The 144,179-nt window shown below is 40.3% G+C and overlaps 5 protein-coding genes, 1 long non-coding RNA gene and 3 pseudogenes across 12 annotated transcripts in view; 3 read left to right on the top strand and 6 right to left on the bottom strand.

The window, feature by feature from the left end:
- SIPA1L3 (signal induced proliferation associated 1 like 3) overlaps positions 1-29,419 on the bottom strand; it is a 270,995-nt gene extending 241,576 nt beyond the window's left edge. Inside the window, exons 1-2 of the mRNA XM_081031969.1 lie at positions 29,234-29,419; positions 27,983-28,066 (exon numbers count right to left, since the gene is read on the bottom strand). The gene's annotated coding sequence lies outside the window, so the exon portion shown is untranslated. The remainder of the gene's footprint in view (positions 1-27,982; positions 28,067-29,233) is intronic.
- LOC308489871 (ER membrane protein complex subunit 3-like) lies at positions 6,705-7,755 on the top strand (annotated as a pseudogene). The gene is made up of 2 exons: positions 6,705-6,922; positions 7,289-7,755. The product of its transcript is annotated as an ER membrane protein complex subunit 3-like (transcript).
- A 10,066-nt stretch (positions 29,420-39,485) lies between the features above and the next one.
- On the bottom strand, positions 39,486-55,220 carry ZNF677 (zinc finger protein 677). Of its 3 annotated transcripts, XR_013992156.1 has the most exons (6): positions 54,164-54,301; positions 53,563-53,632; positions 52,607-52,663; positions 50,537-50,684; positions 42,356-45,355; positions 39,486-40,240 (listed from the first exon to the last, which is right to left on the bottom strand). XR_013992156.1 is itself a non-coding variant. In XM_081031756.1 (5 exons), the coding sequence occupies exons 3-5, from the start codon at positions 52,619-52,621 to the stop codon at positions 43,884-43,886; spliced, it is 1,635 nt and encodes a 544-aa protein (XP_080887882.1). In that variant the 5' UTR covers positions 52,622-52,663; positions 53,563-53,632; positions 55,099-55,220; the 3' UTR covers positions 40,741-43,883. The 3 variants fall into 3 exon arrangements, 2 of the variants coding, with proteins under 2 accessions (XP_080887882.1, XP_080887881.1); XM_081031756.1 differs by lacking the exons at positions 39,486-40,240; positions 54,164-54,301 and adding an exon at positions 55,099-55,220 and having other exon boundaries at positions 40,741-45,355; XM_081031755.1 differs by lacking the exon at positions 39,486-40,240 and having other exon boundaries at positions 40,741-45,355.
- Positions 55,221-55,505: 285 nt separating this feature from the next.
- Positions 55,506-68,631, bottom strand: LOC308490041. The gene is made up of 3 exons (XR_013992157.1): positions 65,861-68,631; positions 64,552-65,012; positions 55,506-55,634 (listed from the first exon to the last, which is right to left on the bottom strand). It is a non-coding gene; the product is annotated as an uncharacterized lncRNA (long non-coding RNA).
- On the bottom strand, positions 57,417-61,796 carry LOC308489575 (vomeronasal type-1 receptor 4-like; annotated as a pseudogene). The gene is made up of 3 exons: positions 61,763-61,796; positions 57,840-58,095; positions 57,417-57,678 (listed from the first exon to the last, which is right to left on the bottom strand). The product of its transcript is annotated as a vomeronasal type-1 receptor 4-like (transcript).
- On the top strand, positions 65,129-85,881 carry LOC308490040 (uncharacterized protein). Of its 2 annotated transcripts, none has more exons than XM_081031758.1 (5): positions 65,129-65,434; positions 73,964-74,158; positions 76,606-76,732; positions 81,922-81,995; positions 82,613-85,881. In XM_081031758.1, the coding sequence occupies exons 2-5, from the start codon at positions 74,144-74,146 to the stop codon at positions 83,681-83,683; spliced, it is 1,287 nt and encodes a 428-aa protein (XP_080887884.1). In that variant the 5' UTR covers positions 65,129-65,434; positions 73,964-74,143; the 3' UTR covers positions 83,684-85,881. The 2 variants fall into 2 exon arrangements, with proteins under 2 accessions (XP_080887884.1, XP_080887883.1); XM_081031757.1 differs by having other exon boundaries at positions 73,933-74,158.
- Positions 85,882-92,208: 6,327 nt separating this feature from the next.
- On the bottom strand, positions 92,209-93,803 carry LOC308489870 (protein FRG2-like; the record flags this gene model as incomplete). Its single annotated transcript, XM_081031498.1, has 3 exons — positions 92,209-92,657; positions 93,248-93,328; positions 93,623-93,803. 3 exons carry the CDS (start codon positions 93,801-93,803, stop codon positions 92,209-92,211), a joined length of 711 nt encoding a protein of 236 aa, XP_080887624.1.
- Positions 93,804-105,455: 11,652 nt separating this feature from the next.
- On the bottom strand, positions 105,456-109,223 carry LOC308489869 (vomeronasal type-1 receptor 4-like; annotated as a pseudogene). Its single transcript has 2 exons — positions 109,185-109,223; positions 105,456-105,936 (listed from the first exon to the last, which is right to left on the bottom strand). The product of its transcript is annotated as a vomeronasal type-1 receptor 4-like (transcript).
- Positions 109,224-109,635: 412 nt separating this feature from the next.
- LOC308490618 (uncharacterized protein) lies at positions 109,636-131,966 on the top strand. Its single transcript, XM_081033119.1, has 4 exons — positions 109,636-109,706; positions 112,513-112,600; positions 115,694-115,820; positions 126,361-131,966. The coding sequence occupies exons 2-4, from the start codon at positions 112,586-112,588 to the stop codon at positions 128,706-128,708; spliced, it is 2,490 nt and encodes an 829-aa protein (XP_080889245.1). The 5' UTR covers positions 109,636-109,706; positions 112,513-112,585; the 3' UTR covers positions 128,709-131,966.
- Positions 131,967-144,179: the final 12,213 nt, after the last annotated feature.

Genomic DNA, 144,179 nt, shown 5'->3' with positions numbered 1-144,179 from the left:
TAAATTGCGGCCACAGGCTTAAAATCTGGGAAGAATAAAGTGCTATCAGAAGAAGCATGGTTGTTTCCATAAGCATTTAGATTCATAAGAAGGTTGAGCAAATGGGAAGTATAAAATTTTCATCAAAGAATGCCCATATTTTAGTTATCACCACTATTACATTTTTGAAATATGTAATGCACGACAATCCAAAAATATAAAAATGTTTAAATAAAAGATAAGCAACCAACACATTCATTTTGGCTCTCAGTTCTAATTACTCTAATGCTCCACTTTCTCCAATCTGAAAAATAATCTCAGAGTCTTTTCTCCTTTGAGTCAAGTTCAATGAGGATTCTACACCTGTAATTTTAGCCTCATCTATCTTACAAATAGAACAACAGTATAACATTATTCCTTTTAGGTTTTTAGACTTAGCAAAATGAAATTTCAATCACACATATTTCTAAGATTACTTTGGATAGCTCAGCTTGAGACAATGCATAAAAAGTAGGCTGAGAACAGACAGGATTCAGCACTTCTATTTGAAGTTTGAGTTTTATAAAAATCCTATGCGGTGTGGACATGGAAAGCTCATGAAACAGCAGTATAAATGAGTAGGAAAGTGTTTTTGGTGGCCTCCTCTTCACTTCCCTGATGATTGAGGGGTCCAACCCTAGGGTTCTGGAGATGTGTGAACATCTAGACACTGGAAAAATGAGATTGACAGCAGTTTACTAGTCACACAAACCTACATCCCTGAGGAGGAGGACACCACATGCCACAGTGCAACCGCACTCCGGAGCACAGTAAGCCAGCAGGGCCTGTGGGAGGCAGGCTTTGTAGTAGCAAGAGGATGGGATGTCCCTTGGTTTCTGTGAGAGGATGTGATTGGCGTACTTGAATAATTTTGTGGGCTGGTTAGGAAGGTGAATCAGTAGGCGAAGGACCAGGTGTGGGTGCAGCTGGTCTGGCTGATACAGGAAATAGCTGCTTGGGAGCCTTTCCTGCTGGGTGAGGGACATATTTACTTAAAGCTGGGGAAATCTTGGTTACTCTTTTGGGGTCCTGGGAGGCTCAAGGATATTACAACAACACATGAAATTTTAGGCCTTACAATACAGGAGGCTGAAGCAATATAAAATATTTGCTCTTTAGGAAATTCACTGTAAAAATATTTCAAAATCTGGAAATGAAACATAAAGGAGAGACTAATCATTCATAAACACCTGTACAATAAAAACCAATAATGAATATTTTAGTATGTGTTTTTTCCAACTTATTATAATATACACGTATAAAATTTACCATCTTAACCAGTTGTAGAGCACAGATCCCTGAAATTAACCAAGCACTCATCTGGAAGTTGCATGCCTTCAATAGACTCCAGAGTTCCAAAATTATTACATTAGACATATTTTGGTGCAATTGCTGTCCTGGAGGAGAGACAGATTCCTGGTGCTTTCCACTACACTGTCTTTCCAGAATAATATATGTGTTGTAAGGATTTTTTTTTTTTGGTGTGCATTTTAAAGCACTATTACTTAGTAAATCTTTGACCCTTAATATTACAGTATAACAATTTTCCCATTACAAAAATTAACAAGCATTTAATGGATGCATAATTATACTAGGGGGGTTTCATTATTTATTTAACCATCCCAATCTGTTGGGCATTTAGTTTTTTCCAATGTGGTTATAAATAAGCCAAAATAATATAGAGCTGTATCAAAAGACTTTTCTGTATATATTTTGGACTACTTTCTTATATTAGTAAAAGAAAATAATGTGAGAAACAACTTTATGATTCCTAATTAAAATTCTACTAGAAGTATAATATTCTGAATTCAACTATATTACTATAATGGATTACTATTTATTAAGGAAAATTTTAGAGAGTGAGTCTCGAAATGTAATCTGTACTTTACAAATGGAATCATTGTTAGAGAGAAGGCCTGGGGTTCTTTCCCATGTATATTTCAAGAACTGTGCCCAAAGCCAAAGAAAGCCCATTGCTCTCATTTTATACCAGTTTTATTTTTTACCCTTTTTATTAGCTTAAATATAAAATAAAACACAAAAATGAATAGTAGACATTCTTTTCCCAAAAGGTGTTCACAGAGTTGCTGCATCTATGTGATTCTCTTTTTCCAGAGGGGCATACTGACAATTAAGTTCGCAAACTTTGTTGCAACGATGTTGCTAAACTTTTTTGATATCAGAGGGATTATTCATTATGAATTTATACCAACTGGACAAACAGCTAACCAAGTTTACTATTTGGAAGTGCTGAAAAGGCTGCATGAAAAAGTTAGACGACCTGAACTTTTCACCAACAATTCATGGCTCTTGCATCACGACAATGCACCAGCTCACACAGCACTGTCTGTGAGGGAGTTTTTAGCCAGTAAACAAATAACTGTATTGGAACACCCTCCCTACTCACCTGATCTGGCCCCCAATGACTTCTTTCTTTACCTGAAGATAAAGGAAATATTAAAAGGAAAACATTTTGATGACATTCATGACATCAAGGGTAATACAATGACAGCTCTGATGGTCATTCCAGAAAATGAGTTCCAAAATTGCTTTGAAGGGTGGATTAGGCGCTGGCACCAAAAGGGGAAACTGGGTAAGTTCCATAACATGTTCTATTTCAACTGCAGAGGAATAAGCAAGACAACAGACAGAAGCATTATTGATTTCAAGATACTTTCCCAAAACAGGCTTCCACCACAGGGATAATGTTCCAAACAGAGTAATTCCTAATAATTTTGAGTCGTTTTGAAGAACGATTATTTTTGAGAAGCAGAATCATATTTGTGGAACTGTAGATGGGAAGTAGAAGCAGTTAATAATGGAACTTTTATGCAGTTTGCTGAGGAAAATTTTGTTTTTCCATACCTCCCTAAAGAATTCAACAAGACTCAGAGCTGCAAGGAAACTTAGTTTTCTTGTGAATGTGTCCACCTCTACTAGAAATACAGGCTGAAAAGTATTTCCATTTGCTCTGAAAAGTTGGAGTGGATCTCCCAGAAAATTTTAAGTGGGAAGGCAAACAATGATTCATGGTGATAAAAGCAAAGCAAAGCAAAATAAACCAACAAAAGACACTGATGCAGTAACCCAGGTGTCCTGTCTCCTTGGTTTGCTGGGTTCCCTGCTTTCTGAAGTGCAGAGCTTTCACTACGACCTCACAGAGCATCCCCTCTGTGCACCTATTACATCTGCATTATGTTTACTGCTGTTGAAGGGAGATCTCCAAATTAACACCAGCAAGCTCAGTAAATGCACATGGGCCTTTTAGCCACTGAGGACCCAGGCTCAGACATTTCCTCTTTGATAATCTCAACCTTAGTATACATGGAGACAAATTTTTTTTTTCTATTTGGCCACGTTTGAATATCATTCAAGTTTACAGAAGTTATTCAATGAGTTATACACCTATATATTAAAGTACCTACAAGACTTTTGCCTCCAACTTTTGGCATTGGAGAGAAAGAATGGACAACTTTGGGGATCAGTCAGAACCACAGTCAATATCAAGAGGTTGTTCACAAGGTATGAAATAATAAGAGCTCTTATTTCCCTCAAGGAGTTTAGTTTGTTTATCAGGTAAGGTCATTATCTCCCATTTTCTGTCACTCCCAGACATTCCTGTATAAATTCATTGAATAATTGAGTTTCCTCTAGCCTTCTTATAAATTTTCTAAATGGTTAGAGGAAAAGGCTTAAAGGATTACATCAGGGCAAAGAAGAAGCCCTCTCTGATGAGTCTTGTAGATTTTCTACATAACATAAAGAGAATCACACTGTTCCAACTGCATTTCATGTTTTGTCTAAGAAGAGGTCCATTAAATACTGTTCTTGAAAACAAAAGGATACAATGCCAGCAGTATAGGCAAAATACGGGAACTATTCTGAAACATACAGAAATAAAAGCTGGGAAACCTAGGGTTTTGTATCAATTAGCTAATTGTGGTGGGAAGTATGGGGTGTCTTAGTCTGTTAAGGCTGCTATAACAATATCATAGACTGGTTGGCTTATAAACAAAAGAAATTTATTTCGCACATTTTTGGAGACTGGAAAGTCCAAGATCAAGGTGCCAACAGATTTGGTGTCTGGTGAGGATCCATTTCCTGGTTCACAGGTGGCCGTCTTCTAGTTGTGCTCTCTGGGGTCTCTTATAAGGGAACTAATCCCATTCATGAGGGATTCAACTTCATGACCTGATCATCTTCTAAAGCCTTCACCCCCAAACATTGAGGATTAGGTTTTAACATATAAATTGGGGGCCGGGGGAGGGACACAATCATTTAATCTATAACACGGTGCTGGAGAAATTATACAGTGGCCTTGGGATAAGAGAAAACTCACGGCTCCAGTTAGTGAGGTGCCAGCAATAAGGGAAGGTAAAGTGGACTGAATTACTGGAATTCAAAGAAAAGAGCATAAATGGAACACAAAAGTAAATCTAGACCTAAGAAGAAACCCAGAGGCTGATATATGGAAACTCCTACTGTGAAAAGAGACCCTCCTCCTCCAATAGAAGCCAAAACATGCCTTCACATCCAAATTTGTTATTAATAACTTTGACAATATTGAGATGTTTTTTCATTCTTCATCAAAGGATAATGAGGAATAAATATTAACTTTGCTCAGGATTTCTGTTTTAAGACCATGTCTTAGTTCAGGCTAAGACCCTAGACTGGGAGCTTAGAAACAACAGGAATTTATTTCTCCCGGTTCTGGAAGTTGAAAGGCCCAAGACGAGGGAGCCAGAACTGTTGGGTTCTAGTGAGAGCCCTCTCCCGGACTGCTGACCTCCCCGTATGCTCCTGTGACAGCAACCTCTCTGGGCATTCTATTTATAAACACATGAATCCTATTCACAATGCTCCACCCCGATGATCTCATCTAAGCCTAATTATCTCCCAAAGACACACCTCCTAATACCATCACAACAGGACGTAGGGTTCCAACCTACGAATTTTAGGGGGGCAGAGCATGCAGTCCCTAACAGACCTTAAGATAAAAGAGTGAGTAAAGCTGTCAAAGCTTACTTTGGAGGATTGAAGTAATCATACTGTAACTTATCAAACTTGAGGTCAGTCTGACCTGGTCATTTACACAAAAAAGATGCCCATAAGAACTTGATGAATATAGAAATTTCTTTTCTCCCTCCTTTTCCCTATTTCATTTATAGTTAGGCGTAAGAAGGAAAACGTATACTACATAATAATATTTAGAAACAGAAATACTCAATATTTTTTGTATTTATATATTTACTAAAGGGGAGTAGTGTGGCTACATTTATTGAGCATCCATTTTGTGCCAAACACTGTTCTACTTTATATTTATTCTGATTCAATGTGCAAATGTCTGTTACCTATATTGTATTTATTTTCAGAAGAATCTTGCAGTGCAAGTGATTGTTTCGTGGACATTTAGGATATCAAGACCTGTAGGTATAACTTATTTCAGTTGTACTGGTTTCCAGTGCCAGCTATATGACTCAGTTTTCATAATTGCTAGAATGAACAACCTCTTCTATTACATTTTCAAATATCTTTGGTATATTTTGAAATACATTTTCTGGTGATCCAATTCATGTAGTTGCTGCAAAAATTAAATATCTTAAGGAACTTATGAAAAATAAAGTTAAATATTCCCTCCAACATGATACACTCAATATTCTTTCCAGTTTTCTCTATGAGTATATGTTTGTTTTTGCAGAGTGAAATTACATTAACTTAACATATAAAAAGACAAAGAATCAAGAATCACTCTGGGTTTGCAAAAGGAATCCATGAATTTCATTATATATCTTTGTATGTGACTAAAAAAGGGAAGAATCAATTTGTTTCAAAACCTTCCAGATATGTATATGTTTTAAAGGTATAAGGTACAAATAACATCAATTTAATTAACAGGACAACAAACTATCAAAGAAGACAAAAATGTTTCAAAATAAAAAAATTTTAAGAGATTTATTGTTAATTTTACAGGGCTTACAATAATCTCCGGTTTCTAGGTGTCCTCCAAATAAAATTTCCTGAAATAGTATGTAAGAATAGAGAATAAATAATAATTATATTTACAGGTATCTCCCTACAGTATAGCACAAGGGAATTCAGCCTCTTGTTATTATTCTCAATTTGATTTTTTTTATTGGGGAAGGGGAACAGGACTTTATTGGGGAACAGTGTGTACTTCCAGGACTTTTTTCCAAGTCAAGTTGTTGTCCTTTCAATCTTAGTTGTGGAGGGCGCAGCTCAGCTCCAGGTCCAGTTGCCGTTGCTAGTTGGAGAGGGCGCAGCCCACTATCCCTTGGGGAGTCGAACGGCAACCTTGTGGTTGAGAGGACACGCTCCAACCAACTGAGCCATCCAGGAGCTCAGCTCAAGGTGCCATGTTCAATCTTAGTTGCAGGGGGGCACTGCCCACCATCCCTTGCGGGACTCCAGGAGTTGAACAGGCAACCTTGTAGTTGAGAGCCCACTGGCCCATGTGGGAATCGAACCAGAAGCCTTCAGAGTTAGGAGCACGGAGCTCCAACAACCTGAGCCACCTGGCCGGCCCCAAGCCCTGTAAATATTAAGGTTGTATAACATTCTAGAGTTTTTCTGCCTAAAGTCTAATGATCTGTAAATCTACATTGAAATATTCATTTATTTTACAAATAGTATCATGTTGCACATATGGTTTTGTTACCTGATTTTTCTTTGTGGGTATAATTGTCACTGTGTCCATCCTGCTGCAGGGTGACAAGAAGCTCACCCAGGAACAAGTCTCCAACAGTCAAGTCCAAAGTTGAAGCAGAGTCCTCAGAGAAAATGGAAAATACATTCCCAAACAGTATTTTCTGACATAAAAATATTACTTCAACAACCCAGAGGATGGATTTTTTTTAATTAATGTTTATTGGGGTGACAATTGTTAGTAAAGTTACATAGGTCTTAGGTGTACAATTCTGTAATACATCATCTATATATCACATTCTGTGTTCACCACTGAGAGTCAGATCTCCTTCCATCACCATATATTTGATTCCTTTTACCCTCATCTACCATCCCCCTCCCCCCAACCCTCTGGTAACATCCAACAACATCGATGCTAAATGAAATGCTAAATGAAATAATTCAGACAGAAAAAGTAGAGAACCATATGATTTCACTGATATGTGGTATATAAAACTGAAAACAACACAGGAACAAGACAAACAAATGAAGAAACAAAAACTCATAGACACAGAGGATAGATTCTTAAAAAAAACAAAAACAAAAACAAACCAAAAAAAACAAACAGGAAGATAGTCTCTTCTCCTGTGACTGATTCCACTGTGCTCATAGACATGATGAAAGACAGTGTAACAAACATTCTCCCTGTGATTCTTATTGGTGGATGGATCAATGGGACTTTTTCAGGCTTTGTCACAATGAAGGTCCCATTTCCACTGACCCTCCGTTTTAAGCCTATGCTACTCACATTAGACGCATCCTGGGGGAGTTCTGCATCCTAGTACTTCCTCAATGTCTTGGGGCTTCAGAGCATTTACTCTCTGATTCTGGGACAAGACAATGCCGCGGACCAATCACAGATGAGGCAGAAGCAGAAGGCTGGAGCAGCCATGGACAGGCCCGCAGACACCAACAAAGCTTTCAAGACAGAGTGGGAAGATTTGGAGCTGACATTACCAGTGGGCACTAGGTGATGTGTTAGAGCTCATGGTCAAAGACTTCCACTTTGAAGCCATGCTAAAAAAGGAATTATAGGTCTCTATTTTTTAAAGACCAAGCAGGGATTTTGGAGTAGCACTTAACCTTGTAAGTTTCATTTGAGCAGAAGCGGCTCAAGATAAACCGGAGGGTGGGTGAGCTGGTGGGTGTGCAGCAAGGTTCACTCTTGTCTGAGCCGGTTGCCCTTTATATTTGAAACTAGAGGAAATACACAGAATGTCTGCTGGGTGACTTATCCAGATTTTTAAAAGATATTTAAAATTTTCCATCTGGTGACTCTAGTAATGAAAATCAGAAAAAGGGGGAAAACTCAAGCTAGTGATAATATATAAAACTTAGCAAACATAGTCTTTGGAAAAGGCACTGCCAATTATACCTAATTATTATGTGTAGTCAGCCTGACTTCTAACCACAGGAAACCCGTTTTCTTGGGATCCAGACACCTTGTGCTTTACCTTTAATTTTTTGTTCGTATTTTTATAACTTTCTTTACACAAATAATACATTTTTCATTACAAAACACTTAGGAACCATGGATGAGCAAAGTGAAGCTCGTTGTGCTGTTTATTTTGAGCCTACAGGATGACATAAAGAGCAAATGTGTCAAAACCTTATTCAAATAAACTCTTTTCAGAGTGAATAGCCAGGGCCAGGACAGACTTAGCAAACCTTCTCTATCTCATAATATCGTCCAGCGAAAATCAGTGACCATGAGAAACTGCCAGATTCTCAAGTGCCTTTGGGATCATCAGAGACAGGTTAAATAATGTGATGTCTTGATCTGGAATTCAGATTATATCAAATCCACTGACAAATCAATGGTGCTGTACTGTATATGGCTACTCTATTGACCGAAAGACTACATTTCCCAGTTATTCTGCATGAGAGATTACGTATCACTGTAATAAGGGAGAGAGGGCGATTGCTGTCAGACACATAGTTAAGGTTGCCCAGGAATAATTTGTCTGGATTAGCTCCCAGGTAAGTAGCCATCTCTGTACCAAGAGGTGAATGTAATTTGCATATTGAACACTGTAATCAAGAACAAACGACTCTTGACTCTACAAATTATACCATACTGTTTTCTCTTTTAACAAAAAGCAGCTCTAGACAACATGTAAACAAATGATAGCAGTGATGCAATAAAACTTTATGAAAACAGGTGGCAGTTGCATTTGGTCTGTGGGCCAAAGTTTGCCAGCTACTATTATAAAAGCAAGTTGTCATAGTAATCAAATGTATAAACCTAGACTGGATACCATTTTGAAAATAAGTAATTATAAAAGACATTCCTTGGAAAATTTTTAAAATTTGAATATGGGTAGATATTGGAATATGTAAATTAATTTTGTTATGTGTGATTACATAGCACGTTGGTTAAGTAGGAAATTGTATTTTTGTAGGAGATGAAACATCATGATTATAACACTCTCAAATTATACTGCAAAATGCATAGGAAACAGAAAGCTAATATGACAGTATATTAAATACATATTTCATGTACTATTATGACAACTTTTGTGTATGTAAAAATGTTCATACTAAAAAGTGTGGAAAAATTGCAAAATGGATGTCCTTTTGTTAATTCTAATTAATTTTAAATTGTGGACAAGAATTTAAAATTTTCTATACTTTCTAAATCTACAAATCTAAGTTTCATTCAAAGATTAATTGATTTACGTTAAGAGAGTTGAAGACACTCTCTTGTTTCTTATATCCAGTTTGTCCAGAAAGAATTCAAATTCAAAAGGGGAGTGGTTGCTAGAAACTTTGCTTAATTCATTAAATCCATAGAATCTTTATCTCAGCCCAGTCTTCCTTCTGAGTAGGGAAAAACCCAGTTCTTCCCTCCTGTGTGTCTCCTTTACTTCACTTCTGGCCACCAAATGTGTGCAGATTTTCCCCTACAACAAGCAATTCTCTGTGACACCAGCCAGGTGCCATATAATTTAACTCAACTATTGACACTTATCTACCTGGAGATAATGTCAAATCCCACAGGTTAAGGGCTCAGCCCCACAAGACTGCTCCGCCCCACTTAGATGCCAGATGCAAGTAGCAAGGTCCCTAGGTCACCCACAACTTCTGTCTGATTTGGCTACTACTCAGGTTCCCGTAACCCTCTCCTCAGTTTCAATTACTTTGCCAGAATGACTCACCGATCTCGGGGAAACACATTTACCACTTTATTAAAGGATATGACAAAGGATACAAATGAACAGCCAGATGAATAGCATGAGGTCTGGGAGGGTCCTGAGCACAGGGCTCTGTCCCTGTGGAGTTGGGGAGCATCACCCTCCCAGTGTGGATGTGTTCACCCACCCTGAAGCCTGTCCTATTGGGATTTTATGCAAAATTCCTCACATGGGCACAATCAATTAGTAGCTCAATTTCCAGCTGCTCTATCCTCTCTAGGGAAGTGAGGGTGGGGCTGAAAAGTCCAAGCTTCTAATCAAGGCTTGGTCTTTCTAGTGACCAGCTGTCATCCAGGAGCCAACCTAGAGTCACCTCAATGAACAAAAGATGATCCCAGTGCTCTTATCACTTAGAAAATTACAAGGGTTTTAGGAGCCCTGTGTCAGGAACCGGGGGCAAAGGCCAATATACATATTTCTTATTATTTCACAATCTCAAGAGTCCACTAACAACACAAATGATATTAAAAACAGTAGTGTTTATTGAATTGAACATAGACTATATACCAAAGTTTCCCAAGTTTTCTACATGAACAAACTCATTTAATTCTAACAGCAGCACCACAATGCAGGTACTGTTATCACCATTTACTGATGTTCCCCAGAGAGGATAAACATCTTGCCTAATGTCACACAGGCTGTAAATTGTGGAAAGACAATCATGTTTAAGATATACAATGGCTAAATGCTCTCCCACATCTGCTAGAATAACACACATTTTCTGTGATGTGAATTTAGTTTAATAACTTATTGGCCCTGGAAAGCTTTTATACATAAATCATAAAGAATAACGGTTTCATACATTCTCTTAATTGCCCTCTAGTATAAATATTCTGATAATACATTTTTAAAAATGTTGGGAAACGCTTTCAACCCCCACTTGGACACATAATCATGGGCCTTGGACTCAAAAAATCTGCTAGAACTAGTAAACAAAAGGACTGTTAGAACTAATAAATTTAATAAAGTCATAGGATACAAAATCAACATACAAAAATCAGTTGTGTTTCTATTATACTAACATGAACTATCTGAAAAAGAAATAAAACAATCCCATTTACAATAACATCAAAAACAATACTTAAGAACAAATTTAACCAAGGAAGTGAAAGATGTATATGATGAAAACTGTAAGATGTTGATGAAAGAAACTGAAGAAAGCACAAATAAGTGGAAAGATACCACGTGTTCATGGATTGGAAGAATTAATATTGTTAAAATTTCATACCATCCAAAATGATTTACAGATTCAAAGCAATCCCTGTCAAAATTCATATGGATGCTCCACAGAAATAGAAAAAACAATCCTAAAATTCATATGGCATCACAGAAGACCCTCAGTAGCCAAAGCAATCTTAAAAGAAACAAAGCATCACACTTCCTTATTTCAAAGTATATTGCAAAGCCATGGCAATCAAAACAGAATGGCACTGGCATAAAGATAGACAGATCAATGGGACAAATTAAAAGTCCATAAACAAACTCATGCATATACTGTCAACTGATATTTGACAAAGGTGCCATGAATACACGATGGGAAAAGGATAGTCTCTTCAACAAGTGGAGCTGGGAAAAATCTGGATGTTCACAGGTAAAAGAATAAAATTGGAAGCCTATTTTATACCACTCACAAAAATCAACTTCAAATGATGAGAGACTTGAATTTAACATCTGAAAATGTAAAACTCTTAGAAGAAAATATAGGGAAAAAGCTCCTTAACATTGGCCTTGGCAATTATTTTTTGGATATGGCATCAAAAGCACAGGCAACAAAATAAATGAAACTACTTCAAACAAAAAAGCTTCTGCACAGTGAAGGAAAAAACCAAAAGAATGGGAGAAAATATTTACAAACTATATAACCTACAGAATGGGAGAAAATATTTGCAAACCATATATCTAATAAGGGGTAAATTTCTAAAATATATGAGGAACTCATACAACTCAACAGAAAAAAAAAAAATCTGACCTAAAAAAGGGGCAAAGAACCTAAATAGGCATTTTCCAAAGAAGATATACAAATGGCCAACAGGTACATGAAAAGGTGCTCAACAGCATTAATCATCAAGGAAATGCAAATCAAAAGCACAATTATCTTTATTCACACCTCTTAGGATAGCTATTATCAAAGAGATAAGCGGGTGCTGGATAGCATGTGAAGAAAAGAGAACCCTTGTGCACTATTGGTGAGAATGTAAACTGCTACAGCCACTATGGAAAACAGCATGAAAGCTCCTCAATAAATTAAAAATAGAATTACCATATGATCCAGCAATCCTACTTCTGAGCATTTATCTGAAAGAAACAAAACCACTACCTTGAAGAGGTACCTGCACCCCATGTCCAATGCAGCATTATTCACAATAGCCAGGATACAGAAACAACCTAAATCCATCAGCTGATGAATAGATAGAGAAAATGTAGTGCATACAGTAGAATATTTTTCAAACTTTTAAAAGAAAATCTTGCCATTTATAACAACATGGTCATATGAACTTGAAGGCATTATGCTAAGTGAAATAACATAGAGAAACTCCAGTACTTTATGATCTCAGTTATATCTGCAATCTGAAAAAGTCAGTCATTGAAACAGATAGTAGAATGGTGGTTGCCAGGGGCTGGGGAGGAACGGGGAAAATGTTGGTTAAATGATATAAACTTTCAGTTATAAAATAAGTAAGGTCTGGGGATCTGTGGTATAACGTGGTGTAATGTACAGCAATAGTGCCCAATTCTGTTTGTACACTTGAAATCTGCCGGGAGATCTTAAATGTTCTCAACACACACACACACGCACACACACGCGCGCGCACACACACACACACAATGGTAACCAAGTGAGGTGATGAATATGTTAACTTTATTGTAGTAACTTCACAATTATATATGCATATCAAATGATCACACTGTACACCTTTAATTTTTAAAATAATTTTAAAAATTGAAGTATAATATATATAAAGTACACAAATCACAATTATATAGACTCAGTAAGCCTCCATTTTCAACCAGATTAAGAAATGAAGTACCTGCATGCTTCCAAACTTCTCCCTGTCACTAATCCCCCTCCCACAGCAATAGCCACTGTTGTGACATCGACTAGTATGGCTTGTTTATGTTTAAACAATTGGACTTGGACAGCATTTTCTCTTTTGTGCCTGGCTTCCCCCGCAATGTCTGTGATATTCGATATGTTTTTGTGTCTAGCAATGGCAACATTTCACTGCTGTAGTCTGCAGTCATGGAAATATACCACTATTTATGCTGCTATGAACATCCTGCTCATGTCTTGGTGAATACATGTATGCAATTCTGCTCAGCAAATACCTAGAAGTGGAATTTCTGTGTCATCAGGTACGTGTTTGCTCTTTTAGCGGGCACTGCAGAAGTTTCCCAAATGAGTTGTGCTGTTACATTCCCAGCAACACAATGTAAAAATTCTTGTTACTCCATAGCCTAGCTAATAACTGGTGTTAGATTTTTGGCCATTAGGTTAATTAAAACTTCAGCATTCCAAGAAAGGACTGACTGCTGATCAGCTTCTGAGAGAGAAACCTCTGAGACCATGGAATATCTGGCCCCAAAATAGTGTTTTTGTATATCTAAGGTCTTTGGCTAGGCTGTTATCAGTTTGACCAGTGTTAGGAAATCAAATTCATCCCCCCTAAAATTCATATATTGAAATCCTAAAATCCAGTATCTCAGAACGTGGCTGTACTTGGAGACAGGACCTTTAAAGAGTAAGTTAAAGTGCAGCTATTTGAGTGGACCCTAATTTAATTGTACTAATGTCGCTGCAAAGAGATTAGGACACAAAACCAACTTTTGGCTTCATGATATTTTTTTCTATTGTCATTCTATTCTCTACTTCATTTATCACTGCTGTAATCTTTATTATTAATTTCCTTCTGCTAGCTTTGTGTTTAGTTTGTTCTTTTTCTAGTTCCTTAAGTTGTAAAGTAAGGTTGTGGGTTTGAGATTTTTTGTTTTTTAATGTAAGCATTTATAGCTATAAATTTCCCTTAGCACTACTTACACACCTTAAATTTATACCTCAGTAAAGCTGGGGTGTGCGGGGGGCATGGGGGGTGGAGAATGGGTCTTGCTGGGTCTGCAAATCTTCTTTACCAAAAGATAAAAGAGCCCTCACAGCCTCTGCTGGGCTTATTGCCTTGACAAGGGAATACCTTCCTGTGTCAGGCTTGCTGTGTACTCCTTTGCTCTGCTCCATCGTACGTATCAAGGCCCTCAGTTTTCTGGATGTCAGACCCCAAAGGGAAGTGGTTGGCGTCCTGCCGCTGCAGCACAATGTGGGCTGTCTGCAGCCATATCACCCATGTCAGATGTGGAGTTTATCTGCTGGCGATGGGTTACTGACACATCGCGAGGAGCTAGCTCTTGTGCAACATGTCTCCCCTCTTGCTGTAAACAAACACTGTACCACTCGACACTGGTGTGTATGTTTTATGTTCTCCATGACTTCAAATCACACACTGGTCTCTTCCCTGAGTGGTACTTATCTCCCTTGGCCACACAGCATGGCGATCTAGCGAATAGTGAAACACACAGGAATGTCACAAATGACCTTCTTATATAAAATATAACATACATTCTCTGAATATGAACAATATTTGGGTGATAACCGAAAAATTTCAAACATTAAGTTCTAACGAGTTCATGCCAGTACAAATTATTTGATGTCTTAAAAAAACTGAACCATATATAAAAGCCTTCTCACAATCTCTTCAAATTGTTTCTCTTTGGTATAATTACTTTGTCTACTATATATGTATTCCAGAAAGTATCTCCCTAGTATGAATTCAGTGATGCACTTTAAGGCTTGAACTAAGCCTAAAAGACTTCCCACGCTTGTTACAATCAAATGGTTTCTCACCACTATGAATACTCTGATGGTGCGTAAGTCATCCATACACACTAAAGGCCTTCCCACATTCCTTACATTCATAGGGTTTCTCACCGGTATGAAATCTATAATGTATACTAAGTTGATGGCTACTCCTGAAAGCCTTCCCACAATCTTTACACTCACAGGGTTTCTCACCAGTATGAATTCTCTGATGTATTTTAAGTGTTCCAATGTCACTAAAGGCCTTCCTACATTCCTTACATACATATGGCTTCTCACCAGTATGAACTCTTCAATGTTGAGCAAGGTTTGAGGCATGACTAAAGGCCTTTCCACATTCCTTACATTCAGAGGGTTTCTCACCAGTATGAATTCTCATATGTACTCTAAGGTCTGTATGACGATTAAAGGCCTTGCCACACTCCTTACATTCATAGGGTTTCTCTCCATTATCAATTCTGTGATGTAGAGATGAATGTTTTGTATAAGCGTACATTTTTCCATGGCTGAGTCTTTCATATCTTGATTCCAAATCTAAAACAAGAAAGAAAAAAAGCTGTTTCCTTCACTAGAATATGTTCTATAGTAGTAATTAAAAGAAAACTGAAAATCTCACCCATTAGAGATGATTTACAGAACTCTAAATAACAGTTATAAAACTTGAAAACATGAAAAGTGAGCTTAGAAAATAGTAAGTTATGTAGTAGTGTGCTGGTAAATGTTTAACTACCAGCTCTATACACACACACACACACACACACAGCCCTAATTTGGAGTGTTTGCCAATGTCTATGGTGTAAATACTCCCACCATTGACAATTTTAAGCTATCGATATAATGTAATTAAAGCCAGATTTAGGATGATATATAAAATTTGTCCCTAGAGAGCCAGTACCACCCAGCTTTAACATACCACTTCCATCTATAATCTAAATATATAGATATATAAAGATTTGAAAGGCACCCTTATATCTGATCATTCTTCAATTACAAGGCCCTGAAAAGTACACATTGCCATCACTGTACTTCCCCTATGCACAGCCATGTGTTTTTCTGCCTCTTCAGTTACGATACCAGAGTCTTTACTTAGTTGTCCTCCCCGGAGATTTTATACTTTATCATCCTTGCAGCTGTTCAATCTGTTTTATTACTTCATATCTTTTCTCAAGTCCTCTTTAGCTTTCCCTTTTAACCATGGTCAAACATTCTGGTAGTCCCCAAAAGAATATGTCAATCAATTTTCTGACATATACCAGGTATACATACTAGTTTTATGGTATTTTGAACATTTAGGGACTTTGGGCAAAAAAGGGGACCTGAATGATATAAAAGAGCTTAGAGGAAGAGTGTCAAGAATTATGTGAAAAAGAACTGGCAGTTGTGGGTTGAAGGATAAAAAGTGTATATAAAGCTATATCTTCAGCAAACTTTAGTTTACTTTTTTTCTTTTAATTGGGGAATATTGGAAAACAGTGTGTTTCTCAAGGACCCATCAGCTACGTGTAAATGTCGTTGTTTTCATTCTAGTTGTTGGGAGCGCAGATCAGCTCCAAGTCAAGTTGTTGTTTTCAATGGAGTTGTAGAGGGTGCAGCTCAATCTAGCTGTGGAGGGCGCAGCTCACTGGCCCATGTGGGAATTGAACCGGCGACCTTGGTGTTATGAGTACCATGCTCTAATCACTGAGACAACCGGCTGCCCCAGCAAACTTTAAAGTGCTTAATGAGGGGACTGTGGCTTAGGGCAAAAAAAATATCTTTCTGTAACTAGAGTATGGTATGTGTACAAAAAGTTGAAATAATATTAACAACATTCTTCAGAATAGGATGACAATGGAAATTAGTAACAAATATTAGAAAACAAAAGCTCTTCCATGTGGAAATGGAAATGCCCTCTCCAAAAATGATGAATCACTGTGCAAAGAAAAAACTGAAACGGAAAAATTCTAGTAAATGACAATGCAGAAAATAAGCACATCAGAATCCTGGGCATTCAATTTCACCACTGAGAGAACTCAAAACTTAAATTATTATCTCTATAAAAGAGAGTGAGTTGTAGATCAAACCCCAATATACAGAAAATAAACAACAAAGTAGAAAAAATAAGGATAGAAGCAGAATATGAGTTAGAAAACAGTAGCATTAACAAATAAATCAAAAAGTTGGCACTTTAAAACATTGTTACAGGAACTGTTAGGTAAACCAATCAAATAAGAAAGTAAAAACAAACAAAAATAAGAAAAGAGGAAAATAAGAATTACAGAGTAATTTATTTAAATGTAAGAGTACTACATGAATATTTTAATAAGTGTGGGTAATTTTCTAAGAAAATTCATCAAAACTGACAAAAAAGAGAAAGCCTAAACTAGCCAGATGTTACAGAAGAAATAGAAAAAAGCTGCTAGAAAAGAGAGTTGTAATGAGCATACATTAACACCTATATTTAATACCTATATTATAACACCTATATTATAAAACCTATATTATAATTTCTCAACATTTGTATCTAAAATATGGATATAGGATAGTTGGACAAAGGGAAAATTGAGAAAGTGAACAGGAAAGGTGAGCCTAGAATTCTTATGCCAAAATGAGAGGAAAACTTCAAAGACTAAAGAGTTCTATGATTGGCCCAAACTGCAAAAATAGTAGCATAAAAATGATTATAAAACATGTAATAAAAAGCAATGAATCAACAATGAAATCACAAGACATAAATTTCTCACCATTAAATAACTCCTTATCAGAAGAAATTCTAGTTCCAGTACAGTGGCATTAACTCCCTACAGCAACCCCCCCCCGCCCCCCGATTTCAACTGTAAATGCGTGACAACACAAAAATTAACCACATAAGGACTGTTAATAAAAAGGATTAAAAAGTACAAATTGGCATTTACAAAATAGTCATGAGAATGTAAAGAACAGCATAGGGAATATAGTCAAAATATTGTAATAACTACATATGGTGTCAGGAGGGTACTAAAATTTGGGGGTGATCACCTCGTTAACTTATATAAACGTCAAACCACTATGCCGTACACCTGAAACTAATATAATATTATATGTCAAGTGTAACTGAAAAATAAAAAAATTATTTTAACCTGGTGAAGGAAATAGACATACAAGCCCAGGAAGCATAGAGAGTCCCAAATAAGATGAACCCAAACAGGTCCGCACCAAGACATATCATAATTAAAATGCCAAAGTTTAAAGACAAAGAGAATCTTAAAAGCAGCAAGAGAAAAGCAGTTAGTTAACCACAAGTGAGCTCCCATAAGAGTGTCAGCTGATTTCTCAACAGAAACTTTGTAGGCCAGAAGGGACTCTCAGGAAATATTCAAAGTGATGGAAAAGCAAGGACCTACAATCAAGATTATTTCTACCAAGCAAAGCGATCATTTAGAATTGAAGGACAGATACAGAGCTTCTCAGACAAGAAAAAACTACAGGAGTTCACCAACACCAAACCAGTATTACAAGAAATGTCCAAGGGGTTACTTTAAGAAGAAAAGATTAAAAGTATGAATAATAAAGTGGCAATAACTACATATCTATCAATAATTACTTTAAATGTAAATGGATTAAATGCTTCAATCAAAATATAGGGTTGCTGAATGGATAAGGAAACAAGGCCCATACATATTTTGCTTACAAGAGACCCACTTCAGATCAAAAGATACACACAGACTAAAAGTAAAGGAATGGAAAACCTATTTCACACAAATAAAAACAACACACACACAAAAAAAAACTAGCTAGGGTAGCAATACTTATATCAGACAAAATAGACTTTAAAACAAAGTATATAAGAAGAGACAAAGAAGGGGCCGGCCTGGTGGCTCAGGCAGTTGGAGCTCCATGCTCCTAATGCCAAAGGCTGCCGGTTCGATTCCCACATGGGCCAGTGGGTTCTCAGCCACAAGTCTGCTGGTTCGACTCCTTGACTCCCGCAAAGGATGATGGGTTCCGCCCCCTGCAACTAAGATTGAACACGGCACCTTGAGCTGAGCTGCCGCTGAGCTCCCAGATGGCTCAGTTGGTTGGAGCATGTCCTCTCAACCACAAGGTTGTGCCAGTTCGACTCCGGCAAGGGATGGTGGGCTGCGCCCCCCGCAACTAACAACGGCAACTGGACGTGGAGCTGAGCTGCGCCCTCCACAACTAAGACTGAAAGGACAACAACTTGAAGCTGAACAGCATCCTCCACAACTATGATTGAAAGGACAACAACTTGACTTGGAAAAAGTCCTGGAAGTACACACTGTTCCCCAATAAAATCCTGTTCCCCTTCCCCAATAAAATCTTAAAAAAAAAAAAAAAAAGAAGAGATAAAGAAGGATCCAGTAATCTAACTTTGGGTATTTATCCAAAGAAACCCAAAAGACTAATTTGAAAAGACATGTATGCATTCATATGTTCATTGCAGCATTATTTACAGTAGTCGAGATACAGAAACAACCTAAGTATCTATCGATAGATGAATAGATAAATACATATATATGTGTATATATATATACAATGGAGTATTATTTGGCCATAAAAAAACTGAATGAATGGACCAGACAGTATTGAGCTGAGTTACATAACTCAGACAAAGACAAATACCATATGATTTCACTTATATGTGGAATCTAAAAATCAAAATAAACAAAAAACAAAACAAATCCAGAAACAAACTCAAAGACAGAGAACATTGTCGCTGCAGCACATTCCTGGACACATTGCCCGAGCCCCTTTCAGCCCTGAACAAAGGGGGCATCACTGCATGCAACCAGCCTCACCACCAGGAGCCACTCCAGCTCAGTAGGCGAGTGCCCCAAATGCCCCAGGCACACTCAGCTCCAAGTGGCCTGCCACCTGGCACACAGCCTGCTCAGAAGCCATTTCTACATCAGGCCACTTTTTCAAGACTGGGATGGATAATTATTTTGTCTAATTCACATAAACAACATAGAAAGTCAAACAAATGAAAAGACAGAAGAATATCTGTCATATGAAGTAACAAGAAAAATTCCAAGAAAAAAAACCCTAAGAAAACAGAGGTAAGTAATTTGCCTTATAAAGAATTAAAAGAAACGGTCATAAAGATGCTCATTAAACTTGAGAGCAGAACAGAGAAACTTAAGGAGAACTTCAAAAGAGTTCAAAGGTATAATAAAGAAAAAGCAGATCTGAAAAATACAATAACTGAAATGAAAAATACATTAGAAGGAATCAAGAGCATATTAGCTAATGGAAGAACAGATCAGCAACATGGAATACAGACTAGTGAATATCAACCAATTACAACAACAAAAAAAGAAAGAGAATTTAAAACAAAAAGAAAGAAGCCAACAAGGATAGCTTAACAGATCCCTAGGAAGCATCAAGCTCTCAAATCAGCATTATAGGGATCCCATAAGGCGGAGGACAGAAAAGAACAGAAACGTTAAGAAATAATGATTGAAAATTTCCTAATTTGGGAAAGGAAACAGACATCCAGGCTCAAAAAGCACAGAGTTCCAAACAAGATGTAACCAAAGAGACCCAACCAAGACATATTATAATTAAAATGGAAAAAGTTAAAGATAAAGACACAATCTTGAAGGAGGCAAGAGAAAAATAACAAGTTACATACAAAGGAAACCCCATAAGGCTATCAGCTGATTTCTCAGCAGCAACCTTACAGGCTAGAAGGGAGTAGCAAGACAGCTTTTAAAGCGCTGAAAAAAGGAACCTAAGACTCAGAATAATTTACAAAGCAAGGCTGACATTTCAGAATTGAAGGATAGATAGAGAGCTTCCTGGACAAGCAAAATCTAAAGGAGTTAACCACCATTAAACTAGCTTTACAAGAAATGTAAAGGGCCTTCTTTAAGCAGAAAAGGCAAGGCCATAAACAGAAATAAGAAAATATGAGAAAGGAAAAACACCTCACGGATAGAGCTAATTATTTAATAAACATAGTGAATCAGGCATTTAAAATGCTACTAAGAAGGTACAAAGAAAAAAGAATCAAACTTAACTCAAACCACAATAAGCAGATAGGAGATACACAACACAAAAAGATCTAAAATGTGGCATCAATAATATAAACCACTAAGGGGGGAGGAAAAATGTAGTCCTTATAGAATATATTTGAACTTAAACACCTATTAGCTTAAAATAGACTGCTATAGATACAGAACAATATACATAAACCTCATGATAACCACAAACCTAAAACCTACAAAAGACATACAAACAACAAAGAGAAAGGAACTGAAAGCAAAAAACTACAGAAAAACAGCAAACCACAAAAGAAGGGAACAGAGAACTACAAAAACAACCAAAAAACAATTAATAAAATGGTAAAAAGTACATACTTATAATAATTACTTTAAATATAAATGGATTAAATGTTCCCATATAAAGACATAGGATGGCTACAAAAGCAGTTCTAAGAGGGAAGTTCATAGCTATACAGACCTACCTCAAGGAACAAGAAAAGTCCCAAATAATCTAACTCTACACCTAAAGGAACCAGAAAAAGAATAAACAACACCCAAAGTAAACAGAAGGAAGAAAATAGTTAAGATCAGAGCAGAAATAAACAAAATAGAAATTAAAAAAATAGAGAAGATCAATAAAACTAAGAGCTTGTTCTTGAAAAGATACACAAAACTAAGTCCTTTAGCCAAAATCATCAAGAAAAAAAGAGAGAGCCCATATAAATAAAATCATAAATGAAAGAGAAGTTACGACTGACACCACAGAAATACAAAGAATCATTAAAGGATACTATGAATAATTCTATGGCAACAAATTGGACAATCTAGAAGAAATGCACAAATTTCTAGATATATTACCTTCCAAGACTGAACCAGGAAGAAATACAAAATCTAAACAGACCTATTACTAGCAATGAAACTGATTCAGTAGTCAACAAACTTGCTACAAATAAAAGTGCAGGTGAAACTAGACAGCTTCACAGGTAAATTCTACTAAACATTCAAAGAGGAATTAATACCTAACCTTCTTAAACTATTTCAAAATTGAAGAGAAAGGAATGCTTCCCAAACTCATCCTACAAAGCCAGCATTACCCTGATACCAAAACCAGACAAAAACACTACAAAGAAAGAAAATTATAGGCTAATATCCTTGATGAACAGAGATGCAAAAATTCTCAACAAAAATATTAGCAAACTGGATTCAACAATACATTAAAAAGATTGTACACCATGACCAAGTGGGATTTATTGCAGAGATGCAAGGATGTGAACCAATCCCACTTCTGGGCATTTATCCGAAGACATCCAAAACACTAATTCGAAAAGATACATGCATCCCTGTGTTTACTGCAGCATTACTAGTAATAGCCAAGATATGGAAGCAACCTAGATGTCCATCAATAGATAAATGGATAAAGGTACGGTATATATACTCAATGGAATATTACTCAGCAATAAACAAAAAAATGAAATCTTGCCATTTGAGACAGTATGGATGGACCCAGAGGGTACTATGCTAAGTGAAATAAGTCAGGCAGGGAAAGACAAATACTGTATGATTTCACTTATATACGGAATCTAAAAAACAAATGAACAAATAAAACAGACCCATAGATATAGAGAACAAGCTGACAGTTGCCAAAAGGGAGGGGGATGTGGGCAATAAGAAGGAAAAAAAAGATTTTAAAAGATACTACATCAAAGACAGCAAATAAGGTACGCAAAATTATTAGTCATTATGGAAAAGCAAATTAAAACCACATTGAAATGCTGCTGTATACTTACTTGAAAGGCTAACATTAAGAAAGGATGACCACACCCATTATTCAAGAAACAGAGGATCCAGAGCTCTCTTACAATTGAAGGTGAAATAGTTAACAATGCTGTAAAACAGTTCCTTACAATTTTTTTTAAAGATTTTATTGGGGAAGGGGAACAGGACTTTATTGGGGAACAATGTATACTTCCAGGATTTTTTTCCAAGTCAAGTTGTTGTCCTTTCAATCTCAATTGTGGAGGGTGCCATTCAGCTTCAAGTTGTTGTCCTTTCAGTCTTAGTTGTGGAGGGTGCAGCTCAGCTCCAGGTCCAGTTGCCGTTACTAGTTGCAGGGGGCGCAGCCCACCATCCCTTGCAGGACTCAAGGAATTAAACTTGACAACCTTGTGGTTGAGAGCCCACTGGCCCACGTGGGAATCGAACCGGCAGCCTTTGGCGTTAGGAGCATGGAGCTCTAACCGCCTGAGCCACCAGACAGGCCCCTAGATACTCAATTATTCCAGCACCATTTTAAAAAAAGAATTTCCTTTCCCCATTGGATTGTTTTGACACCTTTTTTGAAAATGAAATTGTATGAATGTGTGTCTGTTTCTGGTCTCTATTGTGTTTTTCATGTCGGTGTGGAAAACGCAAGTGTTGAGGCAGGTTTTTCATACATGACCTTTATCAAATTGAGGTAGTTCTGTTCTTAGTTTGCTGAATCTTTTTTATTCTGTATAGGTATTCAATTTCTTTATCTGAATCTATTGAAATAGTTATTTTTCAAAACTTTACATTCAGTAAAATTCACTGAGTATCTCATGCTGAGATATTTCCTCTCCACATTGTAAACCTTTTCTTTGCTGAGAAGGGAGCTTTCCAACCAGTGTTTCAAGGATGTGTTTACGAAGTGTGTTTACCACCCGAGGTATCACTTACACAGATAACTTCTCCTGCCTGACTTGTTCTTACCTGTACACCACCTTCTTGTTTCTTCCCTTACAACCATTCAGGGATCTTTTCCTTGCTCCAATAAGGTAATTACACCTGGCTTAGAAATGGAATGGCCTGCTTACAAAAAAAAAAAAAAGAAAGCCACAGAATAGAGAAATAAGTTGCAACTAGTTAAGATTAAAATTATAATAATCAAAAGGTCATAATGATATTGAGTATTTTAGGGATGAATGAGAGAATTGAAGAACAAGAGATCAATTAGGTAAAGTTTTTATTTTGCTATTTGTTTACAATTTAAACTCATATGTCCTCTAACTCTAGAGAGCAAGCATAATGTGGCTGAAGACACAATGTGGAGCCTGGGATCAATTCCTGCCTTTGCCACCTTCCAGCTGGATCTGACCTTGGGTGATTCACTTAAACCCACTATACCTTAGTATTCTCGCTTGCAAAAGGGGATAATAATTGTACAGTTGTGGGGATTAAATCAGTTAATCCTATGTTATTTTTATTAATTAAATCACATAATGTGCTTAGAATAATGATTATTACAGAGTAATCACAATGTTAGCTATTAACATTATTGTTATGTTATTAGAGTACACAAGAAAAGATAGCTATAAGATATTCATTGCATTTTGAATGTAATTTTCATGGATGACAACTTTCAACTACAAATCAGATAAACTTTATTTTAGAAAACAGACTGCTTCTGGTAAAGTGAATTCCAATTATCCAATCCACCACTATATAATTGTAGAGGCTCTTTTGATAATGAGAGCAATTCAAGACACTATGTGAAGTTGATTCCCCTGAAACTGGATCAGATAATCAAATGGAGTATTATAGCAATTTGGAACACAAATGAAAAAGAAATGTGAATCCTTTCACAATGGTTATACAATCTGTACCACAGATTTCTCAACTAGCTGCTTGGTCATTATAGAAGAGAGGCAAATACAAAGAAACAGAGGAAGGTGTGAATGTTATTGAAGGATAGGTAAGATGAAGGCATTTCATGGAGTTGCCATTTCTAACCTAACAAAGCTCAACCACTTTTTTGGGAAGAGGGAAAACAAATGTACCTATTTTCTTTAAAGGCAGCCCTGAAAATTGCAGTGGAAAAAACCTACAGACTACTTACTATACAGTAGACTATAAATTACTCTAAGTTATTTGAGGCTGATAAACATACCCAGTAAGACTAAGTTACCATAGTTCTCCATCATCACGTCCCAGTACAAAGTCTTCTGAACAAGGTCCAGACATTCCCATTACTGCTGAGAAAAGTCTACCGCCACATCTCTGAAAGTCAATGATCCCTGAAATAGTAAATAGATGTATTACTGGAGAAATTAAAGAAAATACTTTGAAAGTGGGAGCAGAGGAGATGAAAGACTTCTATGCAGAAAAGAAGAATATGGAAAGCACGTAGGCTGGCAATCTGTGATGTGGAAGGAGACTAAAGCAGAACGTACACATATTTTTGAAGAAGCCTGCTGACACAGACGAAACATCTTCCATACTCTGGGATACTTCTAAATATCAGAACCCTTTGGAAATGGACAAAATGTTTCCCTACAAAATTTTAAAAAGTGCACAAGGAATAATGTCCAAATGATACATTATGATGCTCATAAATTTTCAATAAATGTGAGTTGAGTTACTGAGGAATATTTTAAGGGAAGAAACTTTTTCATTTTATTTTATTTTATTTATTTTTGGCGGGGAGAGAAAGAGAAAATTTTAATCATGAGATGTTTCTCTCTAATTTTTAGAAAACTGGGTTGCATAAAATTAAAGACTTTCTTCAAGCATCAAGTACTTCAGTATGTAAGATATTACCATAAGGATTTTCACTTGTTTCAGTAAATCCACGTTTAGTTGGCACATGACATTACATTTTACAAATATATCAGATTTAAACATCTATACAGTGAGTTTGTACAACATTTGGAAGGTCTTTCCCAATTCTAAAATTCTGTTTTCACCTACTACAGTCAATTAAGTTCACGAGCTCATCCTCGAAAAAGTGCTAACATACGTCATTGCTGAATAGCACTACGGTCACCTTCGAAGTACTCCCCTTGGGAAGCTATGCATCAACGCCAGGGCCGAGTCCACCCTTCCAAGCAATTTTGGAACTCTTTTTCTGGAATGGCCATCAGAGCTGTCGTCGTATTACCCTTGATGTTCTGAATGTCATCAAAATGTCTTCCTTTCAATATTTCCTTCATATTCAGGTAAAGAAAGAAGTCATTGGGGGCCAGATCAGGTGATTAGGGAGGGTGTTCCAATACAGTTATTTGTTTACTGACTAAAAACTCCCTCAGACAGTGCCGTGTGAGCTGGTGCATTGTCGTGACGCAAGAGCCATGAATTGTTGGCGAAAAGCTTAGGTCGGTTAACTTTTTCATGCAGCCTTTTCAGCACTTCCAAATAGTAAACTTGGTTAACTGTCCTGTTGGTACAAATTCATAATAAATAATCCCTCTGATATCAAAAAAGGTTAGCAACATTATTTTGACTCTCGATTTGGACTGATGGAACTTTTTTGGTTGTGGAGAATTGGCTGACTTCTACTGTGCACTTTGACGTTTTGTTTCAGGGTCATATTGGTACACCTACATTTCATCACCAGTGGGAACACGGCCCAAAACATCATCTTGCCTCTCCAAAAGGTCTTGACAAATTTGACTCTCCTTTGCTTTTGTTCATCGGTGAGCTCCTTTGCGACCATTTTTGCACACACCTTTCTCATGCCAATATTTTCAGTTAAGATTTTCCTGTTTCTCTATTGATGTTTACTTGGTCTGCTATGCTTCTCACAGTCAGCCAACAATTTTGATGCACTATTCGACAAATTTTTGCAATTTTTTCATCAGTCTGCTCGTTAATGGCCGCCCTGACCTCTCTTATCAATGATGCGTTCTCACCCCTCAGAAAAATGTTAAATCCATTTGTACACTGACATTTTCTTCATGGCATTATCCCCATAAACCTGGACTAACATGCCCCTGATTTCACTTCTACTCTGGACAAGTTTAACAAGAAATTTAATGTTTATTCGGTGCTGTAATTCAAGCTCAGACATTCTCACGATGGCACACAAAAACACGCAACAACAATAATGAATGCCACTCAGCAAGACACTGCCACACATCGACACAAACATAGCTGTGAGACAGTGATATACCAACATTATGAAACCTTACTGAGCTGTTTGTACAGTGCTGCCAATGTAAGTTCACGGTGACAAGTTCTCAAACTTAATTGTCAAACCTCGTATATATAATAATATTTATTTTTGTTGCCATCTACTATTTTTCACTGAGCGATTTCCTTATTTTGAGTGTGGTAGGTAATTTCATTACTGATGACCTCCATCTCCTGGTATTTATGTCCTTGTGTAATCTCCTCTCTTTGAATGTGGGCGGAACGTAGCAAGAGTGAATTGTTTTTAACAAATAGAATATAGTACATGTGATGGAATGTCACTTCCAACATTAAGTTATAAAAGACTATAATTTCCACATTGCTCATCCTCTCTTGTGGTCTCACTTGCTCACTCTGATGAAACCAGCTACCATGTTGTGAGCTGCCCTATGGAGAGGCCACAGAACAATAAACTAAGAAGAGTCTCCAGTCAACAGCTACTGATGAAGCGAGGCCCTTGGTCCACTGCCATGAAGAACTATATCCTGTCGACAACCACCTGAGTGAGCTTGCATGCAGATCTACCCAGAGTTGAGCTTTAAGATGACACAACCTTCATCAACACCTTGATAGCCTTGTAAGAGTCCTAGAGCAGGAGAGCCAAGCTAAGCCATGTCCAGATTGCTGACTCACTGAATCTGAGAGATAAATGTTCACTGCTTTAAGATACTACGTTTTGGAGTAATTAATTACGCAACAGGTAATACATTGAGTCAAAGGATATTGAAGAAGGCTGGAATTATATAGACGTCACCCAAGCTTAACAAGTCTCATTCAACAAAAAAATAGCCTTAGTATTATGTCTCATGGCTTTCCTACCAAGTCCATGACCACATTGTCATATACTCATCCATACAAAGAGTGAGATTTCACTCTATATTAAGATTCAGTTCATTAAATGACAAATTCCATTTCGTCTACTTGGAAATCTCAGGTCTGAAGAAAATTTCAATTATCATGGATAGTTAAATATAACTATTTGTCTCCATTTGTCTCCATCTCACCAAACACAGACCTGACCCACATAGCATAAATTTTTACTTCAAAGAACTGAACCCTTCACTACTTCATCACTGTACTTAATAGAAGTATGGGAACTTAATTTGGTCAGCAATTACGTGAACACCAGTTAGTTTACAACAGGCCACATAGAGAGACCACTAGGTAATTTGGCATCACATTTCACTGGAATAAGAGCTGGGAAGCAGGTTATTTCTTTCTTTTAGGAACCTTAAAAATTAATGAAAATACTTACATGACCTAAAACACACATACATATTTCAACAAGGAGAGAAACATCAACTTACATGGGCCATGGTTTTAGACCTTCCAAGAGTGGATCAGTCCTCTGGGTTCCTCTATCAGAAAAGCAAAGTCCAGAAAACCCAGACCTGGGAGAAGAGAAAGACCTTGAGACCAGTTGTGCTTTAGTTTTTCCCTGCTGGACTTAAGTTAATGTTATAATTATGTTCTTCCATTCCAGGTTTCAAATCAAACCTCATTATCATACATAATTTGGATACATTAGGGTTCTAAACAAATCCATTTCCTCATTCCATTCCCAGGAGTCTTAGCTGCAGAGTCACTTCTGCATTGAAGCCAGACTCAGGTACCTCAGCAGGAAATTTTCTGGTCAATGTGCCATTGTGGTGAGGCTGATCTGGACCTGAGATTAGGCAACTCTGTCCTGCTCTGAGCACATCTTCCGCTTTCCATTCCCATCTTCAAGAACGAAACGAGGCCAGCCACATTATCCAGCCAGAACCTCTTTTGGGGCCTTGATTAGGTGACGTTGACTGAAATACTACAGATGGACCGAAATGTTCAGCATTCTGAGTCTAGCAATGCTTACTCGTTAAATACATGACAAACCAACATTGTCCTAGAATACAAAGTAATCATTAAATGTTAAGTCGAAAAGAAGGTGGAAAGAAAAGAATATTTAAGGACATGGAGAATGTTCCATATGTAACATCAATAGAAACATCAAGTTGACCACATATTTATTTTTGTAAAATATAAAAATATACTAATCCATACACAGAGAATGGCAGACAGACAGATAATCATAAAACAGAAGATAAAGTTGGAAATTTATATGGGGGTGACATGTAACGTGAAACATGTGCACGCTTTTTCACATCGCCAAATTGGAGACTTCTGTGGACCTGTCTTTCTGTGGCAGGGGGACATGGCTGAGAGGGGCGCAGAAGCAGCAGCAGGGACCAAAAGCTGTATGTCATATGACACCGCAGAGCCACGGCAGCCGACTCTCACAGAAAGGACATGCACCCAGTGTCTCCGTCACACAAGGACGACTGCGCGCCTGTCGCAGTCTCACAACTGCGCCCACCGGCACAGGGGGGCGCCGCGGCCCTTCACAAGCGCGGCACGGCCGCTCACAAACACACACTCTTCTGTCCCTTCTCACACAGAACAGCACCTTCTTCTACTGCTCACACACCCACAGGCCGAGGTGGTGGGCGGACTTCCTCTCCTGCGCGCCGGGCTTTCGCGCTCCGAGCGCCTCCGGCCACCGCACTCTCCCCGCCACTCACCGTGCGACGCCGGCTCCAGCGTACGTCTGCAGTCTTTTCCGGAGCGACCCTCACGGATTTCTTCTTCAGATGGGTCCCACTCCCGCGCAGCGCGCCACCAGGGACACGGAAGAGGAGCAGGAAGCCCTCGAGGGATGCAGCAGATGAAGCAGGGCCTGGAAAGCCCGGAAGTGCAGCACCTGCCCTGCCCGAGCCCCGGGGACTTCTGGGAGTGGCAGCCCACACTGGGCATGCGCACAGCGCATCTGCGCCGCGCGGGAAGCGCCCTGCGGGCGGGCGGAGGCGGCTTCGGAGTTTCTACCGCTGGCAGGAGGCGAGTCTGGGTGGGAGCAGACCCCGAGTTCTGAGAAGGGGACTGCGAGCTCTTCTCTTATGGAGGTCTCGTGTGTGTGTGTGTTCAGGTGTGCTTTCCCCTTCCAAAATACTCGTTACACCTGAAATGCACAGGTGCTCTGAAATTTCCATTTCAGAGTTGAAGCTTCTGAGGTCAATAGAGATTACATATCGTGCACAGTTATTGCATGCATGCCTAGGTCTGAAATTCTTGAATTTGGGACACTGGGTTTATTATACCCTCTGAAATAATGACAACCTATGGTAATGATAACTTTTAATACCACCGGAAAACTCCTAGCTTGTCCAATATAGTGGTAAGAAAATTGACTAACATCGTGTACAGGTGAAGTTACGAGTACGTTATAGTCTTCGTTACATTACATTTTTCATCCTTGTACACATAAAAGATGAACTGAATAAAGGTGGCAAAAAAACGATCTGAAAAAAAAATCTTGTAAATATTTTTTATTATTTTGGTTTAGGCTAAAGTTTTTCTAAACATAACCAAGGAGGGAAATCCTAATAGATGTGTAGATGTGTATACACAAGTAGAGAGAGACAACCTCATTATGCTTGTTATTTGTACATCTTAATATTTATAAATCTCCAAAATATCTGAATGGTAAAAATAAAGGAAAAACAAAAACTTAACATACATGAATTTGAGGGAAATATTTGTAACATTAAATGGACAAATAGGTAATAATTTAATGTCTCCACTTAAAATGGAATAAGAGGAAAAAGAATAAAGACTAGACATTTCACCATTCACTAATAAAATAGTCAAAAAATATTACAGTCACAATCTAAGAACTTCTTGATCATGTAGGGGAAGAAAATAATATTCTCTCTACACTTTTGAGTTCTTGACTGAGACCCTGTAATAAAAGACAGATTAACAAAAGCAAAATAGTATATTAAACTGTGCAGTGGCATATCACCAAAAGAAACCTGAAACAAAACACTCATACGGCAGCTTAGGATTTTACATTATATAGCGTCTTCAGCAAAGAACAGTAAATTTGTAGAGAAATGACAGGACAAGGAAAGGAATTTTAGGCGTCCGAGGACAACAAAATGGGGTTGCCAAAAATATATATACAGGTGGACACTTTGGTCAATGTTGCCCAAGCAGTAGTTCACTGCAATCAGAAGTGTCTGGACATTGATGGTAACCACTTGAGTACCTCTCGTAATTGCAGAAGTCAAACGTGACTTATATTCATCTTTTGTTATCAGTATATATTGAGCAGTACAATTTGAATACAGTTTTCCTTTCTTAAAATGTGTGTACATGTTTTTGGCATCCTCTTTATATGGGAGGAAACTAACAGAGTGAAGTTTGTTTGCAGATTTCTCTGGTGTCATCTTTGGGCTGTTAAGAGTCTATCCCCAGTCAAAGGAGACTTTATTTTCTGATTGTAGGCAGAAAGGGGGAGCTTTTTCTGTGTTTGAAGCATCTTCATTTCCTTCAGCACAAAATAATTTTTAAGTCAAAGAGGCATATTTTGGGGTGACATATTCTGGTTTCCTTTAATCATTTATCTCTTCCATTAAGTCAGTTCTTGGATTTATTGCTCATGAATCTCCTGAATAATCTTACACATCTACTATTTCAAAAATAATTTTCAGCAGCCTCTTTCTCCTTAGTTGAGGTTAAACTCTCACATATTGATTTTTCGTTATACTTTTCCATAGACTATGACACTCTCTTCATTAGCATCATTGGTCACTTCCTTGCATATCAGGAAAATACTACGACACATTATGTACTGTGATTTCCTTGGAACTGTATCTGGTCCTCTGTGACTCTTCTCAAGTAGACAATAGGCCAGGATACATTCCTGTCTTCTTGGTCAGGTGCATGGGAAAGGGGGGAAAATCCAAACTCTGTCATTTCAAAGTTGAGGACTATGTGGAAGCCTACAAATAATTACCCATAGTAAGGTTTTAATGCTCCCCTCAGGAGTGTTTAAGGTTGTTTGACTTTCTGGAAGGAAGAGGAGGTCTTGATGAAAGCCAAGAAGAAAATATCTCAGAGGATTGCAGACAAGGTGCTTGCCCACACACTCTGCTCAGGGTGCCTAAATCCAAGTGATAAAGTAGAGGTTTGTGAATTTAAAACAATAGGACAGGTTGTTCCAGGTTTAGCTTGGGAGATATACATGGAGCTGGAAAGTGCATTGCTCTCATATTTACAACTAGAAAAAAGGTGGGAAAAGTACAAATTCATAAGTTTTCCTGAAACTATTAGAGATCTGAGGTCACGGTGCAAACAAGGACCACGAAATCTGGTGAGTGAGACAGTCCCTTCAGGGAGAAACAAGACCTAAGCATTTGATTCCTGGGACAGATGCCACTGAATGACATAGAAGCTAGTAAAATGTGGCATCTACAAAGTTTTAACGAACTGCTGAAGGCCAAGAGTGGACTAGTGTGAGAGTGTGAAGTACCAAGGGGCTACAGACAGGAGGCTCACACTCTCCTGCAGGCTTTTCCCTAGGAACCCCACCAGGATCACTCTCTCACAAGGAGGAGCAAGAGATCCTACAAAAATTTCTCCCAATCTGTCTATTGGCCATCTGTATGTCCTCTTTGGAGAATGACTATCCTTTTACTTACAAACTATATGTGCATAAAGAAATATTTAACTCAACACATCCACTACCTCACAGTTACCTATTTTGTGGAAGGAATGCTTAATTAAAACACCATACATAGTTATTAAAATATTATTGATTATATTCCTTATGCTATGCCCTACATCCCCATAACTACTTTGCGACAACCAATTTGTACTTCTTAATCCCGTCCCCTTTCTCACCCACCCTCCCAACCCCCATCTGGCAAACAAACTCATAGACACAGAAAACAAACTGATGGCCATCAAATTGGAAGGGGGTTAGGAGGATTGGTGAAAAGGGTGAAAAAGATTAAGTACAAATTGCCAGTTATAAAGATAGTCACAGGGATGTAAAGTACAGAATGTAGTCAATAATATTGTAATAACTATGTATGGTGCTAAATGCATACTAGATTTATGTACTTATGAAGGATGATCACTTCATAAATTATATAAATTGTCTAATCACTATGTTGTACACCTGAAACTAATATAATATTGTAGGTCAACTATAATTAAAAGTAAATTAAAAACAAAAAATACAGGATCTGGAAGAAGGTGTCACTATGAACCAGACTACAAACAAGTGTGTCCATTTATGGATGTGATTCAGTGTAGGCACATTGACATAGCCAGGATGTTTCTTGAAAAACATAAGGCTTGCATTTCCACTGAGGATTCCTTGGAGGCCCAGACCTGTGCCCATTTTAAAAAATCAGATTATTTGGTTTTTGTGTGTATGTGAAGTTGTATGAGTTCCTCATATATATTTTGGATATTAACTGCTTATTGTATGTATCATTGGCAAATATCTTCTGCCATCCAGTAGGTTGTCTTTTTGTTTCATTGATGGTTTTATACACTGTACAAAAATTTTTAATTTGGGAGTGACGTCAGCATCATGGCAGCATGAGAAGATGTCCAGGTCTCTCCCCTTGAAATTACAACGTTGGGCAGCTATAATTTAAAAAGGATCCCTATTCAAAACACAAACACGTCTGAGAGATCCACACATTGAGATATATGAAGGTAGGCATATCGAATCAAACAGGGAAGGTGGAATGTGGTGAAGGGCATAGATGGGAGCCACGGCCCTCCCCTCCCATAGACACAAATTCTTCTACAGATGGGCATTGTGGGGACAGAACCCCAGAGAGCAGTTTCCAGGCTCTCAGCCCCATGTGGAGGGGTGCTGGCTCGGGTAGTAGATGGCTGTCAGCTGTGGCTGGTTGGCCGTCAGCTGTAACCATTGAGCCATTGGCCACTAATATAACTGCTGTGGCTACGGAGGAGAGTTGAGGGAAGTCAAGGAGAGTCAGTCGGTTGGCAGCAAAGCGGACAGCAGGTCGCACGTCGTGTGAACCCAGCCTCCAGTGAGACCATAGTGGTATGACTCCCCTACCTATGGCTCCGTGGGTGTTCCTTTTTGGCCTCACCACATCCTGCGTTCTTATGTGGGGAGCGGGAGCAGAGACCCCGCAGGCCGCCCCGCACGACAGGCATTTAGGCAACACTGGTCTCCCTTTCTAAACCCATATAGAACAAACACTGTTACCTACCATTGGACCAAAGGCTGCACTCAACTCTCATAAATTACTCAACAAGGAGCCTTTGACTTAACCCGGACCTCACCTTAGATTCACCTGGAGCACCTAAATAAAACAACACTGATGCTCCAACCAGAACCAACAGACAGACTCTTGAGGTAGAGGACACAGGTGATGATCCTTCTTAAAACCCCACATTATCTTAGTGGGCTGAGAACCACGATATCTACCCTTTTTCTCAAGCTTTAACGTACATACAAACCATGTGTTCTAGACTGCATCCTGAAACATTGCAGGTTTGGAGTGGGGCCCATGAATTTGCTTAACAAGTTCCATGTACATGCTGATATTGCACCCCCTACACCTCATTGCCTGTAGCACTACACCAGAGAAAGCAGATACAGCACATCTGACGTCCTACACCAACCATCTTATCTCAACACAGATACTGTTGGTTCCCAGTGAAGACCAACAATCACTGCCTTGAGGGACAATATACTTTGCTTGTCTGAGCAAATGTGTATTTGTAAAACTAGTTATATACATTCATTAATGCAATGTTTATTAAGCAGCTACTGTGTACTCACAAGTTGGTTATGGTGCATTGTGTTGGGAACATCACAGATGAGTAAGTGAGTTAATCCTCAGAAAAACCTGGGTGTTGGATACTAAATATCTTATATTTCACATGTGGATGTAGATTGTAGGGCCTTGTTTTTCTCCTTTATGTTTCTTTATCATTAATTTACAACAACAAAAATGCTTCTATGGAATAGGAGCTAAGAAGAGAATGGGAGAAATACAGAAAGAACGGGTGGAATGTAGTTCAGTAGTTTGTCATTGCCATTTATATTCATTTTTTTTTTGTAATTGGTAGGTAAATGATTAATTTTATAACTAACTGCCAAGCAGTTTTCCACTCCCATCAGCAACATATGAGAATTCTAACCATACCACATTCTCAATGAAATTGGGTGTTATCAATTTTAGACATTCTAGAAAGATAAATATGAAGTGGTACCTCATTAGTTTCACTAGTGACTAGGATGAAAGAAAATGCGATCACACACACCCACCCACAATTTATTCTAAAAAAAAATGAAATCTTCCTGTTTATGACAACATAGATAAACTGGATATTATGACAAACTGGATATTATGCTAAGTGAAATTAAGACACATCAAGGCAAGTACTGTATAATCTCAATGGTGAAATCTAAAAAAGTCAAACTCATAAAAACAAAATGTAGAGTGGTGTTTGCCAGGGGTTGGGGTGGGGGAAATGTGGAGATGTTTGTGAAATTGTACTAAGTTGTGGAAGTCTCATTTATTGTATAGATAATAATAGTGGATTGTATACTTGAAATTTGCTAAGAGAGCATATTTTAACAATTCTCATTACAAAAATAAAGTTGTAACTGTGAGATGATGGATGTGGGGACAGAGCCCCAAAGAGCAGTTTCCAGGCTCTCGGCCTCACATAGAAAGGTGCTGGCTCAGGTAGTAAATGGCCATCAACTGTGATTGGATGGCCATCAGCTGTGGCTAGTTGGCTGTCAGCTGTAACCAGTGAGCCATTGGCCACTAATATAACTGCTGTGGCTACGCTAGCAGCAAAATGGGGGCTAGCAAGAAGATGGTGGCTGAGCCTGCAAGCGGTGCAGTGAGGGTTGCGAACAGGTGGCTCCTGCTTCCTGTGTCTCCAACCCAGCCGCCAGTGAGAATATAGTGGTGTGACTCCCCTACCTCTGGCTCCATGGGTGTTCCTTTTTGGCCTCACCATGTCCTGCATTCTTATATGTGGAGTGGGACTAGAGATCCCAGAAGAGACCCCGCAGGCCACCCTGCGCGACAAATGGCGAAGCCGAGCAGGGTCTCCCACATGACAATGGACATGTCAATTAACTTGATTATGGTAATCATTTCACAATGAATGTGTATATTTACTTTTTTGTAATTTGAGCAACTCCTGGATCTGAAGGAATGGAGAAAAGGGTGCTGGATGGGATGGCTCTTAAAGTACAGGAGAAACCAGAAAGACAGAAATTAAGGCACCAAAACATACAGGTCTTTGCTCCCATTTATCTACTTTAGGGTGTTGTGAAACTTTGAACACCAGCCTTAGACAGGTGGGAGAAGCAGCCAATGAAAACTCTGGTCTCCTCTAATCTGTTCAGTGAGGGGAGATCCCAGGATCTGGCCAGACCTGGACACAGCCCCAGAAGGGGTAGGTCTGGGTATATGTGGGGCAGACAGTGGGCTCTCGACTTCCTATCTCTTGGTTTCTTCCAGCTCTGGCTTTCCTAAGCTTGCCCATAAAACTTAATTCCCAGGCTTTGTATCTTATTCTGTTTAACCTAATTGCCTATTTGTTAGCATAAAATAACTATCAGTTAACCATAAATAATTAGTGTTTTCTGGGACAATTATATTAGAAACTATTTTATTCTTAAATAGGTCAATGAAATGTAATAGTACTATTACTAATAATAATATTAATTTTTTAAAAACCCACCTCTTCTGTTGATGTTCTTTCAAGGGGTGACATCAGATCTCACACAACAGAAAAAGGAAACTGGCTGAAAAAGCCAATGACTCCTATAAACCATCCACCCCTTCCTTGCACTGAGCCCACAATCCTGAAGCCAACCATTTAGCTATCTGCTCTAGACTGAAAGTGCAATGTTTTTCTAATAACCACATGAAATAGAATCAATGGATTTATCTACCATTTGCATTTCTAGACCTCCTGCATGTATCACCAGAGTACCAGGAAATGGAGCAACTCCCATCTAGCTGAGTTATTGTTCCTATGAATGTTCTGGGCCCTCTGCTTTGGCTTGTACAGAATAAAAACAATGCAGCCACATCCCAGGTAATGAGTCCTAAACACAAGACATCAGGGGTAGATATGAATGCGGCATATAGTAACTTTATAGCTATGTCAGGAAGTATAGTAGAACATTATCCATTATCTATAGTTTCTATGGCTTGTTCAGATATTTACCAGCCTGTGCAAGATCCAGCATGGGACACCGGAGGAGCCAATAGACTTTGGAGCTTTTACTTTAAGCTCTGCCCACCTGAAATTCCTGAGGCTGGTGATGATGGCTTGGAAGACACTCAGGGATAAGGGTGCCAATGGACATACCTCTGATCATGCTGTGAACATAGAAAATAAGTTTGCATCCAGAATCATGGAAGAAAGTGTTTCAAACCAAAAGCTGCTGTGATCTCTGGGATTCCTCTAGAAATATGACCAACAGTTGGCTGTATCAGATGACTGAGAAGAAAACCTGTTGAACACGTCCTGGGTTCCACTGCAGTAAAAGAGAAGAGAATGATGTAACATGGAGAAATTCTTCAGAGTTCTAATGAAAACCAGGACCAGGAAAATCATTCCAATTTTCAAATACACAAATGCCATTCTGTCATTTTCCAGCATTGAATATCCACACTCAGATATAAAGGATTAAGCGTAAAAACATGAGTTGTGGCCTTTTTCATGAAAAAATATAATTGAAAATTTTCATCAAAATCTGATGTGTGTCACTGCATTAGAAAAAAATCTGAACTACTCATCAGAACCCATAATGAGCTGCATGGATCATGTGTGAGGGGGACAGCAGTGAGATGCTGCAGCCATCCCATTTCAAAGGAGAATGGCTGCATATAGCATATAGCTATACATATAGCTGGAAATGAAAATAGAAAGAAATAGAGGAACTAGAGATAATTAGGAAATGGAACAAGTAGAGTTTGTCGTAATTTCAGAGTCACTAGTGCAGCCTGAGAACAGGTGTCCTCCCTCCATATGCCAAATTCATGTCAATTCTTCATCCTGAATAGATTTCATCTCCTACCTGTGGCTACATCACTCCTATTGGAATATATTTATCCTAATTGTGGAATATCTGTTACACACAAAACATTGTCACCCAACTACAGCTGACCCTGTGGGGACCGCAGGTGGCCTCTGCCTCTAATCTCCAGGACATGCTGCCCCTTTGGCTCCTGGGAATTGACTCGGCTTGGTGAGTCCTTCAACAATCTGAGGACCCTGGTCTCTGTTGAGGTGAACCATGAGAGGGCTGTGAGCAGAGGAGGGGTGGGTCAAACTGGATGCAGGAAGACCCTCTGGGGCCATGACGGGGACAGGCTGAAAGCCAAAGAGGAAGCTTGGTGAGGGTTCAGAGAGAGAGGATGAGGCCTGGGCCAGGATGGGACCATGAGGATGGAGAGCAGGGGACCGGCAGAGTCAGGGGTCAGGAAACAGAAGGGGCAGGGCTGGAGACTGACAGGCTTGGGGGGTCTGGGCACTGGCACAGGGGACTCTGGGTCCGGACCAGTCACAATGGGGAACCTAGGAGAGGAGAATGGTTAGGGAAAGATAGTGAACTCAGTGGGGACCTGTGGGCGTGAGGGTTCCAGGGGAGATATTTGGATTCATGACTGTGCAAACCAGAGGAGAGTGGCCTCCTGGAGCATGGGGAGGGGACCCCTTTGCAGAGTCCTCCAGGTGTGAAAAATCTCAGGGTGTTCTGATTACTTCAGGCAGTCTGGGGCAGTTGTGGGTAGGGGGGTTGGAAAAAAAGCCACAGGAAAATTGAGGCCTCAAAGGAAAGGCAAGGGACCTGGGACTTCCTGCCCAGGGCAGCAGCAACATGGGAGGCCTACGATGGAGGAAAGACACGGGGAACCGGTGTGGGGGCAGAAGGCAAGGGGGTTGTAAGGAAGAGAGGAGGAAGGCCCCAATGGGTTATGGGCCCATGAGGATCTAGCAAGAAATACCTTGCAGTAATCACTTCTACATATAGTGCCAGTGATGGGGCATTGCTGGGGCTTTCTCCAAATTCACTCATTAATTGAGAAGCTGGCGCCATTATTACCCCCAATTCACAGAGGCTGAAACGACATAACAGAGAAATCATTTGCCAAAAGTCACACAGCTTGTGAGTCACAGAGCCAGCAAGGGGCGGGTTGGGGCGAGACGCGGGTGCCGGCGTGATCCAGGTAAGAGCCGGGCCTGGGTGCGCGGGCTCATGCCCAAGTTCTGCATCTGGAGGTTTCTTTGCCTATTTGTAACCGACCTCGTCCCTCGCCTCACCCCAACATCTGTGGTCTCTGCTTTTGGGTTCCTGTGAATCTGTCCGGTGTCCTTTGGAGCCAGGCTAGGTACGGAATTAGGGAAGGGTGGGCCACTTATATTGCAGGCAGAGATTCGGTAGTTCCCCTTCACAAGGTGAAAGTTTATTTAGTAAACCAATAGGGGCGCGTGACCTTGGGAGAGAGGAGGGAGGGTGTGGCACGGGAATCGTGGGCGGTGGTTGGATCCCGGAAAGTCTGAAGCCCCCCCCCCCCCCAGATGGTTACAGGTTTTCATTTAATCCAAAAAGAGCCAGAGTTGTCTGTGTAGGTGATGAAAACTAAAATGTGACATGTAAATTGTGCCTGTGCGGAGTCTGCAACTTTATACTAACTTCGCACCAGAACATAATTTCCATTTCTGTTCCCCATTCACTTGGGTGGCAGGGAGGCGACCCTCCGCTGGGTTCCAGGGCTTCCTGGGGCCGGCCCTGCGCTGTGGGATGGAGTTCAGACACTGCTATAAACACAAAAAATTCTGCTTCCATGGATACAAATTTTAATTAAGTGTTTTATTAAATGCACACTTCTCAAATACGTTTGCGACGTACTGGATGGCATCCTGTATTTTTGCTTAAGTCATTAATTACTAAATAATATTGCAATGTCAATTTTTAAAATCTTTGTTATTTTGAAGACTATTTTAAACTTGAAAATTAAATGTGACATTTTAACCTATCCTTTTGTTTCCTGTTTCTGAATGCTTTGTGTCAAGTGCAGATTGTGAGACTCTTCTGGAGATATTTGGCTTTGCTTTTAACTAGCGAAATACTAATTTTGAAACACCTCCAGAACCATGCGATAAGGATGTCTATTACCTTACCCGACAAATAAAAGCAAAGAATAGAACTAGCTTTTCACATTTTCAGTAGCATTATGCCCTCAATTTTTAACATGAAATATGCAAATAGCTCCATTTCTGTTTGCTGTGGCAATTCTGAAAGTGGTGCTGGCTGGATGCTGCAGAAATTTCTGAAAGGTAATTTCCAGTAAAGTACAATCTTGTTTTCCTCATAACTAATACCAACTTCTCAAACTTTGAAGGTGGTTTTTTTCCCTTCCAATTTTATTGAGGTTTTACTATTTTAAGTAATTAAATGCTTGGACTCAAATGGATTGAGACTTTGGAAAATAAGAGCTCTTGGCGCAGAGCACAGAACAAACCCTTCCAGTCTCCCTACCTCTCCAGCAACCAGGGCTGTGCTCACTTCCCTGAGCTCCCCTCACTCCACGCAGACTGACACTGAAGTGGGGGGAGGGGGGATGGCCGATTAGCTCAGCTGGTTAGAGCGTGGTGTTCATAACACCAAGGTTGCTGATTCGATCCTCACATGGGCCGCTGTGAGCTGCATACGCCTAAAAATAAAAAAAAAATTAAATAAGTGGAGGGAGATGAAGGCACTAGGACTGTCTGCTATTTGGGCTCAAGAGGTGCTGACATCAATTCCACATCTAGATTTTCTTCAGCCAGCTTGCCTTCCATGGGGGTCCCGACCCACATTTTTCTTAAATATTCTACTCCCGTAATTACACATCACATGTGCTCGATAATTCTAACCAACTGAAGTCTTATGTTAGATAAGACCTGGTCTTATAGTAAAATAAGACCGGGTCTTACATTAATTTTTGCTTCAAAAAACGCATTAGAGCTGATGGTCCGGCTAGGTCTTATTTTTGGGGAAACAGGGTAGAGCCTGGGCGCTCCTTCCCTTTGCACTAGTTGTAAGCTCACACCACAAGCCAGTACCATCCCACTAGTCCTGGCTTGTCGTGTCCAGCGCAACATGGGCAGTGAGGGTGCGAGAAGGGGCGGTTTGGGTTAAGTTTTTAAGAAAGACACAGAGACTTAGTGCTGTTAAATTTCTCAGAAGGCCAGGGGTTTCTCAGTCTCAGAGGACTGGAGCCCCGAAAAAAGCCGACTGGAGGCTTTTATTGACCAGTATGCAAGGGAGTAACAGTGTTTTATGGCACGGTCTGTGAGACTCATTTATCATATAAACATCACAAGCCAATTTATCTTAGTCTTTAAACAGCTGAAGTACAAGGTCCCACTATATCTCACTTAAGGTAAATATCTTCTCAGTGTTAAGTCTCTCAGATATAACAGATAACTGGTCTTCCTTCTCCTCATTACTTTTCTGACAGCTGTGATGGAAAAGCCAGAGCCCGCAACAGACTTTCCCAAGCAGGGGGAAGAGGAGGCAAGGCCCTTTCCCATATTTGTTTAAGGCAGCTCATTGGGGGTCCCCACTCGGTTCCACCTGGCTTAGGTTGTATCTCCCGTGAGGTATCTTACCCGTCTTTGGCTGCAAACCATCTTTTGGGGATCAGACAGAGAGACATAGGTGTAAACACAAGGATGGAACAGAGCCCCAGAAAGGCACAATCCCACAGACTCTTCTTTCCTTAAGGAAAGACACGGAGGGACAGTTGGCTAGGCTGTTGTGCGACTACACTGGCTGGTTTCCACCACTAACACAAGCCAGTCACCATTCTCAGCTCTCTCTAGCCATTTTGGGAACAAATCGGGAAGTTGACCCTGCTCTCCCCAGAAAGGCTCATTATGTAACATTCTCATAACACTTTGGTGCATAGAGTCATCAGTCTTGATTTCCAAACTAAACTTTGAGTGGGGTTCCATCCTGTTCCAGTGAGAAAACACAAATGCAAAGTAACAAAAAATATACTGCAGAGTGAGTGAATTTATGAAATTTCTATTTTATTTTTTAAAGTCCATTGCGTATGTTCAATCTTAAGGAAAAAACCATGAATATTCATCTTTTCAAATTATTTCCCTGAGCATCTCAAGTATAAGAAATAGATTATATCTTCTTTCTGAAAATCTCTTTTCTAATACTTTGTATATGCTTACTATATTTCTATTTTCATTTCATGTATGGATGCAACCCATGGTCTTATTTCAGCACAAAAAAAGGCACACAGATATATAATCATATGTATGTTCATGTATGGGGAGGCGGGTGTTAGAGGGCAAGTCTAAAATTGCACTGCTATGGTATTTCCATGACAGACACAGAAATAATCTCTGACAGACTATGAGCTGCATAACTCAAATGCAAATTATGAGTATGTATTTCCAAAATTTTAAGTTGTTTGAATCTAATATGGGAAGAAATTATTATAGATGTCATACAATCAGGAATGCCAAATGATGTATTATTTGTGTTCATTATGAAGCACCAGGATAAGATGGGGTACGCTTGTGTGACCTGAAGGCACATGATTCATTCAAGATTACAAAAAAATTGTATTTTCCTTATTTAGACATAAAAATATGGTAGATTCTAAATAACATGGTATCAAAATGTATTTTCAGTGGCCAATTTGGAATTCTTCACAAGCAGTCTACTCTGGTTCTTTTGATTAAACTGTCCTCCAAAATTATGTATTTTCAGTTTCCAAAAATAAGACTATAATTTTCGTTGATCTATGAAATGCAACAGCTGTTACCTTTCAAAAAAGTGGGAGACTGGGGGTGGCCGGAGGGCGCAGTTGGTTAAGAGCGTGAGCTCTGAACAGGGCTGCCGGTTCGATTCCCCATGGGCCAGTAAGCTGTGCCCTTTGTGGTTCAATTCCTGCATGGGACGGTGGGCTATGCCCCCTATAACTAAAATTGAAAACAGTAACTGGACTTGGAGCTGAGCTGCGCCCTGAAGAAACACACTGTTCCCCAATAAAAAAAAATTTTTTAAAGTGGGAGACGATCATTCACCCTTCATTTTTGCTACCTGACCATATATCCCTAGTATCCCAATATCCTATTCACATGAAAAACTCATTCTCTTAATGTCCTAGCCTGTTTCATGATCACCTGGTCATCTTTTCCTATAATCATCAACAGAGGCCCTGAGTCACACCAACAAATAAATCTAAAGGAGCCATGACCACAAAATGCACAGTAACTTAGATAATAGTTTAACATCTATTCTCTGCCACTCCCCAGACTCTCAAATTTATACCATATTGTAACTTAAAATTAGGGTCCTAGCTTTTCCAGGTTACATGGTTCTAAATAAACCCCACCTAATAAAGTAGGTCCTTTCATCTTAGTGATCCCTTCCAACACCATCATGTGAAAAATGAAAAGCATGTAATGAAAGTGTAACATCAACAGATTCCAAACTTCAAGTTGTAAGTAATCAATAACAATGTAGCCTTTTCAAGAAACCTCAAATAAATGAAAAACATTTTATAAACTGAAGATAATTAGACGTTTCCACAGATGTCCTTGCTCCATTGACATCATTCATTCTCATGAGTTTTCTCTGTGGAATTTAACATCTGACATTGATTAATCTTCAAAATAAGACAGTATGAATTTTTGTAAGTATGAATTTTTGTATGTGCCGTCCATTGAATTATCAAACATATCACCTTCATTATAATGTTTCTGTCCAATAGGAAGTCTTTGGCATATCCAGAGGTCACTGCTAAAGGTCTTGACACATTTGTTTCCATCTTGTAATTATCATGACCAGAAAACTGTACATTTTTGATAAAGCTTCTCTCACTCAATACATTTGTAAGGTTTCTCCCTAGTAAGAATTCTGTTTCATGAAGCTTAAGCTTTGGATAAGCCTTGATACATTTGTGTAGTTTCTCTCAAAGATGTATATTTGTATCAGGTGAGGGGTGAGCCCTGGTGAGAGGCTTTGCCACATACATGTATTTTATACGGTTTCTCTCCACAATGGAGTCTCTGATGTTGAGTAAGGCTTGAACATCTGTGTAAGTCTTATGTGTAATTTCTTCCTACTTGAATTCTTTGATTATCCTCAAAGCTTGAGCTCTGAATAAAAGCACTGCCTCATAAATTGGGTTTATGTTTCTATTCAGTATTTTCTGATGCTCAGTAAGACTTGCAAATCATGTAAAAGCTTTCCCACATGCACTACATTTGTAAGGTTTCAGTCTAGTATGGATTTTCTTGAGTAAGATTTGAACCCTGTCTAAAGGTTTTACCATAGTCACTAAATTTTTAAGCTTTCTCTCCAGTATGGATTCTCTTATGACTCCAAAGTTGGGAATGTCTGGAAAAAGCCTTATCACATTTATTACATTTATAAGGTTTTTCTCCTGTATGAATTCTCTGATGATCCGTAAGGCCTTTACGTTCAATAAAAGCTTTGCCACACACATTACATTTGTATGGTTTCTCCCCAGTATGTATTTTCTGATGCCTAGTAAGGTTTGCAAATTGGGTAAAAGCTTTGCCACACTCACTACATTTGTAAGGTTTCTCCCCAGTATGAATTTTCTGATGCGTAGTAAGGTTTGCAAATTGGGTAAAAGCTTTGCCACACTCATTACATTTGTAAGGTTTCTCTCCTGTATGAATTTTCTTGTGCTCATTAAGATGTGAATGACACATAAAGCCTTTGCCACATGCATAACATTTGTAAGGTTTCTCTCCAGTATGGATTCTCTTATGTCTAGTAAGGCTGGAACGCACAGCAAAGGCTTTGCTGCATTGATTACATATGTAAGGTTTCTCACCAGTATGAATTCTCTCATGAACCCAAAGTTGTGAACGTTGGAAAAAAGCCTTACCACACTCATTACACTTGTAAGGTTTCTCTCCAGTATGGATTCTCTGATGAATTGCAAGTCTTGAATGTCCACTACACACCTTGCCACATACATTACATTTATATGGTTTCTCTCCAGTATGAATTTTCCCATGCGTAGTAAGGTGTGAACGCTGATTAAAAGCTTTGCCACACTCATTACATTTGTAAGGTCTCTGTCCAGAATGAATGATCTCATGATTCCTGAGGTTTGAGTTTTTGCTAAAAGCCTTCCCACAGTCCTTACATTTGTAAGATTTTTCCTTAGTGTGCGTTCTCCCATACTGTGCAGGTAACAAAAAATATTTTAAAATCCTCCTACATTTATTAGAAATGTTTTTGAAGCTGGGAGGAATTTTTTGAAGTGGTGAAAGTGAGGAACCGTTGTTGACAGACTTCTCAAGATGATTGCAGTCATAAATTTTCTCCTCACTTCGAAATATCTGCAGTTCAGCGAGGTGTGCCTGCAAACTTAATCCAATTCTATTTTCCAAACACTTCACATACTTTTTTCCAGCATCACTTAGATTATTTTTCAGTTTTAACAAATTCCTTGGAAATGGCTTGTCATGCATGAAATATTGGTATGTATTATTTCTTACAAAAACACTCTCCTTTTGAGGAAAATTAATTGAGGATTTATTGTGTTGTTGATCTTTTATACATTTGAAATTTTTGCTACAGATCAAAGGCACTCCTTTGTAATTTTCTGCATCATGTCCACACTCATTCTCAAACTCACGTTCCCAGCCTTTTTTGAGGTCAAAATCCTTGGTGCCGTGGCTTTCATTTCTTTCCAGTATCAATGGATTGTGTAATTCTCCTGTATCAATGTCCACTTTTGGTAGTAATTCCTTTACTGCAAATACAGCAGGAAGGCTTCCTATGAAAAAGTTTGAAGATATTTTATATTGAATTACATAATCACACAAAAATAATACTTAAAATGAACATAGTTATGAAGTTTCTCAAGCTTGGTCTTCAAACACTGTTGTGGTGATCAGATTATTTTTTAGTTTTCATTTTACAATTTTTTCTTCTTTAATGTTTTCTCTGACTTTAGATAATAAAATTTCAAAGCACACATTATATAATATACATAGTTTCTGGCCATATACCTGGACAATTAAATGACACTCTGTAGTTAATAACTTGATCTATGTACTAGGTATTACATAAATGCAGATATAAAATCATAGTTGAGATTTCAGACTATCCTCCCTATTTCTTAATCTTTATAATTCTTTGTCAGTAATATGTTTAATAATGTGTGGGGATATGATGCAAGAAAAAAGATACTAAAAAACCTGTATCACAACAACAAAACATGTCAGCAACTCAACATAGGTCTAGCAGGTAAGTTAATAAGTAACCAGTTAATGTAAAATAACAGTCTCTGAACTACTCAAGAACTCTTAATAACTAAAGAAATAATTTACATTACAGAAAGAACAGACAATAGAAAAAATGAAAACTATGTTGAAAATCACTGGATTTTGAATATCACGTTCAGGTAAACATACACTAATACAAGCATTAAAGAATTAGAAAAGACTGTCTGCAATCTCAATTTTAATTTCATGCTTACAGTTAGTTCATAGATCAACTCCCCTATTATAAATAATCATTTAATTGTCCAGTTATATGGGCAAATATTTGGTAGTGTGTGCTTTGAAATTATCATCTAAGGCCAAACAAAACATTAATATAGAAAAAACTGAAAAAAATTACAAAAAGAAAACATACAAGATATAATGCAAGCAAAGGTCAATCATAATAAACATGATAAAAACTGATATATCTTATTAACTAAAGGTAACCTTTCAACCCTTGTAATCGTTTAAGCCCTCTACCAGCATTATTTATTTAATTATTCTTGAGGTAAATTATCACAAAATTTCACATAAAACAAAGGGCACACAAGTTTTTAGATGTCTATCCCTGACTCACAGCGAAAACCTCTACTCTGAACACTCGAAGACTTTAAAGAGAAATCGAATATACGTAAACAGAAAGACATACCATGCTTATAGATTGGAAGGATTAACATTGTTAAAATGTTCTTCCTACCTATAGCAATATACAGATTCAATGCAATCATCATTAACGTACCAATGACATTCTTTCAGAACAAGACCTAACCCTAAAATTTATATGGAACCACAAAAGAACCCAAATAGCCAAAGAAACTGTGAGCAAGAATAAATTGGGAGTTATCACGCTCCCTGATTTCAAACAATACTACAAAGCTACAATAATCAAAACAGCATAGTTATAGCATAAAAACAGACATATAGATCAATGGTAGGGTTTCAAGGTGGGAATTCCTGTCCATTCTCAGGAATTCTTTCCCGCTTTCCCGTTTCCAAATCCCGAGATATAAACTGTGAATTGTTTCTACAAAGTGATGGCTGATACTACCAACCACCTGGGTTCAAGGAGCCGATTTTCCCAACCAACTTTTCTCAGGATTTGGGAACGGAAAAGCAAAAAAAAAAAAAAATTCCTGAGAATGGGCGGGAATTCCCACCTGGAAACCCTAATCAATGGAAAGAATAGAGAGCCCAGAAATAAATCCTCACTTATATAATCAATTAATCAACTACAAAGGATAGTTGATATACAATAGGCTAAGGTAAGGATAGGTAAGGATATACAATAGGCTAAAGACAAGTCTCTTCAATAAGTGATGTTGGGATAACTGGACAGGTACATGCAAAAAAATGAAATTGCACCAATTTCTTACACCATATACAAAAATAAACTCAAAATGGATAAAAGACTTAAATGCAAAACCTGAAGCCATAAAAATATAGAAGAAAATATAGGCAGTAAACCCTTTGACATCAGTCTTAGCAATATTGTTTTGCATATCACCGCGGGCAAAGGCAATAAAAGAAAAAATAAACATGGGAAAACATAAACTCAAAAGCTTTTACACAGCAAAGAAAACCATCAACAAAATAAAGCCTATTTACCGAATAAGGTTGTTTTCAAATAGTACATCTGATAAGGGGTTAGTATCCAAAAACTATAAGGAATTCAATAAAACGTAACACCAAAACACAACCAATATAATTAAAACATGCAGAGGACCTGGATAGACATTGCTTCAAATAGGACATACAGGTGGCCAACACAAACAAAAAGATGCTCAACATCATTTATCCTCAGGGAAATGCAAATTAAAACCACGTCACACCTGTCAGGAAGGCTATCATCAACAAAAATCAACACATAAATGCTGGTAGGGATGTGGAGAAAAGGAACCCTTATACACTATTGGTGGGACTGTAAATTGGTGCAGTCACTATGGAAAACAGTATGGAGATGCTTCAAAACATTAAAAAGAGAAATGGCATTTGACCCAGGAACTCTACTTCTGGGTACTTATCAGAAGAAAACCAAAACACTAATTCAAAAAGATATATGCACCCCTATGTTCACTGCAGCCTTACTAGTAATAGCTGAGATATGGAAGCAACCTTGGTGTCTAGCAACAGATAAATGAATAAAGATCTGGCATAGATACACAATATAATGGACTACTACCCACCAATAAAGAGTGAAACAATGCATTCTGAAACAACACAGTTTGACCTAGAGACCATTATGCTAAGCGAAATAAGTCAAACAGAGAAAGACAAATATTACACATATATAACTTCACTTCTCCGTGGAATCTAAAAAGAACAAATGAATGAACAAACACAGAAAGATACCCACAGATATAGAGAACAAGGTGATGGTAGCCAAAGGGGAGAGGAGTGGGAGAACGGAGGGGGGGAAAAAAAGAAAGTACAGAATGGCAATTTAAAAATAAGAGTATCATAGGGCGGCCGGGTAGCTCAGTTGGTTAGAGTAGCACTCGCGTTGCTACTAACAAGATTGCTGGTTCGATCCCCACATGGGCCACTTTGAGCTGCACTCTCCTTAAAAAACAAAACAAAAAAACAGAGGTACATCGATAAAGAAAACTACAGCTAATTTGAATTTTCTTTCTTTCAGACTTATTCACATCATAAATTCGTAAGTAATGTAAAGGGACCAGGCCCTAAAAAGCCAGGATGGCCTCTCCAAAAAAATGAAATAGACTTTAGCTTCAGTTTATTAGATACATATTAGGAAAAGAAGACACTATCATCTTCCCAAAGGGTTAAGTTAATAAAAAGTGGCTCCCTTGTCAAATGAGGTGACACTGTGTCCTCTAAACCAAGGTTTTTTTGGTAGTGGAATCTTTTTGTCTGGGTCAAAACCAGTAATACAATCTTGTATGTTGAAAATTATTTTTGTAAGCAGGAGAGAAATGTAGAAGCAAGTTAAATGCGGCCAGTAAAGAGCAGCTGTGGGTGGGGGGTCTGTGGAGAGCAGCAGGGATGTCGTGACCCATGTGAGTAACTGTGTGGACACAGTTCTCAGAGGCTGCAGGTGCAGTTGATCTGAGTTGAAACAAAATCGCTCCCAAATGCGACCAAGGGCCTTTCATCCTGGAAAGACAAGATGGAGGAGTTGTTGCACCTAACCTCAAGTCCACACCTCATGAAAACCTCTTTTGGGACTATTCCTGTGGATATTATAGGAACCCAGTTTCCGATTAAAATCTCAGAGTATCTCCTGCAGTCTTTAAAACCCAGCCCTCAAGAAAGTAAAAAGACAATCTACAGAATGGAAGAAAACATTTACCAATCATATATCTGAGAAGGGACTTGTATCTAAAATATATAAATAACACTCTAAACTCAACAACAAAAAGATGAATAACTCAATTTTAAAATGGATGAAGGATCTGAATAGACGTTTCTCCAAAGAATGTAGAAAAATGGCCAATAAGCACACAAACACATTTCACACAATGAATCAGGGGAATGCAAATCAAAACCAGAATGAGACACAATTCCACACCCCTAGGATGGTTATAATCAAAGAGACAGATAACAAGTGTTGGTGAAGATGTAGAGAAACTGGAACCCTCAGACACTCCCCACGTGAATGTAAAATGGTGCAGCTGCTTTGGAGAACAGTCTGGTGGTTCCTCCAAACATTAAACAGAGAGTTACCATATGATCCAGCAGTTCCTCTCCTAGGTGTACACAGAAGAGAAATGAAAATATATGTCCAAATGAACTTATTCATTATTCTTTCATCATAGCCACGAGGTAGAAATACCCCAAATGTCCATCAAGTCATGAATGGATAAACAAAAGGTGGTATTCATACATGATTATGCGGCAATAAAAAGGAATGAAGTCCTACCTACTACATGCTACAAAACAAAATCAAACAAAAACTCTGCACACAAATGTTGATAGCTGCTTTATCTGTAACTGCCAAAACCAGGACGCAACCAAAATGCCCTTTAGTAGGTGAATGGAGAAATAAACTGTAGTCCATCCAGACAATGAAATACTATTACTATTCAGCACTAAAAACAAACAAGTTACCAAGATATGAAGAGACACAGAGAAAACTTAAATCCATATTTAAGTGGAAAAAGACAATCTGAAAAGGCTACATATACTGTTTGATTCCAACTACATGACATTCTGGAAAAGGCAAAACTATGGACACAGTAGAGATACTGCAGGGTTGGGAGGGAGAGATAAATAAACAGGCAGAGCAGACATTTTTGGGGCAATGAAAAGACTCTGTGTGATACTACCATGGTGGATATAACTCATTATACCTATATTTTCCCAAACCCACAAAAGGTGCAACACCAAACGTGAACTCTAATGTGAGTATGGAATTTGGATGAGAATGATGTCACTGCAGATTCACTGAATGAAAAGCACAGGGGTAAGACCACAGAATGAGATATTGTTAGAAATTTGCCATAAGGTTTTCTGACTTCTATTATTCTGTATCCATCACTAAGCAGGCATAAAAAGTGCAGAATTTCTAAAGAAAGGGAAAGTCGAAAGTCCACAAGCCTCATGAAGAAGCCTTTCCTTCTGGATCAAAACAGCTTCAATCACCGTCTTGAACAGGGATCTGAAATTCGGACAAGCAAGTCGCTCCCAAGAGACTCTCAAGTGAAAGCACAAAGACATGCAAAGATAGTTACCGATTTCTGGAGGGAAGTTACCCTCACCCAGAGAGAGCAGGTTCCTGTAGTTCTCCGACATCACGTCCCTGTACAAGGCCCTCTGGGCAGGGTCCAGGCATTCCCACTCCTCCTGAGAGAATTCTATGAACATATCCTTGAATGTCAACTGAAAGGAAAACACATTTCACCAAGGGTACAGGCAGAGAGTTCTTATTTTTGACACAAAAGAGAGGTAGAAGTGTGCAAAAACGAACTTGACTGGAGTGAGTGTTCTGATTCATAGTAGAAACCCTGAGGAATTTGTATTATCTTTCTTTTTGAACTGAGGGTAACTCACCAAATACAAAGTTAGCCATGTTAAAAGTACAATTTAGTGGCGTTTACTACATCGTACAAATATCACATCTAGTTCTAAAACATTTGTATCAGCCCCAAAGGAAACCGTTTACCCATTAAGTAGCTGCTTCCCATTCAACCTTTCCCCCATTCTCTGGAAACCACTAACATGCTTTCTATCTCTACGGACTTATCTATTCTGCACATTGCATGTGAATGGAACCTTTGTGTCTGGCTTCTTCCACTAAGAATGTTTTTGGTTCACCCGTGGTGTAGTTTGTACCAGGACTACATTCCTTTTTTATGACTGAACAATATTCCACTGTACAAGTATACCATTTTATTCATTTATTCATCCACTGATGGACATTTGGGTTGGTTCCAGCATTTGGCTAATGTCAGTAGTGCTGCTGTGAACTCCTGTGTACAAGCATGTGTTTGAATACCTGTTTTCAATTCTTTGGAGCATGTAACCACGAGTGGAATTACTGGATAGATAACACAGTTTAATTTTTTAAGGATCTGTCACACTATTTGTCACATTGGCTACACCATTTTACCAACAATGTATTAGAATTCTAATTTATCCACATCTTTAAACACTTGTTGTTTTTGTTTTACTATAGTTATTTTAGTGAGTTTCATATTTCATTATGGTTTTCATCTAAAATTTTCCTAATGACTAATTTTGTTGAATATCTTCTTATGTGTTTCTTGGCCATTTGTATATCTTCTATGAAAAAATGTGCATTAAAGTCATTTGATCAGTTTTTAATTGTTTTTTTTTTGTATTTTGATTCTTGAGTTGTAGTAATCTGTCAAGTATTATGGATAATGAACACTTATCAGATACCTGATTTGCAATTATTTTCTCCCATTTGGTAGACTGTGTTTTTATTTATGTGATAGTATCCTTCAATGCATAAAGTATTAGCTTTGATAAACAATAATTTATTTTGTCTTTCCCTGTTTTGCTATTGGTGTCATCTAAAAAGCCAGTGCCAAGTCCAAGGTTATGAAGATTTAACCCCGTTTTCATCTAAGGGTTTTATAGGGTTAGCTCTTACATAGTTCCTATGTCTTGGCTAATCTGTAACCATTTTTATCTTAAACACCTATTGCATGGGAGTCCCTAACACCATGGGTTTTGTGAGATGTGCAGTAAATAATTTGGAATGCTTGCAGTTAGACAATTAGGTTCATTTCACATTTTAATACTAATTATGTAACAAAACACCTTCTCTATCCCTTAGTTGTACCTATGGACTCCCCATTCTATTACACATTCTAAATATTTTAGAGTCAGAAACAGACTCATTCACTTCTTTAATTTCAAATGCATTTATAAAATCAGGCAAAGTCAATTTCCCATCAGTCTTCTTTCCTAGAGGTACTTGGGCCTTTGTGCACATTACTACACCTCTATATATGTAGTCTTTTTGATCCTGGTTTATATAGAACCAAAAAGGCCTTATGACCAACCTTGCTGACACCACAGAGCCTTCTCCCCATCTCTAATCCACACCTGAATACACACCCCTTCACAAGATGACCTCAAAGGAACCTCTTCCCAAGTCCCATGTCACTGGGTCCCAGTGAGATGCAATCTACTTGTAGACAAGAGAAGACTAAGGGAAGGCCTGAGTGTGAGACAACATTTTAAACAGGGCACTTCAGAGACTGAGAAGATTAAAATTACAAACAGAGCAATTTAGGAAGGAGAGAACAATCAACAAGGAACATTACTTTTACCTGGAAAAGGGCCATTCCTTCCTCTTCTTCTGGGCGTATTTCTCAGGTAAGATTATTCTGTATTACACAAATATATTGTTTAATGCTTTGAATCCACATACCCCCTTCCTCTGCTACACGTACACATACAAGGAAACGTAATATGGGGAAAAGACGATTCTTTGCTGCCCACTGAAACAAGAGGGATGCAGGGACAACATACTCCTATACAGAGATCCAGGAGTTTATTACAAATTTCTTCAGAAAGCCCTTCTGTCCTGCTGCAACCCACATAGCCTGCTGCAACTGCACTGTCCTTGCCCACTCGGCATTCAGCCAAAGGAAACTGCCTCATCCAAGTTCTTGGCTCCTCCCTAGGCAGCCAGCATCCAATGACCAGTCGATGCAGGATACAGAAGCCTGTCCCTTCCCTCAATCTGGACCAACTCTAAATGGCCATCCCAATTCCAAGGCTTTCTGCTGTAGCTACACACAAAAATTTAGGTTTTGGTCCTTAGCATAATGTGAAATCATAGGAGGGTTTAATGCTGGGAGATAACGCTGTCAAACATAAGATTTACCCATGAAACAGAGGGGGGTAGAAGCAGAGAGGCAGGCCTCTGTTTCTGAGCCTTTGTCCCTTCCCTTTTCCTAGTAGTTTTCATTAGTTTTGGAAGACTGGGACACATTTCCAATCCTAATTATAACTGGGCACACTCTTCTAGAAAACTGCCAAATGCAGACACATGGCCAATTCTGAAAATCACTTCAGGGAACCCACTTGCTCACACTTAGAATTCCTGGTTTACCCTATCGTCTCCATGTTACAAATGGTTGCACTGAGGCTCTGAAGGGGAGTAATTTTATCAAGTTACCCTGAAGGAGTCCGAGTTGAGGGAACAGAATTGGGTGTAAGTGAATTCTGAAATGGTGGCCTGGATAAAGCAGTAGAAAAACTTGTCCTAATTTCAGATTACCTTTCACATTTCTGAGCAAGAGAAACTTCTCTTTCACGAATTTAATCAAACCCATTTGATTCCTCTTTTCCTGAAAAATATTTAAAAATATGAAATTACAAATAGTTTTTAGTCCTGGGCTACATGAACTCTGAGAAATCTCTTCATCATGAACAGATGGGCTCTGCTAGAAAAAAAGTTTCACAGCAATCCAGCCCATCCTTCAACACTGCAGAGAAAGGGGACTTCAGGGGAACATCTATTTGGTTGGAGACTTCAGCTCAGAGCTCACTAATTTAACGTATCTCTTAAGGAAAGAAAGAAGCTGTTGAAAAACTAACTGTTTACAATAGGTTTGAGTGGTTAATCTTACCAGATGCAATGAAATACAGTAAAGTTACTTACCAGACATCAAATAATAGTTACAATATATGATAGACTAAAAAAGGATATAACCCTCATAGTCTGAACAAGTTAAGAGGGAAAATAATTTGGAAATTAAAAAAAATATCCAATGAATTTTGGGATTGAAGTGTGAGGATACATCAAATTTAGAACATAAGCCACAGAAAAAAAAAGGGGAGGGTAAAACCATACTGTTAACGAGCATTTTAAAACGTACCATGTGGTGGCAGGAAGTCTTTCCCCATTCCCCAGGACTTGGAACTGACTGTGCTACCTAATCTCTGCCTTCTGCATCAACAGCGGTTCCAAATGGAATTCTTCTGATGTAACAGTTAGAAAACACAGACACTCGAACACCTGGTTAATCAACTCAACTCTCTTCTGCATAATTTAAAGAATTAAACAAATCTTACATTATTTAGGGTACAAAGCCAAAAGTTAGTACGTAATTATGTCATGCTCCGTATCCGATGAACTCAATACTCACCTAGGTTTGGTGCCCCTCCTCCCCCCTCCCCCACTCTGTGTTTGGTTCTCTGCATACGTTATGTCTTTGTCCTTCAGTGTTTCTCTTTTTCCGTTTCAGTGTTTCCCCATTTGCAGGCATCCTTTTGTTTCCCTCCCTTTCTCGCCCCTCCTCCTGTTTGGCGCCCAATCTGTTGTAACACGTTCCCTTCCCTGCCGTTCCTTCTCCACTCTAACGCCATACATTTGTGTCTCTTTCTCCCCTCGTCGTTCCACCTCCGCTCTCCCTACAGGAGGCAGGGGAGGGCATGTATCCACTTCCCGAACCAGGACTTTGCCGACGGGTTTCCGCTGGGGAAGGGGGGTCCGGAGAAAGGTTTCGAGAAGGAAAACCGATGGGCAGTGGGTCGCCGTGTCTACGTGGACCGACGGAGAGACTTGGGGCCGCTTCCTGACTCAAAAAGATTTTCACTGGAAACGGACGGAGACTCCCGGAGGCGCGCGGAGCGACAAGATTTGGGATGGCTTACGGGGCGACGGCACGAGCGGCCAAAGGGAGACACTCACAGCAAGAAACGACCTGGCTCAAAGATTTTAACTTACGGGGAGACACCCTAAATTCGGGTGTGGAGGAGGGGTGCCTGAGGAGCCCTAAGCGCAGGCTTTAACGAGAAAACCGTGACTCACCTGACTATGCCCGCTTCTCCCCCCACGGGTTTCCGGGTCTGCAGGACGTGGAGCGTGCGGAGAAGGCTAGGGTAGGGGCGGGGGCGGCTAGGGTAGGGGCGGGGGCGGCTAGGGTAGGGGCGGGGGCACAGCGCAGGCGGCGGCGGGGGGGCGGGGGCGGCTAGGGTAGGGGCGGGGGCGGCTAGGGTAGGGGCGGGGGCGGCTAGGGTAGGGGCGGGGGCGGCTAGGGTAGGGGCGGGGGCACAGCGCAGGCGGCGGCGGGGGGGCGGGGGCGGCTAGGGTAGGGGCGGGGGCGGCTAGGGTAGGGGCGGGGGCGGCTAGGGTAGGGGCGGGGGCGGCTAGGGTAGGGGCGGGGGCACAGCGCAGGCAGCGGCGGGGGGGCGGGGCGTAACCCACGTGAGGGCGGGACCTGCGCGGCGGGCTCTGGTCCTCTGTTTCGCTCCAGGGTGATGCGATGATCCTTTGTCCTCCCGCCCAACCGCGTGGCTTCTGCGTTTTGGTTCCCGTGGATCTATTCAGTGTCCTTTGGAGCCAGGCTAGGTATAGAATTAGAGATGCACAGGCCACTTATATTGCAAGCGGAAATATTTCCTCTTAACAAAGTGAAAACATATTTGGGGAATGGATAGTAGCGCGTGACCTGGGAGCAAAGAGGGAGGAGCCTTGGGAACTGGGAGTGAGGGACGGGGTCGTTGTGGGCGGTTGTTGGACCCAGAACGTCTGAGACTCAGGCAGTTACAGCTTTTAATTTAATCAAGCAAGAGCCGGAGGTGTCCCGGTAGGTGATGGAAACTCGAATGTGAAATGGTAAACAGTACCTGTGAGGAGTCTGCAAATTTATAACTTCGCATATAATTTTTACCGTCTGTTCCCTATTCATTCGGGAGGCTGGGGCGCCTTCCTGGGCTGGGTTCCAATACTTCCTGGGTCCAGCCCTGCGCTATCGGGGTGGAGGGCTGAGACATTGCTTTAAAAGAACCAAAAAAATCTGCTTCCATGGATATAAATCAATTTTTTTCTTTAAAATTTTTGTTCCATGCATACTTCTCAAATACATTTGAGACGTACTGGATGGCATCCTGTATTTTGCTTGTCATTAATTACTATTGTAATTACAATTTTAAAAATCTTTATTCTGTTATTTGAAGAATATTTTCAATTTGAAAATTAAAGTAGATAAATTAGATATTTTGACCTAGATATCTTACATATCTTTTTGTTTTGTGTTTTTGAGTGTTTTGTGTCAAGGGATATGGCAAAAATGCTTTCGTTTTTGTGAGGACTAATTTTTTTATGGTTATATATAAAAGTAAATTATTTAGGATTAGATTCACCCACTTTCTGCTCTTCTGTACTAATTTTTGTAAATAATTATATTTTACTCTTTGGGGGTTATATTATCAGAATCTTAGTTTTTAACATAGAAATTAACTTTGAAAAATTAATATTACAAGTTTATACAATACTTTTACTGTTCTCACATTATTTATTTAGGCACCTGGAGTTAAATAGGTCCATTTCAGCAATGGAGAAATGTTTTCATTCAGTTTTTCCACCTTATGATTTTAAATATTTCAAGATTACCTCTTAAACACCGCACTCTACAGCTGACACAAAACAAGTGTTCTTTGTTAAGCAACAGCTGGCCTTGTCTCTGTCGGCTATGGAAACTAGAAAATGAAATACAAAACTGTACTTGTGTGGAATGTGCAATTTTCTACAGACTCCCTTTAGAACATCATTTCTATTCTATTCCTGGTTCACCCAGTAGACATGGCTTAATCCTGGGCTGAACCAGAAATAATAATAGAAATTATATTCTAAAGGGAGTCTGTAGAAAATCATACATTCCACACAGGTAAGATTTTGTATTTCACTTTCTAGTTTCCATAACCTACAGAGAGAAGGCCAGCTAACACTGCTTTGAAAGAACAAAATTTTCTGTTTATGTAAATATTAATTCATTTTTCTTTCTTTGGATTTAATTTGTACTAGTCCACATTTCTTGACATGAAGAATAGTTTCAAGTACCTTTAAGAGAGACTGGATGGCATCCCATATTTTGTAATTTCATATTTTTTTATTTTGAAAAGTATTTTAAATTTGAACATTAATATACATCAATTAGATATTTTAATGTATGTTTTTATTTTCTATTTCTAAATGTTTTGGGTCAAGTGCAAATAATGAGGCTTGTAAAAGATGTACTACTTCCAAGATGCTTGGATTTGACTCTACATACAATTTACATATAAGATTAGGGGATTTTATAACCCTTCTCCAAACAAAGCAGAAGCTGGATACCCTGGAGTCATGGCTCATGCAGTGATTAGTATAGACATGTTCACTAGCCACAAGCTGGGATTACCATAAATAGCTGAACAAATGTGAAAGACAGAGGAGACAGTGCACAAAGATACAAAGGTGCTCACCAGGAGAAGGATGCTGTAAGTAGCTCTGGACTTGGGAGAGGGTTGGGAGGAAGGGAAATGGTGGTCCTATGAATGTGTTGGACCCTTTGCTTGTGCCTGTGCAGGATGAAAACCATAGAGCAGCTGGCCCAGAGAGTGAGCACCAAGCCTAAAATATTATAGACTAATTATAGTGGTATATACAGGAAGTGATTTTGGCACAAAGGACAGCATAAAGTAGCTGTAATCTCTTTCTCTGTAGTATCTTTGTTGCTCCATTTGTCAATCACATACACAGGAATCACAATATTATTATGTTCAGGATCCAGCAGAGGATATTGAAGGTGTATGGGTACTTGTGAGCTTTCCCTTTAAATTCTGTCCACCTGGAGTGCCTGGGGTTAATGGTGATGGCCTGGAAGACAGTCAGGAGGCAGGTGGTGCCAGTGGACACATCCCTGCTCACTCTGTGAACATAGAAAACAAGTTTGTATCCAAAATCATTGAGAAAATCTTTTTAATCTCAAAGCCGCCACTGTTTGGGGGATTCCTTTAGAGAAAATAAAGGGTCGGTTACAGTCAGGTGCTTAAAAATCAAATCTGTGGACCTAAACCTGCATCCTATGTAGTAAAGGAAGAGCTCGTGGTAAAGCATGGAGAAATTCCCCAGAATTTCAACTATAATATCATCTGTAATAAAAAGATCATTCCTACCACTAAATGCCTGGAGGCCATTCTGTCAATTCCCAGTGGCTGATAGTCATCTTCTGAGACAGATTCCTGCATGGGAACGTCAGGCATGAGATATGCATCTTGTCAACTGAACTTAGAAATATTTACTTAATGTTTTTCTTTTATTTACATGTTTCCAAGACTTGAATGTCTAATCTTTAAAAAGCTCTTACAAAATAGAATCACTGCTATATAGGGCATACATAAAGTAAATCCAGTTTTCTTCATAATTCCAAGAGACAGGCAGTACTATTATTTTCTTTCTTTTTCTATTTTTTTTATTGGGTAAGGGGAACAGGACTTTATTGGGGAACAGTGTGTATTCCCAGGACTTTTTTTTTATTGGGGAACAGCAGTGTGTTTTTTCCCAGGACTCATCAGCTCCATCCAAGTCAAGCTGTTGTCCTTTCAATCTTAGTTGTGGAGGGCGCAGCTCAGCTCCAGGTCCAGTTGCCGTTGCTAGTTGCAGGGGGTGCAGCCCACCATCCCTTGCGGTAGTCGAACCAGCAACCTTGTGCTTGAGAGCATGTGTTCCAACCAACTGAGCCATCTGGCCAGCTCGGAGCTGAGCGGAAGCTCATTCACTTCATTCTAGTTGCGGAGGGTGCAGCTCGCTGGCCCATGTGGGAATCGAACCGGTGGCCCTGTTGCCCAGAGCTTGCCTTCTAGCCAACTGAGCCACCCGTCCGCCCCAGTACTATTATTTTCATTCAAAAAATAAGGAGCACTTAGGAAGGTAAAGTTGATTTCTATAAATTCACATTTTCTATGGGCAATGTTGGGGACTTGACCTCAGTTGATAAGACTAGTTAGCTGTGTTCTCCAATTTACATTTATATTTTCATACCTTGTTATTGTATGTTAGATTGGTAGTATTTTATAATTTTATTTGTAACAAATTTCTGTGTGTAAAGATTTATGGTATAGGACATTAAGATTATGCAGATTTCGATTTGTGAATAAAATGTTCATGCACTGATTGTACTATAATTCTACAGGGACCTGCATTATGATAAATTATATTTAACTAATGCACAATTAGCTTAATATTGGGATGACAACAGAAATAAATTTTCTTTCATGCCAGGAACAATATGATACCAATCACAAGAATCACTGAGTGCTATTTCTTGCTCTAAACTGTGGGACATGAAACACTGATATGTGATAAGAGTATTGTAGGGTAGAAACTAAATATTACTAATTTCAAGTCATAAACTAATTTATTAATATGCTTAAGTAAAGATTTTAGCAATAGGTAAGATTTATGAAATTATTTATATGGGAAAGATGTTAGGAAAATCTGCCGTCATTGGCTGATGTTAGCTTTTTGTTCCCTCACATGAGAGACTGCATGTGAGGTGATAGTTAGCTTAGGGTTAAAAAAATTCTCCCTCATCTCATTGGGCAGGAGAGATATGGAGACGATGTTGTTTTCTGTCTGTTTTGCCTGCAGATGAGGTAGAAAACTAACTACGTTATAGAAAAATAGAAAAATAACTAAGTTATATCAGAATGACGTGACAGGCACATTGCCAGGCTTTGGAAGGCTTTGGGCTGATGGTCCCAGGCGAGAACAGTAGGTATTGTTTGTCCGAATAAACTGGCCCTTCAGCCAGATAAGCAATATTTTTATCACAGTAACTGCCGAACCCTCCCAGAACTGGCCATTCCCTGAGGGGGAGGAAGGAACAAGGAGCTTGGCTCTAAGGTACATCTGAAAAAATATGTAAGACAGACCTCAGTTGGCAGTGTAATTTTGTCATTTGTCAATGGTGATTCTTCTAAACTTGGTGCAGCATTCTAGTCCCTCCACCACCCCACGTCTCTGAGCCACCACCTAGAACCCAGTCAGGCCCAAGAGCAAAAGTCTCAGCTCAGAGTTCAGGCTCATCTAAGACCAGAATCTATAGCACAAATCATTCCTCCCATGGACTGTGTGCTGTCCTTCTGTGGGCTTGCCCCTCTCCCCCTATTGCCTTCCTTCCTTCCTGCCCAGTCCATTGTGCATATGCACACAAGGCAGACAGGGCAGGTTCTTAGGAACCTGAATCGAGCACCTCCTCCAATCCCTCTGGTCCCAAGTGAAGCACCATGTCTCCTAGGCACTGGGTACACAGAACCACTCTCCCTCAAATAAATGCACAGGGCACCCACCAGGCCCTATTTTAGAGGGGGAAATATCAAATTAGGTTAGAGGAAAATTAAGAGCTAATCTTCATCAAAAGTCGACAGACACAAGCAGCTGATTAGCTCAGTTGGTTAGAGCGTGGTGTTCTTAACAACAAGGTTGCCAGTTTGATCCCCATAAGGGCCACTGCAAGCTGCTGTGCCCTCTGCAACTAGATTGAAACAACTACTTGACTTGGAGTTGATGAGTGCTGGAAAAACACAAATAAACAAAAGTTTAAAACATTCACTGTATTGTATGATCACACCTCGTACTCTGAAGCAACAATTATGATTGCTGTTTTTAGCCTAGTTTGGTTCTCAACAAGTCTTTATTTCCTTCCAACCAATACTTTGTACTTTTCCGTTGCACTGGAAACATGAGGGCTAAGTTTATAGTCTGGCCAGCAGAGGGCAATGGAGGCCACCTTTGTGCCTGCCAGATGAAGGAAAGCTGGTAAACTTTAAGAAGTGGTTCCCCAAAGTGTGATTCCCAGGCCAGCAGCGTCAGCATTACCTGGGTACTTGTTAGAAATGTAAATTATTGGATCCAACCCCAAACCCGCTGAATTGGCAACTCTGAAGGTAAGGCCCCCAAATCTGAGTTTTAACAAACTCTCCAGCTGATCTTACTGTACAATAAAGTCTGAGAACCACTGGTTTGGAGACCTATTGGAGTTCCAGATCTGTTTGTCCCGGACTCCTGAGTCAATGTCAACAGAACCTGCCCACTAGTATGGCCAAGCCTAGGCCTTGTGTTGCCACAGAGACTTGATGGCTGGATTTGGGGGGAAGCAGCAGGCAAAACATATCTAACACATGTAGAGTGGGTTAGAGCCCACAAAAAACTTTCACATGCATCTCCTCATTGGTTCTTGAAAGACCTCTGAGAGGCAAACATCTCCATTATACATACGAGGAACATGAGTCCAGAGAGGAAAAGAGATGTGTCCAAGGCTACACAGAGCAGATTCAAGACTAGGATTCAATCCACAGTTCGGGATTCTCCTCCAAATCAGAGTCAGGAAGAGGTTCTGTCAGCTGATGCTATGAAAGCTCTCTAACTCATAAACACACGAATGGGAACTAGGGACTGGCTGGCAAACTTCAGTGTCCCCTCTGTCTCTTTCCACTCTCCCCAAGACGGCATGCTGCCCTCCTGCTGTATCTTTTTCCATTCTGTTCTCCTATAACCTTGCACTTGCTGCTTCTTTGGACCACCTTTCTGGAGCGAGTGGGATCTGCTTCACATCTTGCACATTAGTGGATGGCCCTGTAGGCCAGGCGCTACAGCTCAGATTTTCCCCACTGGCTCCCGGAGGCCCCAGAACTGCTGAAAGAGTCATCGTTACCAACAAATTCGCAGTCACTGCCATCAGTTTCCATTGTTCCCAGTATCTCTTCTGGGCCAACTTCTCTTGACCAGCCTACAAAAAGCAAGCAGTGGGGACCCTTTGGGGGCGTATTCCTTGGGGGTTAGTGAGAAAGAACGCTTTCAAACCCCAAATCTGTTTATCCTTTTTGCCACTCCCACCCCACGTATGTACTAGCGTCCTCAGGTTACCCTTGGAGGAAATCTATCCCTAACATCCCATTTGATTCCCTAATCCCACTACCTGTCCTGAAAAGCAACTCCAGAGTGAGCTTCAGATGCCTTAATCCCAATGGTCTTGACTTTTTAAAACTTGATAACCCAAAGATGATCTGATGGGAGAATTCAAGCCCTCTGGCCCACTTAAGTAGGGTCAATACTTGAGGTCGAGATACGGTATGTCCTGCTCTGTCTGTGACTGGGCGTTGACACTGGCACTACATCCTTTTTCTTAGCTGCAGTCAGTCCACTCCAACGTTCTGTGTCAGCTGTGGTAGGATGGAAGGCCAACATCCCATGAGCCCTGCCTTGGGAAGAGAATTGGCTCTAGGGGGCACTGCACTCCATGATACTATTGGGCTCCTGGGTTCCTTTTGGGTCACTCACTGGCTCCCTATGCTCTGTTATAGGAGTGTGAGGGCATACAGCTCTTGCCCCAAAGAGCTTACAGTTCAGTGGAGAAGGAAGACATCAAAGAATAGTCATAAAATTGATTACAATGGGAAATTCTTTGAACCTTTCTGCAACTTTTAATTTTCTAAAACTTAAATTATGCTAGTGATTCAGTTTTAAGAAGGAAAAGAACAAAATGCTGTGAGTACATGTAACAAGAAGGGTGATATGTGCTCCATACTTTGAGTTAGGGCCCTGCGTGGATTCTACAGCCTTGCAGGTGGCTGTCACATTTGGGGACAGGGGTTCAGAAAGCACAGCTGGAATCAGAAGGGCCTAATTAGTTGACTGTAAAGTCAGAGAGCTGTAAAGCCAGAGGGCGATCTTGCCTAAGTTCCTTACTTATACATTTTTTGAATGACTTTAATGATGAGGAGCTAAAATCTGCCCCAGGGCCTGGGAATGCTACTCTGGCTTTTCCACGTGGCTTCACAGCTAGGGCTGTGAATGCACTCAACAATCTTTATGGAAATAAACAATTTTTGAGACTGATAAACATACCTTATCAGAGTTACCTGGGAATAATGATGGCATCCAGAACTGATTACGTTGTAAAATGGTAGGAAGGCATTTTACACATGTTCTTTCATTTAATTGTTACGATGACCCTATGTCTTAACTATCACACTCCATTTAATTAAACAACTTTTTTAAATAGACATGGTAAAAACATTCAAAACATATTAAGGAGCATATCTGATCCTTCTGTTTCCTTCTGTTTCCCCTTCACAAAGGTAACCTGGTTGTGTCTTTTAAACAGTTGTTCTCTACATACACAGCATATATGTAAAAAATATTCTTTTTCTTATACAAATGGTAGTATGCTTTATACACTATTCTGCACCTTTTTCTCAATTTACCTTAGAGATTAACTCATATTAATACATATAACTGTCTCATTTTCCAACAGTTGCCAGTTGCATGGTTTCCACTGTGTGACCAACCTATCATTTACTTATCCAAACTGCCATAATGGACCTTGGGTTTCTAACCTTTTGCCATGACAACCCATGCCACGAACGAATATCTTTAGTTAGTGCCTCAGTTTTAATTTAATTTTAATTAACTTCAATTTCAAAATTGAAGCATTGTAAATCTTTTTTCATTAAGCATGTTACTTTGGATATATTGTGTTAAATTATTAAAATCAATTTTGTTTCTTTTCATTTTCTAATGTAAAATTTAAAATTGCATATGTGGCCTGCATATTTCTGTTAGAATTTTACTGATTTAGATTGTCACAGTTGGGTGGTGGTCTGATACCTGCACTGGACTTAGCTCCTCGAGAGTAGGAACCAGCCTGTCTTGATTCCTCTTGCGGCCCCATAATCATCCAACCAGGCATGAAGTAGGTGCTTAATACGTTTTTGTTTGTTGTTTTGTTTTGTTGTTTAATGAATGAGCAGATGAATAACCCCTACCCTCTCCCAAGACATATATGCTTCTCAGCTTCAAGTCTTAGTGACCAACTTCTGGGAAGGATGAAGAGGGAAGGGTAGATACTGACTGGGTTTACTTGACCAGAGGTCTTTGCAATTCCAGCCAATATCCTCTGGTAACCCCTATGGAGTAGGAGTAGCAACATCTTCTTCTTTTTACTTTTTTAACTTAAAAAAAATTATTTTAAGTGTGTTTTTCCAGGACCCATCAGCTACAAGTCAAGTAGTTGTTTCAACCTAGTTGTGGAGGGCGCAGCTCACAGTGGCCCATGTGGGGATCGAACTGGCAACTTTGTTAAGAGCACAACTAAAACTGAGCTAACTGGCCGCCCCAATATCCATTTTTTGAAAAACGGGTCGGATTTTGATGACGTGAGTAGATGGACTCATTTACACAAAATTTCCCAGGCCATGGGTGCTCAACAAACACATTCCCTCAAAACGTGACATCAACGAATAAATGGTAGGTAACAGGGCTTCCAGGGCCCTCCTCTGGGTGGTGGTCCTGAGGCTGCCTCGGAAGGCAAAGCTCCGGAGCTCCCTGGGACGGGGAGAGGAGACCACACCTCAGTCCCTACATGTGTGGGCGTCCCGGCCCCCTGCGTGGGCTGGAAGGGGACCGTGTCTGCTTCCCGGAGGGGCGAACCGCGCCTGTTACCTGCGACGACAGGACTCTCAACAAGGGACGGGTAAGGCGTGTGTGGCGGCACCCAGGAGCTGCTACTTGAACGACCAGACCTAGAAGGTGCGACCTTGGGGATGTTGCGGGGGTAGTCCGCCGATACTGCGGTTAGCCCCCAGCCACGCGCCGGGCGAACGGCCCCAGGAGAGGGGAGTGAGCGCGCGTGCGCACTGCATGCAGCCGGCAGGAAAACGCCCAGCCGGAGTCAGCGCGCGCGCGTTCGAAAGGAAAAAAAGAAGTCTTCCCTGTAGGGCCCTCAGCATTTAGGGCCGGCGTCGACCGGCGATCGTGAGTGCATGACCGCGCATAGACGCCCTCCGCCGCCGTTCTGCTCCGTTGTGGGTCTAGCGTGCGGCTTTGCTGTCCCCACCTCACCCTAGGCTCGCATCCTCGGGGTAAGTACTTCACGCCAGGAGGAGACGGAGGGAGAGGGTTTGCTGAAATAAAGGAAAAGGTGGACAGGGCTGGGGGAAAGAGAAAAACCGCCCTCGCGGAGCGTGGAGCGCTGCAGCCGGGTTGGAGTACGCAGAAGACACGCCTCCACCCTTCCCTCCCCTCGGGTCTGCGGAAGTGCTCTGGAGACTGGAGCAGCACGGAGGCGACAAATGGACTACCATTCCCAGAAGGCGGTGCGGTGCTGCGCCTACTACTCCCGGCAGCACTCGCGCGGCAGGCTTTATTCAGTTTGCGGCCGCCTGGGGTAAAACTACAGTTCCCAGGAGGACTCGCGTGAAGCGGCTTGGAAGTGGGCAGCCTGGAAGTCACTCGGGCCACTGGAGCTGGCGGTGTTTCCAGCGAATCGCGCGGAGCCGAACGCTGAGGTCGTGGGGCCCGCGGGGCGGGGAGCCAGTACGCCCAGGTACGTGGCTCCAGATGCAGGGGCGGCTTCACCCAAGGGTGGCGGGGAATCGGTATCCACTCGGACCCTGAGGGTCAGCGCGGGCTGGCGACCCGGCGGATGGCCGGGTTGTGGGCACCGGCTGTGGGGGCGGCGGCGCCGGGATTCGCGCCCTCGGGACCTGGCCGGACTCGTACCCGCATGGCTCAACTTTCCAGACGTGCTACCCGGCGCTGCGCGGAAGAGCCTGGAGTGGGAGTCAGGGTGCAGTGGGCTCGCGTCCTGGCTCTGCCCATTCGGGAGCAACTATCTAGGGAAACCGCGCCGAAGCTCAGTTTCCCCTTTCGGCAAAACCGGGGAAGAAGCGAGTATTTCTCTTTTGCTGAGGGTTCTGTTGAGAGGTTGAAATTTAGCGAATAAGGCATTTGGTACATAGAAGGTACTTACGTGTTAGCGCTATTGTTAGTTCCGGAGAAATGGCGTGAAATGGCGTGAAGGTATTATCGACCTCGCAGGGTTAGTTGAGGGTGTGCATGTAAAGAGTGGAGTCCATAGTTAGCATTCAATGCAGAGTGGCTGCTGTTAGGTGAAATTATTTCCCCCCCCCTTCCTCCACCTCCGCCCCTCCGGTTTTAGCCTTTGTTTCTCAGTCTGGTTGGCTCCTTGGCCCATGCTGGTATTATGAGCCTTCCATTCTCCCTGGCTGAGCCAGCTGTCGGCTGCTCACGCTGGCTGCCGGCCATTCACGCTGGCCTCCGGCCACTCACGCTGGCCACCAGCCGCGCATGGCAGCACGCTGCAGCCAATGGCACCCCACCTCAGCCCACCGCAACCCAGTACCAGGGATCGCGGTTGTTCACAGTCTTATCTGTAGAGGGCGTGGCTCCTTGGGCCAGGTGGGATAGGAACCCGTGACTTCTAGTTAGCATGGAGCTGGAACCACCTGAGCCACCAGACCCGCCAAGCTGAAATTATTTTGTTAAGAGCATTTGGTTTGGAAGGCAGAGACCCTAGTTCAAATTTAGGCTCTGGCGTTTACCTATTGTGTGACCTTGTGAACTGACTTCACCATTCTGTGCCTCCATTTTCCTGTCATTAAAATGGGGATTTTAATAGTAGTCACCTCATAGAGTTGTTTTGAGAATGCACTGAGAATACCATGTGTAAAGTGCTTAGAGCAGCAGCTGGCACATACCGTAGTCAGTGTTCAGTAAACGGTACCATTTATTCAGCGTTTTTCCACTGCCCCAAAGACCCCCTGAGGGTGGGGCTCTGGCTATAGAGGAGGTTTCCCCTGTGGGCCAGACTCAAAACTGGTCTGTTGACTTCCTCTCCTGCAGCCTCAGGTTCCTCATTTGTAAAATGGGATAACAGTATCAGCCCGAGAGGGTTGTAAGGATTTGCTGAGGTTGTATTCTCTCACTAAGTAGCAGCTCTTGTGTATTACAATTGTTCTTCAATGTTCTCCATCTGGTCCAGATACTGCCTAACTGTGGGCTGTGACATGACAGCCCTGAGCTCCCCCACATGTTCACTCCCAGCCTCAGTGTCCCATCTGTGAAATAGTAGTCATGGGACTTTTGTGCCAGGGTTGTTTTGCTGATCCCAGGAGATAATTCACGTTTAGTGCTTAGCACAGGGCCTGGTGTATAATAAGCACCTAAAAAACGTATCTTGTTTTTCTTAATAGGCCTTTGCTGCTTTTTTACAGGGCAGAGCAGTGACAAAGTTATTGCCCCCACCTCCATTTTTGTTCAGTAGAGGTTGTATTGTGGAACATACTATAGTATAAAGGCATGAGAAGAGATGGTGCTGAGCTGCTCTCAGCAGCTTCCAGCTCAGTCACTCACTCACTCTTCCCCCGCAAGCCAGCACATTCACTCCAGTGCTTTATGTACCATCCCAATGCTGCCAGCACTTGACTTTGTCTCAAACCCATATTAGCCCCCTGAGTTCCAGCTCCAGATCTGGAGCCTGTGCTTGCTTGATGTCCCCTGGTGAGTGTCCCTAGGGCACCATGAACTCAATATGTTCAACCCAAACTTCTCCTCCAGAATCGTAGTCACCGTCTCGGCAAATGGGCCAACATTGTTCGGATTGCCCAAGCCAGAAACTTGGCGGGGGATGGAGGAGGTGATCTTCTCTCCCAGCCTTCCCAGGTCCAGTTGATTGGCAAGAAGGATGGAGCTGCCATTTCACAGAAACACCATTTCATTGCTCCTTCTCGTTTTCCCATCTCATGGACACTGGAAGACCCCCTTGGCCACTACTGGAAGTGGCCTTTTCCCACTAGGTTGAGTTGTTTCTTTTAAGTCACCAGGATTAATGTATGTAAAACATTGTATTAGTACGGAGCAGAGAAGACAATATGGATTTAGCCAGACTGCAATGGCCACAGGTGTGGTGTCAAAGGTTTGCTTTCAGGGGAGCCATTTCTACAGTTTTAGCCTGTCAAAGCTCGGCTGAATCATTCATTTCTTTCTGAAAAATCATACCTTGTCAGTGGGTTAGAATATCCTGTATGGGAAGGTGGCCATCCGGCATTTCGGGAGGCAGGACACACATGGGAAGAGAGGTTGGGAAGGGAATTTATTATATCTCCATTGAGGATTATTAATCTGTTGTCAGAACCTGTTGTCATTTCATTTGATGATGGAAACCTGTGGTCTCAATCAAATTTCTGATGGCCCCCAAAGTTACCTAAGTGTTATTTTGTTTTTCTTATTCTGAGGGAATAAAACAGTGACTTTTCAAAAATTTTTGGTCTTGTTAGTGACAACAGCACATGGTTTTTAGGAGTCTCTGTGGCATGATCTAAGGTAAATGTGAGCCTATTTTGCAGTTGTTAGGTGGTAAATCAAAAATGGAAAAGTCATTTCCTTTAAAGTGTTTCTTTTTATCTGTTAAAATAATAGGCTATTGGACCATTTGGTATATTTGCTCGTCCTTCAGGCTGGTATCGCTCCTGTTTCGTACTGCGCTGGTCATGGTCTTAATTTGTGTGCGTGAGAGTGGGTTGAATTTGGCTTTTAAAAAGTTACACAAAGAAATACATGTTCATTGTAATCTGTCAAATAATACAGAAATGTATAAGGAAAATAATGGGTACCACCTTCTACTCCAAAATCCCATCCTCCAGAAATAAGCATTTATTCAGACAGTATTTATTAAGTGCTTATTGTTAGGTTTAGGAGAAATAGTGGTGAACTAAATGGATATGCTCTAAAAAAAAAAAATGGATATGCTCTCTGCCCTTTGTGATTTGTGTGGATGCTCTGACTTACGTTTTTCTGTGCTTAAATGGAGATATATACATATATATGTATATGTATGTATGTGTATATATATGTGTGTTTGTGTGTGTATATGTATATATATATTGTTTTTTCTCCTTCACTACCAAAAAGGGAGGCGTAGGGATCAAACTACACATGTTTGTAACTTGATTTTTTCAATTAATGATAGGCCATCTCCCTTCAAGTCATTACATACGGATCTGAATCATTCTTTTTAATAGCTAGACCTCCATTCTTCAGTATGGAGAGACCACACTTTATTTCACCATTCCCCTATTGCTGGACATGTAGGTTTCTGGGATTTTGCCTTAACACACATCTCGTAAACATCCTGGTACATAGGCAGTGTAGCATAGTGGCTAAAAGCATAAAACCGTAGGCAGGGAACAAGATAGACAAGATCTTTGCTTTCCTAGGGTTTACATTCCAGCTGGGGAGGCACACAATAAACAAGGTAATTTCAGAGGGTTTTAAGTATCATGCAGGAAAGGACTGGAGGAGGGGCTAGAGAGTGGCTGATGGGGCAGGCTGGTAGTGAGGAAGGAGGTCACTTAGCTTGCAGTCAGGGAAGTCCTCCCAGGCCTCTGAGGGGGAGTCACGTGAGCTGACTTGAATGAGCAAGAGGTACCAGCTGTGCCAAGAGCTGGAAGAAGAGCATTGCAGACAGGGAACAGCAAGTGCAAAGGCCCAGAGATGGGAATGGGTTTGCTACAAAAGCAGTATCATTGCGGCCGGCGAAGGGTGAATTCCCACTTTTGAAGTTCATGCTACTTTAATTTTTGTAAAACAATCATGACAATACTAGCAAGTACTGTTTACCTAGCACTTACTCTGTAGTAGGTGTTTTTCTAAACTTTCACACTTTTGCTCAGTTAGTCCTCACAAGAGTCCAATGAAGTAGGTAAGTTTATCGATCTCACTGTACAGATGAGGAAGCTGGCTCCAGACTCCAAGCTCCTCACCCTTATGCCAAATGCCCTCTCTTCCCAGACCCTCTTCACTAGGCTGAGGCAAGTTTAGGAAGTGGAGGCAGCTTTGCTTTCCATGGTTTTGGACACACCAAGCCCTGCAGATTACATGTAGTGCCTGATTCCCGTGGCAATAGGAGTGGTCTGGGGGTGCTATGGCATCGTTTCCACTGCCGGTGGGACACAGTGGGGTCATTTCTGTTGGGATGTTTGGTTGTTTCAAAACTGAGGGCCCTTCAACAGAGCCTGTCCTCAAAACAAGGTTGACTGCTTGGCTGCTACACCAGACACAGGTTAACAGGAAACGAGGTGAGGTATTGAAGGAGCGTGAACAAGGCGAATGTCCTGTGGGTGAGCTTAACACGGTGACTTGGGCTGGCAGGGAAAAGAGTGTTTCTAAGCGCCAGCATTACGGTTATTAACGTGTACAAATACAGGCCCGCAACTGCAGTGGTTGTGTGGTCAGGACCACTCTCCAGCCACCATGACTGCGTCCCTTTTGATTTGGTGTGTCCTGGGCCTTACAGGTTGTTAAATATTTGGAATGAAGAGCGACCTAGTTAGATGTGAGGACAGTAGTGGGTCATTTTAAGACCAAGACAGGTATGGAGAGCATCTTTCATCCAGCCACCTCTGAAACATGTTTTCCACCTCGCTTGGGTGCCAGGCACATGCTAGACACTGACATATGAAGGTGAATAAGAAGACGCTGTTTCTCTTACTCAAGGGCCTGTGGGCGTGCTGTCCATTAGAAATAGAATGCGAGCCACGGGTGCAGACCACGTACGTGACTTAAAGTTTTATAGTGACCATATTTTAAAACGTCAGAAGAGACAGAGGAAATTAATTTAAATGCATTTTATCTTGTCCAAAAGGTTATTTCAACATGTAATCATTATAAAGATTATTGAGGTATCTTACCGTCTTGTTTTCACATGAAGTCTTCGAGAGACAGTGTGCCTTTTACACTTGCAGCACATGTCCGTTTGTACCGGCCACATTTCCAGTGCTCCGTAGCCACATGTAGTGGACAATGTGGGCCTAGGGTGTGAGGCTCACACATCAATCAGTGTGGTAGGTGACAGTGAGAGCGCAAATATGCCATCCCTGTTTTATCTTGGTGAATACGGTGGATGAGTGATGAAAAGCGTATTTATCACAGGCAGGTAGAGCTGAGGTCATAGCTGTTGTCTATCAGGGCACCTTCTGGGCCTGGCACCGTGCTTAGTGCTTGGGGTGTGTGCCCTGTTTCTGAGGTGGCGGGGACTGTGATTATCCCTGTTGTTCAGACGAGAAGGCTGAGGTATTGTGATGAGAAGCCATTTGCTCAAGGTTAGCAAGTGATGGAGGCAGAATTTGTATTTAGGTGCAGAGACCATATTAAATCTGTATTATATGTGCTGCGTTAGATGGTGCTTGACATGGGTAGGGTCTGAGTTTGAGTAACGAAACCACAGGAAGGACTCATTGCACTAAGCGGATTGCCAGCGTTTATCAGCGTCGGTCCTCGGTTTATGTTGGTGCTGGGGAGCTGATTTGGACCTGAAGGACCGACAGGCCCACTCCTTCAATGGAGCGTTAGGTTTGCTGGAAACAGGTCTTACTTCTCAGGATGGAGAGGGGGATGTGGGGGCTGGGGAGGAGGGTGGGCAGTGAGAATGAGGAAGGCAAGGAAAGGGCGCAGCCTTTGAAAGCTCAGTTCTGAATGGCTTCTTTGGGCAGGAAACTTTTTTCTTTTCGTCTCTTGACTCTGTCCCTTGTGGCTCCACAGGAACCACAAATTACAAGCAAATGAGGGGCAGAAAATCTAAGAAAGAGAAACCACTGCCCATTATACCCTCCAGGTGGGCAACTTGGACAGGATAGAATACCAATCCATAAGACCTCTCTCCAATAAGGTCCCTCTCTATCCCACAGTAGAGTCGCACATCCCGTGTGCTGCTAAATCCTGGGACTAAGTTACTTCCCACTACTCTGAAAGGTAAGAAGCCACTGCCATATTCCCCCAGTATACCCCGGGTTCTATATCTTACTCCACCATGAAATGACATGGGAGGGCTCCCCAAAGCATTGAACCACAAGGGTTACAATGACAAGTCACAGTGAAAGGAAGTACACTTTTTAATAAATTGCATCCTTCAGAAATGAATTCACCGTCCCAAGCCATCTGCACCACCGCATTCACTGAAGCATTATTCACAATAGCTAACACATGATACAACCTAAGTGTTGGGATACTATTCAGCTATAAAAAGAAGGAAATCCTGCCATTTCAGACAACATGTTAAAAGATTCTGACTTCTCAAAGAATATTTAAAAAATAGATAGGTTTTTTTTAAAAAAAATGTATCTTAATCAACACACTTTAAAGAAGTGAGAAAATACAGGTACCTAAAACGGGTGCAGGGGGACAACAATTTGTGTCACCACAATTCACAAAACACCTGCACCCATACACTTACACCACACACACACTCTCAGGCAAATAACAATGAAGAAAATTGTGCTTTGTGAATTCCGTTATAATCTGCCTTATTACTGAACATACCACTTCCATTGTGTATCACCAAATATGCATGTGTGGTATTTTTCTAAACGTTTCCAGTACAGATTGTTAATCTGTCCTCCACTGCCCCATGGGTTCATTTTCTTTTCCTTTTTTTTTTTAAATTAAAGTTTATTGGGGTGGCAATTGTTAGTAAAGTTACATAGATTTCAGGTGTACAATTTCGTAATACACATTGTGTGTTCCCTACCCAGAGTCAGTTCTCCTTCCATCACCATATATTTGATCCCCCTTACCCTCATTTACCACCCCCCTACCCCCTTACCCTCTGGTAACCACTAAACTATTGTCTGTGTCTGTGAGTTTTTGTTTCTTCATTTGTTTGTCTTGTTCTTTTGTTTTCAGTTTTATATCCCACATATCAGTGAAATCATATGATTCTCGACTTTTTCTGTCTGACTTATTTCGCTTAGCATGATACTCTCAAGATCCACCCACGTTGTCGCAAATGGTACTAGTGCATATTTTCTTATGGCAGAATAGTATTCCATTGTGTACATATATCACAACTTCTTTATCCATTCATCTATCGAAGGACACTTTGGTTGTGTCTATGTCTTGGCCACTGTAAACAAAGCTGCAATGAACATTGGAGCACATATGTCTTTACGAAAAAATGTTTTCAGTTTTTTGGGTGGATACCCAAGAGAGGGATTGTTGAGTCATACGGTAATTCTATTCTTAATTTTTTTGAGGAACTTCCACACTGCCTTCCATAGCGGCTGCACCAATCTGCATTCCCGTCCATGGGTTCATTTTCAAACTAAACTGTGATGTAAACACCTTTAGGCTCCTGGTCACTTCAGAATGGAGGCTCCACTCACCTGCATACAGGCTGTCACTCTGCTGATTGTCTTGTTATTCCATGTGGCCCATAGTAGGGGAGGGTGCGCAAAAACCTGGGGACTCAGGGTAGTTTGGGGAAGAGTTCTGAGGGGGGTCCCTTACACAACCCTGATGCCACCAAATGATTCCTGCCTCCCCTGTTGTACCTGCACACTACCTAACCACCTGGCTACACCCATTCCTGGACTAGCCCAGTCACTAGGAATCAGTCCTAGGAAACTGCCCTTCTAGAAGTTCTTGCTCCAACTCCTCACACTAAGAGGCCTCAGGTGTGCAAAGTGTGATATCTCTAGCCCAGTGCTACTGAAAACATGTCTGGGGGAACAAGGTCAGCACCACTAGGGAACTAAAGATGCCATTTCATGGGCGCCAGTGCAGAATCATAGCTTCTTAGAGTGGTGTCCTGATCCCCAAGAGGTCTGTCTGCACATTCAAGCATCAGAAGAAATGTTTCGCTAAATATTTTCCACCCAGATTCCTATTAGGATCTTGTGAGGAGTTTTAACATCTCCTACCTGCTCCCTCCCCTCAGAGTTGGTCAACTGGTCTGGATAGATCTTTATTGTCATTTTAAGAAGGTTCTCCAGCTGATTCTAAAGTGAGGCCAGGGTTTATCTGGAGGTTCCCACACAGCTTTGTGAGAGTTGATAGCCGGCTTTGGTCTGTTGCGTTTGAGAGAGGCAGGAGAGCACCCCCCATTCTCACTGTTGTAGTGGAATTTGTGCAGCTCTGTGGGAAGGGAGAGCAAGGGAAGACAGGAAAGAAAAAACTGTTTGGTCTTGCCTCGCTGAAATAGCTCAGTTGGGAGAGCGTTAGACTGAAAACTGTTTGGTCTTCACATAGGAGCTCATTGTTCCTGAATTTCCGGTGACAGGACCAGAGAGCGTGGCCTTTTCAGCATTTCAAGGCCCTTCTGTCTGGGTGTGGAGGAAACAGATGAAAGGGCTGTGCTGGCGTCTCTGGTCTCTGAAGGCACGTTCTCAAGATGCAGATGTGATTTCTCAACTTAACATCGCCTGAGAAAACGACCCAGAGCAGGCGGAGGGAGGACAAAATGGCTGCTTCTCAGGTAAACGTTCTGTCCGGGGTCAGAGGGTGTGTCTGCATTTCTTCCTAAAATCCATGGATTTAGAACTGCAAAACTTTAATTCTCTACTTCTGATGTGCCTGCCTCCTGAGGTTGTTTTCAACTACTTTTTTTTCTTACCATTGTTACGGTCAGCTGTTCACAACACTTCTCTCCTCTGTCCCAAAACCTGTTCCATTCTCTCCATCCAGGCTCCCTACAGGGCATGAAGAATTCTCACCATGAATTAATGACCTTCAACTAGTAAAACATTCCCTTTGTGACAGATCAACATGGGAAGGCATTGATATCCAAGATTCCTATTGGGATGGGGTCAGAGGCTCAGGTATCTGTAAAGAAGGGAAATATAGGTTTTAGAATCATCTGGATGCAACATCTGCTCTGTTAACAGGTTGTAGAAAATGCACATTTAACCAGGATGGCATTAGTGGTCAGAATAGCTCAAAGTTCTGAAAAAGAAGAGTAATTAGAAGAGACATCCTTACTACATTGGCAATGAAGACTTGCTATTGTCAACTGAAAAATAATATTGACTAGGTGTTTCATCACCAGAAGGATTTATTTAGGAAAAAGAAAAGGTTACAACCCAGTGCATACAAACATGGCAAGCTGTGTGCCAAGGTGGAGAAGTATTTATAGAAGGGAAGAGGAAATTAAGGGAAGGGGAAGTTAGAACCATAGAGCTTTATTATAAACATAGAATTCTTCCTTTAGGGATCCGTTGTGCTATTAGTAGAGCCAATAACTTCCTTAAGGCCTAGCTCCTTCCATAGCCCCTAGACTGATTGATGTTTGCCTCTAGTTCCAGTTTATCTTTATCACTGTTTAAATGCACTGATTAGATTTACAGAATATGGGAGGTATGTGTGGATTGAAATTTGCATAAAACTGATTTAGAGATGAAATGTCCTTCCATATTTTCAAGTCATCTGATTTCAGTTGCATTATACTCGATTTTCATGTGGTTCAGGTGCACTCTTTCAGGTTCCTGTAGTATAAGGCTAATATTTTCCCCCCTGTATCATTAATAAGGGTCTTACTGGTATTTATCGAGATATGCATAAACTATCACATTTCATCTGGAAACTCCCTTCTTAGCTTCTCTTTGTCGTTTTCTTTGCAGAATGAAAGCTCTCACTTTTGTTTACTGGAGATACTGGCAAATGGAGGCTTTACTCAGTCAGGTCTTGGACCTATACATTTCCATTATATTCCACAGTCATATCACAGACATACTCTTCATCACTTTTTTGTATTTTCAAACAAGTTTACAACAGTCATATTTGTTCAACTGTGTTAAATTTCTAAAATATAGCTCACCACAAATGATAAAATTTTTCAAAGAAATAAAAGACTAAGAAACAATAGCTCTAACATTTTATATCATTGTGTGTGTTCATCTCCCTTGTGTGATTATAAAATAGCAAAGAGTGTCTGTCATCCATGAAGATTTATGAGATTAACACAATTGAAAATCATCTTGATTTCATTGACATGAAAAGTTTCTTCTCTGTCTCTTTTAATATGTTAATAGTTTCCATTTTTATGTCTGTCTTTGTTCATAAAATGTTAACATTATTTGAGCTATTGTTTCTTCTTAATTTGTTTCTGTTCTCCTCAGTTACAGAAACTGCTATGAACATTTATGAGGGTTGTCTCTGCATATTGGTCTGTGTTCTTTTTCATAAATTCTAGATTAAGTTTGGAGTAACACTCAGGCTCTACCTTTAATGGATGTTTCACAAAATAAGACGAAGTATCATTGTTGTCAGATTACTTATATGTATTAAGAATTAATATCTAAAAAACGGTTAGAATAATATCTAGTGTATAGGATATTTTAAAGAAGGATTGTGGTTGCTATCCGTCCTATTCTATGAGACCTGCAAATTCCATATAACTGTTTCAGTTCAAAGTCTTGTATGATATTTTCTCTGTGCTGTTCAAAGTGTGGCACATAGACCAGAAACATTGGTGTCACTAGTTAAAAATGACCTTGTTCAAATTTTGGAAACTCAGGCCCCACTCCAGTACTCCTGAATCACAATCTGCATTGTTGGACACGTTAAAATTTGAGAAGTACTTTACACTTCTCACTATGACTTTTCCACTTGAGAAATATACACCCTTTATACTGTGTGACACAAATATAACACTTGAATGTGGGTATGCTTGTGTTGTTGCCTTAATTTTCACAATTTATCTTTTAGGAAAGGTAAGTCTCTACAGTGGTTCTGTGGATCATATGTTATGCTCTTTTCTCAAGAGTTAGAAAATACATCAGAGAATGTTACTGTGTCAGAAACGATCTTATTGGGTAATCAGGATATTATTCTTGGTCAGAACCAGTTCTCTTAACTCTTTGTTTTCATATTGGGTCACATTATGAACTCTGCCTGTGGCCACTTGATAAATGTCTTTTATTGCAGGGACTGTTGACCTTTAGCGATGTGGCCATAGAATTCTCTCAGGAGGAGTGGGAATGCCTGGACCCAGCTCAGCGGAAACTGTACATGGACGTGATGTTCGAGAACTGCAAGAACCTGGTCTCCCTGGGTGAGAGTGGCTTCCTCCCAGAATTCCTATTCCACGCACAGGGTTTTGTTTTCTTTATTAGTATAGTGTCTCCTGGGAGCTTCTGCTTTGTATGATAGTTTCACAACCCTGCTCTCAAGGTACAAATTGGGGGATTGCTGGTGTAGAAAGAAAGGCTTCATGATGTACCTAGAAGGGGAACTCAGGATCTGAAAACTTTAAATGTTTTCTGGTATCCTGAAGGTGCTGTTGGAATATAATATTTTGGGAAGTCATTTTCTAGAATATTCTAATACTCTACAATGTCCTTTCCTCTCACCTGAGCATAATGCTGGATTGGAAATTGGAGATTTTCCATCAAAACTCATGTTCCTTTTTATACTAAATTGGTCCTGCTGTCTCCAAGCCAGACCTGGTCACCTTTTTGGAGCAAATGAAGGAGCCCTGGGATTTGAAGAGAAAAACAATATCCTTCCACTGAGGTACCATGTTTTCCCGAAAATAAGACCTAGCTGGACCATCAGCTCTAATGCGTCTTTTGGAGCAAAAATTACTAAAAGACTCAGTCTTATTTTAATATAAGACCGGGTCTTTAATGTAATATAACATAACATAACATACCAGGTCTTATGTTAATTATTGCTCCAAAAGACACATTAGAGCTGATGGTCTGGCTGGGTCTTATTTTCAGGGAAACGCGGTAGGTAAGAATGAAGGAAGCAGATGGCACATGTGAGAGGTCCAAAGATCATAAGGGAGGCCACACACTAAAGTATGGCTTGGAAAGATCTGCTTCAGTGGAAATGATACTTGAGAGGGTGAGGCTTACTTCTGTTGCTGTCACAGAGGGACAGCTCCTCTCCAACCTACCCTGCTCTTCCATCCTCTAAGGATTCTCCTTCTGCCCCAGGGATCTCCCATCACAGTTGCAGTGAGAGCAAAAGTCCTCCCCGTGGACTGTGAGGGCCGGCATGATCCGGCTACTCTCCCATTGCTTTATGGGCCTGGGAACGGCTGTGCACATTGCTGAGGAATTCTGTGTTAAGCCTTTTGTTTTACTTACTTTCTTAAGCTACACCCCTTGGGAACTGGTTTTTACCAATTACTTTTCTTCTTTTTTCCCCCAAAATATTTTATTGGGGAAGGGGAACACGACTTTATTAGAGAACAATGTATATTTCCAGGACTTTATTGGGGAACAGTGTGTTTTTCCCAGGACCCATCAGCTCTAGGTCAAGTTGTCCTTTCGATCTTAGTTGTGGAGGGAGCAGCTCAGCTCCAAGTCCAATTGCTATTGTTCAGTCTTAGTTGCAGGGGGCACAGCCCACCATCACTTGTGGGAGTCAAACTGGCAACTTTGTGGTTGATAGCACGCACTCTAACTAACTGAGCCATTTATCTGCCCCATATAATTCTTTTAATGTGCTTTTGAATTCAGTGTGCTAATATTTTATCGAGAACTTGTCATCAATGTTAATCACAGATACTGGCTTATAGTTTTATTTGTAGTGCCTTTGTTTGGCTTTGATATTATCTAATCCTGGCCTCATACAAAGTGTTTTGATAATATCTTTACTCTTTAATCTTTGGAAATGTTCATGGAGAGAAATAGTGTCAATTTTCTTTAAATGTTGCTAGAATTCACCAGTGACTTCATCTGTTCTACGGCTCTGCTTTGTTTGGTGTTTTTAAAAAATTATTATTACTGTTTTAATCTACTTACTAGTTAGATAGGTCTCCTGAGGGTTTTTTGTTGTTCTTTGTTTTTTAAATTTCTTCATGTTAAAGTCTAAATAGATTGTGACCTTATGGGTATTAATGTATTTTGTTGTAGTTTTCAATTTTTTGGCATGTAATTGTTTATAGTAGCCTCTTCTAATTATCTTATTTCTATGGCATGGTTTATAACATCTCTGCTTCCACTTTTGATTTTATTGTTCTCTATTTTATTCTTAATTACCTAAGGGTTTGTCAGTTGTTTATCCTTTCAAGAAAACCTAATATTCCTTTTTTTTCTTATTTTTGTCATACTCTGGTTTATATTTGCTCAATTTTTAAAAATTTCTTTTCCTACCTTTGAGCTTACTAGGTTGCTCTCCTTTTTCTAATTCCTTGAGCTGTAAAGTTGTGCTGTTCATTTGATGTAAGCGCTTATCTCTGTATACCTCCCGTTTAGTACTACTTTCTCTGAATCCCGTAAGTTTTGGTATATTGTGTTTCATTTTATTTGTATCAAGATATTTTCTAATTTCCTTTTTTTTTTTTCAATCGTTGTTGTAGAGTGTGTTACTCAGTATCAAAATATTTGTGGAATTTCTGAGTTTCTATCTGCTGTTGATTCTTAGTTTTATTTCATTGTGGTCTGAAGATACCTATATGATTTCAATCTTATTAAATTTGGTAAGATTTATTTTGTGGACTAGCAGATAATCTGAACTGGAGAATGTTCCATGTGTGATTGAGAAGATTGTGTATTCTAGTGTGGTTTCAGTGATATGGTCTGTATATGTCCGTTGTATCTATTTAGTGTACAGTATTGTTTAAATCCTCTCCTTATTCAACCTTTGGTTTTCTTGTGTTTTTTTTTATCAGGTGAAATTGGGGTATTGACTTGTCCTACTCTTATATGGCTTCCTATTCTTATTTCAGTTGTCACATGTGCTTCTTATATTTGGAGTGTTGATGTTATATGTATACATATTTATAATTATTTTAGCTTCCTGATGAATTCTCCCATTTATAATAATACAGTGTCTATCTTTGTGTTGTGACATTTTTGATACTGTATTTGTCTGATATTAATATGGCCACCCATGCTCTTTTTTGGTTACCATTTTCATGGAACACCTATTCCTATAATTTTAGTTATATCCTATGTGTGTTCTCAGATCCAAAGTGATATAGTTAGATTTTATTTTTTTATCTTTGTAGCCAACTTATGTCTTTTGATTGGGGGAGATTCATCTATTTACATTTAAAATGTTACCAGAAAGGAAGGATTCCTATAACCATTTAAATTTTTCTGCAATTTTTTTATAGCAATTTTGTTCCATTTTTCTTCTCACTGTGTTCCACTGTGTTTCTTTTATTTACTTATTTTTTTGGTAGTGAAATGCTTTGATTTCTCATTTCCCTTTTGAGTGCCTGCTGTAGGTATATTTTTTTGTGGTTACCATGGGGTTACTTAAAACATTTAAAGGTTGTAACAGTGTGTTTTAAACTGATAGCATCAGCTGTATACACAAACTGTACTACTTTACATCTACCCCCTTGTACACACTTTGTTATTAATATCACATTATGTCTTTTACATTGTGTATTCTATAACATATATTTATGATGTTAATGCTTTTTAAAATTCTGTAGGAGAAATTAAATTGATTGTTCATCATTACACTACTACAGATTTTTTTATGTTTGTGTATATATTTACATTTACCAGAGAGTTTTATATTTTCATATTGTTTGTATTGTTGTTTAGAATACTTTTATTTCATCTAGAACAACTTTCTTTAGCATTTCCTTTGGGCAAGTCTAGGGGTAAGAAATTTCTCAGGGTTTTTCCTCTGAGAAAGTCTTAATTTCTCCATTGTTGAAGGGCATGTTTGCCAGCTGTAGTATTCTTGGTTGATAGTTTTTGTTCTTTCAGCACTTTTCATATTTTATGTCACATTTTTCCTGTAAGGTTTCTGCTAAGAAACCACTAATAATCTTACAGGAGCTGTCTTTTACACGACATGTTGCTTTTTTTCACCCTGAATTCAAGATTCACTTTCTGTCTGTGATTCATGGTAGTTTGAACATAATGTGTCTCTGTGTTGCTATTTTTACATTCATCCTACTTAGAACTCAGTGAAGAGCTTTTGTTTGTATATCTCTTCAAATGTGGGAAATTTAAGCCATTAATTTTTAAAATAAGCTATCTGGCCCTTTTCACTCTCCTCTCCTTATGGGGACCACTTAATGTGTACATTGGTCCACTTGTTGTCCCATGCGTCCCTTAGTCTGTCTTCACTTTTCCACTTTTTTTTTTTTTGCTTCTGTCAGTAATTTAAAATGAACTGTGTTCAAGTTGTCTTATTCTTCTGCTTGATCAAGTGTAGTGTTGATACTTCTAGGGGATTTGTAAATTTACATATCATATTCTTCAGTTCACAATTTATTTAGTTTTAATCCTTTCTGTCTTTTTGTGTTTTCATTTTGGTCATGCATAGCTTTCCTGATATTATTTAGTTGTCTGTCTGTTTTCTGTCTTCCCCAATTAAGCACCTCTAAGATGGTTATGTTGAATTCTTTTACAGATAATTAATAGAGCTCCATTAATTTAGGGCCAATTTCTGGAGATTTGTTTTGTTCCCTCTGATTGGATTATGTTTTCTTGTTTCTCTGTATGCCTTATGATTTTTGTTGAGATTTGGGATCATAAAAAACAACCAAACGTAGTTTTTGGGATCACAATGATCCCAAAGAGCTTTGGGGATCATTTCAGGCTTTATGAACTTGCTTCTGTACAGGACAACACAAATAAAAATCAGCTGGGTTAGATATTCTAAGGCCTGTCAAACCAGTTCTGGAATGTGTATTCTTTGTGGGTTTTGTGTGTGTGTATTTTCCCAGTTTAAAATATTTTCTCTTTCTTCTTTAGAGCCCATGATATCTTCCTGTTCCTGATGTCTGTCTTCAGTATTGTAGTCTCTCTGGTGATTGAACAATTATTCACCTTTCTTCTTAGTGGCCACCACCAAGCATATAGAGTGTGCTGCCACTCCTTTAGCGCTCTGTGTGTTGCAAAATAGAAATCAGTCCCTCATGCAGCTACAAGAAAAACCAGATCATTGAACACACTTATCTATTTCTCTACTGAGAAGAAACCAGGAATTGGCAATTTTCTTTCAGTCATGCCATGGTGTGTCAGGGAGGGTGAGCAGCTATTGTGGGCAAATGTTAGCAACTTTCCTTTCCTCTCTGATGTGACTCTTCCTCATTTTGTACTTTCCTGGGGGTTCTATAATCACATTACTGGCTTCTGGAGTACTGAAAAAGGCAACTGGGTCAGTAATTGTGGTAAGTTTACATCTCCATGGAGGAGTGAAGTTTTGGTGCTTCCTCTTCTATCATCTTTCTTAAGTCTTCTTATCAGTATTAATTTTGTACATGATATATTTATATTTACCTGAGTGTAGTAAGTGTGATAATTTGGTATCTTTCAGCTGTATCTTCTCATGACACCCAGGGCTTGTTGCCAAAGCCAGGCATAGAAGATTCATTCCACAAAATGCTACTGGTAAGATATGGAAGGTGTGGCTTTGAGAATTTACACTTAATAAAAGACTGGGAATGTGAGGGAGAATGTGAAGGGCAGAAAGGTTATTATGATGGATATAACCAAACTGGGACAATGACCCATAATAGAATCCTTGTTGCCAAAAGAGATCAAGGAAATAAAACATCTTGGGAACACTTTCACAGTCAGTTAGTTGTGTTTGCAGAGAAATATGTTTCTGAACTTAAAGACCAACAGCAATTTTTAAAATATACATATTGTCTGAAAGGAAATTTGAAAAATCAGGGAAGTCACCTAGTTCATATTGTAAATAATCATTTGAATTATTTAAAATGTACCATTGGATTACACCTTCAAACATTTCTAAAAATCAGAGATTTGAAAACGAAGATAGAAATACTAAATGTAAGAGGCCCTTAACCAAAGATTCATTATTCTTCCACCAAGAATTAATCCCTTCCTGTTCCAAAGTCTATACTTTTCATGAACATGGGCGGGTCTATACAACCATCATTGTTTAATAGGTATTAATGAATAGTTCATGGGAAACAACTTTGCATGTGTAATGAAATTAAAGAGTTCTCACTAAAGGCTTTCCTATTTTCAATGATTACCAGAGTATGAATAATGGAGAGAGAAGTTATCAATGCAATGAATCTTGGGAAAACTTTAACCAAGGGTCAAATCCCAGTAAACATCAGAGAACTCAGCTTCCAGAGAACCATTATAGATGTGGGAACAATTTTGATCAAAGTTCAAATCATATACATCAGAATATTCATATTGTAGAGAAGATTGACAAATGTAGTGAAAGTGGCAAATCTTTGAGCCAATCTTTAAATCTTATTGAACATCAGAATATTCATACTGGGGATGAACCTTACAAATGTAATCACTGTGGGAGCATATTTTGTATGTTATCCAATCTAAATAGACACGAGAAATTCCATACTGGAGAGAAACCTTACAAATGTAAAGAATGTGGTAAAGCCTTTAAGCGGCGTTCACATCTTACTCAACATCAGAGAATTCATACTGGAGAGAAGCCTTATAAATGTAGAGAATGTGGTAAAGTCTTTAAGCGGCGTTCACATGTTACTGAACATCAGAGAATCCACACTGGAGAGAAGCCTTACAAATGTAGAGAATGTGGCAAAGCTTTTAACCAGTGCTCAAAACTTACTCGACATCAGAGAATTCATACTGGAGAGAAGCCTTACAAACGTAGGGAACGTGGCAATGCTTTTGTCCTGTCCTCAAGCCTTACTCGACATCAGAGAATTCCTACTGCAGAGAAGCCTTACAAGTGTATAGAATGTGGCAAAGTCTTTACCCAGTGCTCAAGCCTTATTCAACATCAGAGAATTCATACTGGAGAGAAGCCTTACAAATGTAGAGAATGTGGCAAAGCCTTTAAACGGCGTTCACATCTTACTGAACATCAAAGAATTCATACTGGAGAGAAGCCTTACATATGTGGAGAATGTGGCAAAGCTTTTAACCAGTGCTCAAAACTTACTCGACATCAGAGAATTCATACCGGAGAGAAGCCCACAAATGTAGAGAATGTGGCATTGCTTTTGTCCTGTACTCAAGCCTTACTTGACGATAGTCAATTCATTCTGGAGAGCAATAGTGCAGATGTAGAGAATGGCAAAGCCTTTATTCAGCATTCACATCTTAATTGACACATGAGAATTTATACTGGAGAGTATCCTTAAAACTAAATATGGCAAACCCTTTAGTTGGAACTACGGTCTAGTCAGTATCAGAGAACACACATTAGAGAGAAGCTCTGCCTTTTTTCCCCCACTTCTTCTGCCTCCTCTCCCTTCCCACTCCCCCCCACCCCCCCATCTCCCCACTGCCCCCCACCCCCCCACACCCCCACTCCGGTTCAAGCCGCTGTTTCTCAGTCTAACGTAGGACACAGCTCCCTGGCCCATGCTGGTATTATGAGCCTTGCGCTCCCCCTGGCTGAGGCAATTGGTCTCCGGTTGTCGGTTGGCCACTCACAGCAGTTCGGTAGCACACAGCAGCCCACAGCCACTCACGCTGGCTGCCAGCCACTCACGCTAGCCTCCAGCCACTCCTGGTAACCCACAGCAGCCTGCAGCAGTACACAGCAGCTCACGCCAACCTCTGGCTGCTCACGGCAGCCCATCTCCAGGGAGAGACGTTGTTCACAGTCTTAGCTGTAGAGGGCGCAGCTCACTGGCCTATGTGGGAATTGAACCTGCAACCTCGGAAATAGGAGCACGGTGCTCCAACCACCTGAGCCATCGGGCCAGCCCGAGAAGTTCTACATTTTTAATAAATGATGAAAGACCCTTTTCCAAATACATACTTCAGAAAACAGCACAGATTTTATTTTGGAATATAACTTTAAAGAAGTGAAAAATCTGGGGACATATGTAATCTAAAATGTCAGTAGAAAGTGATGTCAGTAGCTCTTTTTTTATATTCTAAATCAGAATACTTATAGAGAATAATTCAAAGTTAATAAACTTAGATAATTTACTGGTTATTATGCTTCAAAGTATCAAGTGGAAGGATATTTGGAGAAGTGTAATCACAGTGTATCATGTTGACTATTTGAAATCTTTTGTAAATCTCTTCATGCTATGCCTTTATTTCTAGTGTGTATGTGAATCATGGGGTTTGATTGTTGCTCCCTGAAAGACCTGAGAGCCCTTGATTATTATGTGGGATTCATTTTTCCATGAAGATTAACTACACTGTATGAAGGAAATCTAAATGAAGATGCTGATTGTGGTTGACATAGAATGTTAATGTAAGTCACCATGAAGTAGGTGTTCAGGGCATAGTTCTTTGCATTAATGAAAGATGGAGGAGCAGTATGAATTTTAAGTAGTTTTACCAATTGCTCTTTAAGGAAAAAAAGGTGGCAGTTCATTAAAATCCTGATGTATCTTCATAGTGGCCATAGATAGATGTCATAAATATTATTTGATATGGTTAAAATAAAGAAGTTTTCACAATACCTGAGAAAAGTATAGATAACTCATCCCTAAGTGCATAAAATTCTTGTATCTCTATCTTCACTAAATAATTAGCCTCCATCTTGAAAACCAGAGGAAGCACAGCTCTCAGATTATTCTATCAGAAGAATAGGAGTGCTTCTTGAATGCTTATAATGTGTATTTTGACCAATGATGATACAGTGGGGTTGCAATGCTTTATTTGGATAGACTATGTGTGAACTTAATATATTTTTATTAATAAAGGTGAATGAATTTGAATATGTTGACACTGTTGTGTAATGAATGTGATGTTATCCTGCCACCATCAAAATATCCCACCTTATTCAAGGTTGTAGGTAACAACATACCATTTGGTGACAGTGGAATGAAATCATTAGCAATCCCGTTCCCCAATGGCCTTAAGTCTTTCTATAGTTTGCAATAATGAGACCTTTTCCCCCCACAATTTGTATATTATATTTTTTTCTCCTTATGGTAACTACTGGGATATTATGAGGGCTACAATAAAGATAAGAGTGTTTTTGAGAGTTTAGCTAAGCTATTCCATGTTTATTGCTGCTTTGGCATTTACTTTGTGTATCTAAGGAGCCTTGAACTGACACTGTCTTCCTGCTTGTACATATACTAGATAAGAGCTCACAGAGTCACAAATAAATATAAGTTCCTGATATTACTTCTCCAACAGCCCTTGGGAGCAAGTTTCCATTGCATCTCGGTCCTCTTTTTAATGCCTCTTAGATATCTTCAGAGCTTCCCAAAACTTTTTTCTTTTTGGTTTTAATTGAATAATCTGGACTTAGCTGAGAAACATCAAAGCACTCCGCCCATGCACTCTAATAAAGGTATGTACCCGGATTCCTGCCATTCAGTTGCACCCTACTTTAGCCTCCTCAGGTAGCCCCTCCTGGTGTGCTGTATACTTCCTTGAAGACCTGTGAATAATAAACGTCTTCAATCTTGATTGTGGTCTGTTTTTGAAATGATGTTCACCATCCAGCACCACGGTCTCTGCTTAGTAAATGCTACTTTAACAAAATCAAAATAAGTATAGTTAGAAGGCATATTTTGGGATTTCTGAATCACTATTTATAACGTTTCACCCTATATATATGTATTTTTTTACGTGTCATTTTTCTGAAGATATATTTGCTAAAGATACGATTTAGGAATAACAACTAAGGAAGAAGGAATGGGTGAATATGTTTCTACACATAATCTTCAAAAGGACAGAGAAATATTGAATCAAATAGGTTATTTCAAAATATTTGATGATTTACTAACAAACTAGAAACCTTAAAGATTCATACTGTGAATCGTTATTTGTACACCACCTTGAATTTATTTCAACCCTTAGGACTCTTGGTTGAGAATTTTCCCATGAAATTCTTTTCTTCTTTACTTTTGCTGTGAAATTCTTTTTTACTTTTCTATTACTCATACAAGACTTACCAAATATTTTCTTCCAAATTTCATGAAGTATTGCTTATATGACCTGCTCAGGGATTTCAGTGGTTTTCATTAAATGTAGTAGTTTTTGGAAATTAACTGAAAAATGAGACTAATTCTACCATGATCATATTAAGGTGCATTTTGTTTTATATATTTCTTTTCAAAAACTGTGTCAACTTTATTTATTCTTCTCTCATGAGTGATGTCATCAAAGTTACTCACTTTTGTATGCCAATTTGTTCAGGATAAACTGCGACAGTGACTTCATAAGTCATGAGTTTCTTACATTAAGTGAACGAACACATAGGGCAGTGCTTGGGTGTGTAATTGACACTCTATAATGAGGAAACAAATACTCCAATAGAAGTGATGTCGTACCTCCAGGTAAGAGATGGATAATTTCCAGGATGAAGAATTGACATGAATTCTGCATGTGAAAACACCTGTTCCCAGGCTGCACCACTGACTGAATTTAGGAAGATAAATTCTAGTTGTTTTATTTCCTAATTATTTTCTCTTGTTCTCATTTTTTTTCTTAGCTATATGTGCATCAGTCATTGTCCGTTGAACTGTTAGGACTACAGACAGCATCTCTCTGCTCTTCCCATTCCACCTCACCCATCCAGGCCCAGTAGGTTTTGATCAGTAGTTTATAATTTTTCTAATGCAACGACGTAGAATTTTTGCACTTTTCGTGATAAAGGTAGCCTACAACTCATTTTTTCATGCTGCATTATCTATTTTTGAATATGAATATTGATCTTTGGGAAATAACAGAATGGCCTCTGTGTATTTTTAAATTGATCTTTATTGTCCAGATTTTCATTAGAATCCTGAAGAATTTCTTATCATTATCTTTTCCTTTACTGAAGTGGAACCAGGACAAGTTCAACAGGTCTTATTCCCAGTGATGTTGAATGTAGTCAACTGTTGTTCATTCTTTTTAGAGAAGTCTTCAAGATGACAGCAGATTTTGAGTTGAAATATTTTCTTCATTATTTTGAATGCAAACTAATTTTCTGTGGTCACAGAGTGGCTAGAGGTACGTCTGTTTGCACCATCTGTCCCTTGAGTGTCTTCCAGGCCATCACCATCAGCCCCAGGAATTCCACAGGGGCAGACCTCAGTGGGAAAGCCCCAAAGTCCATTGGCCCCTCCAGTGTGTCCCGTGCGGGTCTTGCATAAATTGGTAGGCAGGGTTCCTATGCATATGCCTGCCAGAAAGAACAACGCAAACGTCACAAAACTATAACTATTGGGTAATGTGACATAGCTGTAGACTTACTATATGCAGTGTTCAGATATATCTATTTAAATCTGATGTTTCACATTTAGGATTCATTACCTGGGCCAGTGGGTCCATCGTTTTTCTTCTGGACAGGACAAAGAATGAGTAATAGCAAGATGGAAGTTGCTGCATTTCCTGGTATTCTGGTGAGAAACACTGAGGAGGTGTAGCAGTACAAATGATAGATAAATTATTTCCATTTCATATGGCCATTAGAAAACAAACGTAGCAGTCATGGTCCCTAGGTTTAGAGGACATTTTGTCAGATTCTTTTTTCTGTTGTGCGAGATAATGATGTGACCTCTTGAAAGGTCATCAACACACAAAAGAGGTGTCTATTAGTAATAGTAGTTTTTTTTTTTTTATTAAATTTATTGGGGTGACAATTGTCAGTAAATTTACATAGATTTCAGGTGTACAATTCTGTATTACATCGTCTATAAATCCCATTGTGTGTTCACCACCCAGAGTCAGTTCTTCCATCACCATATATTTGATCAATAGTAGTTTTTATATTTGTATGTCTTTAAGCTAGTTAAGAATATTCTCTAATGTAATTGTCTCAAAAGTCTTAAGTATGTACATTAAATTACTTATGTTCTAAAATAGGCAATTAGCTTAAATAGAATAAAATTATACAAACCATGAAAATTAGGTTTTTATAGGCGGGTTTAGGAAAGCCAGAAATGGAAATAATTTCAGAGGTAGGGAATTATGAAGTGCAGGGCCCACTGTCTGCCCCACACGTGCCCAGATCAACCCCTTCTGGGGCTGTGTCCAGGTGTGGCCAGATCCTGGGATCTCCCCTCACTGAACAGATGAGAGGAGATCAGAGTTTGCGTTGGCTGCTTCTCCCACCTCTCTAGGGCTGGTGTTCAAAGTTTCACAAAACCCAAAAGTAGATAGATGGGAGCAAAAGACGTGTGTTTTGCTGCCTTAATTTCTGTCTTTCTGGTTTCTCCTGTGCTTTAAGAGCCATCCCATCTATCACCCTATCCTCCATTCCTTCAGATCCAGGAGTTGCTCAAGTTACAAAAATTAATATACACATTCATTATGAAATGATTACCACAGTCAAGGTAATTAACATGTCTATCATCTCACATAGTTATGACTTTTTTTGTAATGAGAACTCTTAAGATATACTCTCAGCAAATTTCAGGTATACAATCCAGTATTATCTATAGTCACCATACATTGCATTATAGTCATTAGAATTCCAGAAATTACTCACCCTGCAGAACTGAAACTTGGTAACATTTCACCAACATTTGTCCACATTTCCCCAGCCCAACCCCTGGCAACCACCACTCTACCCTTTGCTTTTATGTTTTTAACATACTACCATTGTGTGAGATCATACAGTATTTGCCTCTATGTGCCTGGCTTACATAATATCTTCAGGTTCGTCATGTCATAAATGAAAACTTCTTTTGTGAAGCTAAATTTTGCTTGTGTGTGTTACATCAGTACACTTGCATGCTAGTCACCAGGGAAACCATAGTGATGTACCAATTCATACATCTTCTGGAATGTCTAAATTTTTAAAAATCTGATAATACAAAATTTAAGTGAGAATGTGGTTACATAGAATTCTCATATTGCTGATGAATAAGGGAAACTTTTGGCACTTAGTTATAAAATTCAACATTTACCTATTACCAAAAATATGTAAATATAAACACAACAATGACAAACTCCTCTGAACTGCTACTCCACCCTTCCTTTTTGTAGTTCTCACATCCATCTCTATCTTCTATAGAACCATTTCTTGTTTTAAATCAGTGATAGGGAAACAGAAGAAAAGACAGGCCGGGCTCAGTATCTATATCCACACATGAAATATAAGATTTTTAGTAACCAATTCCCAGGGTTTTATGAGGACTAATTCATATAATGTATGTGAGGTTCCCAGCACGTTGCACTGTAACCTGTTTGTGAGCACATAGTAGATACTTAGTAAAAATTGCATTAATGAATGTATACCAGTAGTTTTTCAAATACAGATTTCGTCAGACGGGCCAGCAAAGTATATGATCTTTCAAGGCAGTGATTGGTGGTTTTCACTGAGAACCAATATTTGTGTTAGGATAAGATGGTTATGGCTCAGGTGTGCTGTGTTTGCTTTCTCTGGTGTAGCGCTGCAGGTAATGGGATGCAGGGGGAGCAACATCAGCATGAACATGGAACTTGTTAGCGATGCCAATTCATGGGCCCTATTCCAAAACTGCAGAATCACAATTTTTTAGAGTGTGGTCTGGAAAAAATGATTACTTTGCACATTAAAGCTTGAGAAGCAAGGCTCAGATAAATAGTTCTCAGCCCTGGATTCCCACTGGGATCTTAAAACGTGAGGTTTTAAGAAGGATCATCACCTGTGTAAAACATCAGTGTTGCTTTAATTAAGTGGTACAGGTGATTTTCTAAGGTGAGGCCAGGGTTGAACTCCAGGGCTCCCTGGTAACTTACGGGTTGAGTGCAGCCTTTGTTCCAAGGGGAGGTACCAGGGTTGGTTCTACATGGACTTGGAAGGAGTGGGTCAGTGCAGCCCTCATTGTGCCCGTGGGTGTGGAGGTAGCAGGTGAAGAGGTTCTGCTGGTGCCTTTGAAAACATCAAGATACAGAGGTGACCTCTCAACATAACTAGAGATGGAGGAGGAAGAGGCAGAACAGCGTCTAAGGTGTTAGGTCTCAAGTCAGGGGTTGTGTCCTGTTTTCCTTCTAAAATGACATGTATTTACTGTCAAATATTTACTTCTCTGTTTCTGATATTCCTACCTAACCAATATGTTTTCAACTACTTTTTCCCCCCTCTTTTTCTTGTGAGTCCAGGTCAGCTCTTTAGAATATTTCTTTCCTGTGCCCCAGAGCTTCTCCACTCTCTATCCTGGCATCCTACACGGTGTGAACAGTCCTCACCATGAATTAATAATGTCCTGCAAGTATTGAAAATGTTCCTTTGTCACAGATCAAGAGGGGAAGGCAAAATATCCAAGATTCCCATTGGCTCCTTGCAGTAGTGACAAAAATTTGGAGTCCTTCAGTACTGCATACGGCCTCTCATTTACCAAGGCTGAGAATTAAAAATCTTGGCAATCTTACTTTTCGGTGGCTCATCTAATGTACGGGCAAGCTGAGTGGCCAAATTCACCAAATCTATGGTGGCCATGCTTTCCCACTCTATCCTGGTTCTCTTAACTAGGAAGGAAAGAGTCCTGTTTAGCCCATTGACAAAGAATTGAGTTACCTGTGTGGAATCAACATCTGAAAGAAGGCCAGAATTTTTCTTAAAAACAACCTGAAGTCAGTTATAGTCATGAAAAGATTTGTCAGACTTTTGTGAGCAAGTCTGAATTTTGCTCCAATCAACAGGCTTTGGGAAAGCCTTAGGAATTGCTCAATGTATTATAGTTTTTGAGGAAGTTTCCTAGCTTCCTCCCCAAAATTAGAGGCTTGCTTTTCTAAGTCTATTGCGGGATGTTTCCATCCATCCGTTCTCATCCAGTATCGATGGAGTAGAAGTGAAAAGAAAACAGCCTTTTAACCCACACAGGCAGTAAAACCAATTTTACATGGGTAAATATGTAATTATTTAAAATATACAATATATGAAAATATTTATTTCATCAGTATGAAATTAAGGCAAAGGAGGAAATAATATCCCAAAACTTTAATTTTTCTTACATAAAAAATTTATTTGATGAAAGATTTCATGATCCCAGTGTAAAATACAAATAAAAAAACTAAAATAAGATACAATATGTAAAACAAATGACAATATCTTATGTTAAATTTAATATCTTCTAATAAAATAGGATACATTGAAATCTATACAATAGAAGAAAATTTACAATTAGGCATATCATATGAGCCAGCTGAAGGATAAGTACATATGGCCCGTAAGCATTTAATATGTAGTAATTACAGGGGAAACAAAAGTGACATGGCGATCTCACCATGATTTCAAACTGAAAAGTAGAAATATTTCTCCACACAGAATTAAAGGCTTGTGGATATCAGTCCTCCATGGACTGGAGGTGAAAGGGAGGACAGAAATATATGTTGACTTTTTACACTTTAAATACATAAGAATTACACCCAGATATTTGTTCTCACGCTCAAATAATGCTTGGCTCTCCTAAGATATTTAAAATACATGAAAGGTCTAACACAAAATTTACACTTTGGAAATTTAGTCCTCAAGGAAACCGAGAGTTCACCATTCTGAGTCTGTCTTTCAAATTCCTTTCCAATGAAAATCCCAAGTTCTATCATTTGTTAACACACAGTATCGAAAAAAGGTCCTGCTTGGTCATCTGCATGGATCTGTGAGGGACAGGGTTCTGCTGTCCCTCCCAGAGCTGCATCTGCTGAATGGGGTCCTGTACCTTTAGGTGAGCCCTAATCTCACCCACTGGCAACCTCAGCCATCTCTGGTCAGGAAAGAGGTGGACCCTCCCACGTCTCTCTCCTAGGAGGAGCTCTGGGCTTTTCCATTCTCCGCTGGACACCAGGGACCCGGAAGGGGAGCTGGGACGAGCCAGGCCTCAGCAGGAAAGACATAGGCCGCCTGAGTGGCCATGGTGTAGAAGGTCTGCGCCTGGACAGACAGACGCCCGCGGAGCTGGGCCAGCTGCTCCCAGTTCAGAGAGGAAGGAACCCACTGGTTCTGTATCTGGACTACGTTCTGATAAATGGCCTCAGACATAGCCCGCAGGGAAGTCACCAGGCTTTTCCGAAGTGGAGGTGGCTGGATTCCTGGGGACCTGGATCTCCGCTGCTTGCTGCGCCCAGTGCTCCCTCTCTGGGCTTTCCTGGGGTGGGCATCCCCGGTTTCCTCACTGTCGCTGCTGTGGCCAGCATCAGGGACCTTTCGTTTTTTCTCCAAAGTCACACTGCACTCATCTCCTACAGAAGCCCCTGAGGAGGAAGCATGTCGGTGAGAGACTGGCCTGATCAATTCTCAGGGGCCCCCACTGCGGTATCACCCTGCGCCCTTGAGGGAATCCCACAGATCTGCTCCTTTCCCAACCCCTCATCTGTACATGAGACGGCACAACACCAATCCTGAGTCCCCAAATGCTCCCTGGATCCCAGAGTCTCCAACCACTTCCACCACTGAACAACCCCCTTAGTGCCCACGCCCTGGATGTTCCTGCTTTTCTGTCACCACCACTCTGGCCCGAAAAGCAACATCCTACCTGTTCTATCAACGGGGCTGTCCCTAGAACTGTTTTTTCTCTTGCTGGAGCTCTCCCGATTGGAGCAGCATTCTGCTTCTGTGGATAAAGTGAAACTTTCAGTGACTGCCTGCAACCAGACATCCTCCAAATACTAGTCCATTCTGGACACACAAGGAACCAAGGTTACAACCAAAACTCATTTCCCAGCTGTTCCCAGAGTCCAGGATCTGCAAGGCCCTGGCTGCCAAGAGCAGCACCCAGTTTCCTGCCTGGGGAGACTGAGATACCTGTGCCCTGTCCCGCCTTCCCAGAAAAATAAAACTTTACCTGATTGAGCAAGGCAGCTACTTCTCCCTTTGAGTTCAGTTTTCTTGGTATTTTCTTCCTTGTCTGTCTTGGGCTCTAACCCTGGAGAAAAGGAAGTTTAGGTGGCTGACCTCCCTTGAGGCATACAGAAGAATCCTCTAGTCCATCCCTGACCTATATTTGTGGGCAATGCCCTCGCCCGAGGCTGTTCACACAGTGTCAAGTGTGACCAGAGCAACATGGTTCCAGGGGATCACTGTCACATTTGGAGAAACCCCTGGAAAGCTAAGTGACATTCACCATCACCTGTCTCAAAATAAAACCGAACTGAAGACACTCAGTTTTTTGGATCGTACGCCTCCTTCTGCCCTCCACACAAACAGCCCAAGTCATTACCTCGCCTTTCAGTGCTGTTCTCTTGTAACCGGGAAGAGAAGTTCTTGCCATCTTCATGGAATGGTTTCTCTTCCACAGCTGAGCCCCTTTCTTCAAAGGAATTCTTTTGGAGCCGGGGCTGTTCAGTGGGGCTTCGGATGGAGGGGCTATGGGGGTCTTGGTTTTTTGTTCCCGATTCCATCACGAAACCCAAAGGAAAGACCCTCCTTGTGATAAGTCCGGAGTCAGATATGTGGTTGGCCTGATGGGCCTGCTTTTTATGAGCCCCTCACAGGGTGTGGCTCGCTCCTATTGGTTGAAAAATATTCACCTTCCTGCCACTCATCAGAGCCTCAGGTGGGCTGAAATTAGGAATGTGGCTGGTTTTGGTTTGTCAACAAGAGGTCACTGCCTCCAGTCTAAGGCCAATAGGAGTCCACAATATGGGGTGTGGTAAAAAGAGACACTTTACTCAGGTAAACAGTTTGGAAATTCGGAGATGCAGCCTCTGGTGGAAACCGGAAGTGTACTCTGCTGAGACAAAGGGGAGGTCAATTTTCATAAATTACGCCCCCTACTCTCTGATTGGCCTACTTTTATGCAAATGAAAAATCCAAATTTGCAGTCTGATTGATGCAAATAATACTGTCCTGATTGGTTGGAAATATACATTCTGGTTGGTGATTATGGATCTGCTCTGATTGGTCAATAAAGGTGCAAATGATGATTTAGTTGGGCAGTTCTTATTGGACAGCGCAGGCCTCAGCCCACTGGTTGGACTACATTACCAGGAACTTTTTTTTGAAAGGGTTGACTCAGATGGCAGGAGCACAATGCAGGGGGCTGGGAGCTCAGTCTGTGGTTTTTCCTTGAATGCAGAGTGTATGAGATGCCTCTCTCAGCAATGGCTGCCACACTCTAGTTATGAATTTGTGCCCAGTTAACCTTGAGGAGTTCTTGGAAAATATATTCCTTATAGAGACCTACATACATAAGGGAAAATTTTATAGGGTCCTGTCATAGAGTCAAAAAACAGGATAGCAAAGGTCTGAGAGGCAGACAGACCGGAAGTCAGGGAACTCCTCCCCATCTTACTTCCAGCCCCAAACCCACCGAGAATTATTTAAGAACTTGCCCAGATTTCTGCTGCTTCTTCCACCATGAAATGAGAAGTGAGGGCTGTACATGGATTATAGAGGCTGATCAGAGGGATTTCTTCCATAGTGAAAATGCATCTATTTTCACTATTCTCTCTGATAATTTCATCTTGTATGCAAATAGGTCACAGGAAAATAAGTGTTTATCAGATCCATTATTCAAGTGGCCCATGTCTTTCCTGTATCTTTAAGGACTAGATTTCACTGTAGGAAAAGTTGCAAGTCCATCTTACCTATGAATATATCTGACAGATATCAAATCTTTATATAAAAATGAAACCAGCAATGACCTAAAAATAATTCATTGTAAAAGTAGTTTCCCAGCAATGATTTATTTTCTTTCAAAGTAGAAATTTTAAATATTCACACAATTGATAAAAAGTAAAGTGAACCTCTATTTCCCTTAAGACCACTTCAAAATGCGTCAGAGTTTTGCCAGTCTTGTATCATCCATTCCAATCTTCTCCTGGTTGGGTGAGAAATGGAGCTGGGATACTTTAATACAAATCCTAGAATTATGTATTTCTCTAATAAATGTTGTGAGCCATAAAATTTCTCTCTAATGAATAATTCTTCAAGGATGTAGGAGACAACAAAGACCCACAGGTTATTATAGCACAATTTTTTTTAAATTTCTTAATGTTATCTAATATCCAGTTCACATTCACATTCTCCCAAATTAATAAAACACATTTTTTCAGCTATTATAAATTGCTGTCTTAATTTATTGTCTATCCAGCCTGATTTTTGAAAACATTTTTCTCTTATATAATTAGATTTTTTTAAATTAAAGTTTATTGGGGGTGAATCAAACACATTTTTAAATTTCTCCCCCTCCCCTTCTTCCACCTAAACCCCTCTCCCCACTCCGGTTCAAGCCGTTGTTTTTCAGTCTAGTTGTGTAGGACACAGCTCTCTGGCCCATGCTGGTATTATGAGCCTTCCACTCCCCCTGGCTGAGGCAGTCCGTCATTGGTTGGCCACTCAAGCGCAGCTCACCGCAGCCCACAGCATGCTCTGGCTGTTCTTGGCAGCCCAGCTCCAGGAAAAGTCGTTTACAATCTTAGCTGTAGAGGGCACAACTCACTGACCCATGTGGGAGTCTAACCGACAACCTCTACATTTCCTAATGCAGCGCTCTAACCACCTGAGCCACTCAGCTGGCCCCAGGCCATTCTTAATCTTGGCTTTCACAGGAGCCCAGAAGGTCAGATTCTTCAAAGCCCTGGTTTCCAGTGAGCTCCTTGGGATGGGGAGACTGAGTTGTCCCATCCCAAGATGCCCACTGAAACAACCAGGAGGTTGGCATATGTGTAAATATTTTTTAAAATAGGCTTTATTTTCTAGAGCAGTTTTTGGCTCACAACAGTGTTGAGCAGAAGATTCATTGATTTCCCACACACCCCTGCCCCTACACAGACACAACCTCTCCCATTGTGAACAGATGTATAAATATTTTAAAAATAGTATGTAGTGTTAAAAGCATATAGTTATATCTGGGTATTTGAAAATGCCTGGGAATTGCAAACACCAAATTATAGCGTGTTGTTTAAGTGTATACAAATAAGATTAAAATCAAGATGCTGAGGAATAGTAAATACCCAATAAAACATTCCATCCTTCGGGGAGGGGCAGTGATGAGATCATATGTGATTAGATTAGGCTGATTGAGTTATCAGGAAGGGAAGTGCTGGGGTCCTGGAGCGGGACAAAGTCCCTGCAGAAGGGACTTTCCCCTCAGTGGCCTCTTCCCCAGTCACATTGTAAACGTGTCTTCAGTGGTGTTTTAGCTTCAACACATCTGAGAGGCTACCGACAGGCAGCAAGACAACAGGTTAGTTTCCATTACTGTTTGGGGTCTCAGTTTACCCCTGAGAAATACGAGAGTAGCAAAGTCCATAGAGGGCCATTTTAGGTGTTGAAGTGAGGAAGATAAAAGGCAGATAGCTGCAGATGCAGGACTGGCTGTGAAAGATGAAAGGAAGGCTGGCTGCAGAACAAATCTAAACCCTTTTTGACCTTGAAACTTATCACGAGACCCCAAGACAGGATAAATAGTTAATAATCTGGGAGCCGCTAAGACCAGCTGCCACCAGCTAGAACCAACATAGGGAAGGATTTCACCTGGCATCGAGTGACCATAGGACTCATTATATGCTCATTATAATACATTATTAGCACGGTAAAAGACACATGCAGTGCCACTATTGTCGGAAACAGAAAGACCATAAAAGGTCACAAAATGGCCCACAGAGAACTCTCCACCCTTCCCAGAAAACCCCTGACTATTTATTCCTCCCGCAAATTGATTGTACAGCCCCTTAATTTAAAGGTACACTGATAATAGGCTCAAATACCAGCAGGACTGCTGCTGCTCTGTCTCTGGAGTAGTCTGCTTTTCCTTTTTCCTCTGCTTGAATAAACTGATCCTTGCTTCGCTTTTACCAGGCAGGAGTAGGCCTGTCTGTGTATGGAGTAGCTCACCTCTTGTTTCTCCTCTGCTTAAATAAACTTATCCTTGCTTTACTTTCTTTTCGGCTAGTCCTTGAACTCTTTTCTGCCCTCTGCCAGGGCAGAGGCATCGCCTAGCCTCCTGCAACAGAAGTAAGAATACTTAATTGTTTAGCACTATTTCTTAGCACACAGCCTGATTCAAAAAATATTTCTAAAATGTTCTCTTCAAACGAAGGTCAGAATTTCCAAGGAATGATCACCCAGCACCTGATTTGTGTGGGGTGGTGGCTGAGCAGTCATGGAGCCCTGGAGCCTTTGATGGAGGGCTTTTAAAAACTGTAAGTGATTTACTAATTTATCTTTTATTCCAATGTATTCATGAGAACTTATTTTGAGCTGTGGAATTCAGGACCCTGACTCTAAACCTGTAATAAAACAGAGCAGTGCCTCATCTGTGAAGTCCCCAGTCCAACATAGAAGCAAGAATATTTCTACCTTAATTTATGGTTAGGACATGCTTCCTCACTGCTCAATTTTGGTCAATTAAAATGAAGAGCAAAACATACTTTATTCTACATTTTCAAATATGTTTGTCCCAAGATTAGACATAGCATTCCCAAATCATTTCTTTCCTGTTTCTATGGCAAAATTGCCTTTTCTTTTTTGTATATATGATGATACATTTTATTTTTTTATGACAGCTTGTAGTAATATATTCTATTTCTGATTTCAAAGAAATATATTTTCCTGATATATTTTATTTATTTTTCCATTAGATCCTATTTATTTTTTTATTAATACCATCTTTTTCTTTCTTTTATAATATTTTGTTTTTATGAATCCAGTTTCTTGGTGAACATTTCTTATAAATTGTATGTTTGTTATAATGTGTCAATTTAGACTAAGAAATTTTCCCTGCACACAGGTTTTGCCCAGGTTCTACGTTTTGACATAAAGTACTTTATCTTTTATTTTCTTCTTTATGATTTCCATTTGAATTACATTTCTGATTTTAGGAATTTCATTTCAGGAATTTCCAGGAATGTATTTCATAGTTTGAAAATTATTTATTATTAAAAAGAAGTTAATATAGTATACATAATTTTATTAAATCTTGGAATTGTAAAATACCAAGTTTTCTAATGTATTGATTTTTCTGAGAGACCAGTTACATGGTCTTTTTCCAAGTATTTTATGGTATACTATGTAAGATCTCTAATAAGGAATCTACATTTCATATATATCAAACATGTTAAATCTAATGGAGAAACTTTTGTTTTCATTTATTACCTTGTTTCTCACTCAGGTTGGTACTATGTTACTAGTAGAAGAGTATGTACTGTGTTGGAAGGAAAGTATCACAAGTGAGATGGTAGGCAGGGAAGAGAGATGGGAGCTGACTGCATCCTGCATGTGGGAGATTCCAGGGCTGGGAAGAATCCAATGGTTTCATTTTCCACCTTCCACAGGGCAGCAGAATCCCTGGGCCAGCACCAATGCTCATGGACTCCAACACGCTTTCAATGGAACAGGGCAAAGAATTCGTAAAGCAGCTTGGGATTCCATAGAGAGATATGAGTAAGAGAGATGTTGGGCAAATGACATGTAAGAGGAATGAGGTGGACTTCAAGCCTAGTGTCAGTACTGAGTCAGGTTCTCCTCCCATGAGCAGGGGTGAATTTCAGTAATTAACAACATGGACACTTGGGCAATGACCAATTGAATGGACACACAATGATCAGGACAGAGGCGTATACAGCTGTTGTGGCCTCCGTTCCCACCTGGGGACCACCAGCATTCCCTAAACACTCAGCTCTCACCCTTTGATGCCACTCATTATGGGATTGGAGCAGAGAACCGTTACATTACATTCTGGTTGGCATGACATTAAAAAACTCAAGAACATAGGTGTTTATCTTCTGTTATAACAAGGCTTCTTCCTATGTGCAGACCTCTGATTGTATCCTGATTCCCTTTTCTTTGTATCAGATTGACATGATGACAGATAAATGGATAGTTGTTGCCACTGTGGAAGTTCTGCTATGGTTTCCTCTGATGCCAGGAGAGGATCCCAGTGCCTGCTGTGTACAGAATAGGAAATTTCAGCCATCAGTGAAGCAGCCTCACACAACTTTACAGAGACATGGAGACCAGGAGGAGAGGTAGGATGACTGTCAGGGGCCATGGGGGCAGGGTTGGAGGGAGTCCCTACTGGGTACAGGTGTGGGCGGTAGGATTTCTGCCTGAACATGCCTGGAGGCTTCTGAATTGTATGTCTCTCACCATAACAGGCTTTTATTTGTGAGTTACCTGCTGTGAATCTGCACCTATGTGCAAGCTTTCATAGGCATCCTCGTTCTTGTCCCTCTGTGGCTTTGGTCTCTGTTAAAAATTGGCATGTGCTTATGAGGGTCTGGTATGAAATTTTCAGATACTCCTTAGCTTAAATATCAAATCTTTGCAAAGTTTTGTCAGAGGATCTGGCAGTATTTCTCAGTAAGAAGTTCTTTGAAAATTGTGGGTTTTCTAGAAATATGTGGGGACAAATATCCATGGTTGTTGGCTGCCTAATATTGGCTTTGATAAATCTTGGTAGATGTTTTAAAGTTGCAGGGAGTAGCTGGGTGAAAACCTGGAACATAGGCCTAAATGGCAATGAAATTCTCAGGGAGGAACTGTACAAGGAGCCCTGGTATCACAAAGTCTCCAGAATCAGGCAAAACTAATGTCACCATTTCTATACCAAGTGGTCTTTCTAGGCAGTGTCCTATTCTGGGAATAACTAAGGATGGGAAAAGACCACAAAATGGAACATTTGTCCATGAGAAAACCAACTCATTTTGGGTGTGACTTAGTGGTCATTAAGCCCCTCATGGAAGTGGGGGATATGAGGGACTTCTATCTGTCTACATAATTATTTACTGTCCTTTTCTTGTGACTAGGAAACTCAACAGTCAATTTCTGAGGGAGAATGACCAGAAGCCCAAGGACATGAGGCAAACGGCAGGTCATTGCATACACCCTCAGCCACAAGGACCCCCTCATGCCCAGAACCTGAAAAAGCCACAGAAGGGACCAATGGGGCAAAGGACTCCCTCACCAAAACAGAAAGATTCCAAAGTACATGGAGACTTGGACGTTTCAAGAATCAGGGGGTCTGCACGGACCCCATGAGTTTAAACATGAAAACATCTGTATCCATAACTGAGGTATTATGTATCCGAATCTGGCCTGGACCATAGTGTCTTCACCTGGCCCATTGGCCCATTTGGATCCTCTGAGGATCAACCTTCTTCCCTATGTAGTGTCTTGTTCAGCTTGGTGTTTGTCCTATACTCAAATCCATTTCATAACCATCACCTTCAGACACTAAATTCTTTCTTCCTTGATCCCTCTCTAAAATGGTCTTTGGGCAGGACCGTAATATCTTGTATTTTGGCAACTAATGGGCCACATGTCTATGTCCTCTCCCCCAAACCAATACTCAACTCTAAGTGACTGTTCTTATATCAACCTTTGAAAGCTGCCTGTGATCACGTGAGCATGCTGACTCACCAACCACCTTCCTTCACCCACAGGTGAAGTGCAACAACTGTGGGGTCTTTGGGCACAGGGCCAGTAGCAGGAGGTGCCCCAGGAAGTTCTGGAGTGGGGCCCTTGCCCCCCAACCCTTGGGCTCCAATAAGAAGGATAACCTGAAACTCATGAAGGCCCAAGACCTCCAGACTGCAGGGTCCTTAAACAAGTTTGACAGAGAGAAGGAACCAAGACAGAGGTGAGGAATCTCCGGGTCAGAATGATCCCTGGGCAATGGAACCTCAGGAAATGGTGTCTCCCTCCACTCTTTCTGTGTAGCCATCTCAGGCAGAGACAGGAAAACTCGAGAGAAGTAAGCAAGAGCTTCACACCTTCCAGGGGTGACCACTCAGCTCGTTGTAGTCCTGAGAATCACTGGGGTAGGGCAGAGAATATCTTGGCATGCTGCACATGGGAGGCTAAGAAGCAGTAGAGTCTAAATGAGAGTGTTGAACGCTGAAACCTCAGTAGAAAAGGGGGCCCTTCCTGGAAATGAGGGCTGCCTCTCAGGTGACGGGGTGACGGAAGGAGTTGCCTTTGCAGAGTTCACAGGGGCTTCAATGCCTCCCTTACCCCAAAGCAAAGGCGGGAACTGGGCCCCAGGAGTGTGCTTGGTTTGCAATCACTGGTGTAGATAGGAAGGGCAGGGGCATCCTGACAATTTTGATTTTTGACTTGTTCTGCAGGCAAGAAGAGCAGCAGAGAAAAATTCTACCACAGAAATTTCCTATGAGGCCCCAAGAGATGCGGCAGAGGACCCGGAAGGAATTCCCGGAATCAGGCACCTCTGTGAGGATGAGTCTTACCCCTGATCCCTGCTCTCTCTCTTCTCCATCTGTTTTGTTTCACTTCTGTGCTCCTCAGGTGGGTGAGGTTATGTTAAAACCCAGGCTGGCCTGTAGGAGTCATTTTATTTGCGTATTTTTCACATTCCAGTTTCTTTTGCTATTGTACAAGTAGGTCAGCAAATACTGGTGAAGACACGTATGTGCACATCTGATGCCATCTATCACACTGTATCAACACAAGGCATCTTTAATTTTTGTAAATACTCCTAAACTGCCCTTCAGAAGGATAATTGCTATCTACACTTTCCACATTATAGGGGGAAATGTTTTTCTCCCTTGATTTTAACAACACACAATATAAGGAAAATTTGAATTATCATATCTAATAGGCAAAATATTCATATTGGAATTGTAATCTTTCCCTTGACCACCTCTGAGGTGGTTATCTCTGCAAATGTACAATGATGATTTGCATGTTTTTCTGTGAAATTTAGTTTTGTATGTGTTGTCTGTTTAAATTGGGTTGTTTCTCTTTGTCTGTTAATGTAGAGAAATTTCTAGTGTTTATTTATTTGCCCATTCTATATCAGTCTGCCATTTTCCATTTGTTGTAAGTTGCTCGTTATTTCCACGTTTTCTATGATAGGGTTGAGTATGTTATTCCTTCACTGAATCCGGTTTGATAATTCTGACTCCTGTCTAATATGAGATTTCTTCTCCCACAGCATCCCACGAGACCAATGCCTGTCCAAACGACCAAGAAGAGACCTGTCTTGAGCCCTGTTTTCACAGGTCAGTCACCAGTCAAGACATGTGACTGGTCACCAGTCAAGACATGTGGTATGGGGTCATCCTGCTCTACATGGCCTCTTCAGAAAGCATCTGAAGTGAGGTTTGTCGAGCAGCCCAAAGATGTGGGCTCACCCCACTGAGCTCCAAAGAGCTTCTGCCAGGACCCACTTCTCATTGCCAAGTCCCTAACTAGTAGGCCTGATGTTCTCTCCAGTGATGTTTCCTGTGCTATCAGGAACACATTCGTCCTGGGTCCTGTCTGTAATCCCCAGGTACATGTCAAACATCCCCACATGAACTCAAAGCCTCACACACAGCCTGCCACACAAAAGTGTTATCAGAACTCTAAATTCGGCATCCAGGAAGGTCCCGAGAGGTCTTCCCAAGTACCCATTCAGATTTGCCAAAACACCCGCAAAGAAAGCAAGAATTGGCCTCTTCTAAACCTTCCAGTTAAATGCTCGGTGACCTGGTCTGGGGGTTCTCTGAAATATAACACAAATTACAGGCATTTGATTACATTTGTATGGTTTCTCTTGAGTATGAATTCTCTCAAAACTACAAAGGTGTGAACATATGACAAAAGCCTTATCACATTTGTTAGGTTTTTGTAAAGTATTTTTCTCTTGTATGAAATCTCTGATGTACCTTAAGGTTTGACCTTTGGATAAAACCCTTGCCACACAAATTAAATTTGTGTGCTTTCTCTCCAGTACATAATTTCTAATACTTGGTAAGAATAGGGTAAAACTTTTGCCAACAATAACTACACTTACAAAGTTTTTCTCCAATATGCATTCTCTCGTGATCCGTAAGGTGTGTGCTTTTGCTAAGAGCCTTTCCAGTCATTACATTTGTAAGATTTTTCTCTTGTGTGTGTTCTCTTGTATTGCGCAGGTAGCAAAGGATATTTTAAAATCACTCTATATTTATTACAAGAGTTTTTGATACCAGGAGGAATTCCTTGAAATGAAGAAACTCAGAAACCACTGTTGACAGACTTCTCAGGTTGACTGTATTCATTAATTTTCTCCTCGGTTTGTAATTTCTGTAGGTCAGCCTGGTTGCCTGCAAACTTAATCCATTTCTTTTTTCCAAACACTTTATAAACTTGTTTCTAGCACTGTTTAAGTTATTTTTCAACTTTAAGAAATTCCTTCTAAATATTGTCCTGCATGAAATATTGGTATGTATTATTTCTTACAGAAACATTCTCCTTTTGAGGAATATTAATTGAAGATTTATTATGTTGTTGATCTTTTCTACAAGTGAGATTTCTGTTACGGGTCAAAAGCATTTCTTTATAATTTCTTTCTTCATACCCCCACCCACTCTCAAACTCATGCATATTATCCCATACTTCCTTGAGGTCAAAATCCTTCATGCCATAGCTTTTATTTCTTTTCATTGTCCCAAGATATAAGACATTTTTACTAATGTCCTAACTTGGTGGTAATTCCTTGATTGTGAATCCAACACAAAGGCTTCCTAGTAGATTGGGAGATAAATATTTTATGTTGAATTACGTAATTACACAAAATTTAACACCTATAATGAATACAGTTATGAAGTTCCTCAAGCATGGTCTTGAAACAGTATTGTGATATAATAAATGTGATAAATAAATGATACTTCATAATTAGAAAGTTGATCTATGTACTGGTTATTATGTAACTACAGGCATGAAATCACAATTGAGATTTCAGACTGCATTCCTTAAGTCTTGATCTTTATAATAATGTATGTTTACTAATACTGTGCTTAATAATATGTGGGGATATGAGGCAAGAAAAAGGATACTGTGGAGAGAGATTGTTCAATGATGTGACTGCTGCCAGACTTTTGAGCTAGATCCAGCTAGAATTGGGACAGAACAGAAATTGCTTCCTGTAAATCCCCACAGAGACTGTTCGATCCCCTCCCCCATGCTCCAGGCATGCTGGGTCCTGAAACAGGCCCTTGCGCTTCCCCAGGCAAGCCTGTAGGCGTTTTCCACTTATCTGGCTTGGCTCACACCCCAGTACCCCATCAATCTTGCCCAGACTTATATAACGCCTTAGTGTCTGCTATGTGGTGCAGATATCTATGTCGTCTTGCCATTGCCCAAGACACGCCTAGTATGTAAGTTCCCTTAATTGACATTTAATGTAATGGTGGAGTCATCAACCTCTTTCTTTGGCCTCTTGGTTCTGAGAAATTTTATAAAAACAATCAGTGAACCAGCCAGAAGTCTGAAGGGATCGGCCTTGGGAAAGAGGCATCTGCAGGGGAAATCCCTGGTTGGCCACCTACTTCCATGTAGGGAGGGGTAGCCTACATGCAAGATTTGTGTGGACCACCACGTGAGTACAGGAACATCCTAAAAATGCCAGCTGATTTTATTTGTTTGTTTGAAGATGTATTCATTACACACTGTGGTGAGGAAGGAAAGCACATGGCCACAGATGTGAACTGGCCCCTCGTATGGGCGGTTTAGCCAGCCACTGACACACAGCTAGAGGCAGAAGCCAGGGTTAGAAAATTAGAGGGAGAACTGAAACTAGGAAAAGATGTTAGAATGTCTACAACTCAGCATCGGGACTGGCTGATAAAGGTGCAGGCCAGAGGAGAGTGGGGGGTGGTGAGAAAGGTCCTTTGAACAGATTCCACTTATTTTATGGAAGCCATGAGGTCTCTGCTTGCATCTAATTCTATATTCATGTTTGTCACCCTATTTACACATTTCTCCTAAGATTAGGAGATTTTATATTTCTTAACCAGGCAAAGCAGACCCTGGAGACACTGGAGTCACGTCTTCAGGAGCAGAAAGGGACTGACAATGGGAAACACAGAGTGATTACTGAATTGGTGTTCAAGAGGAACCAGTTGGGAGGTGCTCACCAGGAGAAGGATGTTTGGTAGCTCTGGACTCAGAGGAGGACCTGGAAGATATGCTGGTCCTGTGAATGTGTGGAATGCTCTGCATGTGCCTATGCAGGATGAAAACCATGAAGCCCAGAGCCTGAGCCCCAAACATGAAACCTTAGGTAAGTATAGCAATGCTGCATGTAATGATTCTCTGGCTTTGTCCAGAAAAACAATGAAACACTATCTGAAACTTTTTCTGTTTGTGATGTTTTTGTTGCTCAAATTGCTAGTCATGAACATAGGAACAATGACATTTACCAGCATTTGCAGGACACAGCACAGGAAAATTGAAGGGACAATGCACTGGAGAGCTTTCACTTTAAGCTTGGCCCACCTGGAGTTCCTGGGTCTGATGGTGATAGCCTTGAAAACACTTAGGAGGCAGGGGGTGCCAATGGACACACCTCTGCCCACTCCCTAAACAGGGAAAATCTCCATCCAAAATCACCAAGAACATGAAACCCACCAAAAGATGACATTGTATAGTGGATTCCACTAGAGAACAGAACCAAGGAGCTGGCCACAATCAGGTTCTTGACTTCAAATTTGTGGACGTCAGCCTACACCCAGTGAAGTAAGCGAAGAGATAATGGTAAAGAAGAGAGAAAAGGCCCAGGATTCTGAATGTAGTCTGTAACAAGATCATGCCTACTGGGCCGACCTGGTGGCTCAGGAGGTTAGAGCTCCGTGCTCCTAACTCCGAAGGCTGCTGGTTCGATTCCCACATGGGCTAGTGGGCTCTCAACCACAAGGTTGCTGGTTCAACTCCTCGAGTCCCTCAAGGGATGGTGGGCTTCGCCCCCTGCAACGAAGCTTGAACACAGCACCTTGAGCTGAGCTGCCTCCCGGATGGCTCAGTCGATTGGAGCCCGGGCTCTCAACCACAAGGTTGCCAGTTCGATTCCTCGAGTCCTGCAAGGGATGGTGGGCAGCACCCTCTGCAACTAAGATTGAACACGGCACCTTGAGCTGAGCTGCATTTGAGCTCCCAGATGGCTCAGTTGGTGGGAGCGCGTCCTCTCAACCACAAGGTTGCCAGTTCGACTCCCGCAAGGGTTGGTGGGCTGTGCCCCCTGCAATTAGCAATGGCAACTGGACCTGGAGCTGAACTGCGCCCTCCACAACTAAGACTGAAAGGACAACAACGTGAAGCTGAATGGCACCCTCCACAACTAAGATTGAAAGGACAACTTGACTTGGAAAAAAGTCTTGGACGTACACACTGTTCCCCAATAAAGTCCTGTTCCCCTTCCCCAATAAAATCTTTAAAAACAAAAAATTTTTTTTGATCCTTAAATCTAGCAATCACAAATAGGGCTAATATTCTAACCTATCTATGTGATTGAGGAATTGTCCATTATCCCCCTTTCTGATTCTATCGTTTTGATCCTTTGTATTTTTCCTAAGGAAAAATCCACATAAGCAAAAAGACTCTGGTCAATCGCCCCCACCCTCATCCTCTGCTGTCCTGGAAATGGTGATGTTGCTACCATACATATATTTCCTCAAGTAGAGGACATGGGAGTGCACACTGACTCCTGTCTTCCCTCAAGCTAACTGAGATGTTCACTTACTACAGAATATTTCAGCCTCTGAATATCACAATACCTGGTTGGATTTTATTTTACTTGTCATATTTCTTAGCTGTCCTCTGAACTCTTTAAAAACATCCTACAATGAGATACCACCTCACACACATTAGGATGGCTACTATTAAAAAATCAGAAAATGAGTGTTTACAAAGAAATTGTAAACCTTGTTCACTGTTGGTTGGAATGTAAAATTGTACAGCTAATATGGAAAATAGTATGGCAGGTCCTTAAAAAGTTAAACTAGCATTAACATATCAAAAATATCACTTCTGGGTGTATACTCCAAAGAACTAAAAACAGAGACTCAAAGAGATACTTGTACACCCATGTTCATAGCAACATTATTCACAATAACCAAAAGGAAGAAGCAACCCAGGTGTCCATCAAGAACTACCCTTCCCCATTAATTTCATTAAGACTTGTGACAGGCCCTTTGTTTACCTAAAAAAAAAAAACCAGATGCAAACCTTCCAAATTCCCATCCTTTTGATTACCAAATTGTTTGTCTTGACTTATCAAAGGGAACAATGCTTGGTAACATGACTTAATCAAACTTTACATGAACCTCCCACTCCCAAGGCCGTGAATGTAGTAACACCTTTGACCACTGTAACTCAGAACAACCCTGCTGCCACTTCTGCTCCCAAGGGTAGGTGACTTCAGAATAAAACATTCCCTGATAAACAAATAGGTCACACCGCAGGTTCCTCTACTCCCACATATAAGGATTTTTCTAAGCTGTTTACTCCCAGCAGAAAAGAAAAGCTCTTTTCTCTGACTTTTGCAACATTTGCAGATTTTGTGGTTGAACATTTTCTCTACTGTAATAACCTTTTTGAATAAAATCTCTCCTTACTACGGGGTTTAACAGTGGTAAATATTTCAGTTGTTCCATCTGTGTTCAAAAATGGATATTTTTTATTTAAAATATATACTAGGTGAAACTAGTTCCTGTGTTTAGAATTTTTGAACTATTAATAATTTGCATCTGTTTCATAATTATATTACAAAGAGACATATGTCAAAACATTCCTGTGACTGGAGGTACATCTTTCTGAATATTTTTTGTGTGAATATGCCCATTTTGCTGCTTTGAAAATTGTACAAGCAACAAAACTCCCGATAACAAAATGGATTGATAACTTTTGTCTATAATCAGCTTCTCCTCTACTGTTCTGTGTTCAATGGAAAGTTGCACTATCAACTCATTTCCTTGCTTGGAATCATGGAAGTCCATGCTGAAACTTCTTTCTTACCAAAATGGCTAGTTAACAATACTGCATAAAACAATAATGTACCTTCTAAAGATCCCCAAAATCCATCCCATTCACTACATATTTTTTAAATGTCCTAATATAGCTTCTTGTACCTTTGGGTGATGTCAGGACATACTTCTCATTTTTACCTGAAAATATGTTAAATATATTAATTTTCCCATCTAAACATAATAGTTCAATTGATTGTGATTTCTCTATGGATGAAAACTTCCAAATGTCAGAATGTGAGTAAACATACTTTACAGTTGATATCAACTAAGGGATACTGCCATAAAAATATTGAGGGTAGAAATGAAGTTACTGGTTATTTGATCACCTACTTTTACTTCCTTTAGGGTTCCTATTGAAGACAATATAATTCCCTACTAAACACCCATAGAAATACTGCAAAATTGATGATTGTTTAGGTGAAAATAGATCCCAACGTCTTCTAAAAATCCATATATTTTACAGTTTGTTGTCCACACCTGACAGAACATTCAGAAATAGAAAACAAAGAGCTAAATACGTTAGTTTTAAAATAAACTTTCTAATTACTCTCAGAATGAACAGATAGTAAATTATAAATTACATTAAATTTAGATATTATTGACTTAAATGTGAACAAGTATATCTGACATGTATTTGAAGGTAATTTATCTCAAGTGTGAAACAGAATAAGAATTATAAGTAAACAATGCAATTTATAACAATTTTCAAAAAGTTATTTCTTTTTTAAAGCAATGTTTAGTGACCTAAATTATCACACGGCGTAGTCCTCCATGTCTCATACCCCAGGTCGTGTTCCCATGAAAGTCTCTGGTACTGAGCAGTGCTGAGTCTTGGCCTCAGGAGTGAATTGGGATAAAAATATTAATAGAAATGCTGTTTTGTTGGGTGTCAGTGTGACACAGTCTATGCTACCCAGCAAGCGTTTTCTATTTCACATTCTAGTTTGTAATCCCTACACAAACTCCACTTGTTTAATTCAACTGTTCAAATTAATTCGAATTGCAGACATTTTCCTGGATCCAACCACCGACCCACATCCGCCCACTCACTGCGGATCCCCATTCCCCGCTCAGGTGCTTCAGCCCCATCCGCAGGACTTACGTGCAACCCGCGGGGCATAGAGAGCTTTTCATTTAAACCGTTTACATCATCTGAGTAGAACATCCTAGTTGCCAACATACGTGGCCACAGCCCTGCAAGTTTGTAGCTTAAAACTGTTAGAGCTTGTAATTTTAAACAGGCAGAAAGCCACCAGACGGGAAAGACAGTACAGGATTTCTAAACCCGGAAAAAACACCTTGTGCGATAGGTGGAGGCACTGGCAGGTCCCGGCCGGCCGGCCCCGCCCCGCCCCGCCCACCGCCCCGCCCCCGCCCCCGCCCCGCCCCGCCCGCGGCTTTCTGCCCCCGCGCGGCGCCGCGCGCAGCGCGGACCTCTCCCCACGCCCCGGCCCTGCAGGTCGCGCTCCGTGTAGGCCCCACCCCCAAGCCGCCCCGCCTCTTCCCTCCGCGCGGGCAGTTCCCAACAGACCCGGAAGCGGGGAACGCAGACCGGAGGTCGCGGTGTGGGAAGTAAGTGCCCGTCTTTCCGTTTTAACCCTGCGTCTCGCGTCCCCCATCTCGGTCCTGGCGTCTGGGGTCTCCGCGGACCCGGAAACCCCCACATCCGCCCCTCTCCCCCAAGTAAACGTCTGACGTCGCTATGACAGGCCCGGGGCGCTTCCCTGTGGGTTTAAAATGGCTCTGAGGCTGCTCCCTGCCCTCGGCTTTTCTGTCTTTGGTCCAAGTAGACCCCGCGTTTCGACTCGTTTTCTTTTTTAAGTCTGTTTGCCGACGTTCCTGCTCCGTGGATTCGCGGCCTCTCCCCTCGCCCTCTAGGCCCCTCTGGGCTGCACCCGTCACCCCGCCCCGGGAGAGACCGCGTCCTCTTCCAGGTTCTGGGAATCTGGAGACTCCACCCCTCTCCTGAGACACCCTCCCGGCCCCATCTGCACGCGTCCTCAGGCCGGGTCCTTCTGTTCCCAGGCCTTCCCTTCATGGTCATCCTTCCCCTGACACTGCTTTGGGGGAGGTGACCTGGGCCTGACTTGTGGCACCCCGTGTTCTTCCATCCCAAACTCCACTCCTGTGGAAAATGTGCTTTTCGTGGAGGCTCGAGTGTCTTTCTGTCTTGTGCAGCAGCATTGTTTCCTGCCTATTTCAAGTTAGTAGCTGTAACAGTTTCAAGGTAAAAGCTTAGAGGCATCTTACTCCATCCCACTCCTGAATGTGCGGGGCCAAGGGGTTAGAAGACAGCGACTGAGAAAGAAATAGGAAAACGGAGAAGAGAAGAACGAGGGAGAACAGATGGCAATATATAGAGAATGAGTGAGAGACTTGCAGAGACAGTAAGAGTGGAAGAGAATAAGCTGTGAAAGTAGCAGGGGGAGAAAAGCAGGATCTGCAAGAAGATGAAGGTGAGCAAATAGGAGAGGGGCCTTTGGTAGGTTAGGTAGGAGCAGGGGCAACAATGGTGAGGCACTTCAGAGTGGGGCAACAGGATAAAACAGTTGGACTTAGGGACCATAGAGCCACATGGTACCTGTGACTGAAAGGAGAAGAAAGGGTCACCAGAAGAACAGGAAGAAATGGCAGGAAGGAAATCTACCGTGATTCCCCAAAAATAAGACCTAGCCGGACCATCAGCTCTAATGCGTCTTTTGGAGCAAAAATTAATATAAGACCTGGTCTTATTATAATGTAAGACCGGGTATAATATAATATATACATACCGGGTCTTATATAAGTTTTTGTTCCAAAAGACGCATTAGAGCTGATGGTCCAGCTAGGTCTTATTTTGGGGGAAACATAGGCGCCTGAGGATGCCATAGAGTGGAGAGGAAGGGAGTGTGACAGAGAAGAAGGAACATAACAATAGAGAGGGAGCCAAGATGGGGGAAGAAAGTGGTGATACACAGCAAGATTGGGGACAATCAGAAAAGTTGGGGAGAAAGCAACAAGGGGGTAGAAGTTGCTGAGTGGGGCAGGTCAGGTGTGAGAGAAGGAATAGAGAAGGGGAAACAGGACAGGAGAGGGGGACAACATGAGCAGATAACAAACAAAAAAAAGGAAAAGATATAGAAAAGGACAGAGGGAAACACATAATAGTAAAGAAAGGGGGGTGATCCACATCTGGGTATAAACCAAAAGGAAATGAAAACATTTTGAAGAGCTATCTGCACTCCCCAAGCATTATTGCATTATTCACAACAGCCAAGATGTGGAAAAAACCTAAATGACTTAAGACATATGAATGGGTAAAAGAAACGAGGTCTATCTATCTATCTATGATGAAATATTATTCATTCATAAAAATGAAGGGAATCCTGCCATTTACTGCAACATGGATGAACCTGGAGAATATTTTGTTAAGTGAATTAAGCCAGACAGAGAAAGACAAATACTGTATGATCTTGCTATATGTGGAATCTAGGAGAGTCAAACTCAAAACCGGAGAGGAGAGTGGTGTTGACCAGGGGCTGGAAGGTAGTAAAAATGGGGAGATGTTGGTCAAAGGGTACAAGCTTTCAGTTGTAAAATGAATAAGTTCCAGTTATCTAATGTACAGCATAGTGGCTATAGTTAATCATACTGTGTTACATACTTGAAATTTGCTGAGAGAGAAATCTGAAGTGTTCTGACCACACAGAAAAAAATGGTAATTGTGAGTTGATGGATGTGTTAATTAAATTGATTGTGATAATTATTTTGCAGGGTATAAGTATTTCAAGTGACCACGTTGTACTCCCTAAATATACACAACTTGTATTTGTTGATCATGCCTCAGTGAAAGTGGAAAAGAACAAGCAGGTGGGAGGTGGTCCTGAATCCTGCTTCACATTAGATTGCTGAGGCATTTTGCAATGACATCTCTTTTGCCTCCTGATCAGAAAGTCTCATTCAAATATTGGGGTGGGTCTAGCCTCAATAATATGCAAGGCGCTTCAGGTGATTCTAATCTGTATCCATCACTGAGTAGCAAGGCTCTGGGTCCTCCATTTCTGATGGCTGAGATCTGGAGTGAGGGTGAGTGGGGTTCGGCTCTGCATGGGGTTTGATGGGAGGGGGTAACCTGAAGGGGAGTGTGGAGTCAGCCGAGGTGCCCACAACTGCAGTGTATGTGAGGGCTCCACCAGAAGGGTAGCCTGATCTGAAGAAAGAGGTGCAAAACTCACTTGTTGGTCTTAACTAGGAGTTTACTGTTCCTGAATCTATGCTGTAGCAGGGTAGCAGACATTGTATTTTCCATGTGCAGACATTGTATTTTCCATGTGCCAAGGTCTCCCCTATGGGTCTCCCCACTGTGTGGTTGATAAACAGTATATTTTTAACTTTCCAGATTGACTTCTAAAGACTCTTGCCTGAGGAAGAAGCCCAGAAGAGGAGGCAGAGGAAAGAAAGAGGGGTCAGGAATGGCTCTTTCTCAGGTAGTCATATTCTTGGTTGATAGTTGTGTCTGTCCCTCCTGAAATGCCCTTCTTTGACTTGCTGATCTTCTGGCCTGAAGTATTCTGCCTGACACTTGTTTGTTCACACTCAGTCTGGGCCTTCCTTCAATTCCCCTCTTACATTTCTGATTTTAGTTATGGAATTGTCTCATTTTCTTAGTCTACCTAAGGTTTTGTCAATTTGTTAATTTTTCAAAAACCCAACTCTTGGTTTGTTGATTTTTAAAATTTTTTAATTTTCTATTTCATTTATCTCTGTTCTGATTTTTCTTATTTACTTCTTTCCTTCAGGCTAATTTGGGTTTAGTTTTTTCTAAGTTTTCAACTTCTTTCAGGTGTAAAATATATTTCTTACTGGAGCTCTTTGCTTTTTTTAAATGTTAAGCATATACCACAGTAAATGTTCGTCTTAGTGCTGCTTTCGCTGCATCCCACACGTCTTGATGCTTTGTATTTTTCAGTTATATCCAGACATCATAAAAATTTCCTTGTGATTTCTTTTTTGACCTACTGATTGTTTAAAAATGAGTTTTTTAATTTCCACATTTTGTGGACTTTTTCTGTTTTTCTTCTGCCATTTGTTTCTAGTTTCGTTTCATTGTGGTTAGAGAAGATACTTTTTATGGTTTCAATTTTTAAAACTTTGTTAAAGATTTGTTTTGTGGCTTAATATCTAGTCCATAATAGAGAATATTCCATTGAGAAGAATGTGTTTTCTGCTGTTGTTGGGTGGAGTATTCTGTATATGTGTTAGGTCCAATTCGTCTATAGTGTTGTTCAAGTCCTCTATATCCTTCTTGATCTACTGTTTGCTTGTTGTATCCATAAAAAAAACTACTGCTGGCGTCTCATGCTATTACTGTGCTGATGCCTCTTTCTCCCTTCGTTTCTCTCAGTGTTTGCCTCATATATTTGAGAGTGCTAATTTTAGAGGTATATGTATTTATAGTTGTTACATGTTGTTATATGTTCCTGGTGAATGGACCCTCTTATTATAACGTCCTTGGTTTCTTGCGACAGTTTTTATCTTACAGTCTGTTTCGTCTGATACAATATAGCCACCCCTGCTGTCTTTAAGGTCCCATTTGAATGGAATATCTTTTCCCCTCCTTTTATTTTTAGCCTATCTCTGTCCTTAGATTTGTGAATTTTAACAGTTCCAGCTCTTTGAGAGTCCCTCTCTCTCTCTCTTTCTTTCTTTGTCTCTCTCTCTATTTTTGTCTCCATTTCCTTCTTCTACTGGTCCCTGCTCAGGCATGTTGTACAGCGGTGCATGGCAGGAGCCACCTCCAGCCCCCTTTCCTCCACTCGTATTGCAGAAGAAATGCATCCAGTATTTGCTGCTGATCATGATTCTCGTGAAACGATCTTCCTTGATGGCAGTCTTTTCCCCCAATTTCCTTTTTGTCATGATTTTTAATTAAGAATTTTTTCATGTATATACTAGTATGATGAGTTCTTAAAGTTTAATTTGTTAAATTAGTGCATAATACTCATCACTTTTTAAATCTTGAATCATTGTTTTATGAATGGAATAAGGGAATAAACTCTGGGGTTTTTTTTGCTTACATATCTATATTTAAATGGATAAAATTAATATTTTTGAATGTAGGTATTTTATAGAGACTGGAGTTAAAGTATTTTATTTTTTTGTACATGTTGTACTATTTTTTTTACTATCCTACTATAGAATAATGTTGGCAAACTAAATTAAGTACAACTGATACATTTTCATTGCCTTTAAGATGCAGAAACACACATGAATAAAACTGATAGGAAAAAAAAATCATCCAGAAATTGTCATCGAGACACAACTCCTCATTTCAGTTAATTTGTGTGTTTGTGTGTGCATGCATGAGTGCATGGATATTGAAGTGCATCAATATTATAAAAGATCTCATCATTTCATAAATAAGTTTTATATTTTTTTAACAGTTGAAGTGATAAATATATTCCATGGCCTTAAATTTTTCTACACTATCACATGAATTATTTAAATAGTAATAGTAATATAAAGTACACGTGTATATAAGGGCATGTGTATGCTTGTGTGCATATAATGACCTTTTATACTATTGCATATTGTTAACCTTGAACTTCATTCTGGTCTCTAAGGGAACCATCTGCCAATACACTTTTAATGGTATGTCTGTTACTTCACTGTTTGATTCTTTACATTCAATTCTAAAGCTTTTCCATCTGAGTTCAGGTGTTTGCTGTGCCATTTCTTAGCTGTTTGATCTGAGGTGAATTTCTTACAGTATCTGTGACATAGCTGTCTCCTCAGTAAGATGGGACCACATCTTCCTCTAATGAGCTATCATGTTGATAAGAAATTAATACATGAGAGAACAATGCTCAGCAATAGACAGCAATAGGACAATGCTTAGCATTTAGCACATTCAAAAATCTTAGTCGTTGCTGTTGCTGTCATCATCACAATTTGACTTTTCAGTCTGATCTGATTATTATGTCCGTTTTGGAGGAAGGCAAAGAGCCCTGGACTGTGAAAGGTGAGGTGAAAAATAGCAAAAAACCCAAATCAGTTGGAATGTATCAAACGTGTGAACAGAGGTAAGAGCTCAGAAAGGGAGAGAGGAAACCACACCATTACTAGTGTTTGGGAAACTCCCATTTTGGGAGAGTTCTAAGGGAAAACAGATATTTGTTTCTTGTGAACTCAAATTTTTCTGACCTTTCTTTAATGGCTCTGTGAACTGGTATCTCTGAAGATACCAGTCATGCTGTAGCTCATCTAGACATTGAATATCACTCAGTGTGTAGAAAACAACATCTAACACTTCTGCATAGACAACTGGGTATTGAATTTTTATTTATATATTTCATGTATTACGCACAAAAGTGAGATATCCACATTGATTTGAAGGATAACATAATTTCTTATGGAAAATCATGAGAAATTAAAATTAGAGATATACAACTCCAAATTCCTTTATGTGGATCTATCAGAAAACACACTTCACATCAATTCTTAACGCCACTCTCCTCATATTGTGTGAAGTTAAGAACTCTCTTCATGGCTCCTTTGGTGAACTATGTTTTTCATTTCAGGGACGGTTGACATTCCGCGATGTGTTCATAGAATTCTCTCAGGAGGAGTGGGAATGCCTGGACCCGGCTCAGCGGAAACTGTACAGGGACGTGATGTCGGAGAACTACAGGAACCTGCTCTCCCTGGGTGAGGATAACTTCTGTCCAGAAGTTGGGATCTGCCCTGGATATTGTTACCTTTTTCCTTGTATGCCTCTTGGGAGCCCTTGCGGTTTGACTTGAGTCAAAATCTAGAGTTCACTTGACTGAGATCAAAACCCTGTTTACTCAGAAATGAATAGCTTAATCATTATCTGGCATCAGGACTTTAAACTTTCTTTTTCTTCAAACGATTGCCCATTTCATGATACATTGGGGATGTTCCAGAGCTTAAGTATTTATAAATCCCTATGATATATTTGAAAGTACCCAGTGTTCTGATTTCTATCCCTGTGCTTCTGATTCAGTACTGCCTGGAAGAGAGCTGGGTATCTGCACATTACACTGGTCCCTATGCACAGAAGGAGGCAAATAATAGGTGGATTTGTGAAATACTTTTCTAGACCCATCTGGAATGTCCTCCTTTCTCAGCTGAAGAAACAGCTGGGATTCTGGAAAAGCCACAGCACTTCATATGCCTTTCTTGAGATTAGGAATGTCTGTCTATCTGATTATTATCTCCATTTTGGTGGAAGGCGAAGAGCACTGGACTGTGCAGAGTGAGGTGAAAAATACCAAAAATCCCAAATCAGTTGGATTGTACAAGGTATAATCAAACAATATGGTGAACATTTAAATAAAAAAAATTTATTATAGCAAAAGACACACTGCCATTAATTCCCCTCAGAATACTCCCCCTCGCTTTGAATACATTAGCCCATCATTTTTCTGAAGCAGTTCTGGAAGTCCTCTTTTGTGTCTTTAGTTGCGCTGTCATGGCTGCCTCGGTGTCCTGAATCATTTTGACTTTGTGAAAGAGCCAGAAGTCTCCCAGAGCCAGATCCGGTGAATAAAGTGGATGAGGACACACCATAATGGTTTTATTTGACATAAATTACTGTATACCAGAAGTGATATGTGACACAGGGCGTTGTCATGATGGAGGATGATTTACGACACACTTTAAAACACACCTTCTCTCAACCATAGCTCACACCTGACTGACTGCACCAAACGAGTTGAAACTTGTCACACACTGTTACTAAGGCTCGAAGTGCCGCTTCCCTTATTGAAGATCCCTGCCTTTCTGTTGGATGGCACTCGGCAGCAGCAGTCACTGTTATTTTTTTATCACAATGGAAAGGCTCCGTGTCACAGCATCGTTTCTGGTACAGCAATTTCTGTCAAGTAAAAGCCTTACAGTGTGTCCTCATCCACCTTATTCACTGGATCTGGCACGGTGAGTCTTCTGGCTCTTCCCCAAAGTCAAAATGACCCTGAAAGGTAAACGTTTTGAATTGATTCAGGGCATCGAGGCAGCCATGACAGCACAACTAAAAACACTCATGAAAAAGGACTTCCAGAACTGCTTCAGAAAGTGGCAAGAATGGTGGCATAAGTGTGTTCAAAGTGAGGGGGAGTATTTTGAGGGGGATTAATGGCAATGTGTCTTTTATAATAATATAATGTTTTTATTTAAACATTGACCTTATTTTTTGATCACACCCTGTATCAAAGGTGTGAAACAGAGGTAAGAGCTCAGAAAGGGAGAGAGGAAGCCACACCATTCATAGTGTTTGGGAAACTCCCAAAGTGGGAGAGTTCTAAGAGAAAACATGTTTGTTTCTTGTGAACTCTCAAAGGAAAATTTTCTTCTCCCCATCTTATCCTTCTGTCCTTCAACATGTAGCGTTTATCCTGTCATCCTCCACTGGTGCTGCAGCTTCAACAGAGACAGAGGCAAAATCTTTATCATGATCCCAACACTGTTATCTGGTGCCTGTGACTTATTCAGTTTCTTGACTTTGAGGAGCATGGGGAAGGCTGTTTTAAAGGGTTCTCTTTCATCCTTGGTCTCTCTTTCTGCCCTTACTTCCATTGGATGCTCAGTTCTTAGTTCATATAAATGAGAGCTGAGGCCTTCGTAGTCCTGATTCCTGGATCTATCCTAGTCCTGTCCCCATTTGCTGTAGTTAGAACCTAACCAGGAGATAGGAAAACACTGGCTGTTCTTCCATTCCAACTGGTGCCCTAGAAACTTCATGGAGCTGTCTCCAGCCCTGTCTGCCTGTTCAGATCCCTCAGCCATTTTCTGTTCTGATTTTGCTACACACTGCAGGGTATGTGTAACAGGGAGGTGGGTTGGATCTTCTGTAACTGTTACTTAGGAAATCTAAAACTGTGGATGGAGAGATCCTCTCTTTGATCCCCAGTCCTACAGGGGGAGCGTGTTTCTATCAGTCTTTCAGGCTCTTAGCTTGGAGTCTCTGGGTACAGCACTTGGTCCCATCTCAAGATCCTACAATATCTGACCCCATACCTTCTATTTTTTTTTTCTGCACCACTCTACCTTTTATGGGAATGTAGACTCTTCCAGAATTCATATTCTCTTAAGTTTGCATGATTTGCCTATGAAACTTGCTTTTGAAATACACATTCCTAGGATCTGAACTTTTACCCTGTTTCTTGCTGTGATGATCCTTCATTAGGTGATGGATAACTTCTGGTGGTCTCTTGTATGGAGTGGGTTTACTTGGTCACAGAATATTCCTGATGGAGAAATCTTTAACTGATATGTTACAATGTTATCCTGCTACATACAGAAGCCTCACTTGAAGCTGCTCAGTGCGGTGGTCAGCACGTCCCACGATACCGAGATAGAAGGTATCAGTGAGAGTCTGATAAGTGTTTTCAGTTTTCTTTCTGGTTTTGAGGAGTGTCAAAAAGCATCTCTCCAGAGCACTGTGAGAGTGCTGATCACATATACATGCTAATGATCATCTCCTTTGAGCTGCGATAAATAGCGTAGAAATTTCTCCTAGGGAGAACACGGTCCATGTTTGCATCTTCCTATCACTGAGGCTGTTGACTAAACTATTGTTCTTGCCCCATTTCTCTTCCCTGGCGTGTGCCGTTGTGCATTCTACCTGAATAAATACTTTTTATTTATATATTTATTTATATTTATTTATATATTTTTAAGTTAGTTTTAGATGTACAAAACAACATAATAGACATTTACACCCCCACTAAGTGATAACCCACCAAGTCTACTACCCCTCTGACGTCGTACGTAGTTATTACAGTACCATTGACTATATTCCTTATGCTGTACTTTATATTTTGACACACACACACACACACACACACACACACACACACACACAGTGCCCAAAAAATGTATACACATTTTAAGAGATGTTATCTATGTAGCAGTAGTTCGCCATAATCAGAAGAAGTATCTGGACACTGATGGTAACCACTTGAAATACCTCTTGTAATTGCAGAAGTCAAATGTGACTATATTGAGTATTACAATTTTAATAGTGTTTTCCTTTCTTAAAATGTGTATACATTTTTTGGCACTCTCTGAATGTGTGTGTGTGTGTGTGTGTGTGTGTGTGTAACTATAGTTGACATCCAGTATTATTTGATATTAGTTTTAGGTGTACAGCGCAGTGGGTAGGCATTTATATAATCTATGAAGTGATCCCCCCGATAAGTTCAGTACCCATCTGACACCTACATAGTCTTTATGCCCACACTGTATTTCACAGCCCTGTGACTATTTTGTGACTACCAGGTTGTACTTGTAATCCCTTCATCTTTCTCACCCATGTCCCAAATCCCCTCCCATCTAATAACCAGCAGTTTATTCTCTGTATCTATGAGTCTATATCTGTTTTGTTTATTTATTTTGTCCGTTCGATTCCACATATAAGTGAGATCATGTGGTATTTGTCTTTCTCAGTCTGATTCATTTCACATAGCATAATAGTCTCTAGGTCCATCCATGTTGTTGCAAATGGTAAAATTTCACTCTTTTTAATTTTTTTTTTTTTTTTTTATATTGGGGAACAGTGTTTTTCTCCAGGGCCCATCAGCTCAAAGTCGTTGTCCTTCAATCCAGTTGTGGAGGGCACAGCTCAGCTCCAAGTCCAGGCACCGTTTTCAGTCTAGTTGCAGGGGGCACAGCCCACCATCCCATGTGGGAATTGAATCAGCAACCTTATTGTTAAGAGCTTGAGTTCGAACCAACTGAGCCATCCGGCTGCCCCCTCATTCTTTTTATGGCAGAGTAATACTTCAGTCACAACTGTTTATGTTAATGAGGTGACTTTTGCAAATCCCCAATGATAGGAAGACTATTTGTCAGTGCAGCCAACCATATGATAAGGGGCTCGGAACTTTTATAGTCCTGACCTCCTTGGAGGGGAGGGGCTAGATACTGAGCTGAATCATCAGTGGCTAGTGGTTTAATCAGCCACGCCTACGTAATGAAACTTCCATGAAAACACGAAAGGAGAGGTTTCCGAGAGCTTCCAGGTTAGTGAACATGTGGAGATTCAGAAGAGTGGTATGCTAGGAAGAGCGTGGAATCTCGTTGCCCTTTCCCCATACCTTGCCCCATGCATTTCTTCATCTGTCTTTTCTTGAGTTTATATTCTTTCATAGTAAATCAGTAATCTAGTAAGTAAAATATTTCTCTCAGTTCTGTCAGCTGCTCTAGCAAATAAATCTAACCCGAGGAAAGGGAGGTTGAAACCTCTGATCTGTAGCTGGTCTGTCAGAAGCCCAGGTGACAACCTGGAGTCATGATTAGCATCTGAGTTGGGATGGGGGAGAGTTGTGTTCTAGAACTGAACCCTTAACCTGTGGGATCTGACACTATGTCCTAGTAGATAGTGTTAGAATTGATTTGAATTGTGGGATATCAGCTGGTGTTGGAGGATTGCTTGTTGGTGTGGGGAACGCCCACCACCCATAGTGGAATTGGCGATCAGACCCTTTTAGACTTCTTTATATATTCACAATATTAATCTATTATCAGATATATGAGTTGCAAATATTTTCTTCCATTCCATAGATTGTGTTTCCACTCGATTAAATGTGTGCTTTAATGCACAATAGTTTGTAATTTTGATGTAGTTCAATTTCTGTGTTTACATTTGTTGCCTGTGCTTTTGCTGTCGTTTGATAAATTATTGCTGAATCCAATTTAATCTTTTCTCCTACTGTGTTTCCCCAAAAATAAGACCTAGCCGGATCATCAGCTCTAATGCATCTTTTAGAGCAAAACTTAATATAAGATCCAGTTTTATTTTAATATAAGACCGGGTCTTATATTTTAATATAAGACCAGGTCTTTATAATATAGTATAATATAATACCTGGTCTTATATTAATTTTTGCTCCAAAAGACACATTAGAGCTGATGGTCCGGCTAGGTCTTATTTTCGGGGAAACACGGTATGTTTTCTAATAGCAATTTTATAGTTTTAGGTCCTATGTTGAGGTGTTTTACTTTTAGTTAATTTTTATATATAGTGTGAGGTATTGGTCCCAATATATCCTTCTGCATATTGATATCCAGTTTTCTCAATACCTTTGGTTGAATAGCCTGCCCTTCCTTCCTTGAATGATATTGATATCCTGGTGGAATATCATTTGAACATGTATACATGACTTTATTTCTGATGCCTCTATTTCTGTTTCACTGGTCTATTTGTCTTTCTGCCAGTGGCACATTGTTTTGATTAGTTTAGCTTTGTAATAACTTTGGAAATAAGGAAGCGTGAAACCTTAAACTTTTTTTTTTTTGAAGCTTGTTTTTCCTATGTAGAGTCTGTTGCTATTCCTTATGAATCTTATCATGGATTTATGTATTTCTTCTAAAAGTGCTGTTTGGATTTCACCAGGGATTGCCTGTCATCTGTTGATTGCTTTGAGTAGTGTTGACATTTTGGCAATATTGTCTTCTAATCCATGAAATTGAGACATCTTTACATTTATTTGTGTCTTTAATTTTTTCCAGCAGTGTTTTTAGTTTTCCGTATACAAATCTTTCCCTTCTTGGGTAAGGTTATGCCTTTTTTGTTTGTTTTATTGATACTATTGTAAATAGAATTGTCTTAGCAATTTCCTTTCTGATTGTTCACTCGTTCATGTATAGAAATACAATTCATTTTTGAACGTTGGTGTTATAACTTGCAGCTCTTCTGAATTCATTTCATTAGTTCTAGCAGGTTTTTTGCATAATATTTAGGGTTTTCTATATATTAGATCATATTTAGGTGAACAGATAATTTTGCTTCTCCTTTTTCTATTTGGAGATATTCTATTTCTTTCTCTTGAGTATTTGTACCGTCTAGGACCTCCAGTACTATGTTTTATAGAAATAGTGAGCATAGGCTTCCTAGTATTGTTCCTGATCTTAGAGAAAAAACTTTGTCTTTCACCACTGAGTATGATGTTAGCTGTGGACTTTTTATATATGTCTTTCATGCTGCTGAGGTAGTATTTTTTAGTAGATGTGCTGCCGAAGCAAGCACGAGGTAGTATTTTTTCTATTCATAGCTTATTGAGTGTTTTTTATCATGAAAGGCTGTTAACTTGTCAAATGCTTTTTCTGCATCAATTGACATGATCATGTGGGTTTTTTCTTCATTTATTCTGTTACTATGCAGTATTACATGCAATGATTTTCATATGTTGACTCATCTTACATGTCAAGAATACAGCTTTCTTGGTTATGGTGTATAATTCTTCTAATGTGCTAGTGAATTTGGTTTTATTATGTTATTGATGATTTTTGCATCAGTATTCTTTGGAGATATTGGTCTGTGGTTTTCTTGTATTGTCTGTGTCTGGCTTTGCTATTAGGGCTATTAGGCCTCATAAGATGAGTTTGGAAGTACTCCTTCCTGTTCAATTTTTTGAGAAGAGTTTGAGTAAGATTAGCATTAATTCTTTTTAAATGTTGAGTAAAATTCAACTTTCAAGCTGTCTAACTTGTCTTTGTTGGATGTTTTTTTTATTAGTGATTCACTGACCTTATGAGTTTTAATATATAACATGGTATAAATTTAAAGTGTACATACAGAGTGATCATATGATACACATATGTTGCTAAATAATTACAGTAGGTTAGTTAACACATCCGTCAACTCACATCATTACAACTTGTTTTTGTAGCGAGAACATTTAAGGTCTACTGTCTTAACAAGTTCAAGTATATAATACAATAATATTAACACTGGTCACCATGCTGTACATTAGTTCCCTAGGATTTATTTATCTTATAACTGGAAGATACTACTCTGATTAACATCTTCCATTTCTGTCAACCCACAACCCCTGTGTTGGTAGAAAAGCAGGATTTCCTTTTTTTTTTTTTTTTATGGGTGAATTGTGTGTGTGTGTGTGTGTGTGTGTGTGTCTCTTTTCTTTGTAGTTTTTGGCTATAGATCTCTTCGTGATAGTGATTCCATTTCCTTTTAATGTATACCCACAAGTGAGATCGCTGGAGCACATCGTAATTCTTTTTTAAATATTTTGAAGAACCCCCTTACTGTTTTCCATAGTGGGTACACCAATTTTCATTCCCACCAACAGCGCACTTTTTCCCACATCCTCACCTACACTTGTTATGTCTGGTCTTTTTGATGATCACCATTCTGACTGGGAGGAGATGGTATCTCACTGTGGTTTGGATTTGCATTTCTTCCTGAAGTAGGAGCTGGGAGTTGGGAAGCTTTTTTCTGTTCAATGTCACTGTAGGGTGCTGGGCAGGGAGGAAGCCAAAGGCAAACAAATTGCCTTGAACTTGCCTACACTTCTTGGTTCAGTGTTTTGGGGGTTTCCCCAAAGGAGTTTTTGTTTCTATATTTCTGTTAACTTCTTGTCTCCATGAGGTCATCAGTGCCTAGAGTTTACTGGTCTACTCTCTTGCTGACATCACTCCCCATGTCTTTTTTCTTGCAGAGATTATGTTGAGAGATTCAGGGACATGATTTTAAGTCATTAGAGACCCCAGCAAAAGGGACATTATTATTTTTAATACCAAACAAAAAGTCTTAGCCTAAAAAGTCTATATACCAAAATTGTTAAAATTCATATTTAAAAACATATTATGTAATATTTTATTTAGTAAGATTCTTTTTCCTTTTTCTCTTTCAACTAATAGTATTCACTTTTTTAAAATACTCAGACCTTGGAAAAACCTCCTGCTAACTTTGTGTCCCAAAACAAACTCTCTGCCCTCCCAGCCAGGAGATCATCATTCTGAACCCATGGTCTTCCTACTTTGTTGTACTATTGATACAGTTTTATCGTGTCTGCATGTGTGTGCAGAATAAACTCATCCATTTTCTCTTGATGGACACTTGTGGTAATTTTCTTCCAGTTACTGCCAAGAACATTCCTGCACATACATCCTGGACTATACCTATGTATGTTTCTTTTGAATATATGCCTAGAAATGGAACGCATGGAATATTCAATTTGATAAATTTCATAGCAAGTATTGTAATAGACGTAAACCTGCTTCCACCCTATAAGATCACACTATCCGTTTTTAAATTTCTTTCCTTTTTGCCCCATGTTCATAGTATAATTCCCACAGTTAAAAATGGGACAGTATTATGCTGCTTGCTAAACCAGTTCTTCCTTCTTCCAAGGTTGCCCTCCTACAGTCATATTCCCACAGACATGGAAGCATAAGTTCTGCCCCCACATGGCCATTATTCTGTCCTCCACTCTTGCCTTCCCCAGTCCTGAGCTTTCCTCACATGGCACCTTGCTCTGGAATACACTGTTATTTCCTAGCATGTTAAATCTGTACTCCTGATCTCACCGATTTCTACCACACTCCTTCATCAGTCCTGCAACCACCTGTACTCCTCACTAAAAAATGCTCCCCAACTTTGTCAGGACATGACCTAAATCAGTATGTGCAGAGGTGTCAACTATGAAACCACGTGCTGAGCAATACTATCATAGTGACACAGCTCAGCTCTCGTATCTCCCTTGCAGTATTTCTTTCTACGCTCCTGATAATATCTGTACTACATGGGTGGGGAGTCATACTTAAGAACATGTCATCTGCATCTGTAGGTCCAGGTTCAAATCCTGTTTCTCTTTCTATGTTAATGGGGGTTGTATATATAAACCCTCTGAGTCTACTGCCCTTTTGAAAAATAGTGGTAATTTCCCACAAGGCTTTTAAAAGTATATTAGTGCTGAGTACAGCATAGGAAATACAGAGGGTGCCAAAAAAAGTATACACGTTTTAAGAAAGGAAAAAACTGTATTAAAATTGTAATACTCAATATGTAGTCACGTTTGACTTCTGCAATTATAAGAGGTGCTCAAAGTGATTACCAGGAGCATCCAGACACTTCTGATTATGGCAAACAACTGCTACATAGATAACATCTCTTAAGATGTGTATACATTTTTTTTGGCACCCTCTGTATAATCAATTAAGTTGTAGCTATATTTGATGTCAGAAGGGTAGTAGATTGGGGGGGTTATCACTTTGTGAGGGATGTATGTGTCTTAATTATTATGTTGTTTTGTACATCTGAAAATAAACAATAATAATAAAACAATTTTTAAAAAAGCATATTAGTGCTGTTAGATGTCTCAGGACATTGCATGTTTTATACTAAAGACTCAAAAGTTACTTTTGGGTAATAAATATGATTTTCTGTCACATTTATTTTGAGATGTTGCTTTGCCTGCATTATATGATACGTTTTTATTTTGGAATTTGATCCCTCACCTTAGTTAATAAATTTTCAAAGCACAGACGATGTATTACCCAAATTGTGGGGCCAATGTACTGCACAGGTAACGGGCACTACACACACAGGGATTGTTCTGGTGGTTGGCTGTTAGATAACTGCAGTCATAAAATCATAAGGATGATGTCTGGCCTCCTTCTCTGTTCTTCCTTATAATGTTATGTATTTTCCTGACCTGATAAGAGTTTGATGGAGTGTAATTTTCTATAATACAGTTACTTGTTATTTATTGCAGGTTTTATCATGGAATTCTAGAATATTTTATTTATTAACTTGTATTTAGACATGCAGATGATGGTCTGTCAGTGTGCATTATGCAATACTAACTAACATGTACTCTTGGTGATGTTCTAAAATGCCTGTTCTTCGTGGGTACAGTTATTTTTATAGCTGGTCTTTAGAAAAACTATTTTGTTTTTTGAATTTTTATTTTCAATTTTCTCAATGCTATGTTCTGCAATTTTGATCTGCTCTTTATTTAAATTATTGAAATAACCTTGTTTGGGATTATTTACCATTATAATATGTTGTTCTTTGGCATTTATTTATGTCCAATATGTATGTAAAAATATGTATAATATAACATTGTTCTCTTCAATTATGATATAACAGTTTGGTTACTGCAAATTGGTTTGTGTTTTCGGGTCATCGTGGAAAAATATCCTTTCTTTGAGAGCTAACATAAGTTTGTACAACTTGTTTTTATCGTAGGGTGTTTGAAACTAGGCTAATGACAATTAATTTGAATTGCATGTGACTATTTCATTAGTAAAGAATCCTATTTTTTTTTTCGTGTTTCTGAAAATTTGAGTATCATGGTTGGGAAGTTTTATAAACTGTGTTCACTATAATTTTACTTTTGGTGTAATAGTAGTTTTTTACATGAAACATTTGTTTAGAAACTGCAGTTAATAGGATATCTATGGTTCTTTATTCTTGTAGATATCTGTCTTCCACATGTGATCAAGAAATTACAACCAACAACAACAAGTAATACAGAAGATGTATTCCAAACAGGGATATTTGGAAGATCTGAAAGCCACGTAATCAAAGATTTTTACTTCAGGGAAATCCAGGAAAATATGTATGACTTTGAGTGTCAGTGGAGAAATGATGAAAGAAATTACAAAGAAGTGTTTATAACCCCTAAAAAACATCTCACTGATAGGAGAGATCAACATGGTAGAAGGGATGCAGGAAACAAACCTATGGAAAATAGGCTGAGGTTAAGCTTTCAGGATGAACTGCAAATATTCCAAACTGAAGGGAACATTTATGGATGTAATCTAGTTGAGAACTCTGTCTTCAATATGTCCTCAGTTTCTGCACTTCAAAACCTTCCTCCTAGTGTCCAAGCCAACATCTCTAATATATATGGGAATGATTTTAGGCATCCTTCAATACTGACAAAAGACCAGAAAGCATGCAGGACAAAACCTTACAAATGTAATGAGTGTGGAAAAGCCTTTAGTATACGTTCAAGACTAATTTACCACCAGGTAATCCATACTGGAGAGAGACCACACCAATGTAACGAGTGTGGCAAAACGTTTACTCGAGCCTCACACCTCAGTACACATCAGGTAGTTCATAGTGGAGAGGGACCTTACAAATGTAACGAGTGTGGCAAAGTCTTTAGGGAAAAATCAAACCTTGCATGCCATCAGAGAATCCATACTGGAGAGAAGCAATACAAATGTAATGTGTGTGGCAAAGCTTTTAGTGTGCGTTCAAGCCTAAGTAGACATCAGATAATCCACACCGGAGTGAAACCTTACAAATGTAATGAGTGTGGCAAGGTTTTCCATAGAAAATCATACCTTGCAAGTCACCGGAATATTCATGCTGGTGTAAAACCTTACAAATGTATGGACTGTGGCAAGGACTTTAGTGAAAAATCACACCTTACATGCCATCAGAGAATCCATACTGGAGAGAAGCCTTACAAATGTAATGTGTGTGGTAGAGCCTTCAGTATGGGTTCAAGCCTAAATAGACATCAACTAATGCATAGCAGAGAAACACCTTATAAATATATTGAGTGTGGCAAGGTTTTCAGTAATATATCACACCTTGTAGGTCATCAGAGAATTCATACAGGAGACAAACAATACAAATGTAATGTGTGTGGCAAAGCTTTTAGTGTGCGTTCAAGCCTAAGTAGACATCAGGTAATCCACACTGGAGAGAAACCTTACCAATGTAGTGAGTGTGGTAAGGTTTTCCAGAGAAAAGCACACCTTAAACGTCATTGGAGCATTCACACTGGTGAAAAACCTTACAAATGTAATGAGTGTGGCAAGGCCTTTAGTCACTCTTCACACCTTGTAAGGCATCAGATAATCCACACTGGAGAGAAACCTTACCAGTGTAATGAGTGTGGCAAGGTTTTCCAGAGAAAATCATACCTTGCAAGTCACCAGAGAATTCATACTGGTGAAAAACCTTACAAATGTAATGATTGTGGCAGGGTCTTTAGTGAAAAATCAAACCTTTCCTGCCATCGGCGGTTACATACTGGAGATAAGCCTCACAAATGTAATGAGTGTGGCAAAGCTTTTAGTGTGCGTTCAATCCTAGCTAGACATCAGGTAATCCATAGTGGAGAGAAACCTTACAAATGTAATGAGTGTGGCAGTGTTTTTAGTTACAAATCCAACCTTGCACGTCATTGGAGCACTCATACAGGTGAAAAACCTTACAAATGTAATGTATGTGGCAAGGTCTTTAGTGAAAAATCAAACCTTACATGCCATCAGAGAATCCATACTGGAGAGAAACCTTACAAATGTAATGTGTGTGGCAAAGCCTTTATTGTGCGTTCAAGCCTAAGTAGACATCAGACATTCCACACTGGAGAGAGACCTTACAAATGTAATGTGTGTGGCAAGGACTTTAGTCACTCTTCACACCTTGCAAGACATCTGCGAATCCATACTAGAGAGAAGCCTTACAAATGTAATGTGTGTGGCAAAGCCTTTAGTGTGCGTTCAAGCCTAAGTAGACATCAGATAATCCACACTGGAGAGAGACCTTACCAATGTAATGAGTGTGGTAAGGTTTTCCAGAGAAAATCGCACCTTAAACGTCATTGGAGCACTCATACTGGTGAAAAACCTTACAAGTGCAATGAGTGTGGCAAGGCCTTTAGTCACTCTTCACACCTGAGAAGACATCAGATAATCCACACTGGAGAGAAGCCTTACAAATGTAACGAGTGTGGCAAAGCCTTCAGTGTGCGCTGGAGCCTAACTTACCATCAGGTAATTCATAATAGAGAGAAACCTTAAAAATGTAATGAGTGTGGCAAAGCCTAAATTAGGCTTGAGTTCAAGCCTAATTTACCATCAGGTACTCCATACTGGCGAGAGACCTTACAAATATACTGGATATGCCAAAGCTTTTAGGTATTGCCTTAAACTCGGTTCACCTAACAGTTCATACTTACAAATGCAGTGAATATGACAAAAGTTTAAATTAGTACTCTCACTATATAACAAAAATACACGTCCTGTAGAGTAAATGTACAAATCAATGTGTGCGAGAAGGTTTTTACCCATATGTTGGAGTGATATCTTTCCAACGTAACGAGCGTGGCAAAGCTTTACTCAGGGCTCACAGCTCACTACACATCAGATGATCCATACTGGAGAAGAGCCATATAAGTGTATGTGCCAAGGTGTTCAGTCAAAATTCACACCTGGCAGATAAATCTCTCATACTGGAGATGTAATATAATGAATGTGACAAAGTCTTTAGTCAAAATTCACACCTTGTTAACAACCAGAGAATTCATACTGGAAAGAAAACTTACAAGTGTAATGAGGGTGGCAAATCCTTCAGTGTGCATTCAGGCCTAAGTTAACATCGGCAGTCCATACTGGCAATAGACCTTACAGTGTAATGAATATGGCAAGATTTATAGCAGGTGTTCACACCTTAGCTTCATGAGAAAATAGATTTGTATGGAGGAAAGCCATACAAATGTATTGAATGTGGTAAGGCCTTCAGAAAATGGTCAGACCTCAGGTTTCACCAAAGAATTCATTCTGGAGAGAAACCATACAAATGCCATGAGTGTGGCAAAGCCTTTATTCAAGGCTCACATCTTACCAATCATCAGATACTCTATACTGGCAAGAGAAGTGTATTGCTTGTGGCAAGGCTTTTAGGAGTTACCTTAAACTCTGTGTTCACCAAATAGTTCATACTTATAAGTACAATGAATATGAAAGTTTTAAATTAGTGCTCAGTCTTGATACAGGAATATACATTCCTGGGAGAAATCACACACATATAATGTGTGTGTCAAGGTTTTTACCCAAAGATCAAAGGTTGGGGGAACCTACTGAAAGGATACCTTACAAATGCAAAGAGTGGCAAAGGCATTACCTTGAGTTCAGGTATTGTGCAACAACAGAGACTCCATATTGAAGAGAAATTATGTAAATTTATGTGGTAGAGTCTTTAAGCCTCACAATTCACTAGACACCGTAATATACATCTTTGAGAGAAACTACATAAAAGTAATGTGCATGCTAAAGCTTTTACCCATAGATCAAAAGTGTGGGGTATCAGAGGATTTATACTGGAAAGCAACCTTACAAATGTGATGAATGTCATAGGCTTTTCATCAAATGTCTGTTCCTTTGGAGTAATGACAGTTCATACAGGACGAACCCATACAAATATACTCAACACTGAAATACTATTAAGAAACTTGGAGTTCACCCAAGAATTCATACTGGGAAGAATCCTTACAAATGTAATGAATGTAGTTAAAATTTTAACCAGTTCTCACAACCGACCACCCTTTCAAGAATCCATACTAGGTATAACTAAGTCTCTAGTTGTCTGAGATTTACCTGAGGTATTATTAATACATACCGCAGAATAATTATGTAAGTGGAACTGTTAAAACTCACGCCATGGGACAAGGATGTGAACAAATAGCCCATTATTTTTAGTGTTTATAATGAGTTATTTTGAGTTTTCTTGAAGAGACTCCATTACTATTTATTACATTCAACCTGCAGTTTGAGGGCTGTTGATCTTATCTTTCCAGGCTTTTCATGATGGTCTTTGGGAAGGAATCTATATGGTTAAAGGGCCAACTTCATTAAGTACCATTCATTCATATCCATGTTCCCTGGATAAACAAGGACACTGATTATCAAATTCACTATTACATGACAGCATTAGGGAAGGCAGAGAATAATGTAAAATTACGGTATAAGTCATGGCTATTGTTCCAAGTGCCCTTCTGACAGACCATTGTAGGTTATAGAAAAGAATGCTCTACCAACTGACCATGAAACAGGCCTGGACAATAAGGGACTGGGTTATTAGGGAGCAATTATGGGGTAGAATAATACAGAAGAAATGGTGGTGACTTTCTCCATTAAGTGGTAATAGCTGTTGTATATCAGACATTACTGGAAAATTAGTTTTATTTTTGGAAATTAAGAGGGAGCAGTTATCTGAGAGGGGAGTTTAATCAAAAGAACCAGAATAGGATGTGCATGTGTATGATTCACATTTATCTGTTGGCATTACTTTTGCCATTTTTATTCAGAATGTATTACAAGTCTCGTGTTTTAATAAAATGTAATCAATTTTTTTTCATAACCCTGAATTGAATCTTTTCTACCAACTCAGTTTTATTGCACCTCTGTAGGGTTCTTCATAACATAAACTAATAATGCACCATTAGGCTCTCAAGATTGAAGGACTCTATAACAATTTACTTCCATGATGAAATCAACATACAATTTTGGGGTTATATACTCGCAGTTTGCACTTGAGTTATCTATCCAGCTCTGCCACAGGACATTTATGAGGCTATAATAAAAATACCATAGCGTTGCAATTTCAGTCTCTAACCTCCTAAAACCTGCCTCCATTCATGAATATATACCATATGATTATATTTCTTTATTCTTTTTTGTGCCCAAATAAAGCCCATGGCATGTGCCTTGTTTTACATGAAATGAAAAATGGAAATATAGTAAGCATATTGAAAACTAGGAAATCAGTAAAATTTCAGAAATAAGCATAAAAATAAAGTCTGCTTTGAGCTTAGAGCACTCAATGAAATAAATTAGGTGAACAATATACACTAAAGTGTTAAGATTATTTGTTACATAAGAAAGCTTTCTAGGGAGAGCAGGGTAGACTTCCTGCTGGTGAAAAACTGGTTTGAGAGAATAAAACTTACTTGTATATATTTACTCTTAAAACTCTTCATTTCTTGGTTGGGAAAACCACAATTTTCGTGGTAATTATTACATTCCTTCCTGATGCACCTATGGGTTCCATTGTAAGTCATGATTGTTGAAAATGCTTGTAAAACACTATTTATATACACTGCCCAGGGTATTTTTACCCTAAAGAAAAATTAATGCTTGGAAATGTTTACTAAATAAGATACTGAACAATTTTAATAGAAAAGCAATTTTCCAAAAGAATTAAAATGTTCCTTTGAAATTAAGGTAATAGGCAAAGGTTATTACATGGTTGATTTTGAACTAGTAAAATTTTTTTAATATAATTGTTTCTTAGCATTTTTTCCTTCCACACATTGTGACCAGATTATATATTCCATTTCCATTTTTTCCTGCTGTATACCAAGAGATACATAAATCATGGGTTGTATTAAAACTCGTGGCGTGAAAATGCACATACAACGATGACAGGTACAAAGTAGGTGCTCCAAAAATATAAAGAAAAAGTTCCTTTAGATCTTTACTTCAAGGAAATTACTGGAATGGCACAAGGTGAACTGAAGTATTTTCAGGTGGGATTGGCTACGTTCAGGTGCTTGAAAATCAAGTGTATGAAAATCAACAAGCACAGAGAAGCACAAGAAAATATAACGAGGAGAAAGTTCCCCAGATTCCAACTTTCACTTGTGACAGGGAGACAGTCAGTGTCCATTGCTAAATGCTTGGAGGCCATTCTGCCATTTCCCAGTGACAGGTATTCGTATTCAGAGCCAGAGGGTCTGGCAGGGAAAGTGAGGTTTGTTCTACTTTTACCATGACACCCAATATCCTCCACCTAGAATTTGTACCCATTGCAGTTATTGTATTCTTCATTTCTGACTTGTTCTTTTTTATGGTTTCTATGTCCTTTATTTATGCTTACCATGTCTTTGTTGAAGGTCTTACTGAGTTAATCCTTCCCCTAAGTTAATTGAGTATCCTTATAATCATTGTTTTGAACTCTGTATCTGGTAGGTTGCTTGCTTCCATTTCTTTAGTCCTTTTTCTGGAGTTTTCTCCTGTACTTTCATTTGGGACATGTTTCTTTGTTTCCTCATTTTGGCTGCCTGTCTGTGTTTGTTTCCATGTATTACGTAGATTTGCTATGTCTCCCAGTCTTGGCCAGATGGCCTTATGTAGTATGTGCCATTTGGGGTCATGTGGCTCAGTCTACCTAGTCACCTGTGCTAGGTTCTAGGAGTGTCCCTTGTGTGGGTTGTATGTGACCTTCTGTTATAATGAAGCCTTGATTGCTATTAGCATGTCATTGGGTGGTGTTTAGCCTCAGCCTAACCAGCTGTGGGGTTTGGTTGCATCCACAGCTTATGGGGGTGCTGTGTGGGGGTGCTTATCTGCACTCTGCAGGTAAGCCTCAGCATTCTCTGGTGCCTGCTAAGACTGCCCTTTGCTTATGTTGCATGTAGGACTAATTTGGTGATGCTCTGATGTGGCCTGAAGGGGACCTCCAAGTAATGTTGGTTTGGGAGCATTTTGGGAGGGTTTCTGGTATAGGCCCAGGTCATCCACTGCCTGTGACCGGCCAGGGAGTACCTGGTAGAAGCTACAAAGCGATCCGTGTTTGATCTCTCTCTGCGCTGGACTTGGAGGCACGTGGGAGAGTCCACACTGCGACCCAAGGATGGTTGCCACCAGTACTGGGTCTAAGAAAGCTCTTCAAAAAGCCCAGGATACCCCAAGGTCTGCTGCCACCTGCCCACTCCCATAAGGCTTGTCTGCTGATGGAGCTTTGTGCAATAGGTGAATTGGGTAAGGCAGGGTCTCAAAGTCACTGGGTAGGATGAGTAGTGTTCACCAGGTTATTGTAGATGCTGGTTTGGTGCCAGTACTGAATCCGGAGCTACTCAGCAAAAGTCTCAGAGCCCAGCGAAGCCAGCCTCTGCCTGCCTGGGGCCTGCAAACCTCAGAGTATTGTGCAAGAAAGAATGCAATGTGAGTGGGTCTGGCTGCTGGCTGGGAATGTACCTCTGGTGTGCAGGGTCCCAGGAAGTCACTAGGATAGAGCGAGCAGATTTCACCAGCCCAATGCAGATTCAGGTTTGACTGTGTGGGGGAGGGCTCAACACAGGAAAGATGGCATCTGCTTGCTGGCTGCATGGGCGGAGGATTCTACACAGGGAAAATAACGACTGTCCCTGCAATCCTCACTGTGAAGTCACACAACTCAGTCTCTCCCTTTATGTCTCTGACTCCTGCTGAGTAACCCCATATTTGATGATACAAAATGGAAGTAGATATGAGGTCAGATGATTAAGTTCGCGAATTCACCCTAGAAAGTGCTACATACCTCATTGCTGAATATCACTGTGTCACCTTCCAAGTACTCCCCTTGGGAAGCTATGCACCGACACCAGCACCTACTCCACCCTTCAAAGCAATTTTGGACCTCTTTTTCTAGGATGGCCATCAGAGCTGTCGTCGTATTACCCTTGATGTCCTGAATGTCATCAAAATGTCTTCCTTTCAATATTTCCTTTATCTTCGGGTAAAGAATGAAGTCATTGGGGGCCAGATCAGGTGAGCAGGGAGGGTGTTCCAATACAGGTATTTGTTTACTGGCTAACAACTCCCTCAGACAGTGCTGTGTGAGCTGGTATATTGCCGTGAATTGTTGGTGAAAAGTTCAGGTAGTCTAACGTTTCCACACAGCCTTTTCAGCACTTCCAAATAGTAAACTTGGTTAACTGTCCAGTTGGTACAAATTCATAATGAATAATCCCTCTGATATCAAAAGTTTATCAACATTATTGCAACGAGTTCACGAACTTAATTGTCAGACCTCATATGCCCTTACAGCATCATTTTTCTGTAGTTCCCAGCAAAAGTTGCTAATACGTCCTGCATTGCTCCTTTTGTTCATTTTCAAATTAAACAATAATATACACACCTTCAGGTTTCCCCATTTGTGGGTGGAGGCTCCACTCACCTGCAGACAGGTAGTCACACCCTGGGTTGTTCTTTTATTCTAAGTGGCCCATAGGAGGGGAGGGGTTCAAGTGTTAGGGTCCGGAGTCAACCCCTCCTCAAGCGAACAGAAGTCACACGATAATGCAAGTCACACAGCGAGGTTTATTTCCAGCTAGCTGGGGTCCGAGTATCTGCCCGACGCAGCGGGTTTCAACAAGGACCCCAAACACACAAAGCTAGGGGTTTTTATAGCATAACATTTTAAGGCTCTCAGTAACTTTCCATGCAGGCAAGATATTTACAAGACTTTTGGTCCTGTGTCCTTGCTTACATTTTTGCTGCAAGATAAGACTTTTCTCAACAGAGCTTCCTGACCTTGCAATACGTGGTGTTTATGATTAATGACCAGGTATTTTGGTCTGGGGGCTGTTCAGAAAAGGGCTTCTTGACCCTTGAGGAGGCAGTCCTGGTGCTACAGTAAAGGGTTTCTTAACCCTTGAGGAGGCAGTCCTGGTGCTACAGTAAAGAATTTCTTAACCCTTGAGGAGGCAGTTCTGGTGCTACAGTATTCTACACAAGGACCTGGGGACTCAGGGTAGTTTAGGGAAGAATTCTGAGGGTGGGTCCCTTATACAGCCACGGTGCCACCACTTGATACCTGACTCCCCAAATGCACCTGCGTACTATCTAACAACCTGGCCATTCCCATTCCAGGATAAGCCCAGTCACTAGGAATCAGTCCCAGGAACCTGCCTTTCTAGAAGTTCCCATCCCAACCCCTCACACTACTCAGACGTCTCAGGAGTGCTGAGTATGGTATCTAGCCCTGGTATCTAATGCTGGGAGAGCCAGGTCAGCACCACCATGGAACTAGTTAAAGATGCTGTTTTATGGGCCCCAGTGCAGACCTTCAGAATCACAACTTTCTAGACTGGGGCCCTGGTTCCCAAGGAATCTGTGTGTACATTAAAGCTGCAGAAGAAATGCTTAGGTAAATGGTTCCCTTCCGGTTTCCTATAACATGATGTGACGTGTTTGTTTGTTTTTAAATTGGAGAAGGGAAACAGGACTTTATTGGGAAACAGTGTGTACTTCCAGGACTTTGCCAAGTCAAGTTGTTGTCCTTTCAATCTTAATTGTGGAGAGCGCAGTTTAGCTCCAGGTCTAGTTGCCATTGTTAGTTGCAGGGGGCACAGCCCACAATCCCTTGTGGGAGTCGAACCTGCAACCTTTGTGGCTGAGAGAACGCGCTCCAACCAAATGAGCTATCCAGAAGCTCAGTGGCAGCTCAGCTCAAGGGGCCGTGTTCAATCTTTGTTGCGGGGAGCGGAGACCACCATGCCTTGCGGGAGTAGGAGTCATACAGGCAACCTTGTGGTTGAGAGCCCGTGCTCCAACCACCTATCTGGCCACCTGGGAGCTGAGCGGCAGTTCAGTGACTTCATTCTAGTTGCGGAGGGCGCAGTTCGCTGGGCCATGTGGGAATCGAACCAGCAGCCCTGTTAACCAGAGCTAGTGCTCTAACCAACTGAGCCACCCGTCCACCCCACACGTCAGATTTTGGTGAAAATTTTGGATTATATTTTCCACGGAAAGTAGCCCAGGGCTCATGTTTTCATGCCGAATCCTCTATTTTTGAATGTGAATATTAAATGCTGGGAAAGAACAGAAAGGCATCTCTGTATTTTAAAATTGGAATGATATTTTTGGTCTTGATCTTCATGAGAATCCTGAAGAATTTCTCCATGTTACATCACTGTCCTTTACTGCGGTAGAATCAGGACATGTCCAACAGGTTTTCTTGTACGTCATCTGAATGTAGTTGAGAAGTCAGCTGACAGTCTTATGGGGGCTCCCTTGCAGGGAACTAACTGCTTTTCTCTTGCTTCTCTTAAGATTCTCTCTGTATTTACCCTTTAGCATTTTAATTATGATGTGTGTTACTGTTGGTTTCTTTAGCTTTATCTTGTTTGGGACTCTATGAATCCTGAGCTTGTATGTCCATTTCCTTCACCAGGTTAGGGAAGTTTTCTGTAATTATTTCTTCCAATAGGTTTTCAATTCCTTGCTCTCTCTTCTCCTTTGGTACTCCTATAATGCGAATGTTGGTACGCTTGATATTGTCCTGGAGGGCCCTTAAACTCTCCTCAATTTTTTGGATTCTTTCCTTTTTGCTGTTCTGGTTGGGTGTTTTCTGCTACCTTATTTTCTACACCACTATGTGGATCCTCTGCTTCATCTAATCTGTTGATTCACTGTAATATATTCTTCATTTCCATTATTGTATCCTTTATTTCTGACTGGTTGTTTTGTATGGTTTCCATCTCCATTTTTATGCTTCCTGTCTCTTTGTTGAAGTTCTCCCTGAGGTTACTGAGCATTGTTATAACCAGTGTTTGGAACTCTGCATCTGATAGATTGCTTATCTCCGTTTTGCTTTTCTGCAACTTTTTCATTCTTTTTCTGGAGCTTTGTCCTGTTCTTTCATTTGGGACATGTTTCTTTGCTTGCCCATTTTGGCTGTCTCCCTGTTTGTTGCTATGTATTAGGTAGGGCTGCTATGTCTTCCAGGCTTAGTAGAGTGGCCTTATGTAGTAGGTGTGCTGTGGGGTTCAGTGGCACAGTCTTTCTAGTCATTAGGCCACGCGCTCTAAGTGTGTCCCTTGTGCAGGTTGTGTGTGCCCTTCTCTTATAGCTGAGCCTCGGTTGAAAATGGCACATCAATGTGGGGGACTGAACCTTGGGCTCACTGGTTTTGAGGACTGGCCTTGACTACAGTGGAAGAGTTGTCATGCAGGGTTTGATCCAATGGAGCAGGATCTGCTTCAGCAGGACTGCCCAATCTGCCACTTGGGGTATTGTACTTGGAAGCGCTTGGGTGATACTCCTGCTCATTTTGCAGCTGGCCACTAGGGGCGCCAGCCTCAGCACGCCCTTGGAGGGGATCTGCTGTAGGTCTACTTCAGCCACAGCCCATGCCTCACCCTGGGCCACCCAGCGGGAGCCAGAAAGAAATCCTCAGATGGCTGCCGGCCGTGCTGAGCTTGGAGGGACCTTGAGAAGCCAAGCTGCGAATCAATACCAGCAGCCACTAGTGCCAGATTGGGGCCGCTCAGCCAGAGGTACAGGACATGCTCAAGCCAGATGCTACGTGTCTGGGTTCTGTGAACCTTTGAGAGACCCTAGGAAAGGGCAGCTTGAGCCAAGGCAGGCGATCTGCACGAAAAAGCCACTGAAAGCAGCCTGGAATTGCCAGAAAGTTGCGTGGGGCCAGGTCTCAAATCGCCAGGACAGGGCGAATTATCAGCAGACTCAGATATGGCAGCCACCTGTGTTCATATGCCGGGAAGGGAGAAGGTTCAGCAAGAAAATGTTTTTCGCCAGCTGCCCTATCCAGGAGAAAGCCGTCTCTCCAGCCCCCATCCCAAGACAGAGAACTCAATTCCCCACCATTTGTCCTGGCCGCCTCTCCAGCTGCTGCCCCAGTGTTGGAGCTCAGAGCAAATGATTCCATTTGTGGGTAAGTCTGCGGGCAGTCCCTTTAAGAGGAGCACCTGGGAGTGCCGCCGCACTCAGTCTCAGTCACAATCTCTGCTGGTTTTCACAACCAAAATTATGGGGACTTCTCTTCCCAACACTGGAACCCTGGGGTGAGGTGGGGCTGGGATCTCTCACTGCTTTTGGGGATAGGGGGACCCGGACAGCTAAAATAGACCTCCCGATCTTAAATGGTCTCACGCAGGTGTGGAACCAGCCTGTTCCATGTCTCTGACCGTCCTATTGGTATGGAGGTGGCCTCTTCTGCAAGTCCTTCGTTGAAAGGCTTCAGTTCAGCTTGATTTTAGGTGATTTCTCCGTAATGGTTGTTTTGCAGATTAGTGCTGATTTTGCTGTGGTTGTGAGAGAAGGTAAACACAGCGTTCGTTTACCTACCGCTCCATCTTGGTTCTCAATCCCCGATCAAGAGCTACATTTTTATATGCAGGCTTAGGAAACCCAGAGCTGAAAATAATCCAGAAGCAAGAAGTCATGGGCTTGCATTCTCCCTCAAACAAGCCGAGATCCTTTCCTTTTGGGGCTGTATCCAGGTCTGGTCACACCCTGGGATCTACTCTCACAGAACAGATTAGAGATCAGAGTTGTGGTCGGCTGCTTTCCCCACCTCTCTAGGGCTGGTGTTTAACATTGCCAAAACCCAAAGGCAGATAAATGGGAGTAAAGACCTGTATTTTTGGTGTCTTAACTTCTGTCTTTCTCATTTCTCTTGTGCTTTAAGAGCCATCCCATCCAGCACCCTGTTCTACATTCCTTCAGATCCAGGAGTGGCTGAAGTTACCAAAAAGTTGATATACACACCGTATTTGCCGGCGTATAAGACGACTGGGCGTATGAGACGACCCCCTAACATTTCCACTCAAAATACAGAGTTTGTTATATACTCGCCGTATAAGACTACCCCCTCTTCCGCACACCTTCCACACACCAAATAACTTTCAGTTTAAAATTTGCATCATACTTCTTTCTTTTGGCTGGTGCCATGATAGGGATGATAGGGGTTTGACTGGTCGACATTTTCTATGCTGTACTGTACAATGGTGCGGTATTGTGGTTGGCTGTTGGCTGTATACAAAGCCTGATTTGATTGGTCCCTGCTCCCTGTTTGCCCGCCCTGTCACTATAGCAGTCTGGTCCACCCTTGCATCAGCATCTCCCTGGGACCTCACTAGTGCGCAAGTGCGAGCTCTTCAACATTCTAACAGGCACCATGATAGCGCAAAATCGCGAATCTTCAATGCATATGTAAAGAAATATATGGTAACCCGAATTTACCACACTCGCAAAATCGCACACAGCCGACCATACACCCAGTATGGTATCGCGATTCGCGATTTTGCGCTATCATACTGGGTGTATGCTCGGCTGTGTGCGATTTTGCGAGTGTGGTAAAATCGCATAACAGCAAAATCGCATAACAGCCGAGCATACACCCAGCAGCGCTGCTGATGCCTGAACGGTATGTGGAATGAAGTGGGCGGGCATCGGGAGGCCACTATGGCACGGGGCAAGCACTATGGGCAGTCTATCTGAAGTGTACCTGGCGTATAAGACGACCCCCCCCACTTGGAGGCATATTTTTCGGGGCCAAAAAATCGTCTTATACGCCGGCAAATACGGTACATGTTGTGAAATGATTAGCACAATCAAGTTAATTGATGTGTCCATCATCTCAGTTACGACTTGTTTTTTGTAATGAAAGATCTTAAGATTTTCTTTCTTAACAAATTTCAAGTACACAATCTATTATTATCTGTAGCCATCATGCAGTACATTCTAGTTCCAGAACTTACTCATCCTGCACAACTGAAACTGGGTACCACTTGATCAACATCTTATTTTCCCCAGACCCTGGCAACCACAGCTCTACCATTTGCTTTTATGAGTTTGACTTTTTAAATTCCATTATGTGAGATCATACAATATTTGCCTTTATGTGTTCGTTTCATTTCACATACGTAATATTCTCCAGATTCATGCATGTTGTCATAAATGAAAGGATTTCCTTTTTTGTACAGCTGAGTTTACTGTATATATGTGTATGTGTACAATAACATTTTCTTTCATCCCAGTAACTACGGAAACTATAGTCACGTCATATTTTCTAGACTGTCTAACATTAACAAATCCAGATAAGAGCAAATACCAATGAAAAAGTGGTAGAATTAGAATCTCCCATATTGCTGATGGGAGTGGAAAACTGTTTTGCCATTAATAATAAAAATAAGTAAATATAAACACAACAGTGACAAACTCCTCTGAACTGCTACTCCACCTTTATTTCTATATTACTCACACCTACCTCTTAGCTCCTGTTCTACAGAAGAATTTCTTGTTTGTCTTAAATCAATTTAAGGGAAACAGAATAACAGACAGGTGGGCCTCAGTATCTACATTCTCATTTGAAATACCATGTTACCCCGAAAATAAGACCTAATGGGAAAATAAACCGTGGTATGATCGTTCAGGATAACATCCCCTGAACATAAGCCCTAATGCACTTTTTTGGAGCAAAACTTAATGTAAGATGTGGTCATATTTTTGGGTAAACACAGTATGGAACATCTGTATGCAATTCCCCAGGGCTCATGAGGATTAATTCACATAATGCGACTTTCCCAACACGGTGCACTGTAACCTACTTCTGAGCACATAGTTGATGATTAATAAAAAGTTGCATTAGTGAATTTATCCAAAGTAGTTTTGTGAATACAGATTTCAAAATACAGATTTGCTCAGATAATACTGCCTTCTCTAGCCTTTTGTGAGCTTTCAAGGGCCTGTGAAGAACATGATGTCTCAAGGCAGTGATTGTCTTCAGTGGGAAATGACAGGATTTGTGTTGAGATACAGTTGAGTGTAACAGCCTCAGATGTGCTGTGTCTTTCTCTGGTGCAGCGCTACAGATACTGGGGTCCAGGGGGAGCAGCATCAGCACGTGCATGGAACTTTAAAGAGATGCCAATAAATGGGCTCCACTCCAAACACTTGCAGGTTGTAATTCAACCTGCAGAATTACAATTCTTAAGATTGAGATATGCAACAAGTGATTTCACGCACATTACATTAAACCCTGAGAAGCAAGGATCAGATACATGGTTCTCAGCCCATATTTTTCATTAGAATCACATGTTGGGTTTTAAGATCGGTCATCACCTGTGCCCACAATTACAGTTTCTGTCTATTGCAACTGGTGGCAACATTACTGTTTTTATCAGGTGCTACAGGTAACTATGGGAGACCACAGTTAATTAATCATGAGCGCTCCGGGTAATTTATGAGAGATGAGTGCAGCGTTTAGTCCAAGGGTAGGTAACAGGGTCTGGTCTGTGAGTTTTGAAGGGGAACTCAGTGCTGCCCATATTCCCCATATATAGTAAAATTTGTGGGTGTCTGTGGGAGGGAAGGACCCCAAAACACAGGAGAGGAACTCTCAGTTTGGCCTCCATGTAGCTCATTCCTAAATCTCCTGTGAGAATAAATTTGGAATGGTGTCCTTTTTCTGCAATTCTAGGTCCTTCTACCTGTGAGTGTGATGGTAGCATGTGAAGAGGCTCTGCTGTTGCCATTATAATTATATTCTCATGATACACTTGTGATTTCTCAAAATAACTACAAAGAGAGAAGGAAAAGAGAGAAATGGCAGGTTCTCTGGTAAATGTCATGTTCTTAGTCAAGCACTGGGTCCTTTTTTCCTGTTGAAATGATATGTTTAGAACTTGCAAACCTTTACTTCTCTATTTGCAATGTACCCATCTAACCAAAATGTTTTCAACTACATTTCCCCCATTTTTTTCCTTCTTATGACAGTCAAGGTCAGCTCTTTATTGTTTTTTCCCCAGTTCTTGTTTCAGTTTTTATTGTTCAATGACACTTAACATACAATATCATATTAGTTTCAGGTTTACAGCATAATAATTACACAATTATTTAACTTACAAAGTGATCACACTGATAAATCTACTACCCATCTGACACCATACCTAGTCATTACAATATTATTGACTATATTCCTCATGCTATGCCCTCAGTCCCCATGACTATACTGCATAACAACCAACTGGTACTTCTTAATCCCTTCCCATTTTTTACTCACCCCAACCTTCCTCCCATCTGGCAACAATCACAATGTTCTCTGTATCTATGAGTTGTTTTCTGTTGCGTCTGTTTATTTTGTTCCTTAGATTCCACTTACAGTGAAATCATGACATTTGTCTTTCTCTGTCTGACTTACTACACTCAGCACAATACCCTGTTGGCCATCCATGCTGTTGCAGATGACAAAATTCCATTCTTTTGTCATGACTGAGTAATGTTCCATTGTATATATGTACCATCTCTTCTCTATCCATGGATGGACACCCAGGCTGCCTCCATAACTTGGCTACTGTAAATAATGTTGCAATAGACATAGAGATGCACACGTCCCCGTAGAAGTAGAATTTTGGGTTCCTTTGGTAAATACCCAGAATTGGGATTACTAGCTCCTTGTCTCTTGGTATAGCCTAGCCTTTGTTTGGTATAAGTATTGTTACCCACCTTTTTGTTGTTGTTGTTTTTTCATGAAATACCTTTTTCCATCCCTTCAGTTTCAGTCTGCATGTGTCTTTCAATCTTAAGTTAGTCTCTTTCAGGCAGCATATGTATGGTTCTTGTTTTCTTATCCATTCAGCCACCGTGTCTTTTCATTGGAACATTTAATACATTTACACTATTAAAGTACAGTTAACACTACATTTACACTACATTAAAGTGATCATTGATAGATACATAGTTACTGACATTTCACTATTCACATTTTGGGTCTTTTTCTCCCTATCTTAAACAAGTCCCTCTTAACATTCCTTGTAATACTGGTTTGCTGATGATGAACTCCTTTAGCTGTCTCTTGTCTGGGAAGCTCTTTATCTATCCTTCGATTTTAAATGATAGCCTTCCTGGGTAGTGTACTCGTTTGTTATGTCCTTGCTTTTTATCACTTTGAATATTTTAGGCCAATCCCTTCTGGCCTACAGAGTTTCTGTTGAGAAATAGCTGATGATCTTATGGAGCTCCCTTGTGGGTAACTGCTTTTCTCTTGCTGCTTTTAGGAGTCTCTCTTTGTCTTGGTGTGGGACTCTTCAGGTTCATTGTTGGGATTCTCTGCATTTCCTGGGCTTGTATGTCTATTTACTTCACCAGATTAGGAAGTTATTGGTCATTATTTCTTCAAATAGGTTCTCAATCCCTTGCCTACCAGTACTCCTGGCTGGGGAGTCTGGTGTGAGTCTGGGATCCCTCAGTCCTATGGGGGTAATCTCCTGAGTCTCAACTGCCACATGGAGTAATGGGCCCAGCAGTTTTCACATCTCCACCCCTCCTATCAGTTTCGATGTGGCTTCTTTACATCCACAGTTACAAATATTGTGTTCAGCTAGACTTCAGATGGCCCTCAAAGTTGTTTGTTCGGTAACTTAGTTGTGATTTTGATGTGTTCACGGATGAGGCAAGCACAGCGTTTATCTACTCTGCCATCTTGGACCACTCCCAGATGACACTCTTAAAAAATTGTTATTCTGTAGGTTTGAAGTGGGGCCCATGAATTGGCATCTCTTTCAAGTTCCATGCACGTGCTGATGCTGCTCCCCCTGGACCCCAGTACCTGTAGCACTACACCAGAGAAAGACACAGCACATCTGAGGCTATTACAGTCAACTGTATCTCAAAACAAATCCTGTCATTTCCCACTGAAGACAATCACTGCCTTGAGACATCATGTTCTTCACAGGCCCTTAAAAGCTCACAAAAGGCTAGAGAAGGCAGTATTATCTGAGCAAATCTCTATTTGGAAATCTGTATTTACAAAACTACTTTGGATAAATTCACTAATGCAACTTTTATTAATCAACTATGTGCTCAGAAGTAGGTTACAGTGCACCATGTCGGGAAACTCACATACATTATGTGAATGAATCCCCATGAAACCCAGGGAGTTGGGTACTAAATGTTCCATATTTCAAATGAGAATGTAGATACTGT

This window comes from Rhinolophus hipposideros (genome assembly GCF_964194185.1).
Source record: "Rhinolophus hipposideros genome assembly, chromosome: 21".
NCBI lineage: Eukaryota > Metazoa > Chordata > Mammalia > Chiroptera > Rhinolophidae > Rhinolophus > Rhinolophus hipposideros.
This window is presented reverse-complemented; position numbering and strand designations above follow the sequence as displayed.

Coding starts and splice junctions, on each gene's coding strand:
- ZNF677 (XM_081031756.1), bottom strand. Junction 45,356..50,536: donor TAACTTCCCTCCAGAAATCG/GTAACTATCTTT, acceptor ACTTTTTCATAG/GAAGCCTTCCTGCTGTATTT.
- LOC308490618 (XM_081033119.1), top strand. Junction 115,821..126,360: donor CAGGAACCTGCTCTCCCTGG/GTGAGGATAACT, acceptor TTATTCTTGTAG/ATATCTGTCTTCCACATGTG.
- LOC308490040 (XM_081031758.1), top strand. Junction 76,733..81,921: donor CAAGAACCTGGTCTCCCTGG/GTGAGAGTGGCT, acceptor GGTATCTTTCAG/CTGTATCTTCTCATGACACC. Junction 81,996..82,612: donor CATTCCACAAAATGCTACTG/GTAAGATATGGA, acceptor AATGATTACCAG/AGTATGAATAATGGAGAGAG.